This window comes from Cetorhinus maximus, chromosome 27, assembly GCF_964194155.1.
Source record: "Cetorhinus maximus chromosome 27, sCetMax3.hap1.1, whole genome shotgun sequence".
Lineage (NCBI taxonomy): Eukaryota > Metazoa > Chordata > Chondrichthyes > Lamniformes > Cetorhinidae > Cetorhinus > Cetorhinus maximus.
Window position 1 is genome coordinate 18,681,718 of NC_135905.1, and position 144,179 is coordinate 18,825,896.

Genomic DNA, 144,179 nt, shown 5'->3' on the forward strand with positions numbered 1-144,179 from the left:
ACACGACGCCGTTGCCTCCCCTAATTTTATTCAAATACTAATGTACCTCAGATCAGATCCCATTATTTAGTTCATCATTAGTATGGTTTTGAATTTTGGAATTCCAACAAAAAAACACTCCAGAACCTTCCCCATTAACACTCGTAGATTGTTAACAGCCATTGAAGATAATATTCACTTATTCAAACTCTCCTAATACATCATATTCTTTTTGACATTCACCACAAAATTGTTTGTTTCCCACCTGATACTGAAGGTATCCTCTTCCTCTCCAGGTTTCACACTTTGGTTAAAACATTTTCACTCATTTATATGCTGTCCCACTGCAGCTTTACACCTTCATGTTGTGTAAATGGATTTCCTTAAACTACTAGCCCACACCCAAGACACTGGACACTTACTATTAAGAACCTCTGGATACTCTTCAAAAATTCCATTGCCCCAACAACACCAGCACAGGCCATTGTGATGTAACTTCAGAACATTAAGCAAATACAAGTTAGCCCAGGACATGTACTGAAGTGGGCATTCCTTCAGGGGGGTGCAGGTACCAGGAGTAAAGGAAATGGGGCCACCTAACAACAAATGGACACCAAACCATCCCTTTTCAGGATTTCCCACTGCAGTTGGTGAGTACCCAGCCAGAAGCACTATTTTTCTTTGAGCTATCTACATACTGCACCTTCAGCTTTGTTGATTTATAATGCTATTCGATATTATTTATCTGTACCAGCTCCCCCATTCAGTTAAGATCAGTTTTGCAGCTGGATATTTGAATGCTTCATGTCTAATCTGTCTGCAAAAGGTTCAGGAGACAGGGAAATAGATTTATTTTCATAATTACAATAATCAAAACAAACAAAATTATAAGATTTACACCAAACCTTTGGACACGTTTCAGGTGGTAAAGACTGACAAATAAAAGCTGATAATTTTTGAGTCTCTGGATGCAAAGGTACAAAACTCTTTTGGAAAAACAATTGTATCTTTTAAGTTATCTTTCGCTTTTTAGATCAGCAAGGTGTGGGAGAAAGTGCTTTAAACCTTACACTTTTTTTTTACTTCAGATGGAAATATTTAATATTTTGTTCAGGCTAGAACGATTAGCATCTTGAAGCTTTGCCAATGTCTGAGACTGTATAAGGCCAGGAGGGGAGCAGGCGCCCAGCACCTTGGACTTTCTTAATTACTTTTTAGCCCTCCCACAAGTTGTAAGATTCTCCCCCCAGATTAATGGTCACAAAATCCTTACTATCAGGCTTATCATATATTTATAGAATGACATTGCACAGAAGGAGGCCATTTGGCCCATTGTTTTTGTGCTGCCTCTTAGGTAGAGCTAAATAATCAGTCCAACTTCCCTGCTCTTTTTCCAAATACCTGAACACTTTTTTCACTAAAGTGTTTATCTATTTCTCTTTTTAAAGTTACTGTTGAACCTGCTTCCACTGCTCTTTCAAACAGCGCTTTCCAGACCACAATAGCTCGCTGTGTAAATAAATGTTTCCTCATGTCGCCTCTGCTTCTTTTGCCAATCACCTGAAATCGTGTCCTCTGGTTACCAACTCTTCTGCCACTGAAAACACTATATACTCTTATCAAAGTCCTTTAAAATTGTACCATTTTGTTTATATTATACACAGTTGTAATCCCTCAACTGGAACTATTCTGCACCCTCTCCAAGGCCAAGTGTGGAACCCAGAATTGAACACAATGAGGCCTATGAGCGTTTTATGGAGGTTTCACATAACCTGCTTGCTTTTTTACTCAACCCTCTACTAATAAATTCAGGGATCCCTTCTGCTTTTTAACAGCCTTCCTAACTTGTCTTGCTATCTTCAAATATTTACGTACTTACACTCCCAGGTCTCTCAGTTCCTGAACCTCCCCCCCCTTTTAAAATTGTACCATTCACCTCTAATTGCCTCTTCACATTCTTGCTATCAATATATATCACTTCACACTTCTGGCATGTGTCTGCCCATTTCACCAGTTTGTCTATGTCCTCCTGAAGTCAGTACTATCCACCTCAATGTCTACTCCATTTCCAAGTTGAAGATACAGAGATAGACTATGAACCACTAGTTCCACCTCCCTGCTCCACCATGTTCCAGTGGAAGTCTTCTATTGGGATACCCTTAACTACAAGTAACAGATGTCACAGACAAACACATAGCAACCCCTACAGTAAAGGTGATTGTTGGATTTATAGATGAAGGAAGTTAGAATCATTGTGTGAGATGTTGGGTATAAAATGGCCCAATAAAGAGCAAACAAGCTATATTCAAAAACAGCAACAACTCACATTTATATAGTGCCTTTAACACAAGTAAAAATGTCCTAAGGTATTTCAAAGGAGTGCTCTCAAATGAAATTTAATGTCAAGCCACGTAAGGAGATATTACGAGATGACTAAAAGTTTGGTGACAGTTATAGGTTTTTATGGTGTCTTGAAAGACAGAGAGGGGTAGCGAGGCGGCGGTTTAGGGACTGAATTTCAGAGACTGAGGCAGCTGAAGGCACAGCAGCCAATGGTGGAACAATGAAAACTGTGGGTGCACAAGTGGCCAGAGTTGGATGTGCAGGGATCTCAGAGAGCCGTAGGGATAGAGAAGGTAGGAATAGGGTGAGGTGGTGAGAGATTTGGAAACAAGGGTGAGAATTTTAAAACCTTAAATAAGAAGCACAAACATTGTTGGGTTTTGATGGAGTCACAGATGCTTATTCAGAATAGACTTAAAAATCAAACTCTATCTTACCCAACAGTGAAGTGTTAAAATCCCTATGTAAAGATATTAGCTGTATGTAGTTCAGCCACTTCCACTTTCTTGTATGTTTCAAGTTTAGTGATCAGGATTGACATCATCACTCTCAACCATTCTGATTTGCTAAGTTGCTGTGCATCCATTGTTTATTTAAGTGTTGTTTAGCCTACCAGAGTGCTGGTTACATGCAGGTGGGAAAAATCTTAAAGCACTAATAACTGGGCAATGCAGAAGCACTAAAGAATGACGTAGTCCATTAAACATGAAATATGAGGTGGTCTAGAAGTTGGATAATGGATAATGGATCTCTGAATCTACAACAAAGAAAACTACAATAACCCCAATGGCTTTGGCTGGTGAATTGTGTTAATAGAACCAATGATTTGTGATTAATGTAGGATTCAAACTATGGAATTGTGTAGAGAACTGGAAAATGTCGATGAAAAGGAAAAGGAGCATCTTCATATATGTTTTGGTAACATTTTTTGAATACTGCTCTTGATACAGGTTTGTTTGTATATTTCACAAGATTAGAATGCAGATGGGGAAGTCGAGTTGGCCCATTTGCTTTCATCCAGCTAGTTCCCCCACTACAGCATCAAACTGTTTCTTAAAGGATTCTGGAGCTTTTGCCCCACAAGTCGAGCCTGGAAGTTGATCTCTTGTATTCTTCCTGATGTCATTCCTAAATTTGTCTTTGATGTCAGCCGTGGCTCAGTGGTACCTTTCTCTTTTCTAATTTAAGAAGATTGTGAGTTCAAGATCAATCCCAGGAATTTGAGTACATCATCTAGGCTGACATTTCAGTGTACCACTGAGGGAGTGCTGCCATGTAGAAGATGCCATCCTTTGGCTGTGACACCATTGCCCTCGCAAGCAGATGGACAAAATTCCATGGCACTTGCTAAAGAACAATGGAGTTCTCCCCAGTGATCTGGTTAACCATTATCCTCAACCAACAGCACTAGAACAGATTTTCAGGTAATTTATCTCATTGCTCTTTGTGGGAGCTTGCTGTACACAATTGGCTGCCACGTTTCCTCACACTACAACCGTGATTAAATTTCAAAAGTACCCCATTGGCTGTGAGGCACGTTGACATCCTGAGTTCACAAAAGGCGCTATATAAATGAAAATTCTTTTTTTCTTTCCTTTACTAGGTTGACCCTATGTCATGATTTAATTGGAAGCAGTGCTCCAGGTGTACATTTTCTATAACATTTACTCCCATGTGTGTGTTCAGCCCTCAATTACCTTCGTTTGAGCCCAAAAAGCCATGTTTTTTCTTATAACTCAATCCTTGAACGCTAAGGATCAATCTCATAGCTATTCTCACTATCTCCAGGTGTCTTGTCCCCTTGGACTACCAACTTCACTCCTATGAGACCCTTCCAGGGTCCCCTTCCACGCAATTACCCAAGTGTTGGCCGGCACCCATGGGCTGCTGGATTTTTCCAGAGGTCAGCACCATGTTGATGGTGACCTGTGGTTGAAATCACCTTGGCTTCCTGCTGTCGTTGGGCAGGCAAAAAACTAACCAACTTCCGCGATATCGGAAACCGGTGTGCGTTAAAATCAAGCCCCAAGTCTCTAAAATGGTGCTTGAACCCATAACCTTCTGTTTCTGAGGTGAGAAGCATTATCATTGAGCCAAGGCTGACAAGGAAGCAGGAGATTAGAAAAGTAACAGGAGAAATACAAGTGAAAGAAAGTCTCGCATTTATATGCGACCCTTCACAACCTCAGGAAATTCCAGAGAACTTTATCACCAATGAAATGCTTTGAAAAATGTAGTCACTGGTGGATTCAAATCAATTTACTTTTGGCTCAATGGTCTCCCTTGTTTTGGATGTAGTTTTCTATCTCTCTCTCTACCTACTCCATTACCCAGGTTGAGTTGGAAACAGGCCTCCACAGTGCCCAGGGCACACTATCTTGTATGGAATGTCCAGCAGATGACTACATGACTACGGTTAGAAGTGAAAAATCTGCACTTCTGGATGCTGCGCCTTGAGATATGAATTAACATAAGACATTGCACATTGGAGCAAGTCCAATGGGAATCACATAGAGATCTTTGGTAAGACACTCAGAATATTGTGAAATGGCATTATAAAATGATTTTAAAAAAAGGTTTTTGCATCAGTTGATAAAAATGCAACACATGAGGCTGGATTTTCACCCTCGAGGTGAATATTGGGAGTCAGGAAATTTCCCACTCAGCATGCCACCTCGGGAGAAAGTGCCTGTTAAGCAGGGTTTTAGTTCTGGGGGGGGGGTTAGTGATGGTGATAGCAGGAATCAGGTCCACCTCCCCTGGAACGAGTTCAGAAGCAACCACAGGGGCTGCTGAGAGCGGAGGTGGACTGTTTAAAAGGCCCGCCTCGGTGCTTTGGCACTTCATCCCAGTTATAAAAAAAATGGTAAGGCTCTCTAGCCCTCACCCCTCACACCCCTCAACCTCATGCCCCATCCATGCCACCTCATGCTCTCCACAAACCCCCATGGCCTCTCATACAATCCATGACAAGCTATGGCACTTACATTCCCGTTCACCCACTATACACTCTGTATAGAACCAATGAACCCTACAGTGACAGTGAGATATGGTAAAAAAAAGCTTTAAAAAAAGCAGTGATTCATTCATAAAAATTGCCTTCACTGCAGCCAAATAAAAGCGTCAATCATCCAGAATCCAGAATCCAGAAGTAGCAGCAACTGCAAGCGCTTGAAACCTCTTTATGGTGAGTAAATAAACATTGTGAAATTGACAGAAGAGATCAGAGAACCAGAGCTACCAATCAGGCAGTGTTTTCTCTGGGTCTCAGGTGTTTTAGCACTCCAATGGATATTGGCCTCTCAACCAAGCCTCATTATAGGAGGGGGGGGGGTGCAGGGGCTTAATTTGGCATGGAGGGTATGAGGCGCCGTGGGGGTGTGGGTGGAGGGGCATAGTTTGGCATGGAGGGTATGTGGGGCCATTGGGGATGGGTGGGTGGGGGGCATAGTTTGGCAAGGGTAAGACATTTTGAATTGACCTTTCAAAATGTTCCCTCATTCAGATTATGGTTCATGACACCTCTGAGGTGCCATGAACGACCACTCTTTGAAAAGCTGGCCCGGTTCCATGAAAATTGCAGAGTCTAGGACATGCCTATCCCTGCAATGGAGCTGGCCAGGCCGGGAGTACAGGGTGTGGGTTCGCAACCCAAACCAGCCCGCACCCTTAAACAGCCCTGCTGAAGGTCATAAACCCTGAGAGTGGGGTCAAGAATCTTGAATCTTTTTTGCCCCTCTACAGAGGCTTCCCTGACTCCATGAAAATCCAGCCCATGGTCCTCAACGTTAAGCTTCCCAACCCAATGACAAGGGGGAGAGGGTCTGGTCAAGTTGGGGGTTAAAATGAAAAGTTGAGGAATGTGACTCCAACCCGTCATATACGCCAGTGGCATGTCAGTGTCCCGTTGGGGAAAGGTGGGACACTTCATTAACATCTTTAAATCAAGAGTCAATGTGTAATTGGGACTTTGATTTAAATTTAACAGTTGCTGTGTGTGCTTCCAGGGCTTGGGAAACTCAGCAGTGAAAAGGAATTGGGAGCTGCCAGCTCCACTTCCATTTGCAATTTCACTTTCAATTTAGCTTCCAAATTGCCAAAGGAAACTTTCTACCTTCCCTCTGCTTCTGTCTCCCTCCTACTGCAATTACAGAACATCACCCCCCACAACCCCCTGGAATAATCTCCTGCCTCCCTCCTTCCCGGTTGCCTCTCTTACCCTTTTCCAGCCCTCCTTCCCTTTCAATTACCTCTTCATCTCCAAGCTTTGATCTCTGGCCTTCCGACCCCCCAGTTGCCTCCTTTGACAGAACCTTCCAAACCCGGGACCTCTACCACTTAGAAGGACAAGGGCAGCAGGCACATGGGAACTACCTGCAAGTTCCCCTCCAAACCATGCAACATCCTGACTTGGAACTATATCACCATTCCTTCAATGTCTCTGGGTCAAAATCCTGAGACTCCTTCCCTAACAGTACTGTGGGTGTACCTACAACATATGGACTGCAGCAGTTCAGAAAGGCGGCTCACCATTACCTTCTCTATGACAATTAGGGATGGGCAACAGAAGCTGGTCTTGCCAGCGACGCTCACATCCCATTAAAGAAGAAAAAAACTCTCCTCCTCTGGAAGTCTCGAACTTTGGCCATTCCCCCTTCCAATTGCCTCTGCCCTCTTCAAGATCCAATCTTCAGCCTTGCCCCCTCCTGAATGCTGCAGACTGTCCCCAAGGGCCACCATCTGTAGCCTCCTAGTCACACACTAGGCTGTAAGTCAGTCTGTCAATCTGGCCCACTGGCAGGCAGGAAACCAAAAAAAACACACTGGGCAGAATCTTCTGGCTGGCGTGCGGGTGGCACAGCCCACATGCCAGCGCTTAAAATGTCACACGCTAACGTCACGCGAGTGTCCCGACGTCAGCGCACGGCATCGCGATGTTTAGGTCGGCGGGCGCGCTATGCAGCGGGACGCGTGCCCGCCATTAATTAAAGGCCTTGTTAAGGCCATTAAGTCACCAATCGACCAGGATTTTGTGGGGCCCGTGCGAACTTCGGCTCGGCGCATGGGCCCAATGGGCAGGCGGGTAAGTGATTTTTTTACAAACCTCATCCATGAGGTTTGATATCAGAATGAAAAAAGTGTAATAAAGTTTTTGTGTATTTCATTAAACATGTCCCATCTCGTGTGACATTTTCACATGAGGGGGACATGTTAATGATTTTTTTTTTATTGTTCTATTTTTTATATTTGCCAGCCTTTCAGCGATCTCCCTGAGGCAGCACTTCGCCTCAGGGAGATGTGCGCTCTTTCGTGCGCATGCGCGACAGAGCGCACTCTCGCAGTTAGAGAATCCCCCCACCGCCCGCACAGGAAGCGCATAGCGCTCCCCATCGAGTGACATGCTGGCCGGGCCTTAATTGGCCCACCCACATAAAATGGCGGTGGGGCCCGTTTCGGCGGCGGCGATCGGCTGCCCGCCCACCGCCGAGTCGGTCAGGCCCGCCCGCCCATCAAGGCCAAAATTCGGCCCATTGAAGTTGTGCTGTTAAGATTGATAGGAAAATGCAAGAATGCAATCTGTTTGACTTTAAAAGTAATTTGTGTCTCTTGTGCAAGACATCACCATAATGAATGGATTTTCCAAATTTTCCTATCAAGAATAGTCACAAATCGCTTTTAAACTCATCTAACTTTCTCTTCAATAGAACACCTACCATCTGTTCCCATTAATAATAATTGCATGAGTCATTAGAACAACTGATTCCGATCCAATCTGGCTGGAGGTTTCCATAGAAACAGTAGCTATCGAGGGAAAATGGCTGCCCTCTGCAGTATTTCTCTTTGCGAAAGAAAAAAATGACATGTAAAATTGTTTGAGCTGTAATAATCAGCCAGCATTAAATTTCACCAAATGTTTTACACGGGATCATCGGTTCACTCAAGGCAACAATGAATTCAGTAATATTTTTGTAATAAATTCAGAGTGGTCCCATTGTACAAAAAAACCTGTATGAATTAGATGTCAATGATCAGCAATGGAAAATTAATTCCAATTTAAAAACAATGAAAACTCATGATTTAAATTGGGAGATGCCATTTTGCAAGTTGAACAGCTAATTTCAAAATCTAGCTCATTTGCATTTTTCCAAGCTTGATGTAAAGAACACAATTTTTTTTCCCCCAAATCCTCTCCATGGAAAAATGATCAAAGAATCTCAAAATCTGACTACCTATTTACGCCTGAGAACAGACACAAGAGTGTAGCAGCCATGTCTACGTTGTCGCCAGGTATTACAATATGCAGAGAACTGACACTGTAATAAGTAGCAATTTTTTAAAACTAAAATTGCGATCATGATTTCAATTGCAATTAAGATGAAAACAGTAATGTCATAAATTATGCAGAAAATCTTCGACCAATTTCACAATTGTTGTGGATAGGAGTTTGTTTTCTTTATTCTTTCATGGGATTGTGGGTATCACAGGCAACACCAGCATTTGTTGCCTATCCCTAATTGCCCTTGAACTGATTGGCTTCCTCGGCATTTCAGAGGACAGACAACCACAATTCTGTGGATCTGATGTCACTTGGGGGTCAGCCTGGTGGGCTGCACTTCGCTCAGGACTTTAAGGCTTGTTTGGCGACCTTGCTTCGGTCAGCACTCGCAGACATCAGCGCCAGGCTTCACAGACAGCACCACATCACTTTTAGGGGGGGCCTCACAGATAGGTGTCTACCTACCAGATCAGCTGCATGTGGGTGGCTTTTCAATGGCTGCAGGGCAAGGTCTTGCTTGGGGAAGGGGGAGAAGTGGCCCCATGCAAGGGAAGAGGCTGCAGGACAAGGGCTGTACTGGAGAAGGAGTGTATCCCAGGGTGTGTCAGGGGGTACATGCAAGTGGCCTCAAGATGGTGAGGGCTGAGGAAGCAGTCTCCAGAGGAGATGAGGCCAGATGGACATGTAAGTGTATGTGTGTGAGAATGGGTGGTGACATCCCTTGAGTTGGCAGTGAGTAAGATGCCAGTGAATGTGTGATGGGCTTGAGTGTGTGAGTTTAGAGTGATGAGGTGGTTGCCATACCCTGGCTGCACGGATTAGATCATTCATTCTGTATCTGCATTGGATGGCCAACCTCTTCCGTGCAGCATTGGCACTGAGCACTGCTGCCACCGCCTGCCATGCTGGATTGGTGATGCCGCTGTCCAACCTGCGGCCAGAGCGGGGTAGAGGACAACATGGCGTACCTCCACGGTGTCCAAGTGGCATTGTAGTGATGCATCATTAAACCTGGGGGCTGCAGTCTTTTTGCATCTCGTGGACATCTTCCCTGCAGTAGCCGTGGGCTGGAAGCACTGAGATGTATGCACACGGCTGGACTTTAAATTTGGTGCCTGGCATGATGAAGCGGCGAGGTGGTGGTGGGTGGGCGAATGAGAGCCCGCCCGCCATGGAAACGGCGTGTTTACCGGGAATGCATAAATAATGTGGCGAGTTTGGGACGATACGGTGTGAAATCGTGGCCGGCAGGTAAAACGTTGTTTGACCCACCTGCTACCTCACTTAGTGCAAATCTGGGACAATTCCACCCCAGGTCTTGAAATATCAGTAAGAAAGATCCTACTGCTGAGAATCACTTTAAAAAATAGATTAACAGGAACCAACCTTCCAAAATCATAAGTCTGCAAATCTCTTTGAAGTCATTATAAATAGTAATTGTGCTTCATACAGAGTTGGTCCATTTATTGCAAGAAGTCTTCTATAATGGTTTAAGTATTTCTATATGGAAATAAAGACACAACAGCTTGTAGGCCCTGATAATGCCCTGTAATTTTTACGTGGGCATTTAAACTTGTGATCAGTATTATTTTGCTAAGGTCTGAATCTAATTCCTTGTGACTATAAATTTAGAGTACAAAATAGCATATATTCAAGGCCAGAGATTTATAGTTTTTATGGGCGATTGGATGAAATTTTGGCACACTTGCACTTAATGAAGCCTCACAATTTCTGCTTCCATAACATTTATTATGACTGACCTGAGAACATTCGATGTAAATGCTAACTTAAAAATATAGGAGACAACTTTCGAATCCCCAGCAAGTTATGCCCTACATGCTACTTAATAGACAAACTTTAAATATATTAACTCACAAGTTGTGCAGTTTTCATTTAAATTATTAATTTATTTGCAAGCATTTTGATTTTAAAATTGTCAGCCTTGAACAACAAGGCTTTTAAGGTATTGGTGAGCAAGCGGAAACAAAAGGATGGTCCTGGATTTAACTGGTACACAGGTTAGGCTGATCTGTGCCATAGAAATAACTTAAAAAGCAAATGGTTTTAAACAAAAACTGCTACCTTATTGGCTGGTTTAAGCTCAACAACAAATTGTCTATCATTTTACATAGCCCGTCCAACCTTATGGTTGGCAGACGGGCAAATCGGCCAGGCGGCCTTTACATTTTTCATGAAACGTTCCTGGAGCTGCTGGGGTGGTCTGCAGCTAACTGCACACGTACTACCGGGCGGGGGGCTCTCCTTACCGGCCGGCTGCCCAGCATGCTAACTGGTTAACCATTTCCCCTTCTGTACTTAGTCCCTGGAGCTGCTGGGGTGGTCTGCAGCTAACTGCACACGTACTACCGGGTGGGGGGGCTCTCCTTACCTCACCCAAGGGCAGGATGAGGTTTTTGTTATTGAATAAAATAATAATAGAAACCTGTGGACGGCATTTTTATAATCTATGTGTTCAGGTGCCTGATTGTGATGTGTGGACACTTTTATCCTGATTTTAAAAACTTTATTTCCTGGGTTTCGGGTCGTCAGCTCCCCGAGGTGGCTCTCTGCCTGAAAGCGCTCGCCTGCGTCCCAATTTCACCTCATCGCCAATGTCCATCCAAAGGTGAACTGGATTAAGTTTCCGGACACAATCCAAATTTGTTACCAGGTTAATTAAACATTATTCAAATATACTGTTCTCATCAAGAGCCAGAACAAAAGTTTCAGTGGGGGCTGGAACCCTCTTACAGAGGCCCATTACTGATCCTGATATTGTCCCAGGAATCACTTACAAATTATCGCATTGTGCCAGGGAACCCTTCTCATTGCCCTGATACGCAGAATTTAATGCCCCCCTCAAGGGACGAGAAGTGGGCGGGGAGTTGCCATTTGATAGGGCAGAAGGGTGAGGGGTGGATATCCCACCACCTTCCTGACTCCACCTGATTAAATCTGGGGCAGGAAGGCTCATGGATGGCCTTTGCCCCGGACACTAATTAAGGCTCTCAAGTGTGCAATTAATACCCACTTAAGGCCTCATTTCCACCACCGCTAATATTCAGTCAGCAGCAGGAGAGGGACACGCCAAGTGGGGAGACCAACAAGCAAGCCCTTTTAGGTACCATAAACCCTACTGGGTTTGCTTGAGGATGTCCCTCATTTAAAAGCATTCAGTGCCCAATCAAGGGACCCGGCATCAGGAAGGGAGGGGGTCCTGCTAAGAGGTCACCCCGCCTGCCCCCCGCCCCGCCCGTTTCTTCCAAGCACCCTCTACCCCACCAGCCGGCAAACCCCTCCCAGCGACATCCATCCCTCATTCACCTGTGGCCCGGGTCCCTCGGCGATCTTAGGCCTCACCCTTGGTGCATTACCAGCAGCAGCCACTATTCCCAGAGGCGTTGCGGACAATGGAGAGCTGCTGGCCTCCGATTGGCTTGCAGCTCTTGAGTGGGCAGGATTTCTGCACCCTTTATGCTGAAACTTTACAGGGATAGCATAGCAAATTGGTATAATGTGGAATAAAAACGAGCATTGGCATATTTGATTTCTCTTTAGCGTGACACATCATATTATGCAAATGAATCATTTTAGAACTCAAAGCAAAAATAAAATCCCTTTAATTGTGATGGTTTTGCATGGTTAATTGATCATAACCCAATTTCAAGTCAAACTACTAGTGAGAGTGTTTCTGGTAATTTAAAATGAGACACATTGTACCATAATTAATTAAGAGTATTTTAAAGATTTTAGCTAGACTCTATGAGGTTATCTTGGAGGTTTTGAGTAACTGTCATAACCAATTGTTGCTGCTGCATTTGTCGCTATAGAAAGAACAATTTAAAATCAACAAAGGTTGGGTATAAATCAAAGTTTCCTTTATATTCAATCTGCAGGGCTGTTTACTGCAAGATCTGACTACTGTATTATTCACAATGATACCTAATGGTTTCTTCTTTCCTTACATCCTGCATCATTTACAGCCAGTAGGTCCATCACTGCCACATTGTGATGGTTTTCATTCTCAGGAGAAATTCAGTCATCTTGTTCCCTGACAGAAACATCCAGGTTTAGATTTAAAATGGCAATGCGGGTTTGAAAAGCCAAGTGAGACATCATTAGCTGAGTGTATTACACTGGAGAAGGTGAGGATGAGTGGGTTGGGTGTTGAGGGAAGGTGTTGATATATTCAGATGTGACATACTTAGACTTGATGCAGTTTAGTGAAAAATGCTGAGCAATTAATGTATGAAGTACATCCATTATTTCCAACTAGGTGTCAACGTGACATTTCCTGTCACACTTAACTTCTGTATGAGTTGCAAATGGTGGAATTCTGAGATCCCAACAATAACAACTTGCATTTATGTAGCACCAATAACATCCCAAGGTGCAATCTAAACATTGTTCTTGTTGTTCAACTGGTGCTGAGTGACTGAACAGGATCAATTGAGGGCAACACATGTTTCTAAAAAGGGTAAATATTGAAAGGTCTTTAGGTCTTCCTCAGGTTTTCCTTCTCAAGGGCAATTAGGAGTGGGCAATGAATGCTGGCCTAGCCAGCGAGGCCCACATCCCATGAATGAACAAAAAAAAGCACTTGGATTCCAGGAGCAAAATACTTACAAGCTGAAATGCTTCTACTTGACTAGTGCCTGTTTACATAGGCAACTGTTAACTTTCACTGGAAAATCAATGCCCTCCGCACCCCACTGACTGTAATCAAGTGACTTTTGCTTCAAGTGATTGATCACTTGTGGGTGTCAATGCTTCCTTGTGATCATACACCTCATCATCATGATTTGTTAATGAGTAATGGTGATTTGGGCAAAGTATTGAAGAATGGTTCTAGCCTTAGGAACTGTGCCCCAGCAAGGATTTAACATTTAGAACCATAGAAAAGTTACAGTGCAGAAAGAGGCCATTCTTTATGCGTCAGCCAAAAAGAGAAAAAAGAAACTAGCGGCTCATTTCAATCCCACTTTCCAGCACCATTGGTCTGTAGTCTTGCAGGTTACAGCACTTTAGATGCAGATCCATTGATCTTTTAAATGAGTTGAGCGTTTCAGCCTCAACCACCAACTTAAGCAGTGAATTATTTATTAAATTTATTAAATTTTTTAAAACCCTCATGAAACCTCATCCTGCCCGTGGATGAGATTTCATGCTTTTTCTGAAGCCTGCCAGGGCTCCTGGCCTGCCCGCCAACCTTAAGGTTGGACGGGCAAGTCCATTAATTATGTCAATTACTTATTAAATGGCCTCAATAGGCCGTTGACAGGTTGGCGGGTGCACAGCTGATTTGGCTGCGCCCCCACTGACCTGAAAATTGAAATGACGCGGGGTGATGTCGGGAGTTCCGCCCAACGTCATCCCGCGTCATTTTACGCGTTGGCGAGCGGGCCCTGCCCCCACTCGCCGACCTAAAGATCCTGGCCATTGAGAAGCTTCCCTACATCTTCAGCATCAATGCACAAGTTACCATGTACATCTCAATGATAGGAGGAAATTCATAAAGCGGAGGCGAAACTAAGATTGGAACTAATATGATAATTTCTTGTTTCTTTTCCTAGTTTGAAACATTGAAAACCAACGTGATTTTAGTTTATCCGGAGAGAAACTGTTTTGAGGATTGCTCCTGGGGATGCAAAACACTGTCCGACAAGATTGGCCAGGCCATTTGATTGTTCTAATCCTGCTGTAATTCTGATATAAATTATGGTTTCTCTTTTCGCTATTCAAATTTTTTTGTGTTATTGGGCTTATTGACTGCTGGGATTCTCAGTTCTTAATCGCCGGAATGTGAAAATAATTTTAGAATAGTCTCACACCGTTCAGAAAGTCCAATGGAAATAATTTATAAACTGGAAGAAATTGAGTGACACTCTATGGAGTGCAATGCAGTTTTCTAAAACAAAATCTTTGAGAGTATCACCATCAAGAAGTGAGAGCCTCATCACCTCGACCTCAACTAAATCTCAGTTGAATGTCTGATCCATCATACTGATGAAATGTTAAACTGAGTCCTTACTTGCTTGTTCCGGTGAGCATAAAAGTTTCCAATATTCAAAGAAGCATAGGGGAGTTTGCCTGATGTCCTGGTCAACATTTAACCCTCAGTTGAGCATCACTGCAACAGATTATCCAGCCATTTTCCTCACCTGCTGTTTCTGACACCTTGCTGTGCCCAGGTTGGCTGCCACATTTTGCCTGCAAAGCAACAGTGAGTATAGTTCAAAACAATTCTTTGGCTGTGAAGTACTTTTGGGACATCTTGAGAATCTGAAAGATGCTATATAAATGCAAATTCTTTGTTGTCATTGTACTAAAATATGGCAGATAGGTGGTCACCAACCCCCTATAAATTGCCAAGAAGTGTTCAGGCATTGTTTTAGGTACCAAAAATGGATCTAGTGAAAATCACTACCCGACCACAGATGCACCATTTTTACAAGAAAAGTTGTTCTGATTTGGAGATTAATTTTCAGACCATTAGATATTTGTGTTTTTGTGTTCAAATTTTCCACTTTGTTCCATGCACAGGTTTTGTGGAATTTTATTTTAGTCTTTGCTTTTTCAATGAAGATTGATGTATAGTCGATTTGAGATGTTAATTAGCTAAACGTGAGGAGGGTAGAAGGTAAAGTGTAAATTTGCATTTGTTGAATAAAGCATTCAAGAGTGGGAGTAAAGTCTTGCACCTAGCTAGAAGACACCAAACAATGTGTTTATTTTTTCAGCTTACTAATAAAATTGGTGGAATGAAAGGATATTATTGTTAGGAGATGTAACGTTAAAAGCCTGGTGATACAATGGAAAATTTACATTTAAAGGAAAGATAGGTATAAACAGAAAGGAGTTTGTGTGTGTAAGGCAGAGGCAGTTAAGACCTAACCAGTCTGTAAGCCTACAACTGTGTTTGCAAAGAAACCAACTTGCAAGGAACCGCATTTTGAATTCGTACGGTCAAATGTGCTTTGCCTGGTGTCTGTTTAAAGTCTATGGGTTACTGTTGCCTTGGTGGATGTTTACCTGGGAGCGGTTAATTTGGGGATTTATTTAAAAGTTATTATAGTAGTAATTTGTAGACATGTGCATGTGTTTAATTTGTTGTAAATTAATAAATGTTTAATTTAGTTTTATATATAAAAACCTCTTGAGGCTCGGTGGTCTTATTCCTGAGTTTAGAGCTGCATCTCAAACATACAAATTTAAAATATTTATGACAGTTGTTTCAAGTTTCCATCTGGGACTTAAACAACTCAGCCTTTACCAACTGCTGTGTCATAACAAGAAACCTAATCTTCACATAATAAGAAATGTTTCTGTTATTGCTCATTCCCATTAGTCATCATTTTGCATTGCTTGCTTTTAGGATGGATCATGAAAATCCAGCAATGTCCTGTAATCCTACCAAAATGGGTGAAGTTATTGTAGTGACCCCAAACATTTTGGGGGATTTATTTTGGAAAGGGCAAGGATTCCCAATCACATAAATGGCAGAATTAAATCTGTTGTCAGTTGCATGAAGGATTTATCTAAGAAAGCAGCTTCGAGTCTGCTCAGAGCAATGAGTCATGAGATTAAAATCTTAGCTACTGCTCCTTCTGTCCTGCGCCAGCTTTTGCCTGTGGGCTGTCAGAATGCTCCCTCTGGAATAACATCAATATTACTTTAAGAAAAATCAACTCTGTTGCTTTTCTATAATGAAGCATGTAGAGATTTGCTACCAATGCATTCTTCTCGCTGTGACATACATCTCTCTATGTAAGTACATCTTATCCATATATATAAAAAATGAAGACTGAATCAGAATGATCAAAGTTGCATAATCCCCTGTGATCCTCAGTGTAATTATCATTTACATCAGGGACTGCACCATGCAAATGTTCATTTCGAATAATAGTATCAATTTCTTTGACTTAATTATTTTGACATTTAACGCTGAATGTGGTTTAGCCTTTGGAAGCTTGTGGGTGACTTTTTAGTGGATACTTTGTGACCATATTTAATGTTGCCTGACCATTGGGCAAGTTTGCGACATCTCACCAATTTGTTTTGTTTCCTTACTATGTCTCCATTCAGCATTTCAGTCAGTAAATACTTGGCTATAAATTTCTAAGAACTTAGAAGAAAAATTATTTAAAATAACAAATTCGGCACAATTTATGAGTTTAATTGTGATTACACTGACTCCGTTAGCTACTGCTTCTATATATAGACATTTGCCGCCATATTGTCCTTGTGTTATGACTGGGATGGGAGGAGTGCACAAATTATCAAGTCCCACTACTCTGCAGGTCGTACCATTAATTTAAATGTTTAATTTTCTCACCAAAATGGCCAATTGTGTACCTATACCTCTAGAACCCAGAAGAAAAGAGACTCTGACCAGGCTTCTTTCAAAAACCCAGAATGATTAATTTATTTAAAAAAAAACTTCTTTTAACAAGTTGCAAGTACTGGTTAATATACAACTGTAATCAGGAAGTATAACTATCTATCTCTCCCTAAAGAATTCTCCCAGCACACACACATACACACACAAACACAGACAAACAAAGGACAAACAGATAGAGTCCCTCTGCAGAGATAGGTTTTGGAGGATGGGCATTATGAAATAAAGGACAAACTCCACAGGGTCTCGACGCTGTCGACCTGGATTTCTCTCATGTGAAGACAGGCCGCTGGTCCTGGTGGATGCCTGGATGTTTTCACCACTTGTCTCAGCTTTGCAGGTCCAAATGCAGACTGGTTACAATCAGATGAGGGTTCTCTGGCTACAGGTTGATAGCCACACACAATTTTAGGCAAGTTAGAGAGAAGGACCCTGTCAAGATAGCTTTCTTTCCTCAGCCTGCTCTCCAACAAGACGGCCTTCGAAACAAGCAGGGTCACAACTTAAGTTTTTTCCCTCTGCCATGTGATTGACTTTTTGTTTCCCAACTTTTCATTAATTAAAATGCTTTGCAGTTCAACACAAACAAACAACTCTTCTCAAGTACCATAAAGGTCAGGTCATTTCTTGGAAGAGGCCTACTTGTTTACAGTTCCAAGGTGAACTTTATGACCTTTTAAAACAAATTCCCAGTTAGCGTCCACATGTCCAGATCATGCCAAATCCTTCCATTTTGTAAAAATGTCAGTCTAGTGAGATGTGATTGCTTTTGTTGTTTGTTGGACTTGTTGCTTTTGAATGAAATCAGTAGCCTTTAGATTTTGATACAGTATTTATAAATAATTTAGAATAATCATTTTGAATGAGAAGATGGTGTTAAGTGGCCTCCAGAGTCCCTAACATCTGCATCTTGTTTGATGATTTAAAAGTCTTGTGCAAGCTAATGGTTAACATGGAATTGAATTTCCCCTCAGTTCAAGCAGACTACGCTCCTTACTTCTATGACAATGCGCCAGACAGCACCAATGGAAACATGGCTATGTTGAGCATTCCTGAGGACACGCCTATAGGTATGTGTTAGAATCACTTCTTTGAGACTCAAATGTAAATGTTGTAAAGCTGGTTCCCAGTACAGATCTTCATTGACAAGAGCATGACATGTAGAATTGCACACAGATGTGAACATTCCTGACCAACAACACTCCCAATTTTCTGGATATTATGATAGACCTTGGGAAATCAGGGGCAGAATTTTACGGCTCCGTTTTGGCGGGGACGGCGAGACATTCTAAACCCCATTGACTTCAGCGTAAACGTAAAATCCGGCTGTCGTAAAATTCTGCCCCAGGAGTGAGTGCACTGACCTCTGTGGCCAATTCTCTGATCCCTACAGCTGGCAACAAAGGTTCCACATTGGGAGTGTCATGCACATTTTCAACGGGCACTGCCAGAGTTGCACTCGGGTAGTAAGTGGCAGGATTATCAGCCCACACTCTCTCAGTTTGAAAGCTCCAGTGTGCTTAGAGCACAGAATTTATGTACGATCTCATGATGACCATGTTTACACTTTATTTTTCTTATAATTGACGGGCTTGCATGTTTTGGACACTGATTTGCAGCAGCCAGAAGGTTCCAAGGTCAGCAACCAATCCCAGTGCTGCAGGTCTCTCAGATCAGTTTGGGTTCCTGCTCCATTGCCCAGGCACAAGGTACTGTCAGTGGGTAAGCATCCATCTGGGATATGACCAGTCATGCAAACCTCAGCCCACCAAATTTGGGTGCTCTGAATCATGAACAAGTCCAGCCACACTTTTTCCTGCTCAATGGCAGCTAGGAGAATGGAGAGCTCTTGGTGCATTACAATGCCCAACTACACAGTAGATTTTTCTACCCTTCAAATGGAGTGCAGCTGACTAACTGAGTGAGACTTTGGAGTTTGGTGAGGAGGAGTTTTAAGTGTTAATTTTGCTCTTAAATTTTGCTCTTAAAATCTAATCTAGTCTGTAATTAGCAGTAACTGGAAAGTATTGTGTAAGTCGGCAAAGTTCTTTCTTTCTTGCAGTTTAGACAGGGTAAACTCACTCTGTAAGAGCTGAGTAGTTAATTAGCTAACTGGTTGAATCTGATTACTGTAGCCCCAGTTCAGTTTACTATAAATTCAAGGTTCTTTAGTGCAGCCTTGGCAAATGGAGTGTAGCTGACCAACTGAGTGAAGACTTAGAGTTTGGTGGGAGGGGAGTTTGGAGAAGGAATTGTTTGTTTCCTATTTCTATCTTTCTCACCCCATAGAAATTAGTTCTTGCTCTACTACAGGGAAAGGAGCTAGCTTCTGGTGAGAATCTGGTAATTAGATAAGGTCTATTCTGTCCCTAAGGTTTAAATAGTATACAATTTAGTGGTAAAGCTAATCAAATATATCAGAAAACAACATTAAATAAGTGATTAATATAATTAAGTAATTATTCAAAACAAATTAAGGATGGCAGGACAGGTGATGTGTCAAGGCTGCAGCATATGGGAGCTCTTGGATAACACTGATCCAGGGCAAACACATCCACAGTAAGTGTTTGTGGCTTGAGGAACTTCGGTTCAGCGTCATTGAGCTGGAGGCTGAGCTGCAGACACTGTGACACATCAGGGATGGAGAAAGTTGCCTGGATGCATTATACCAGGAGGCAGTCACACCACTTAGGATAGGGTCTTCTGGTTTGGTCAGTGGCCAGGGACAGGAGGGTGTGATTGTGAGTGAGGCAGGTAAGGGGACCAGGAGGGCAGGAATGCAGGAGTGAGAACCTCTGCAATTGTCCAACAGGTTTGAGGTTCTCTCAGCTTGTTTGAATGAGAGTGGGGGCTGCAAGGTGGATGAGCAAATTGACCATGGCACCGTGGTACAGGAAGCCGTCAAAATGGGGGAAGTAAAAAGGAATATAGTGGTTATAGGGGACAGTATATTAAAGGGTACTGACACTGTTCTCTGTAGCAAAGAGCGAGGCTTCTGATGGCTTTATTGCCTGCCTGATGCCAGGGTTCAGGGCATCTGCTCAAGGCTGGAAAGGAACTTGCAGTGGGAGTGGGAGGATCCAGTGGTTGTGATCCATGTAGTTACCAATGACATAGGCAGGATGAGGAAGGAGGCTCTGCATAGTCAATATGACAAGCTGGGACCAAATTAAGAAGCTGAACCTCAAAGGTAATAATTTCTGGATTATTATCTGAGCCACGTGCAAATTGGCACAGGACAAATAAGATTAGAGAAATGTATGTGTGGCTCAAAGACTGGTGTGGGAGAAGTGGGTTGCAATTTGTGGGGCACTTGCACCAGTATTGGGGAAAGCGGGATCTATACCGTTGGGATGGTCTACACCTGAAGCCTTCTGGGGCTAACGTCCTCGTCAGCCACCGAACTAGGGTTTAAAACTGAATAGTAGGGGCAAGGGATCAAATTTGGGAAGATATGGTAAACCAAAGATTAGAGACCAGGCAAGAGAGACGGGTATTAATATGGGAAATGATAAACAGTCTGTGACAGGGAGGGACAGAAAGTACAATTCTAAGAGTAAATCAGCAGTTAAGGCTAGATGCTACAAAAATAATAAAAGGCTCTGCATTTAAATGCACGTAGCATTCGAAACAAAACAGATGAACTGATAGCCCAAATAGAAATAAATAAATACAATTTGATAGCCATTACAGAAACATGGCTACAGGATGACATAGTTTGGGACCTGACTATTGAAGGGTACATGACATTTAGGGAGGACAGGAAGTTAGGTAAAGGTGGAGGGTGGCTCTGTTAATTAATGATGGTGTTAGCACATTGGAGAGGGATGGTCTAAGTTCAGGAAACCAGGGTGTAGAAGTAGTTTGGGTTGAGATGAGGAATGATAAAGACAAGAAGTCACTTGTGGGAGTGGTGCACAGGCCCACTAATTGTAACTGCACAGTGGGATAGAGTATAAAAAAGAGATAATGGGAGATTGCCAGAAAGGTACAGCAATAATCATGGGGTTTTAATCTGCATACAGACTTGAAAAATCAGATGGGCAAAGGTAGCGTAAATGAAGAGTTCATAGAATGTTTTGGGGATAGTTTCTTAGAACAGCACATTCTGGAGCCAACCAGAGAGCAGGTTATACTAGACCTGGGGGAGAATTTTCTCCCTGTCGGGGGGGGGGTTGTGCGGGGGTGGGCGCGGACGGGTGCACAGCCGATTGGTGCCCCAGATCGGCTGGGTGCCGCCATTTTACGTGGGCGGACCAATTAAGGGCCGTCCAGCGTGACGTGCACCCAGAAGTGGGGGGGGGGTTTGCCTGAGTTGGGGAGTGTGCTCTTTCGTGCATACACGCAAAAGAGAGCAGAAATCTCCCTGAGGCACAGAGCTGCCTCAGGGAGATTAGTTGAAGTCCTGAAAATTTTAGTAAAGAAGAAAAAAAAAATCAAGACCTGTTCCCTCACATGAAAGTGTCACATGAGCTGGGAAACGTCTATGAATGTTATTAAAAATTTTAATAAAACTTTAAATACCTTCATAAAACCTCATCCCGCCCGGGGATGAAGGTTCCATGATAAATGCCAAGGCCGCCTGGGCTTCGCCTGCTCCCCAACCTTAAGGTTGGACGGGCAGCTCCGTTAAGTGTTTTAATTGATGTTTATATGGCCGTAATAGGTCTTTGACAGTTCGGCTGGTGCGCAGTCGATTCGGGTGTGCACCCTCCGAACTGAAAATCTGAATGACGCGCGGTGATGTCAGGACGCACGCCCGATGTCACCGCGCGTCATTTTACGCATTGGCGAGTGGGCCCCACCCCCGCAAGCCAACCCGAAAATTCAGGCCCTGGTATTGAGCAACAGGATAGGGTTAACTGATAACCTCCTAGTGAAGGTACCCCTAGGTAGCAGCGATCATAATATGATTGAATTTTACATTCATTTTGAGGGAGAAACGAGTGTATCCAAGACTGGTATTTTAAACTTAAATAAGGGCAATTATGAGGGCATGAAAGCAGAGCTGGCTAAAGTGAAGTGGCAAATGAGGTTAAGGGATATGTCAATCGAAGTTCAGTGGCAGACATTTAAAAGGATATTTCAGAATACGTAGAATATATACATTCCAATGAGAAAGAAAAAATCTAAGGGGAGGGCCTGCCATCTGTGGTTGACTAAAAATGTTAAAGACAGTGTCAAACTTAAGGAAAGAGCATATAATTATGCAAAGACGGGTGGCAGGTCAGAAGATTGGAAAGAATATAAAGAACAGCAAAGAATGACAAAAAGATTAGTAAGGATGAAAAATTAGAGTATGAGACAGAGCTAGCTGGTATTATAAAGACGGATAGTAAGAGTTTCTATAGATGTTTAAATAAGAAAAGAGTTAACAGAGTGAGCATTGGTCCTATAGAGAGTGCCTCTGGGGAATTGAGAATGGAAAGTAAGGAGATGGCGGACGAATTAAGCAGATATTTTGCTTTGGGCTTCACTATAGAGGACACAAGTAACATCCCGGAAATAGTTATAAATCAGGAAGCAGGAGGGAGGAAGGAACTCGGGAGAATTACAATCACAGGGAAGTGGTATTGAGCAAATTGTTGGGGCTGCAGGCTGACAAATCCCCAGGTCCTGATGGACTTCACCCTAAGGTCTTGAAAGGAAGTGGCTAGTCGATGCACTGGTTTTAATTTTCCAAAATTCCCTAGATTCAGGGAATGTTCCATTAGACTGGAAAATAGCAAATATAACTCCTTCATTCAGAAAGGGATGGAGACAGAAAGCAGGAAACTATAGGCCAGTTAGCCTAACATCTGCCATAGGGAAAATATTAGAAGCTATTACTAAAGATGTTATAGCAGGGCACTTAGAAAAATTCAAGGCAATCTGGCAGAGTCAACATGGTTTTGTCAAAGGGGAATCATGTTTAACCAATTTATTGGAGTTCTTTGAAGGAGTCACATGTGCTCTGGATAAAGACTAACCTTTTGTGATTCATGCACTAGGATGCCAGGTCCCTCTGAATCTCAGAGTTCTGCAATCTCCGACCATTTAGATAATAAGCTTCCTTTTTATTCTTCCTGGTGGATGTACTGTACTTAGATTTCAAGAGGCATTTGATTAAAGTGCCACATCAAAGGTTATTGCAGGAAATAAAAGTTCATGGTGTAGGGGGTAACATATTGGCATGGATAGAAGATTGGTTCACTCACAGGAAGCAGAAAGATGGCATAAATGGGTCTTTTTCTGGTTGGCAGGATGTGATGTGTGCGACAGGGATCAGTGCTGGGGCCTCAACTTTTTACATTTTTATAAATGACTCAGATGAAGGGACTGAAGGAATGGTGGCTAAATTTTCTGATGGCGCAAAGATGGGTAGGAAAATAAATTGTGAAGGGGATGTAAGGAGGCTACAAAGTGACAGAGATAGATTAAGTGAGTGGGCAAAGACCTTGCAAATGCAGTATAATGTGGGCAAATGTGAAATTGTTCATTTTGGCAGGAAGAATAAAAAGGAAGCTTATTATCTAAATGGTCAGAGATTGCAGAGCTCTGAGGTTTAGAGGGATCTGGCATCCTAGTGTATGAATCACAAAAGGCTAGTATGCAGGTACAGCAGGTAATTAGGAAAGCTAATAGAATGTTATCATTATTGTGAGGGGAATTGATTACAAAAGTAGGGAGGTTTGCTTCAGTTGTACAGGGCATTGGTGAGACCACATCTGGAGTATTGCGTCCAGTACTGGTCTCCTTATTTAAAGATAGATGTAAATGCATTAGAAACAGTTCAGAGAAGGTTTACTAGACTAATACCAGGAATGGTTGGGTTGTCTTGTAAGGAAAGGCTGGGCAGGTTAGGCTTGCATCCAGTGGAATTTAGAAGAGCAAGAGGTGACTTAATTGAACCCTGAGGGGTCTAGACAGGGTGGATGTGGAGAGGATGTTTCCTCTTGTGGGAGAATCTAGAACTAGAGGTCACTGTTTAAAAATAAGTGGTCGCTCATTTAAGACAGAGGTGAGGAAAAATGTTTTCTCTCAGAGAGTTGAGTCTTTGGAACTCTCTGCCTCAAAAGCAGATTCTTTGAATATTTTTAAAGGCAGAGCTAGAGAGATTCTTGATTAACAAGTGGGTGGGAGGTTATTGGGGGTAGGCAGGAATGTGGGGTTGAGGTTACATTCAGATCAGCCATGATCTTATTGAATAGTGGAGCAGGCTCGATGGGCCGAGTGGTCCACCACTACCCCTAATTCCTAATTTTTGTATGGTCATTGAATCATTGAATGATAAGACACAGAAAGAGGCCGCTCAACCCCTTGTGCTGTGCTGGCTCTTTGAAAGAGCTATCCGATTAATCCCACTCTCCTGCCCTTTCCCATAGCTCTGCGAATATTTTCCATTCAAGTAATTATCCATTTCCTTTTTGGAAGTTATTGAAAAAGCTTCCACCACAGTTTTGGGCAGTGCATTCCAGATCACCATAACTCACTGCATAAAAATTTCTCCTCACCTCACCTCTGGTACTTTCCGCACAGACAGGTTGCCTCATGTTACGCAATGAGATGAATAATTTGTTCACCAGTTCATGTCCAGGACATGTCTTCCATTCCATTATTGGCCTCATAGAGTCAGAATTATGAAATAACTGAATGATGGACTTCAACAATTTCTCAACCATCATCTCCACTCTACCCCTATTGAATGTCAGCTACTCACATTATCTTCCTTCCTCAAATGAATTAAAACCCTCCAAAGGTCTGTGTCCTGTGTTACAGACAGGACTGAGAGAAACCTGAAACCCCTGTTCCCTTCCCTCGCTGTCCATAATCAGTGTGTTTTTTTGAAAAGGAAGCTGTGATTATTTCTTAACCCAAGTGTACGGTCAATTTCGATAATAAACAGCGTGGTTTTCAAGGGTTTAAATAAAGAGGATTATTTATTCATACATTCAATCCAAAAATTTAATGCTACATCACTCACTCATCATTCATGCATAAATACCCTTGAGGAGAAATACAGTTAAAGAGGATAGTGCACTTCAATAAATTACAAACATAATAGTTTGTAAGTCACGTGCTTGGCTCATCTCAGTGAAGGCCTGATGGAGAAAGAATTCTTTTCCATTCTTGAAGTATAGATAGGTGAATTTAATAATCAAAGTCAAACATAAAAGTCATGACTCCCTCAAATAGGTGAATTTACAGCTGGTCACAAAGATAGTTGCTTTTAATCTTATTACCAGGAAGTCAATTTTCTGTATTGATGGACTTAAAAAGGAATAGGCTTGGAGACCTTACGATGTTGCAGTGTCCAGTTTTAAGACATAGGTGTTGCTGCTTTTGTTGCTGCTGCTGTTTCTTGCTGTGTTGTTTGTAGACTGACTGGTTTCTCCCTGGTTTTGGGGTATTACGATTCGTTAACTGTAGCCAGTTTTGGTAATGTGACCACATGGTCTATTCTTCTATTGTGCACCTAGAATGATTTAAAGTTGAAAGCCATTGCTACACAGTGGGGAATGGATGGTGGCAATTCACTCCTACTTATGATGAACTGGTTTCTGCAGTTCTCTTTGTTAATTATTGACAGGGGGTTTGTGTCCAGGGATCTAATGCCCTTCACCCCTTTTCCCCCTTTACAAATCTCAGTTATGTGTTGTCCAGAGGGTTTGAATTTTCATTAACATCCGTTAATAGGGCTTTAGAATTTTAATACCAACAGACATGGGACTTTTGGTGAGCTTTGGGGTTAGTGGAAATTCAAGTTCAATCCTGGAGCCCTGGAAGGGATAAAATTTTACAGGCAGCCGAGGAGATGTCCCTTTTGTTCTAGGGCTTGGACAAGGCAAATTTCTCTGGCTGCATAGTTGTGTTGCCTGTAAATTCATGAACGCCATAACTGCCGTTTCCACAACCAATGAATTAGACAGTTCAGGCTCTGGCACATTAATAATCCTTATTTCTAGGGTGATAATGGGGGCTAAACTGTATGTAAGGCCCTTGAGGCATCTGGGTTCTCCTCCTGCACTTTGTCTTTACTCGATTCTGAAGCTGAATTGTTGGGTTTAATTAGCTTTCAATTTAGAACCTGACCAGTTTATTCCCCAGTTGGCAATTCCACACTGACTTCGCTTGTATCTCCCTTGTGGTTTTTACAAGTGCTGTTCATCTTAGGGTATATTAACTTCCCTTCTTCCTTTACCTCAGGATGAGTTCTCCCCCCCCTCCCCCCACCCCCCCACTGCCCTCCAGTCTGTCCCATGTCCTCCAGGACACTACTGTCTTCAGATGGCTGTCCAGCATCCACTGCACTCACTTAAGGCACTTTGACTAAGTGAGGTGTCCCCTTCATTCTCCGCTTGCCTATTTGGGAACTTTCCTTATCCCTATGTAAATCTTGGAAGAACGAGTCTGTTAATCATATCCCTGTTACATTCTCTTCAACTTCTGTGACTTTTATCCTAGCCCCTTTGCTTTCCTCTGGCCCTGTCCTGGCCACTTTAAACTCTACTGGTTTCATTTTGGTCTTTTTAGATTCTATTGGCTTTCCTTTAGCTTCTGTAATCTTTACTGACCCTACCGCCCCCTGTAGGATTTTAGGGATTTCCTCTGCCCTCTGCAGCTGAGCAGAATTTTGCAGGTTCCCCTCAGTTTCCCCAGTCTCTGTGGACTGCTCCGGGCCCTCTGAGCACAAGAGCTGACATCCAGCTAAATCATTGGCCAACAAAAGGTCAACCCCTGCTTTGCTAAACTTGGAATAACCCCGACCATCACTACACCAGTGACCAACTTACTTTGCAGGTAAATTTTAACTAAGGGAGCCTTCAAGCATTTGCCAGTAAGCCCTTTTGCTAATACTGTGATATTTGTTCTGATTTCGGGTGGCATCTCTGTCACTTTTGCTACTAGTAGTGTTTGGAGGCAACCAGTGACCATGAGGATGGTTATATGTTTTCCTGGTGCCTGAGGTACAAAAGGAGTCATTTTTCCCTCTGTATAAAAATTCTGGTAGATATCCTCATCCTCCCCTTCTACATTTGAGCATAGTTTTATTACCCTCATGGTTACAGACACTACCTTGTCTGCAGCACCTCCAGTTGGTCATTTGGGATGCCAACAATTCTCCCTTGTGTCCAGGCTTTCCACGCTGAAAGCACACTTGGGCGTGCCCCTGCTGGTTTACCATCCTGGATCCTTCTTTTAAATGTTGGGGACTGATGCTTTTTTCTTCCCTGATCTCCTTTCCTCTTGAGCCCATTCTTGCTCCATCTACATCCACCCTATCTCCTCCTAGCTTGAGAGTTACCAGATTCAAATTTATTTCGAGTTAAAGGTATATGGGTTAATTCGTTGAGGGCTGCTACGATGGCTACTTCTCTGGCTTTTGAAACACTTTGGTTTTCTATGTTCGTTTTAAGGCTGTATGGGAGGTAGTTTTTTGAACTCCCCTAACAGAATTACTTCTCTTAAACCTTCGTAAGTATGGTAAATTTTGAGTGCTTGCATCCATCTGTCAAATGGTTGTTTAATGCTTCCGAATTAGAGAAAAGTTTGAGTGGGCTTTCTGCAAGAGCTGATATTTCTTGCAGTATGCTTCCAGCACTAACTCATTAGCAGTCAGGATAGCATTTTTGATTTTCTTGTAGTTTGACAAGCTCCCTGTGGGCAACAGTGAATAAACCCTGTGGGCTTTACCTGTTAACTGGCCCTGCACAAGAGAGTCCAAATTTCTCCAGGCCACTTTAATCTATCTGCAAGCTTGTCAGAAGCTATGAAGAATGCTTCTGTGATATTTTCATCAAATTTTGGTACTAATTGAGAAATCAAAGCTTACCAGAGTCATTTGAATTGCCAACTGTTTCTCCACTACATGAAGACCATTTTCCCCTAGCCAATTCAATCTGTCTCATTTCAGTGTCCCTTTGTGCTTGCAATTCCTTCTCAAGCTTTTTCTGCTGGAATTTTGTCCTTCTCATTCTCTCTCTCTCTCTCTCTTTATCTCTTTCTCCCAGAATTCTCTCTCTTATTCCTCCTTTTTCCCTTCTCTCCTACCTTTCCCATTTCTCCTTTCTTGCCTGAAACTCTGGGGAGAATTTTCCCTATGGCGGGCAGGCTGGGCTAGGGCGGGCGCGGAGATGATCACTGCCCACAATCGGCTGTGCGTCGCCATTTTATGCGGGTGGGCCAATTAAGGCCTGCCTAGCATAACGCGTGGCCAGTAGCTACCTCTGCAGGTGGGGGAAGGAGGAGAGTCGGGGCCTGCGCTCTTTCGTGCATGTGCGCGAAAGAGCGCAGCAATCTCCCTGAGGCACGGATCTGCCTCAGGGAGATTGAATGGATTATAATACTTTTTAATAAATAAAGTAAAAATTTTTTTAAACATGTCCCCTCATGTGACAGTGTCACATGAACTGGGACATGTTTGTGAAGTTTAAAAAATGTATTTATTTAGTTTATAAAAGCTTCAGGAAACCTCATCCCGCCCGTGGATGAGATTTCCTGAAAAACACGAAGGCAGCTCGGGCTCTTCGCCTGCCCGACAACCTTAAGTTTGGACGGGCAGCGTTCTTTATAGGCTGTTGACATTTCCATGGGCGTGCAACTGCCTCTGGTGCGCGCCTGCCGAACAAAATATTGAGATGACGCACGATGATGTCGGGATGCACACCCGACGTCATCGCGCATCATTTTATGCGTCGGTGTGGCGGGTCCGCCCCCGCATGCCGAGGGCAAAATTCTGCCCTCTAAGCCGAGCCTCTTCTCTTCCAAACAAACGTTTGCTAAGGTAACCTGGTCTGTTTCAGGTTCTATATCTTCTGCCTGTTCCAGTCCTGGGGCGAAGGAGAAATGCTCAGCCAGCATTTTTAGCACCTCAGGCCTTCTTGCCCTTGTTCTCACACCAGGTTCCACCTGGTCAGCTGCTGCTGTTCAATTATTAAGGTTGCTCCTGTTCTATAAATGATTCCACATTAAATTCAGATATTCTATTTTCTAGTGTTAATACAGATGAAGCCTACTGCTGTAGTTCCCTTTTCTTAAATAAACAATTTCAGCAATTGGGCTCTTCCTTTTTGCTTCCAATTTACTCTCTGAATGTCAGCTTCAGCTTGTTTATTTCTGTTGGCTCAGATCCCGAATGCAGCTTCCAATTCTGTTCTGGACAGGGCTGAGAGAGAACTGAAACCCCTGTTCCTTTCCCTTACTGTGCATAATCCGTGTGTTTTTTTGGAAAGGAAGCTGTGTGTGTTTCTTAACCCTTGAGTGTACGGTCACTTTTGATAACCAGCAGCACACTTTTCAAGCATTTAAATAAAGAGGATTATTTATTCACACATTCACCCTGAACGTCTAATGCCAATCACCACTCAATCACCACTCTCACATACACACGCACTCGAGGAGAAATACAGTTAAAGAGGATAGTGCACTTCAACAAGTTATAACAAAGGAATAATTTGTAAGTCACGTGATTGGCTCATGTGGGTGCAGGCCTGGTGAAGAAGGAATTCTTTTCCAATCTTGAAGTGTGGCTAGGTGAATTTAATAACTAAAGTCATACATCAAAGTCATTGCAGGATTCCCCTGAATAGGTGGATTTACAGCAGGTCACAAAGTTGCTTTTAGTCTTATTACTAGGGGCAGTTTTCTGCATTGGCGGACTTGAAAAGGAACGGTCTTGGAGACCTTGCAGTGTCCAATCTTAAGGCATAGGTGTTGCTGCCTTTGTGGCTATTGCTTTTTCTTGTTGTGTTGTTTGCAGACTGACTGCTTTGTCCCTGTTCTTGGGCAATAAGGTTTGTTATCTGTAGTCAGTTTCAGTAATGTGACAACATGATCAATACTTTTACTGTGCACCTGGAATGATTTGAAGCTAGAAAGCATTGCTACACAATGGGGAATGGGAGGTGGCCATTCACACCGACTTATTATGAACTGATTTCTCCAGCTCACTTTGTAAGTATCAAGCTCAGAGACATTGGGTCTGGGAGTCCATTGATGTTGAGTTTTGGATAAGTCCACAACAATAGGATGTGTGGATTCATCTTGGTTTTCATCTTGGTATGTCCATCAAGGGATGTGCTCCACCCATGGTCATTCAATTAGGAACTTTCCAGAGGTTTCTTCTGAGTCTGTGCAGAAATTGCAAAAGTCATCTGATCCTCAGCAGCCACCTTACCAGCCTTTTAATGTCCATTTTTAAAAGAGGAGACAGTCCCAGAAAATTTTATACTGAATACAGTCCATGTTTAAAGCTCCGAATATGACATATGCCTTTACAGGGCATGACACCTAGCTGGTACCTGCTTCAGATAATGGAGGGTGCTGCATGCAAATTTGCATGCTGCTTAGCTGCATTGTTGCACAGTGCATTATTTTTAAGATAACATCATGGGACTCCATGGAAGCTTCCAAAATGGGAGTATGGGTTACAGTTATGAATGTAACACTACACGGTCAATTTTGCAACTCCCATTTGCCTCACCTTGCAATTATTTTACAAAGTGCCTTAAAGTCAACCACTTTGTTGTAGGTGTATTATTATTGGCTTCTCATTATCTATAACACACTGAACCCTATCAAGTGCACTGGCTAAACACATTTGTTCCTTCACACATGTTAAACAAAGGACTAAAACTTAACTCTGAATTAACACACCCCAATTGGAAATTGAGGTCCAAAATATTTTTCTGCTGGAATAAACTCTACCTTTTCCCTAGGATCACATCTGTACACTTTAAATGGCACAGACCCAGAGGGAAATGCAGTCACTTATGACATGACCTTTGAACCTGGAGCAAAACGCTATTTTGCAGTGGAACCACAAACAGGAAATGTCACTTTGGTGGAGGAGCTGGACAGAGAGGTGAGGCCTTTTGCTGTTTTGTTTTATGATCAAATGTTTCACTTTAATGCTGGTAGACACTGATTGTTATCATAGATTCAAGGATTCGTAGAAATTGCAACATAGAAGGAGACTATTCAGCCCATCGCATCTGTGCTGTTGCTAGCTTTTTGACAATGTTCTACTTGAATTCCGTTGGCCTGTCCTTTTTCCATACTCTCCAATGCTCTTTTTAATATACTTATCCAATTCCTTTTAAAATGATAATAATGGTAAATGTTGTGCTCCCAGGGCAGGGCCTCACTGGATGGGAGCCTGGGTCAGAGTATCAGTGTGTACAGCCCTCACCTCCAACTAACAAAAACACCACTTGCTGAAGGGGTTAAATTCAATAGCTCAGAAGATGGGCATGGGGATCAGGATATGAAATTACCCCCTGCCCATTGATTGCAATGCTGTAATGACGCCTACTCATTTCAATGATTTCAGTGTCCAGCCTGTGCCAGCTGTGCTGTTGTTGGGATGCATCAGCAGGAGGCAAATATCCTGAGTGGCTAGCACCTCTTAAAACTGGCTTGCACTTCTTAAAGCAGAGTTCATTGTGGCTAGTGTAAGTGCTGGCAATCATTCAAGTATTGACTCTGATCTGGTAAACATTGAAGAATGGTACAACATGGGAGACACCGACTTTTAAGGTTTCCAAATGCTGCACTAGAGGCCTTGGTGGAGGTGGAAAGGAGGAGAGAGGCAGCCCAGATATTCATCCAGACCAGTGCCAGGAGTCGAGCCCCAGGACCTGAATGAAGTACTTCAAGAAGTTTAATAAACTCACACCAGCAGGCAAGGTCAATGGATGCATCTGCAAATGCCATTTTTTTTTTACCAACTGCACTACTTGTCTCAATTAAACATTGCTCAAATCACCACATCCCCATCACTCAGCTACCAGAAAGCTCTATCAATCTGAAGTCATATGCTCCAATACATCCTCACACAATTAGCACTGCTACAAGCCTAAAACCCACATCTCTTAGCTGGCACACATAATGCCAGCTATTCAACTGTGATAGCAACAGACACTCACATCAAGACATCGATCAAAATCAACCCATCAAATCCTGCACTCCGGATTGGTATTATTGAACTGTTTTATCCCATCCTTAAAATCCATGTTTTGTGTGTCTTGTGTGTGTGTTCGTGCCTGTGTGTGTGTGTGGGTGTGTGCAGTGGGTGAAGCGTTTCAGGCCAGGCCTTCATCTGCTGCAGAGAGGTGTCAAAAAAGACTTCAACAGAAGTGACAGGCTGAAAGTGGTTCTCTCCCTCCCTGGTTGGGAAGCCAACTTTACTAGAAATCTACCAGCGAACCGAGGTCTCGTAATAATTGCAATACCTCTTACATCTGACCGCATCCATGATACCAGCTAATCCAAATCGGCCACACTGTTTAAAAACCTACACGTCACAGACATTTTTTTAACTGTTTTTATTGGACCCTAACTTCCATTTTTATTACTTTTTTCCCTCGGGTTTAGTGATGAATAAATTTGCTCTTTCTTTGACTCAAGAAAGCCTTGTTTGATTGGTTCCTTATTGCTCACAGCTTAAATAGTTAAATACATCTGGATTCGGAAAAGGCATATCCTCACAAAAAAAAAACTTAAAAGCTTTGGTGTGACCAACCAAGGAGGTTGAATAGAGGGGAGCCAGTTCACCCCTTCTCACCTGGTCATAACAGAATGCACAATCCCAAACAGAAACACCTGTTTCAAGATCACGGATACGGTCTTCATATCAAGGGGGTGATATCCCAAAAGTATGGTCCTGCTGGTTGAGGTTCCATCCTGAGAAGGTGCATTTGGAAGATCAACCATTATTTTTTATTCAATAATATGTAAATGTGTTTCTTTTACTTTGCAGGAAGAAGGTGAGGTTGAAGTACTAGTCAGTATTTCTGACAGTGTGAATAAAGTAAGACTTCTTTAGACATTACAAAGAATCTTGTACTTAAGCTTTGGTCCGAGACATTGTCCATACAGCGAGTAAAATAATTTTAAATGAGGATCCTAATAGCTGCAGATATGGCGTTTTTTCATTGAAACATTACCAAAAGCAATTGTCAGCAGGTAACCCTCAGCTGAATGAAGCTGTTGATGGCCAAATATTTATTTTAACAGATCCCAGTGCTTTTCATTTCCTCTTTTAATATTCAGCTCGTCTTAAATGTGATTGCTTCAGTCCCTGCATACACAACTCCATAGCCACCTGAAGTCCTATCTCCAACTCAATATCCGCATCCAACCCTAAAATAAATGCAAAATACTGCGGATGCTAGAAATCTGATATGAAAACAGAAAGTGCTGGAAAAGCTCAGCAGGTCTGGCAGCATCTGTGGAGGGTGAAACAGAGTTAACATTTTGAGTCCATATGACTCTTCAGGTCTGAAGAAGAGTCATACAGACTCGAAACATTAACTCTGTTTCACCCTCCACAGATGCTGCCAGACCTGCTGAGCTTTTCCAGCACTTTCTGTTCTTATCTACATCCAACCATCTGCTTCATATCAGGGCCTCTATCTTGGCAGTCGCTCTCTCATTGCCTTTCACCCATAGGAAAGCTACAGAATGCTAGGAAATGATTTCCATTTTCTGCCATATCTCTCTATTTTACTGTGAGAGTGAGGCCAAAAGAGAATGTTAAGTGCATGGGGAAGGGGATGTTGAAGTGGACATTGTGTAAGAGGAGGTACAGGTGCTCAGGAAGCAGCTGGAGTGGGGATGAGGCAAAACTATGTTTAACAGGTGTTTAAGCCAGAGAAACAGTTAACAATTTCTGTCACCCAATCACGTGGTTTGAAAAGGCAGCAGTCTGTATTAAATACAGGGTCTCAGTAATCTCATCAGAGGCTTTTCCACTGCTGGCTTTCTGGATTCTAATCTTCCTAGTTTGCACAGATGGATGGCACATACGTAAGCACTGGAAGAGGATAATACTCTTACAAGCAAACCAAAAACAAAATAGCAACCATTTTGAAACACGGAGTCTGCAATATCCTTTACCAAGCAAAAATAAAAGCATTTTAACAGCACAGTGGCTACATATTTCTTAATGATATGGCTTTGGGCAGGAGTCTCAATGATTTGTGACATTTAAAATTGGTTAGGAGCAATGTTGTGGTTTATTACAGCTTCTTTGAAAGACCATAGCTAGGAACTAGCCAGTACAGAAACTCGGGTTATCAAAATCATTCAAATACGTTCAGTTTATGAGCCGATTTGAGAAATCCTTCTGCAGTATAGTTCTATTTCATCTAGACGTACCTGCTTTGTACTGAGGATTCTTAGCTGAGAACAATGTAATATAGTGTTATTACACAGAACAAAACAATTCGGATACATTCAGGGTGGGCATTCTGTTTCAGTGTCATCACCAGAGGGCTTCCCGTCAAAATTATTCTCAAGGGAAAATATTTTCACCAATTATTGCTTTTAGCATCTGTGATGCAGAGAATTCATGTTATGATTTTCTTCTGTGATGCTTTCTAAATGGGATTTTGGGTAACATGTATACAGGTCTGCAAAATCTTTTCAGTGAAGAATTATAGTTAGTAAGCCTTTTGTGATTACAGGTTGTTGAAAAGGTTCGAATACTTGTAACAGATGCCAATGATGAGAGCCCGCAATTCATTAATACACCCTATGTCATTACTGTGCCTGAGGTAGGTTTTTTTTAAGCCCTGTAATTTCCCTAATTGATTAATTGCAAATTGAAAAATATTCAATGCAAAGCTTCTGTTGACTAATATTTTCTTTCTTGGACTGGGGTCTGCTAGAACACACCTTCAGGTACCAGCATATTCAAGGTGCATGCAGTAGACAAAGACAATGGATCTGGAGGCAGTGTCACCTACTTTCTACAGGTATTCTTTATCTGATGCACAATTTTTGACTTATTATGAAAACATCCTCACACTGCTCACAAAATAAATCAAAGAGTGAATGCAACCCTTTTACACATAAATACCATGATTTAGCAAAATAGAGCTAAAGAGATCACATTTATGTTTTTGTAGTTATGATATTGTGACTTGACATAGCAATCGATAGCTGTGGGAATTCAAAAGGGCACATTTAGGCTGTGGAAATATTCAGAGCTTCTTTAGGGAGAGCAACAGACATTCAGACAGGCTAATTGTGTAGTAAAGCAGTCAGATACTGAAATATGTACACATGGTAATGGCTCTAACAAAGTTGTCTTGAGCTACGTTATGTTTGTAACCCTGCATCATACCCATATTCTATGTAATAATTGGACAGCCTATTAATAATTCCTTCAGATTCTTCACAAACAAGCTTGGATAGTAGGTGTCTCTGATTCAAGAGGGGTTTGACCATGATAACTGAGTTCAACACTATCCCGAACCGTCAGTCGCATATAAAAAGAAACCCTGGCTGAATTTTTCCTATACCCCACTCAGAGATACTGAGGCCAGTTGGAGCACCCAGTCACTGCTCCAACTGAGATCAGCACTAAACAAAGATAGAAACTGAGACTTCCTAGTCAATATGACTCAGGACCACACCATTTGTCATGCTCAGTGAGTCATCCAAAGATTGTGCTCTTTTCGTTTTGGAATAATCTATAGATATAATTACCACTTATTATAGGGACAGCCTAATCCACCCTGGACATCTGAAGGGAAAGGATTAAGTCACCTAATTTGGCAGCAAATTAATCCAATTTAGTTGGAGTATGAGAAGATTTAAAGGAATGTAAGGACCCATCCACAGATGATCGTAAAGCAAGGGAAATTACTGAGTGGTTAAATCAGATTTTCCTCCCAGGCCATAAGGTTCAGGGTTATAAATGAAACACTTTCCATGTGCTGGTGACTAGAGAAGGCTGGGAGTTATTTTAATTTTTGCCGATAATGTAAATGTGGGATCTTCTGTTGACTACAGTGAAAAGTAAACTTAGAAGAGATGTGTAATAGGTGGCTAATCTTATACTACTGGCAAACATTAAAATTACTCTTCTGTTTACCCCAATCTTTTAAGAGTAATTATAGTTATCTATTTTTAAATTTTTAAGTAAGAACTTAGATTTTTCATTTAAAAAATCACTTTCTGCTTCATCACTGAGTAGACTTTTCCTGTTTAGATTTTGTTTGACATCTTAGAACGAGATTGTGGTAATGTTATTAGACTAGTAATTCAGAGGCCTAGGATATTGCTCTGGGTGCATGGGTTCAAATCCCAGCATAGCAACTATATTTAATTAATAAAATCAGGAATTATAATCAGTAATGGTGACCATGAAACTATCACTTTTTGTTGTGAAAACTCATCTGGTTCTCTAATGCCCTTTAGGGAAGGAAACCTGCCATCCTTACCTGGTCTGGCCTACATGTAACTCCAGACCCACAGTAATGTGGTTGACGCTTAACTACCCTCTGAGATGGCCCAGCTAGCTATTCAGTTCAAGGGCACTAGGAATAAGCAACAAATGCTGACCTTGTCAGAGATGCCCACACCCCATGAAAGAATATTGTTCATCCCTGATTTGATGCTCCTTCTGCTTCATCTCTTCCAGAATATGGGTAAAAGCAAATTTTCAATGGATCGATACAATGGGGACCTTCGAATAAAGCCAGGTGCAACTCTGGATTTTGAGAAGTCCAGGGCTCATTTTGTTACTGTTATAGCCAAGGTAAATTGACAGTTTTACAGCACATATTTTGGGAAGGGGAGGGGGAAACATGTTGATTGAGTCTGCTGTTTCTATAAGAAATGCTAAAATTTGGTTTTACGTTTATCTTAGGATGGAGGCGGGAAGCTGAGAGGAAAGTATCAAATTTGCTCTTCTACAACCACTGTTACGATCAATGTTATGGATATGCAGGACACCCCTCCCGTATTTTCTGGCACACCGTATTTTGGATATGTGTATGAAAACACAGAGCCCGTAAGTAGCGGATTGTGATCCATCGCATATTCATTATTGTAAGTGGATATCAATACATTTGACAGTCACATGGTCAGGTCTCCGTTGAGATGGCTGATTTACTTGTATAAAGAATGCAAAGCCTAGGTAAGACAAAGTTCAGCTTCAACTGAGGATCAAGTGACAGGAATTTACCAATCAATAATTACTTTCATGACTTGGGGGCAATTAGCGGTGGAAATATGAAACTCTCTTCTTGTGGTAATTTGAGGTGCAATGCACCTTTAAGAGAATGTGAGCAGATTGACCACGTGACTGTATTATCCAATTGTTATGTAGCGTGGGCTACAACGATAATCAGTAGTTTAGAATAGGGTCTGGTTGGAGAAGCACACATTGTGTTAGTGCTCTGTTACTTGTGTTAATAAACAGCATGTGCTTCATCTTAGATTGGTCTCTGCGTCTGCAGTATATTGTTTACCAACTCACTCACCAGTAGGTAGGCGTGCAACCGTGTTCGCTGAACAAAGCGACTCGACAAAAGGAACATAAAACTTCTCCAAAAAACTGATGAATCTAGGCCAATTCAAAACTTCAAAAATGGAGATTGATCGATTTTTGTTAGGCAAGGGTATTAAGGGTCATGAGACCAAATTGCTTAGATAAGAGATAAAATACAGATCTGCCATGACCTAATTGAATGGTGGAATAAATTTCAGGGGCTGATTGGCCTCCTCCTGTTCCTATGCAATCACCAAACCATGCACGTGCATCAGATAACAGCCATTTTCTGCATTCTCACAGGTTCATGAGAAACAGAGTGAATTGAAGTGAATAATTAAGAATACACAGTAATAAATAACTAGAGTTTATCCAAACACATGGGACAAAATCTTCTGGTTGGCGAGCGGGGGCGGGCCCCACATGCTGACATGTAAAATGACGCGCGGTGATGTTGGGCGTGCGTCCCGAAGTCACCGCGTGTCATTCCAATCTTTAGATCGGCGGGTGCGCACCGGAGTCGGCTGTGTGCTCGCCGAAATGTCAAAGGCCTGTTAAGGCCATTAGAAATCTAATTAACCAATTGAACAGGGCTGCCCATCTAACCTTAAGGTTGGGGGGCAGGCGAAGAGCCCAGGCGGCCTTCACATTTCTCATGAAACCTCATCCACGGGCGGGATGAGGTTTCATGAAGGTTTTAATAATTCAATAAAAATTTTCATGAACATTCATAAACATGCCCCAGCTCATGAGACACTGTCACATGAGGGGACATGTCTGAATAATTTTCTTTTTTCTTTTTTTCATTATGAAATTAATCTTCCTGAAACAGCTCTGTGCCTCAGGGAGATTTCTGCGCTCTTTCTCGCACATGCGCGAAAGATCGCAGACTCCGACTCTCCCTCCTCCCCCCGCCCACACAGGTAGCGCTCAGCACTTCCGGGTGTGCGCCACGCTGGGTGGGCCTTAATTGGCCTGCCCACATAAAATGGCAGCGTGCAACCGACCACGGGCGGTGATTGGCTCTGCGCCTGCCCACACCCGCTCCTGACCGGCCCACCCGATGGGGAGAAAATTCTCCCCCATGGAGTAACACATGTTTCAAGCTTTCTGTGACATCTGCCATAGCCATTTTTAAGTTTTTGCTTCAAACACTGTGGAACACAAGAATCCCTCAACATTACAGCAGTAATGCTGCTGAATAGTGGCTTTACTGCTGTAGCTGCATATGTGTCTCCCAGGAAAAGCTAGTCCCAGAATATTATTACTTCTGTCCCTTATTGCTCTTTCCTCTAATTTGTCTTTCAGATAGATGTAGCCCCTGCACCAGTGGGCAGGCTTTGGTTTAACATCTCATCTGAAAGTCAACACCCCCTAAGTACTATGTTGAGGCATCAGGATAGATTATACTTAAGCCCCTAAAGTCAGACCTGAACCCGCAACCTTCTGCTCCAGAGGTGACACTGCTATTGTTGAGCTGTGGCTAACATCTACATGGTTGTTTTGGTTAAGTGGCAGATCAAAAAGTGGCAAGTCAAATTTTCTGCTGTTTTATAAAGCTTAATTCAAAGAAGTGCAAACAATAGATAACCTAGCAACAACTCTGTAGAGGAATTTATTGGCTCTGCTTCATACAAAGTTTAAAGGGAAATAGTCATAGACTTGGAAAAGATCGATGCTTAGGATGGTGTGCTAGCTATGGCTTGTGGACAGAACTATGGCAGGAGGATATAAGTTTGTACCTGTGAGTGCCATTGTTAACAGGTGCCGAAAGGAGAGTAGCATTTCTAGACAATACTCCATGGGGAAGAATTTTCCCCCCGTTGAGGGGGAAGTGCAGGAGCGGGCGTGGGCAGGCATGCCTCTGATCGGCACCACCAATCGGGGGCGCGCCGCCATTTTAAGTGGGCGGGCCAATTAAGACCCACCCAGTGTGACGTCCGCCAGAAAGCGCTATGCACTCCCTGTGCAGGCGGGGGGGGGTGGTGGGGATTCCCTCAGCCGAAAGAGTGCACTGATCACCCTGAGGCTAAATGCTCAGGAAGATCGGCTCAGAATTAAAACTTTGAAGGTAAATGTTTAAAAAATTTCCCTGACATGTCCCCTCATGTGACACGGTCACTTGAGTTGGGACATGTCCGTCACTTTAACTCAAACCTTTATTAAATATTTTTAAAAAACCCATGAAACCTCATCTCGCCCGTGGATGAGGTTTCATGCTTTTTCTTAAGTCCGCCAGGGCTCCTGGCCTGCCCATCAACCCTGAGTATGATGGGTAGCCCTGTCAATGACCTAAATTGTTTTATTAGTGGCCTCAATAGGCCGTTGACAGGTCAGTGGGCACAAAGCTGACTCAGCTGAGCCCCTGCCGACCTGAGGATTGAAATGACGCAGGGCAACGTCGGGAGTTCCGCGTCACTTTACACGTCCTAAAGATCCTGCCCATGTGGCTGATATTTAGTGACATGGACAAGGTGGGCAGGAAATCCACAGAAATTAAATTGAATGAAATAATCAAAACTTACAGGATAAAGAAATAAGAAATTGAAGCTTCATACAAACTGCATTTTTACTTCCTTTTCAGGGTTCAGAAATATTTAGCGTGATGGCGTATGATGGAGATCTTGGGAATCCCAATCCAATCCATTACACGATTACACATGGTAAGTAAAATTACACAATGAAAGTGACCTGTTATGGACAGGGTGAGAGAGAACTACTGAATCCGTTTCCTTCCCTACTGTCCATAATCAGTAAGCTTTTGAAAGGAAGATGTGTGTGTTTCTCGACCCCGCAGTGTGTGGACAATTTGAACAACCAGCAGCAAGCTTTACATGAGTTTGAATAAAGAGGATCATTTATTCACGTGCTCACCCCAAAATCTAACACTACAGCACTCTCACAGTCACACACATAAACACACTCAAGGAAAATACAGTTGAATAGAATAGTACATGTTATAAACAAAAGGAATTGTTCATAATACACGTGATTGTCCAGGTTTATAAAAACATGCATTGCAGGCCTGATGGAAAAGATATCTTCATTCCTGAAGTGCAGTTTAGATAAGTTCGACAGCCAGAGTCATGTGCCAAAGTGGTTTTCGGGATTGTCCTGAAGAGATGGACTTTCTGCAGGTTACAAAGTTAGTTGCTCGCAGTCTCATACCAGGAGGTCAGTTTGCTGTGTTGGTAGGTCTGAAAAGGAACCGCTTCGGAGACCCTGTGATGTTACAGTCTCCAGTTCTTAAGGCATAGATTGTTGCTGCCCTTTCTGCTGCTGCTACTGTCTTTCTGCAGACAGCATTTAAAGATTAAAAGGGAGACCAATATGGCTCCTACCACGTGGCTTCTCACAGTTACCTTTTCTGAATTTGGTGTTGGTCTTAGGTTGATTAGCCACAACCTGGTTTATTACTTGAAGATATGCACCCTGAGGGGCCTTGAGACAATCACTGTCTTTGTTTCAGAAAGACCCATTCAATTCAGCAATTTTTTTTTGGATGATCTCAGGGTATGGGTGGTTGACACCTCTTGGTTTGGAATGTATCCATATGTCCTTGTAAGACAGGATGGCAGCTTTTAAATTCATAGATCAGGTCAGGTGACCTTAGGTGGCCATCTTTTGCAACACATATTGTCCATTTTAAAAGAAAAGTCAGTTCCAAAAATTCCACGCTGAGTAAACTTAATATTTTAAAAGTTAAGAATATGACAAATGTTCACTGGGCATATGAGAGATACTAATGCCTATTTAAGATATGTTTGAACTGCAGGCTATGTGGGCCCCAAGCCCTAGTAACCTGGCCATTCAAACCTAGACAGCTTAGTCTTATTGACGCTTATATTTTTTAATTACTGATTTATCCTGTTTGAACTTTGTGGGTTTGGGTGCTTGGGAAGTACTGTTGGTACTTTTGTCTTATTGATGCTTAAATCCTAAGCCTGAACACCAAACTCTGTGATAACAGCAAGCTGAGATATTTGAAACTTAAACAGAAACCTGAATCTAGGTATTAGGGGCTGATTTCAGTGAAGTAGGAGTTGAAGAATCATAATTATTGTGTTATCTCCCTATCTTGCTCTTGTGTTCCTACCTAGTGATGTTCACTCCAGAAATTTGGCTGTGCTGAATTTTCCCTTATAAATGGCCAGCCAACGCTCCATGATGCTCACCTGTGTGGCCCATGAAGACATAAATCTGGGGTGTCCCTGATCTATGTGATGGAATCTCAGCAATGAACTGTAGCAGTGGCCCACATTTTACTTGTCACAGTTGTGATATTCCTGGACGTGAAATCTGATCTCCACCCACCACCAGACCAGCAAAGTTCTGTTTGTTATTAAATCAGTAGCAGGTTAGACTGGAACTGCCTGTGAGCAGGTCTTGCGTTGGTGAATGGTGAAAACATTTTATGGAATTCAACCAATAGTTAAGTAAAGAGTGCAGCAGTGGGAGATCAGCGAGCATGTGGGCGTGTGTTTAATGAATGCATGGAGCTCTGATTTCATCAATAATACAACAGTATTAATGAGTAATAAATGCAACATTCATTAACATACTCCAGTGAAATTGGAGCAGGCATTCAAGCTCCAGTGTTGTGTGAAAGATTCTTGCTACTTCTTTCTATTTGTATTTCTCTTCTTTTCCCTTCCTTTTCTGATCTCTCCATCCCATTTTTTCTCTAATTTCTCCTTATATTTTAACATAATCCTTTTTTTAAAAAAAGAACATCAGCTGGTAGCACTTTGGTCTCTGAGTCACAAGGTGCTGGGTCACAGTTCCACTCCAGGGGCAGTATTTTCCCCCCATTGGGCGGGGGTTGTGCGGGAGCGGGCACGAGCGGGCGGGTCCCCGAATGGTGCCCCCAGTCGGGGGGGTGGGGGGGCGCCACTGTTTTACCAATTAAGGCCTGCCCAGCATGACGTCCACCCAGAAGCACTATGCGCTCCCTGTGCGGGTTTGTGGGCTGCGGGGGTGGGTACTCCCTGAGCCGGGAGTGCGCTCTTTCAAGCATGCTCGTGAGAGAGCGCACAGATCTCCCTGAGGCAAAGCGCTGCAAAGTGTTACTTTTAAAAACCTAATTAAAGACAGAAAAAAATTTAAGGACGTGTTCCCTCATGTGAAACTGTCACATGAGATGGGACATGTCCATCACTTTTATTAAAAAATTTTCGTGAAATTTAAAATCTTACATGAAACCTCATCCCGCCCGTGGATGAGGTTTCGTGCATTATCCGAAGGCCGCCTGGCCTCTTTGCCTGCCCGCCAACCTTTAGGTTGGATGGGCAGGCCTGTTAAGCCTGTGAAAGTGACTAAATAAATGGAGGGTAATAATTTGGAGGGTATGGAATTGCCCACTTGGTCTGAGCCATGATTCCTAGTCCTGGGTCCTCAAATGGTAAATGCATTGGTTAAACACTCAATCCCTGTGAACGTCCAAATCAGGGGCTTGCATTAGGTCCTCAGCTATTCAATCAACCTCACGGCTTGGCCGCAACTTCCCTTCTTACTCAGTCTCTTTTTTCACCCCTCATGGTTTAGCCAGAAAAAGAGAAATAAAAGCATTGAATTGTGGAATGAGTGACTCCCTGAACAGATTGTGTGCAGGTGGAACAAGCAGCTTTCTTGCTGCTGAAAGTGAAATGCCCTTGATTAAATGTCACACTCGAAGGCTCTGAGGGAGGCAATCAGATTAAATTTCAATTTATGTCATCAGCTAGGTAAAACAGGGCTTGCAAAATATAAGTATTATGTGAGTACTGTTCACATTTATCAATGCCTTGCAATTTATAAATAGGAAATGATGGATCTTTTGACATAAATAGCACAAGTGGAGCTATTACTCTTCTGCAAACTACAGAACTTCTCCAGAAGGATGTTTACAAACTTCTAATTCAGGTAGGTCATAAGGAGCCTGAAATTTTAACACTGGAGCTACATTATAAATACAGGTGTATGAATACTTAGTGTGCTTCGATGAAATGTTTTGTGTCACTATTTTAACAGAGATTATTGAGGCATTATTGAGCATGAGTAGGCTTTTCCAGTGCAGGATTTGCTGTCCATTTAAATGAACAAATGCAAGAATTCGAGAGTGTTGGGGCCCATGATTTTTTGCATGCTCTCCATACAGAGTGCGCCGCAACATGGAATGAACCCCTCATTTATGTGCCGAAATTTAACATTTCAGACAAATGTATTAAGTGTGCGTGTCTTAATGTTCAAACGAAGCTATTCGAAGTGAAATGAAACTTGAATTTATCTTAAAAATATATCAAGTGTTTAGACCTGACTCTCCCCCTTGGCCTGCGCACGCTATCGGCAGACCTGGAAGTGGATGTGAACTCCGTTCCCGCCCGAGACCGGCAGCCGGCAGCGATCATGCGATGGCTGGCCAATTGCCAGCATGAAACCCACCTTCTGAGAGAGCCAGCACTGCCGAGGCTGGGAAGTCGGGGAGTGGGGGGGGAAACAGGGCGGGTGCCTCAATTGAATCAGCTGCAGGCGGGGGGGTTTAAAAGTGCAAGAAAGAAGTGAAGTTAGCGCTGAGAAATTCTGGGAGAGAGTGCTGTGAACCTTGGAATTTAAATGTTTCCCTCCAGAATGAAAGACAAAGGAAAGTGGCCAAGGAATAGTGCAATGTCATCTAGAGATGTAAGCCATGGACGAAGGCTTGGAAATGCCCGCAGCCAAGCAGCCCCTTGCCTCTCTGACTGCCTGTAGGCACTCAGCCAGGCAGTGAGTGATTGCCAGGAGACACGGTGCCGTGTGACAGCAAGAGGAGGCCTCTACATCCCTTGTTGCCCTCTCCTCCTCACCTGAGGAAGTGCCTCCACCTGAAATGACAATGCCCATTTTTCACCTTCTGCTTTGCAGAGGTTCTACCTTTATGATGATGTGGCCAGTCTGAAAAAGCCTGTATAAGGATTTATACTTCCTAACTTATAGTCGTTTGGTAGTACAGCACTTGAGTATTACTGAAAAAAGGGACATCTAAGCTTTTTGTCTTGCACTCATCAGGACACTTGCAAAAATACCAATATAAGGAGAAAACAACAAATTTATACTGTATGTGAAGAGAGTGATGATTGGTTGGCAAGTGGCATTGCCATGGAGAATGCACTGCTGATGGTGACTGACAGTTAACTGCCAAGCATTATTTGAAATTTAAACCAGGCAGCTTGATCCTGATTGGTCAAGGCATTGCTCTGAGGAATGAGTTAGTGAATGGCTGTCACTTATTTTGTTTAGCTGAAACAGGTGCAATGAATGTACATGTTCTTTCTGTCTGCAAAGAACAGGGCCCTGTGTATTAATATATGTAGCTTCCAGTACACACAAATATGCCACATCGCAAACCTGACTGACAATCTTAAATTGATTGTCCTAACTTACATAAGAACTTGCTTATATACGAAATGAGCAGGATGGTTCACTGGATGAAACAGGACTGCCCAGATTTTCAAATAACATATGTACTCCTACCTCCTCACTCATCCATTTCTCCTGAGCCTTATATCCCAGCCTGGATGTAGAAAGTGTAAAATGTGCGATCCCTGCCTGCCCCTTTTACCCTTGAAATGTATGGGCCTCTCAAAACTGCAGGGCACTGGCCTTTTAATTGGCTCAGTTGGCTCTTTGACGTTGGGTGGGCTGCAGATATTCGGGCGCGTCTATCCAGTGTAATATCACGATGCGGATTGTTGATGTTGGGAACACCAGGTGCCTGGATGGGTGCCATAAAATTCAAGGTAATGATATTAATGAAGAAACCTTGCTAAGATGATTGTAGAATAATTAAAGAATCTGAGTTATGATAATTGCATAAAAATAAAACTAAAGTAACTCACCAATATTAGCGACTGAGTTCTTTGTAAAGAGAGAGGGAAGTCTGCTGATGGTTCAACACATTGGCCCGTAGAGCAGTAGAACAAGGTACCAGCCCTGTGATTCCCCAACACCTGAGGTTTCAAGCAGAGGAGACAGATTTTCCCAAGGGAGAGAAGCAGAGGAGTGAATGGATCATTATTGTACACCTTCTCCCCATCTCCCCACCCCCTGGATGGTATTGGCTGAAGATTGAAAAGGCCACTGCTGTCAGCTGGAAACCTGTGCAAAGATCAAGAGGTGTAGAAAGAAAGACTGGCCTCCATATAGCCTTTCACAACCTCAGTATGTCCCAAAGTGCTTTACAGCCAGTTAAGCACTTTTTGGAGTGTAGTCACTGTAGTAAGAAACACGGCAGAAATTCTGCACAGCAAACTGTGATAGTGACCAGATAATCTGTTTTAGTGATATTACTTGAGGAATAAATATTGGCCAGGACACCCCGGAGGACTCCTCTGTTCTTCTTTGAAATAGTGTCAGGGGATATTTTATCTCCACCATTAACAGGCTTTAACGTCCCATCCGAAAGATAATTGTTAAAGGGATGGAAATGAGTGTTGCAATATAGGCTTCAATCTTCTTAGAGTCACATTTTTTTTAGAGGGAAAAAAGATTAAATTCTTCCTGAAGTGTGTCTCCACACCTTACACTATAACTAACCAAGGGATACTTTGATGTTGCCTGTTACCTCAGAGTAATTTTTCTAATGGAGAAATGTCCTGACTTCACTTGGGGCTTCCACAGAAAAGCAGCTGAAGTGATGAACTCGATGAGTGATGGCCACACTATGGAGCCACATCAACCCATTCCACAGTGCAATGCACTGGTAGTCCTGAGCCATGTGCCTTCACACCATCACACCATTGCTACAAGAACAGGTCAGAGGCTAGGAATCCTGCGACGATTTACGCACCTCCTGACTCCCCAAAGCTTGTCCACCATCTACAAGGCACAAGTCAGGAATGTGTTGGAATACTACCCACTTCGCAGGATGAATGCAGCTCCAACAACACTCAAGAAGCTTGACACCATCCAGGACAAGCTTGATTGGCACCCCATCCACAAACATTCACTCCCTCCAGCACCGATGCACAGTAGCAGCAGTGTGTACCATCTGCAAAATGCACTGTAGGAATTCACCAAGGCTCCTTAGACAGCACCTCCCAAACCCATGACCACTACCATCTAGAAGGACAAGGGCAGCAGACACATGGGAACACCACCACCTAGGAGTTCTCCTCCGAGCCACTCAGGATCCTGACTTGTAACTGTTCCTTCACTGTCGCTGGGTCAAAATCCTGGAATTCCCTCCCTAACAGCACTGTGGGTGTACCAACACCTCATGGACTGCAGCGGTTCAAGGAGACATCTCACCACCACCTTCTCAAGGGCAATTAGGGATGGGCAAAAAATGCTGGCTCAGCCAGCGAAGTCCACATCCCGTGAATAAGTTTACACCATGTATTCCAAATGATGCAAAAAAGTGAAACGTGACAGTACAGACACAACTCACACAGACTTTGTGTTTTGTTTTGTCCAAGGCCTCAGAAATTAATCCGGATGTTGACATACTCGTGTTTATGACAGCTATGGTAACAATCCAAGTGGTGGATCTCAACAATCATCGTCCCACCTTTTATGGTGAAAATGGTCCACAGTCACAATTTGAGATCACAATGCAAGAACATCCCCCAGAAGGAGAGATCCTGCGTGGACTGAAAATAACAGTAAATGACTCTGATCAGGTTTGTCTACTTGTTTTATACTCCAAGTATACAGGATGTATCACAGATTAAATTAGAGAAGGCAACATTTTGGATGAGAGTTCTATTTTATAAATTCAGATGGAACTGTAAAGTAGTCTCTGTCAGCACCTCTTTGAAGTTATTTCATGAATGTATTGCCATCTACTGGTTTAAAACATTCTTTACAACTTCTGCCACTCAAAACATATCTGCAGTGGAGTTTTGATTTTTATTTATATCAGCCAGTTGATTACATGAATCATTGTGAATGTTTTGTACCCATTTCTTGCTCTTACCAGCGTATTCTCTGCTGATGTACTTGGATTACATGGGTTGCTGTTTGACAGACCTAAATTAAATTGGAAATTAGGAGCATCCAATATGTACTGGATCATTTCTCTGCAAATGTCCTAATTTTGGCAAAAATGTACCCTTTCAGTTTTGGGATGGTACTTCCCTTTAAAATATAGCAGGGTGCAAGTGCATTGGAGTAAAGTATCTTGCTGCACAAGTACTCCAGCTTTTTGCTATCAATTTCTCTGTTGTAATTAACAATGTGAAAATTTGCAATGGACATTTATGACTGTATGTTTTTAAGATTACATGAAAGCCAAACCAAACATACTTAGGAACATGGGAACAGGAGAAGGCCATTTAGCCCATTCGAGCCTGTTCAGCTATTCAGTGAGATCATGGCTGATCTGTGACCTAACCATATACCAGCCTTTGTCCCATATATCTTAACAGCTTTGGTTAACACAAATCTATCAATCTCCGATTTAAAATTAGCCATTGATCTAGCATTAATTGCCATTTGAGTTCCAAATTTCTACTATCCTTTCTGTGTACAAGTTTTGCTGAATTTCACTCTTGACAGGACTCACTCTAATTTTTAGTCAATGCCCCCTATTCCTCAACTCCCCAAGCAGCAGAATTGGTTTCTCAATCTCTCCTATCCCGATCCCCTTTAATATCTTGAAAACTTCAATTAAACTGCCTCTTAAACTTCGAAATACTGGGAAAGCACCCAATATTAAAGTATGACAAATTGGATCAGGTGGTGGGTGTACATTAATTTATGTTGAGGCCTGGTGGTTTCAGATTTAAAATGAACAATTCCATTAAAACTCAGCAACGTTAAACATATCTGCAGCGGAGTTTTTTTGGTTTTTATTTATATCAGCCAATTGATTACATGAATCATTGTGAATGTTTTGTACCTATTTCTTCCTCTTGCCAGGGTATTCTCTGCTGAGGCATGGTATTTCAGGTTTAAAAATAATAGTTGATCTAGCATCAATTGCCGTTTGTGGAAGAGAGTTTCGAACTTGTACAACTCTTGGCGTTTGGAAGGGTTTCCTAACCACTCCTGCAAGCCTGGTTCTATTGTTTAAGCTATGGCTCCCAGCCTTACACTACCCAGCCAGCATAAACAGTATTTACCCTATCAGCTCCTCTTAATATCTTGGAAACTTCAATCGAAACACCCCTCAACCTTTGAAATTCCAGGGAATACAACCAAGAAATGGATACAAAACATTCGCAATGATTAATATAATTGACTGATTACTGTAATATGGGGCTCTAAATTAATAATTTCCTAAATTTCATGGCAACCCTGGTTTGTGTAATCTCTCCTCATGATGTAACCTTTGGAGTCTAGGCATCATTCTGATAAATCTATGCTGTACTCCCTCCAAGGCATATATATCCTTCCTTCCAAAGGTGTGATGCCCAGAACTGAACACACTCTACTCCAGGTATGGTCTAACCAGGGCTGTAGCATAACCTACCTTCTTGTTTTCTCATCCTCTTTATATAAAAGCCAGCATTCAATTAGCCTTTTTGATTATTTCCCGTACTTGTCCATCATATTTTAATAATCCCATGTGTATGGACACCTAAGTCACTTTGGACTTCCACTGTTTCTAGTTTTTCACTATTCAGTAAGTATTGCTGAAAAAAGACATTTTGTTGAAGCTTTTTGTCTTGCACTCATCAGGACAATTGCAAAAACACCAATGTCAGAGGAAGCAACAATGTAAGAGAAAAGAGTGCTGATTGGTTGACAAGTGGACTCTGATTGGTAGAGGCATTGCCACGGAGATTGCACCAGTTAACAGTAACTGACAGTTAACTGCCAAGCATTGGTTGACATTGACATTCTTGCGATTGCCCTGATGAGTGCAAGACATAAAGCTTCAGCAAAATGTTTCTTTTCAGCAGTACTCAAGTTTTGTACTACCAAACAACTATTCAGAAAGTATTTATTTTTCTATCTTTTTTAGTTCCAAAATGGATAATCTGACATTTGTCCATATTAAAATCCATTTGCCACAGTCTGATCCATTCATTTAATCTATTAATATCTCTTTCTAATGGTATGCTTTTATCTATACATGCCTACAATGCTGCCTATCTTTGTGTCATCAGCAAATTTGAATGTGGTTTTCTATCTCATAAACCATGTTGTTAACAAATATAGTGAATTGTTGAGGGCCCACCACAGATCCCTGTGAGACACCACTTGTCACATCCTTCCAGTTAGAGTACCTGCCCATGATACCTACTCTCTGCCTTCTGCTACTCAGTTAATTTCATAACCAAGTGAATAACTTGCCTTCAATTCCACTTTAGCTCACAGTCCTTTTTTTAATGAGAGACTTTATTGAATGCTTTCCAGATAAATGACATTCACAGACATTCCCCCGTCCACTTCAAAGAAATTCAATTAGGTTTGTCAGGCATGACCTACTCTTTACAAATTAATGCTGGCTCTCTCTGGTCATCTGAAAGTTTTCAAGGTTTTCACTCATTCTATCTTTAATTATACACTTTAGTAAGTACAGACTATATTAAAACAAATATACCGTGGTCATCCATTGAAGGCAACTAATTTCAGAGGGTTTATGTATAACTGGTAACCCAATGGGTTTGGGAGTGAGTGTATAATCTTATGGTAGTAGAATGTGCAGTGCCTGCTCATTTGGTACCAAGGTGTCCAGGTGGCCTTGTGGTACTTATGTGTCCTAATTGACCTTGACATTCTGGTGGAAGACTGGGGCTGTCTGACAGCCATGTGGTGAGGATTTACCTCTCTGATTCATCAAACCAACTCAATAGATAATAGGTTTTTGGTTTGGATTCGCCACACTGAAGCTTGTTGACAGAGTTAAATTCAGATGATGAGTAAACCTGGTTTTATATATTTAAAGAAATGTCAGAGTACTCAATAAAAATCTTTGTGTCAAATACTAAAAGGGCAAGCTGTTCAAACAAAACAATTTCGTTAGATCATTTTCATTTGTCTACAACGGTGTGGACCATGTCAAAATGTACCATGGCACCACCACTCTACACTATTCTGAAAATTGTGCTGGGATCTTCAGGATTTCCTTCCATCCCAAATAACAGTGGAAGAAAAGATTCTCCAAACATGTTCCTGAGAACAGGAATCTCTTAACGTGCTGGCATTAATGAACGAATTCCTAACAAAGTTTCATTTTCGTTTCAGGGAACAAACGCACAATTTAATCTCAGGCTAGTGGGCCCTGAAGGTATATTCCGAGTTATTCCCCAAACTGTCCTCAATGAAGCACAAATCACGATAATAGTGGAGAACTCGGCTGCCATTGACTATGAAACGTTTCAAGTGTTTAATTTTAAGGTATGTAAGATTTGGGATCTGAGTAGATTTTGTCAAATTTGGTTTTTACGGAGATTTTGCAGCTTCAGTAAATGTACTATTACTTCCCTCTAGCTCCTTGCTATTGAATCGGACACTCCAGAGAAGTTTAGTTCCACAGCTGACATCATCATTCAACTAGTGGACGCCAATGACAATATTCCTAAATTCACTTCCAAATTCTACGTTGCACGGATTCCTGAAAATTCCCCCGGGGGCTCTCCTGTTATATGTGTTACCGTAAGTCGAGGATATTTATGTGCTGATCTTGTGAATGTTTCATTTGAGTAGCTCCCCTGGTGGCTGGGGTTGGTAAAGGCAAAGTGCGAATGGACCTTTTGGATCAGCCTGTCCCAGGTTTGACACCCAGGGTTGGATTTTCCGTTTGGAGCTGGGACTGCAATGTCAGGAACAAATGTGTGTCCTGAGACTGTGACGTGTTGGGAATAGTCACCCAACACTGACTTATGACAAGCTGGCCAATTAGTGGCCAGAGGGCGCACTCACCGTCCAATTAAGGATGGTGTGGGCGGGCTTCCAAGACTGGAGGGCCAATGGGAGAGGGGGGGGTGAGGGGAGGTGCCACCCCACTGTGCTGATGACGGAGAGAGCCTCACAATGGAGACACCCCCTGAAAACCAGGTAAATTAAATTTGATTTTAAAAAAGGCCACACCTACCAAGCCGTGAAGTTGCAAGGCAATCCTTCCACTGGGGTGGTCTGCACCTGTGGCCCAATGGTGATGGCGGGGAGGGTCTAGGGTTGCCAACTGTGATTAAATTTATTCCCGGAGGTTTCATCACATGACTTGTCTCCAAGCCCAGCCATTAGTTGGCCAGCGCATCCATCGTTGTGACAAATGGCCTTCCTACGCCAATTGCGAAACAGGCTCATTACCCAATTGTATGATACTTGACTGTCGGCCAAACAGCCCCTTTTCCACCCCCATTTTCAATATTTTTATACCTGGTAAACAGAAATGTTCAAAGTAAAATGACAAAAAAAACAATCTTTTTTAATGCCCCAATGACTTATCTCCAGGGCTGCACACAGCGGTGTCCTGGAGATTGATCTTCAATTCCTGGAGACTCCAGGCCAATCCTGAAGGGTTGGCAACCCTAGGAGGGGCCCAAGTGGGGTAAGCACTGCCCCACCCCCACCCACCCTCTCATCTCCCTCTTCGAAGTTGCCTCCTCTAATTCCCCGCCTGTCGGCTGCAGTATGGGGTTCACTTCCAGACTCACAAAATTCCGGTTGGTGTGGGAGAGGGGCCTACTTAGGCCCCCTTAACTACCTCAATTCTCGAAAATGGCTCAGGGGTGGGATGATGTCGGCAAACCAACATGTTGACCAGTGGCGCAAAACCCGCCCGTCTCTGGTCCTGCTTCATCAGCCTACGAAGCCAGTGTGCGGTGAGTTATCAGACCTCAGCCAGGACATGACTGTTTGCAAGGCTCAAAGGGAGGGTGAAGGAGGCCAGAGTTGCAACTCCCAACTCCTATCCAATAGCTGCTCTCCCAAAGTGGATGTCAGTTGAAGACAGGGTTGGGACTCCATTGTGTTGCCCTGAATACTTAAGTAGTCTAATGACACTCAGCAGCCTTCCATCAATTCCAATTGAAATTAAATTTGGTTTCCTTGTACATTTTCATAACTGCGTCTTCTCAAAATGGCTCCAGGAATGGTATTTGCCATCATGTCCTGGATTTTGTTTGGCTAACAGGGATCTCATCCAGCAGTCAGAGAACTGGAGGGAATTGCCTGTCAGTTCCCTGAGAGAGGCCCAGTGGAATCAAGTGCCCTTCAAGCACCTAAGTGGCCACCATCGGGCCTTCCAAGAGATTGAGGTCCCTGGTGGCTAAAGTCCACCCTGCTGAGAACTGCCAGCCAATGGGAGGTGGGAAGCTCCTCATCCCGCCACTGCCAGTGGGAGCTGAGGATGCTCGTGGCAATACATCCACCAGAGGTCCAGGAACACAGTGGGACCCAGACAAATGGTGGGATGATGGTCACAAGGTGGGGGGGTCACAAGGTGGGGGGTCATAGGAGAGGGAGGACAGGGTGGGGGGTGGTGGCGGTCAGAGGCAAGGACAGGGGGTTGGTTTTTAGTGGCCCCTACTTTTCTGATGCCAGGTCTCCCAGGTTGACTATACAGGACCCCTGGGAGGCCACTGGCAAACCTGACAGGATTTTCTGGACAGCCTTCCAAGGGCACAGGGAAACTCTTTCGAGTTATCAACAGTCACAGATTGCAACTCTTTCGAGTACAATCACAGTTCTTGGTTTTTCCAGGAGTGGGACATGAACCCACAACCCTCTGATTCAAAGGCGAGGGTGCTATGAACTGAGCCACAGCTGACACCTCAAGGGCACAGGGAAGTTGTGTGTTCCCAGTTTAATCACTGATTGTGTGGGCTCAAGGTTAATGGCCATCAATTGGATCATTAATGAGCCTAATTGGCATTCTGTAGCTGTAGCCGGGAATCCTGTCTCAGCCCCTCCTGCCCTCTGACTGAACTGGGGAGGTTTTGCCATCACTGGGAGACTGATGCAGGCATCTCCTGTGGTTAAATGGGCTCGGTTGACATGGTTTCCACTGCGACTGGCTGCATTAAATCCAGCCCCGTGTCTGTCTCAATGAAACGAATCCCAGCGAGTATCTAGCTTTCTGTCAGCTGCCTTCCCCCCTCTTGCCAATTCCCTGATGGCAATGACTTGGCTTGATTTTACAGTCGCTGACACCTTTCTATGGCTAAGCCACCAGGGAAACCATGGAGCACAATTTTTCACCCGGCGTGCGGGTGCGCGCCCGACATGCTTGGGGGTAAAATAGCGCGCGATGATGTCGGGTGAGCGTCCTGACGCCATCGCCCACTCGCATAATATCTCGCTCGGCGGGCGCAAGTGGGAGTTGGAGCTGCGCCTGCCATCAATTGTGAGGCCAGTTAAGGTCATTAAAAAGACAATTAAGCTGTATTTTATATTGCCCGTGCAATTTCGCGCTTGTTGCACGCTCAAAATGGGCAGACAGGCAGCCGATAATTTCAAAGACCTCAGCAGCATTGCCAGTGTGAGTAGGGATGAGTTTTGAAGATAGTTTGCTGCTGGTTGCTTATCGGTACTTGGCAGCTTCATCTCTGTTCAGAGCTTCATTCTTAGCATTTCCAGGCTTCGTTTCAGGACTTATTGGTATCTGCAAAGCCCCCGGAGCATTCAGACTGTTTGGACCCTTCCAGGTATCAGACAGCCTTCCGTTACCCTGGTAATGGGGATTGTGGTCTCCAACGGTGGCACCTCCTCTGAAGAGGAAGAGAGGGGCAGAAGGGAGAGGAGGCCACATGTCCCAATGCAGCCTCCAGGGGAGGGACCTGTGTGAGGAGAGACGCAGGCACAAAGGGCAAAGGGACACCAGGAAGTCCAAGCTGGAAGGGATTGCAGAAGACGCCACTATCCTGCTGCCAGGGTTTACAGGTGGTGATGCAGCTACCTCAATATGTCCAAGGTGCAATGTTGAAGGAGGCTCCACCTCTCAAGGGAGACAGTGACCTCCATCTGTCAGATGATTGGGCCTGAGATCAGCTCCGACTGTATGGGTGGACACCCCATGCCAGTGTCTCTGAAGGTCACAGTGGCCCTCAACTTCTCTGCCTCCGGCTGTTTTCAGGGGTCAGTGGGGGATCTGTGTGGAGTCTCCCAATCAGCTGTCCACAGTTGAATCAAGCTGGTGACAGAAGCTTTGCCCAGACAGGTACTGACCGTTATTCTTTACCGTATGGATGAGGCCAGCCAGGCTGAGCGAGCCAGAGGCTTTGCAGTGATTGCTGGGTTCTCCCACGTCCAGGGTGCCATCGACTGCACACATGTGGCCATCAAGGCGCCAGCGGGTCAGCCCAGTGCCTTCGCCAACAGGAAGGGATTCCACTCCATGAACGTGCAGATAGTGTGTGACCATAGGATGTAGATTCTGCAAGTCTGTGCAAGGTGCCCTGGCAGCTCCCATGACGCTTACATCCTGAGACACTCCCAGATGCCAAGGCTCTTCAGTGCTCCAGCCCGACTGGATGGGTGGCTGCTGGGTGACAAGGGCTACCCGTTGAAGAGGTGGCTCAGGATGGCTCTCCGCCACCCAAGAACAGAGGCAGAGCAGCAAAACAATATGAGTCAGGCCTCCATGAGGGCATTGGTAGAGAGGACCATAAGTCTTCTCAAGAAGCGCTTCCGATGCCTGGACTGTTCAGGGGGAGCACTGCAATACCCCCCAAAGTGGGTGTCACTGATAGTGGTTGCATGCTGCGCTCTCCACAATCTGGCACTGGCAAGGGGAGACCCACTGGAGGAAGGGGATCTTGACACAGCAGCACAGGCCACAGCTGATGAATCCAGTGGTGAGTTAGAAGAGGAGCACAGTGAGGAGAATGCTGAGGGTGTGGAAGCAGACCTTTCTAACCTCCAGGGAGGCAGGGACAACAGGGATGCCTTGATCCAACGCTCCTTCAGCTAGGCTACCAAAGATCTGCTTCCATCTCACCCCAGAGCTGCCGCCTTTATCCTGGGTGTCTGAAATGACCCTTTCATTTGCACCCAAAGTCCACTAAATGCCTGTGCAATAAAATATCAAGCCACTCACGTCCACCATTACATACTGGCGTATCCTGCATCAGAAAGTAAAAGGATGAAGCATACTCAGGCCATCAGAACCAAAGTAAATTTAATGTTATTCTCACATTGAAAGCACAATAACATTACCATTACTGGCATTGATGTCCACACCAGCAGACATATAAACCAAACATAAATGAACAGAAAATCACCTGTGAACTTGATGACCTTGGTGGTCATCCTCTGGCCAGTGGAGCCTGTGCTGGCCCCGCCTGGTAGGGAGCGGCCAGTGCCACGGCTGGCATCTCCCCAGTCATCGCAGCCTCATCAGATGCCACGGTCACTGGCAGAGGGGCGGAGGAGCTGCTGCCGTCATCCAGAGCTCCCTGAGAGGAGCCCGCAGAGATGGCAAGCAGCTCGTGCGCCAACGTGAGGTCGCTCTGGACCTCCCTGTTCACCATTGATGGATGGGCACCTAGCTGGGATACTGGGTGCCCCATCCATCTCCCACACTGGCACTGACCATCTGAGGTAATTGCCTATGTGAGGGCTTGCAGGTCCAAGCACAACCCCAGGAACCCCTCATCCTGCCCCTGGGGCTGCCTCTCCATGAGAGTCGCCACTCTGTCAATGGAGGGGGCAGGGCGCTTGGCCATGAGGGTTAACACAGTGTTCATGCCCCTCATGGACTCCTCCATAATGGGGACCATGGCACACAGACCTTCATGGATCTCTGCCAGATCCTCCCGCACATCCCGCTGGACATCCAGCACCTGCCGCCTAATGGACGACTCCAGAGGCTCATCATCTGCCTTTGACTGTGCCCCAGCCACTGATCTAATGCCCACCCAGGCGCTGCTATTTGCGCTGGTGCCTTGTTCAGAGAGCAGGTGTGATGCTTGTGCGAATGAAGTCCCGTGGTGCTCCGGTGTCAGGGATGGCCCTTCGGGGTCCAGAGAGCGAATGTGCTGGCGAATATAAAAGGGAGAACAAGGACATGCCATTAGTTAATGTCATCACACTGTCACTGTGCATGCCAGGTGCTCTGGTGAGACAATGGAGGTCTGCATCATGGTGCCATCGTCTTTCAGTGATCAATGGGGACTCCAGGTTCGAGGCTCCCATCAATGAAGAGACTACACTAGAATGGTTGCACAATGTGAAACTGTCACCTCAGCGCACTGCACTCTTAACTTCGTCTGGCACCCCTGCCTCTCCATGCCCTATTGCACAGACCCAGGTGCGGCCGGGAAACAGCCCACCCCCAGCGATCGGCCCCTGACCGCGATCGGCCCCTGACCGCGATCGGCCCCTGACCGCGATCGGCCCCTGACCGCGATTTCACGCTGGCGAGCCAGTTAAAGCCTGGCCAGTGTGAAACGCGGCTCCTCCTCCTGTCGGCCGCTGGGTCCAATGGCGACCCAGCAGCTGGTTTAAAAACAGCACAGGCAGCCCCTGGAAGGCTGCCACAGAAGAACGTCTCCTCTACGTCGTCAATATTCAAGTTATGGAGTCGAGTGAGGCTGGACATGGCAGGCGGGAGGGCAGGTTGGGTGGGCAATCGGCCCCTCACTTTTCAATGAGTGCCTCGCAGTCCTCCTGGAGGGGGTGGCTGCCAGGAGGGACACCCTTGTCCCCAGAGATGGGAGGAGGAGGCCACTGCATCTCACAAAGAGGGCATGGGAGGAGACTACAGTGCTGGTTAGCAGCCATGACGTGGTGTGGCAGCCGGCTCTCCAGCTCAAGGGCATCCAACTCGAACCTGGTGATCAACAGCAGATTGGGCCTCCTCCTGTCCGTGAGCTCTCCAATTGGTTATGGCTTGTCTTCTCCTGAAAGGACAGAGGAGCATTGATCAATCCACTCTCTACCTGCAGCACCATTGCAGCCTGGCCAACTCCAGCTGAGGAACACCTCACAGGGCACATCCGAGTCATGGCCCTCGAGCTGCAAGGAACTCAGCCCAAGCAGCCAGGGCTCACCCCCTTGGCCAGCCTCTTCCGGAACCTCTTCTGGCACTGCACCCATGTGCGCCACACCACGTCATGGCTGCTAACCAGCATTGCAGTCTCCTCCCATGCCCTCTTTGTGAGATGCAGTGGCCTCCTCCTCCCATCTCTGGGGACAAGGGTGTCCCTCCTGGCAGCCGCTCCCTCCTGGAGGACTGCGAGGCACTCATTGAAAAGTGAGGGGCCGAGTGCCCACCCAACTTGCCCTCCCGCCTGCCATGTCCAGCCTCACTCGACTCCATAACTTAAATATTGACGACGTAGAGGAGACCTTCTTCTGTGGCAGCCTTCCAGGGGCTGCCTGTGCTGTTTTTAAACCAGCTGCTGGGTCGCCATTGGACCCAGTGGACGATAGGCACCTGCCCTCCCCTTCCTGACCTGTGAGGAGCCGCGTTTCACACTGGCCAGGCTTTAACTGGCCCGCCAGCATGAAGTCGCGGTCAGGAACTGATCGCGGTCAGGGGCCGATCGCTGGGGGCGGGCTGTTTCCCGGCCGCTCCTGGGTCTGTCGACCTAGCCCGCCCACCGACCTCAAAATCCTGGCCATGAAGCTCTTCATTTCAGAACACTCCTAGCACTGTATTGCCAGTGGAAAGACAGCAGTTCCATTCTTCAGCAACATTATTTCTACGTTTATCCTTAAGACTTGGGTGTCACCTGATACAGCAGTATATAATTGCCCATCCCTAGTTACCCAGAGGGCGTTATGGGCCAATATATAGTGTAACTGGATCCATATGTAGGCTAGACCAGGTAGAGATGGCAGGGATGTTAGTGAACCAATTCAGATTATACAACAATGCTGCCGCTGCTTTAAGCTACCCCTACCAGGAGATCTGCTGCCATGGTTTGTCATGCTCATCTATCTTTCTCCATCCTCACACATCCACTGTAGCTTGTCTGCAACTGCTCTGTGACATCCATCATCCAACTACGCCCAGGTTGACCCCTCTTTCTGCTGCCCTCCACTTTGCCCTCGAGAAGATCTCTGTAGCTTTTCAGTTCCGATCAAATGGCTGAAATACTGACCTTTCCCTTTCTGGATGTGACTTTTTCGAGTTCTTTTTGTTCTTGCGATTTCAAGCACCTCTTCACTTGTCTTATGGCCTGTGTATGGAATTTTTAGCATACATCTTAGCATCCACATTTCAAAGGTCTGCATTTTCTTCCAGAGATCTTTAATTATTGTTCAGGTATAATTGTCATCCTCCGGTGCTTGGCTACAAATATTTCTGGTGGAATTTGAACACATGACCCATGGGGTTGTTAGACTATTGGGGTTAGACCATTGGGGTTAGACTAGTGGGGTAACAACTAGTTACAAGTTCTTGAAGTGGTCCCACTTTAGTACAAATCCCCTCTCTCACTCACTAAATCATGTTCCTTTATATGTTGGTAGATATATTCTCAAAGTAAGCCCAATGCACACAAGTGCTCTTATTTACTGTTCTGAATGTTACAAACCAAACCAATGGAATGTGGAGGGGAGAAATAGCTGGTAAAGCCACAGCACCAAATGATGTATGGCATCAAGTGACTGCCAGTTGCATATTTCTTCATTATTTTGCAGCAGGCTAGTCAATAATTATCAAATAGATTATAATACAAATAACTCCTGCCTTGCCATAATTCTAGACTTTGATTATCTTCATAGGCAAATGATGCTGACTCAGGAATGTGGGGAGAAGTCAAGTATTCGATATATGGAACAGGGGCTGATCTGTAAGTAATATTATTGATTTTCTTTTCATTCCAAGGGGTAGATGGAGGTTTGAGTAGTGCGATCATTGCAATGATAAACAAGCGGCGGGACAGGAAATTCTGGCCCAAAGCCAACGGAGTTTTGGCTGCTCTCCAAATTTTACGGTCCCGCCCGTAACGATTCCTGCCACGGCCAAAAAAATCCCGGCCAAAATCTAGTTAAACAAAGGTCAAATGGCATGAATTTTGGTTGGGTTTAAGTAGCTGCGCTGGCTTCCTGCATAAGGGTCTGTTTTCTCTCATTTATTTCCAAGACTGAGATAAGTTATATCAAAACGCATCACTTTTTTATGCAACACAATAAATGCTCCACTTCCCCCTTTCCCACCAATAAGGGAAGCTTTACTGAATCTTATCAGATGGGGCCCAAAATTACTGCAGTGGGACTGGGTATGATTGGGGTGGGTCATTTACCAGAGAAAAAATTTGTTGAGGGGTTGGGGGGGGATCTAAAATCCAGTGTGTTTCCACCCCATTGACGTCCTGTTCCAGATTTTGATCAGAGGGATCATGCGAGTATTCCATCCACTCTCCCTACATCTGGAACTAGGGGCAGGATTCGCGCTGACAGCTTCTTGAAGGCAGGGAGCTGCCTCAGGGAGCTGAAGAATATTAAAATCAAAAATAAAGATTCTGAAAATGTGAAAACATGTCCCCATCACAGGAAGATTTAGCAGAATAAAAATTATGTCGCAACATTTTAATAAATTTTTAATCTAATTGTGGAAACCTCATCCCGCCCGTGGATGAGGTTTCCTAAGAGATCCAAAGGCCACCTGGCCAATTCGCCTGCCCGCCAACCATAATGTTGGCCGGGCAGCAGAAAATAACTTTTCATTAATTGGTTAAGGGACCTAATAGGCCCCTTAACTGTCGGGGGCGGGGGGGGGGGGGGGGATCACGCTGCCAACTCCTGTGCACCCCTGCCGACCAAAATATCGCGCAAGCGTGCAATGATGTCGGGACGCTCGCCTGACGTCATCAGGCGCTATTTTACGCCCGATCGGGTCAGGCGCTCGCCCGCCCGCGAGATGTAAAATCTTGCCCTAGGTTTGGGAAGTGGCGCGGGGGAACGACCAGGGATATTCCTCGCAACCCTCACAGGGAAACTTGGGCCAGCAAGCCCACCTTAAGCCCTGCAAAGCCACACCTTACAGGCAGCTGGCATGGGTTCAGTGTTGGTCCCAAATATCTTCAGCAGATTTAGGAAGGGAACAAGATCCTGAGCAGCTAACTGTCTCAGCTAAAGGTCTCGCTCTGTCAGGGGTGGGGCAGGGATCCAGAAATTTTAAGGCCATTCTTTTTAAATGTGTTTACGATTTAATTATACATAATGCACAGATGAATTGTTCCTCCTTCCTCAACTGTAGTTATGAACCCCAAAATATTTAAATTATTTTCCATTTAATGGGCGGGATTTTCCGGCCTCGCCAGATGCCGGGATCGCCCGGTCCCGCCGAAAGTCAATGGGCTTTTGCCTGGGCTGCCGAACCTCCTGTGACGGGTCCCACCACAATGGGGCTGGAAAATCCTGGGCGATGTAGTGCTCAACCAGCAAGGCTTTTGGACAATTTATTGGTACAGGTGAGCATAAGCTTGCCATCTCGGTTTGAGAGTTTTCCTGGAGATTTTACCATGGGACCTCATGACTCTGACCACCCTGCCCGCACGTTTCCTAAAATGGCCATCCATGCAGTTTACCACCTTCCCTCACCAATTGGAACACAGGTAATTCATTAACCAACTGGATGATTTTTGACTGTCAAGCAGCCTATTTTCCAATTTCAACTATTTTTCTAACTAATAAATTAAAGCGTTCAAAGAAATTTAAAAAAAAACACTTTTTTCCTTTCTTCTGAGTCGCTCACAGCCATCTCCTGGTGATTAATCTTTAATTTTTGGACATCCCCGGACAGTCCTGGAGCGTTGGCAACTCTAAGTACACAGGACATCCCACTGTACCTTCTCCTGTATCATAGTCATCAAGTGACCAACACAATAAGACTGGAGATAAGTGCTATAGTGTGTTCAAAATAATGAATTATTTTTATGGTGCACTCCACAATAGCAAGTCCACCTTCAAAATTCACTTATATGTTACAGTTGTAGCTGCTGGTGTGAATGTAGGTTGGAACACGATCTCAAAATTACAATAACTATATTCATTATGATGTCTCCAAAAGCATTTTTATTGACACTGCAATCAAGCTGGGGAGTTCTTAGACTGCATTTATCCGAAAGTCCTCTCTCGCCTACTTTGTGAACTCAATTGTCTTAAGCAGTTTGCCAGCTCCATTAAAATAGCGACAAGAGGAATTTCAATCAAACATCTTAAATATTTGTACTCAATCATCCAACACTATCATTTCAGGGAGCTATGGTTTAGTGCCTCTTCCCCAGTTGTGCCCTGTACTTGATGTAAGGCAAGCTTCTCAAGAATGTATGGTTAGTATAATGTTTTACAAAGTGAACAAGGAATTGTGTGTTTCATTATCCCAGTGGTTAAGTGTTTGCTTGTTAATTATCACAGTAAATTGCTTCGTAAACCTTTTAATTGGCTCAGGATGGATATTCGTGTCAGCTGGTAGGGTTTGGATAAATAAACATGTCAAATAGGTCATTACTTGCTGAAACACATGGTTGAAGGCTTTGCAAAGGAATGTCTAAATGAAATACTTCATTTTGTTTATTCTTTCCTGGGATGTGGGCATCGCTGGCAAGGTCAGCATTTGTTGCCCATCCCTAAATGCCTTTGAACTGAGTAGCTTGTTAGGCCATTTCAGAGGGCAGTTAAGAGTCAACCACATTACTGTGGGTCTGGAGTCACATGTAGGCCAAACCAGATAAGGATGGCAGATTTCCTTCCTTAAAGGGCATTAGTGAATCAGATAGATATTTGCAACAATCAATGATTGTTTCGTGGTCACTATTATTGAGACTCGCTTTCAATTGCAGATTTTATTAATTGAATTCAGATTCCACCGATAGCTGTGGTTTTGGGAATTGAACCCATGTCTCCAGAGCATTAGCCTGGGTCTCTGGATTACTAGTCTAATGACATTGCTGCTACGCCACTGCCTCCCCAGAATCATATAACTCTTTTCCTTATAAATTACAAACTGAGTATACAAAATTTTTCCAAATAACATCTTAGCAGATACCAAGGCCATTAAGTAATACTCTAAACTTGAATAGGGCTAGGGGAAATGGGGAGTGGGACTAGGGAAGTTGCTCTTGCAGAGAGCTGGCATAGATAGGAAGGGCCAAATGGCTTCCTTCTGAGCTGTAATCATTCTATGATTCTATGATGTACACATTTAGTTTGGTCCTTATTTCCTTTCTTAACTGTCTCTACAATCAGGGTAAAGTCTCTGTGGGTTCTTCCACTCACTTACTGTTTTGTTGCAGGTTTCAGCTGTTTTCTGTCAGAGTTATGGGGGGGTTGGGGGAGCTGAAAAGGAAGGATCCCTTTGAATTTCAACATCTTCTGTCTCTAAGCCATTGAGAGATCAATAAATTCCCAAATTCAGTCTGAGTTGAAATCGGCTCTCTCACCTTTGGGTTTGGGGGCGGGATTAATTTAGCTTCCTGCTTCTGAGTGCTATACAGCATTTATATTGGAAGAACGAAAAGTTGAGTTCAAGACTCACATTGGAATAACATGCTACATGATTCAGACTCAGAGTGGATAGTGAACACTGGGATTGGACACTGGAGTTTAACAGCTACCTCTGGGACTATACTAGTGGGTAATGTCATAAGGAGGGGAGAGGAGGATGTGCTTGAACCAAAGTTCATTGTAATGGATGTAAACTTAAAAACTGTGGCATGTCAACAAGCTAAACAATCAGAGGACACAACTCAGAGGGGAAGTGAGAACTAAAGGGCCACCCAGGAATTGGCTGATACTGCAATGGAAATGGTTCCAAAATGAGTGTTTTTCCCTATCCTCTTCTCCTGTTTTTCTGAAGTCACTGACTCTCTGGTGGGGGAATGGTTACACCATCAGTAACTGCACACTAGAGCTTTGCTCAAGCAGCCATTGTTCATGTGTGAGCCTGGACATTGAAGGTTGGCAGGTGTAACATTATGCTCACCCCTAATTTGAAACTCTAAAGGAGTCCTGTTATCCCAGATGCTATCACCCAAGATTGAGAACTCAGCATAGAGTAGAAATTAAATTTGGAAAGAAATTAAAAAGATAGATTGATTTCAAGCTCTGCAGGAGTGACTCTCAAAGGGTCATGGAAATCTATAACTCTCTTCCCCCTAAAAGGCCACAGATGCTGTGTGAATTGAAGTCTGTTAAGTAAGGATATCAAGGGATATGTATCGAAGGTGGGTGAATAGAGTTGAGTTACAGATCAGCCATGAGCTGATTGAATGGCCTGTGGGGCAGAATGGCTTGGAGGGCTGAAATGCCTAACTCTGCACCTATGTTCCAAGTTGATCAACTTCACTTGATAAAGGCCTAATGAAAACTTTCCTTTCAAATACAATGCATCCACTTTTCACTTCCAGTACATTTTGTTTGGTTTGGTTTTGAATTCCCAGCATTCGGTTTTCTTTGCCTTTTTCAAAAATTTACCTGACTTTTCAACGGATACAATAAAAAATAGTTATTCTTTAATCCACTGAATGACAAGGCTACGGGCGGAATTTTACGGCCTCGTTGCGGTGGGGGGGCAGGGCCGGAAAATGCGGTGAGCTGTTCAGAAGGCCATTGTCTTCGGCGGGACCGGAAAATCCCGCCGGCTGGGAGGCCCATAAAATTCCTTTTTACAGTTTCATTAGTCAGATGACATATTCTCGGGTAACTGTCCTTTTCCTATCTCTAGTCACCAAGTCCATTTGAATGTCAAAACTGTGGTTCCAGTCATTTGAAAAAATAAGACCCTTTTATATAAAGAACATTATCTAGCTTCAAGCAGCTCCAGGTTTAGATACTCTCTGTGAGGGTTGAGGTGCTTTGACATGGATTGACTGCACCGATGAATATACCAGAAAGATAACTTCTCAATAAAAATGCTTAAGTTAAATTAACAGGGCAATAATGTCATTCTTTACAAACAATCTATTTTGCTGCTGAGACAAAGATGTTGATATCTTTAGGAGACGTTTTTAATCCATTTTTACGGGATATGGGCTTCACTGGCTCAGCTAGTATTTGTTGCCCATCCCTAATTGCCCATGGGAAGGTTGTGGTGAGCTGCTTTCTTGAACCGCTGCAGTTTGCCATCCAAATGTGTTACCTGAAAAAAAAAGTGATGCTTTTAAAACATCTATAAATATTTATTTCAAAATCAGGTTAATTTTAAACTGGAATAAAAGCAAAATACTGCGGATGCTGGAGATCTGAAATAAAAACAGAAAATGCTGGTAAAACAGAGTTAGCGTTTCGAGTCAACTATGGCTTTTCTTCGGCAGAAGAGTCATATTGGACTTGAAGAAGAGTCATACAGACTCGAAACGTTAACTCTGTTCCTCTCCCCATGGATGCTGTCAGACCTGCTGAGTTTTTCTAGCATTTTATGTTTTTACTATTAAACCTAGCCACATAAGAAGTTATTATGTCAGACGACCAAAAGCTTGGTCGAAGGAGATAGGAGTGTCTTTTGAGGAAAGTGAGTTAGGTGGAGAGGTTTAGGGAGGATGATCCAGAGCGTGGTACCTAGGCAACTGAAGGCACTGACACCAATGGTGGAACAATTAAAATTGGGAATGACAAGAGGCCAGGATTAGAGGAGCAGGTTATCTAGGATGGTTGTGCGACAGGAGGAGGTTACAGAGATAGGGAGGAGTGAGGCTTTGGCAGGCTTCGAAAATAACGATGAGAAATTTAAAATCAAGGTGTTGCTTGATCGGGGGCCAATGTAGGTCAACATGCCTGAGGTGATAGGGAACAGGACTTCTGTGAATTAAGATAACAGGCAGCATAGTTTTGAATGATCTCCAGTTTACTGAAGGTGTAGAATGTGGGACATCAGCCAGAAGTCCATCGGAATAGATAAGCCCAGAGGTAGTGAAGGCTTGAATGGGATGAGCTGAGATGGGCGAAGTCAGACAATGTTACAGAGGTGGAAATAGGCAGTCTTAGTGATGGCATGAATATGAGGCCAGAAGCTTATCCTGGAATCAAATGTGACACCAAGTTTGCAAACAGACTGGCTTAATCTCAAACTCTTGCCAGGAAGGATAGACCTGGTATAATAGCAATGGCTTCAGTCTTCCCAATATTTAATTAAAGGAAATTTCTGCTCACCCAGTCCAAGTTAGCACCAGTGGAGGAGTTGAGAGAGGTGGTGGCAAGGTAGAGCTGGGTGTTGTCAGCATAAATATGAAAATTAATGCTGTGTCTTGGCTGATGTCACCAAGGGGCAACATGTAGATGAGAAATAGCTAACACCAGAGTAATGGTGTGTTAACTGCAATAAACTTGTGGTTTTATCAAAACATGACAAGGTGGATATGTAGTACATTTTATTGTCAGTGTGTACTTATAGACTGGCCTCTTATTTTATTGAATTCTTATTTTTCAGATTTCTGATTCACCCCACTACCGGGATTATATATACTCAGCCCTGGGCAGTGCTGGATGCTGAAGTACAGTCTAACTACAACTTTTACATCAAAGCTGATGATGGGGATGGGAAGCACAGCTTGGCTGAAGTCTTTGTAACAGTTTTAGATATAAACGACCACTACCCAGAATTTATTGAGAACATTTTGGAGAAGGTTATGATCATTGGATCACCTGTAAGAATTGAGGTAAGATACAGGATCTAAAGAATGTAATATATTATTGCCTCCTAATGTACAGATATGTGAGTAGATGAATAAGATCAAAGTTTGCAGAGATTACGTTTTCTCAACTAAAATTTCAGCTTAAAAAGATTTGCCTGGCACCAAAATACAATATTACAGAATGATGGGCTCAGGGCTTGCAGCCATACTAGTGTGTTTATAACCTCAGCCAGAATATTGGAAAATTTAAAGGGAGATTCCCCACATACTTCTGTCTCCCACCTCCTTTGGCCAGTACAGAGGCACATAGTGTGAGGAACCTGGGGTCAAATCACACACCTGCCTTGATTGCACATCCACAATGCGGTGTATCAGTACACTATACAATCATTTCTAAAAGTAGGACATTTATTGTTAAAAATGGCATCTGTGAATAATTTCTAAAATGTAGTCTGCCAGACCAGGAGCTCAACATCATTAGTGTTGGCAAGACAATGATGTTGCACATTGAGATTTCAACATGCGTTTCAGAAGATTAGATTGCACCAATCAGGAGGTGAGGGAGAACGTTCAGAGTACCGAGAGAGAGATTTTACTGAGGGAGAAAGAGAAAGAGGGTTTACTGAGAGAGAGAGAGAGGTTTTACTGAGAAAGAGGTTTTACTGTGAGAGAGAGAGAGAGGTTTCACTGCGAGAGAGAGAGAGGTTTTACTGCGCGAGAGAGAGGTTTTACTGCAAGAGAGAGAGAGGTTTTACTGTGGGAGAGAGAGAGGTTTTACTGCAAGAGAGAGAGGTTTTACTGTGGGAGAGAGAGAGGTTTTACTGTGAGACAGAGAGAGGTTTTACTGTGGGAGAGAGGGAGGTTTTACTGTGGGAGAGAGAGAGGTTTTAATGCAAGAGAGAGAGGTTTTACTGTGGGAGAGAGAGAGGTTTTACTGCAAGAGAGAGAGAGGTTTTACTGTGGGAGAGAGAGAGGTTTTACTGCAAGAGAGAGAGAGGTTTTACTGTGGGAGAGAGAGAGGTTTTACTGCAAGAGAGAGAGAGGTTTTACTGTGGGAGAGAGAGAGGTTTTACTGCAAGAGAGAGAGAGGTTTTACTGTGGGAGAGAGAGAGGTTTTACTGCAAGAGAGAGAGGTTTTACTGTGGGAGAGAGAGAGGTTTTACTGCGCGAGAGAGAGGTCTTACTGCAAGAGAGAGAGAGGTTTTACTGTGGGAGAGAGAGAGGTTTTACTGCGAGAGAGAGGTTTTACTGTGGGAGAGAGAGAGGTTTTACTGCGCGAGAGAGAGGTTTTACTGCGAGAGAGAGGTTTTACTGCGCGAGAGAGAGGTTTTACTGCGCGAGAGAGGAGTTTTTACTGTGAGACAGAGAGAGGTTTTACTGTGAGACAGAGAGAGGTTTTACTGCGAGACAGAGAGAGGTTTTACTGCGCGAGAGAGGAGTTTTTGCTGTGAGACAGAGAGAGGTTTTACTGTGAGACAGAGAGAGGTTTTACTGCGCGAGAGAGAGGTTTTACTGCGAGAGAGAGAGAGGTTTTACTGTGAGACAGAGAGAGGTTTTACTGTGAGACAGAGAGAGGTTTTACTGTGAGACAGAGAGGTTTTACTGAGAGAGAGAGAGGTTTTACTGTGAGACAGAGAGAGGTTTTACTGTGAGACAGAGAGGTTTTACTGTGAGACAGAGAGAGGTTTTACTGTGAGACAGAGAGAGGTTTTACTGTGAGACAGAGAGAGGTTTTACTGTGAGACAGAGAGAGGTTTTACTGTGAGACAGAGAGGTTTTACTGTGAGACAGAGAGAGGTTTTACTGTGAGACAGAGAGGTTTTACTGTGAGACAGAGAGAGGTTTTACTGAGAGAGAGAGAGAGGTTTCACTGCGAGACAGAGAGAGGTTTTACTGCGAGAGAGAGAGAGGTTTTACTGAGAGAGAGAGAGGTTTCACTGCGAGACAGAGAGAGGTTTTACTGCGAGAGAGAGAGAGGTTTTATGCGAGAGAGAGAGAGGTTTTACTGAGAGAGAGAGAGAGGTTTTACTGCGAGAGAGAGAGAGGTTTTACTGCGAGAGAGAGAGAGGTTTTACTGTGAGAGAGAGAGAGGTTTTACTGCGAAAGAGAGAGAGGTTTTACTGCGAGAGAGAGAGAGGTTTTACTGCGAGAGAGAGAGAGGTTTTACTGCGAGAGAGAGAGAGGTTTTACTACGAGAGAGAGAGAGGTTTTACTGCGAGAGAGAGAGGTTTTACTGCGGGAGAGAGAGAGGTTTTACTGCGAGAGAGAGAGAGGTTTTACTGCGAGAGAGAGAGAGGTTTTACTGCGAGAGAGAGAGAGGTTTTACTGCGAGAGAGAGAGAGGTTTTACTGCGAGAGAGAGAGAGGTTTTACTGCGGGAGAGAGAGAGGTTTTACTGTGGGAGAGAGAGAGGTTTTACTGCGAGAGAGAGAGGTTTTACTGAGAGAGAGAGGAGTTTTACTGTGAGACAGAGAGAGGTTTTACTGTGAGAGGTTTTACTGCGGGAGAGAGAGAGGTTTTACTGCGAGAGAGAGAGGTTTTACTGAGAGAGAGAGGAGTTTTACTGTGAGACAGAGAGAGGTTTTACTGTGAGAGGTTTTACTGCGGGAGAGAGAGAGGTTTTACTGTGGGAGAGAGAGAGGTTTTACTGCGAGAAAGAGAGAGGTTTTACTGCGAGAGAGAGAGGTTTTACTGCGGGAGAGAGAGAGGTTTTACTGTGGGAGAGAGAGAGGTTTTACTGAGAGGGAGAGAGGTTTTACTGAGAGAGAGAGGAGTTTTACTGTGAGACAGAGAGAGGTTTTACTGTGAGAGAGAGGAGTTTTACTGTGGGAGAGAGAGAGGAGTTTTCCTGTGGGACAGAGAGAGGTTTTCCTGTGGGACAGAGAGAGGTTTTCCTGTGGGACAGAGAGAGGTTTTCCTGTGAGAGAGAGAGAGGTTTTACTGTGAGAGAGAGAGAGGTTTTACTGCGCGAGAGAGAGGTTTTACTGCAAGAGAGAGAGAGGTTTTACTGCACGAGAGAGGTTTTACTGTGAGACAGAGAGAGGTTTTACTGTGAGACAGAGAGAGGTTTTACTGTGAGACAGAGAGAGGTTTTACTGTGAGACAGAGAGAGGTTTTACTGTGAGACAGAGAGAGGTTTTACTGAGAGAGAGAGAGAGGTTTCACTGGGCGAGAGAGGTTTCACTGCGAGAGAGGTTTTACTGTGAGAAGTTTTACTGCGTGAGAGAGAGAGGTTTTACTGTGGGAGAGAGAGAGGTTTTACTGTGGGAGAGAGAGAGGTTTTACTGCGAGAGAGAGAGGTTTTACTGCGAGAGAGAGAGAGGTTTTACTGCGGGAGAAAGAGAGGTTTTACTGCGGGAGAGAGAGAGGTTTTACTGTGGGAGAGAGAGGTTTTACTGCGAGAGAGAGAGAGGTTTTACTGTGGGAGAGAGGTTTTACTGTGGGAGAGAGAGAGGTTTTACTGCGAGAGAGAGGTTTTACTGTGGGAGAGAGAGAGGTTTTACTGCGAGAGAGAGAGGTTTTACTGAGAGAGAGAGGTTTTACTGTGGGAGAGAGAGAGGTTTTACTGAGAGAGAGAGGTTTTACTGTGGGAGAGAGAGAGGTTTTACTGTGGGAGAGAGAGAGGTTTTACTGAGAGGGAGAGAGGTTTTACTGAGAGAGAGAGGAGTTTTACTGTGGGAGAGAGAGACGAGTTTTCCTGTGGGAGAGAGAGCGGAGTTTGCCTGTGGGAGAGAGAGAGGTTTTCCTGTGGGAGAGAGAGAGGTTTTCCTGTGGGAGAGAGAGGTTATACTGCGCGAGAGAGAGAGGTTTTACTGCGCGAGAGAGAGGTTATACTGCGCGAGAGAGAGAGGTTTTACTGCGAGAGAGAGGTTTTACTGCAAGAGAGAGGTTTCACTGCGAGAGAGAGAGGTTTTACTGCGAGAGAGAGAGGTTTTACTGCGCGAGAGAGAGGTTTTACTGCGCGAGAGAGAGGTTTTACTGCGAGAGAGAGAGGTTTTACTGCGCGAGAGAGAGGTTTTACTGCGGGAGAGAGAGGTTTTACTGTGGGAGAGAGAGAGGTTTTACTGCGAGAGAGAGGTTTTACTGTGGGAGAGAGAGAGGTTTTACTGCGAGAGAGAGAGGTTTTACTGAGAGAGAGAGGTTTTACTGTGGGAGAGAGAGAGGTTTTACTGAGAGAGAGAGGTTTTACTGTGGGAGAGAGAGAGGTTTTACTGTGGGAGAGAGAGAGGTTTTACTGAGAGGGATAGAGGTTTTACTGAGAGAGAGAGGAGTTTTACTGTGGGAGAGAGAGACGAGTTTTCCTGTGGGAGAGAGAGCGGAGTTTGCCTGTGGGAGAGAGAGAGGTTTTCCTGTGGGAGAGAGAGAGGTTTTCCTGTGGGAGAGAGAGGTTATACTGCGCGAGAGAGAGAGGTTTTACTGAGAGGGAGAGAGGTTTTACTGAGAGAGAGAGGAGTTTTACTGTGGGAGAGAGAGACGAGTTTTCCTGTGGGAGAGAGAGCGGAGTTTGCCTGTGGGAGAGAGAGAGGTTTTCCTGTGGGAGAGAGAGAGGTTTTCCTGTGGGAGAGAGAGGTTATACTGCGCGAGAGAGAGAGGTTTTACTGCACGAGAGAGAGGTTATACTGCGCGAGAGAGAGGTTTTACTGCGAGAGAGAGGTTTTACTGCAAGAGAGAGGTTTCACTGCGAGAGAGAGAGGTTTTACTGCGAGAGAGAGAGGTTTTACTGCGCGAGAGAGAGGTTTTACTGCGCGAGAGAGAGGTTTTACTGCGCGAGAGAGAGAGGTTTTACTGTGAGACAGAGAGAGGTTTTACTGTGAGACAGAGAGAGGTTTTACTGTGAGACAGAGAGAGGTTTTACTGTGAGACAGAGAGAGGTTTTACTGTGAGACAGAGAGAGGTTTTACTGTGAGACAGAGAGAGGTTTTACTGTGAGACAGAGAGAGGTTTTACTGTGAGACAGAGAGAGGTTTTACTGTGAGACAGAAGAGGTTTTACTGTGAGACAGAGAGAGGTTTTACTGCGAGAGAGAGAGGTTTTACTGCGCGAGAGAGAGATTTTACTGCGAGAGAGAGAGGTTTTACTACAAGAGAGAGAGAGGTTTCACTGCGAGAGAGAGAGGTTTTACTGCGAGAGAGAGAGGTTTTACTGCGAGAGAGAGAGGTTTTACTGCGAGAGAGAGAGGTTTTACTGCGCGAGAGAGAGGTTTTACTGCGAGAGAGAGGTTTTACTGCGAGAGAGAGAGGTTTTACTGCGCGAGAGAGAGAGGTTTTACTGCGCGAGAGAGAGGTTATACTGCGCGAGAGAGAGAGGTTTTACTGCGAGAGAGAGAGGTTTTACTGCAAGAGAGAGAGAGGTTTCACTGCGAGAGAGAGGTTTTACTGCGAGAGAGAGAGGTTTTACTGCGAGAGAGAGAGGTTTTACTACAAGAGAGAGAGAGGTTTCACTGCGAGAGAGGTTTTACTGCGAGAGAGAGAGGTTTTACTGCGCGAGAGAGAGGTTTTACTGCGAGAGAGAGAGGTTTTACTGCGCGAGAGAGAGAGGTTTTACTGCGCGAGAGAGAGAGGTTTTACTGCGCGAGAGAGAGGTTATACTGCGCGAGAGAGAGAGGTTTTACTGCGCGAGAGAGAGGTTATACTGCGCGAGAGAGAGAGGTTTTACTGCGAGAGAGAGAGGTTTTACTGCAAGAGAGAGAGAGGTTTTACTGCGAGAGAGAGAGGTTTTACTGCGCGAGAGAGAGGTTTTACTGCACGAGAGAGAGGTTTTACTGCGAGAGAGAGAGGTTTTACTGTGAGACAGAGAGAGGTTTTACTGTGAGACAGAGAGAGGTTTTACTGTGAGACAGAGAGAGGTTTTACTGTGAGACAGAGAGAGGTTTTACTGTGAGAGAGAGAGAGGTTTTACTGTGAGACAGAAGAGGTTTTACTGTCAGACAGAGAGAGGTTTTACTGCGAGAGAGAGAGGTTTTACTGCGAGAGAGAGAGGTTTTACTGCGCGAGAGAGAGGTTTTACTGCGAGAGAGAGAGGTTTTACTACACGAGAGAGAGAGGTTTTACTGCGCGAGAGAGAGAGGTTTTACTGCGAGAGAGAGAGAGGTTTCACTGCGAGAGAGAGAGGTTTTACTGCGCGAGAGAGAGAGGTTTTACTGCGCGAGAGAGAGGTTATACTGCGCGAGAGAGAGAGGTTTTACTGCGAGAGAGAGAGGTTTCACTGCGAGAGAGAGAGGTTTCACTGCGAGAGAGAGAGGTTTTACTGCGAGAGAGAGAGCTTTTACTGCGAGAGAGAGAGAGGTTTCACTGCGAGAGAGACAGGTTATACTGCGAGAGAGTTTTACTGCGAGAGAGAGGTTTTACTGCGCGAGAGAGAGGTTATACTGCGAGAGAGAGGTTTTACTGCGAGAGAGAGAGAGGTTTTACTGCGCGAGAGAGAGGTTTTACTGCGAGAGAGAGGTTTTACTGCGAGAGAGAGGTTTTACTGCGCGAGAGAGAGGTTATACTGCGCGAGAGAGAGAGGTTTTACTGCGAGAGAGAGAGGTTTTACTGCAAGAGAGAGGTTTCACTGCGAGAGAGAGGTTTTACTGCGCGAGAGAGAGGTTTTACTGCGAGAGAGAGGTTTTACTGTGAGACAGAGAGAGGTTTTACTGCGAGAGAGAGAGGTTTTACTGTGAGACAGAGAGAGGTTTTACTGTGAGACAGAAGAGGTTTTACTGTGAGACAGAGAGAGGTTTTACTGCGAGAGAGAGAGGTTTTACTGCGCGAGAGAGAGAGGTTTTACTGCAAGAGAGAGAGAGGTTTTACTGCGAGACAGAGAGAGGTTTTACTGCGAGACAGAGAGAGGTTTTACTGCGAGACAGAGAGAGGTTTCACCATAAGAGAAAGACTTTACTGTGAGAGAGGTTTTATTGAATGAAAGGGAGAGAGGTTTTACAGTGAGAGAGAGATTTTACTGAGAGTGAGAGAGAGGTTTTAAAGCAGATTTGAGAGCAGAAAGAAATTAGAAGATGAAGAAGCATAGAAAGAGGGTTGGGTTGTGCAAGGGCATTATAGCTGGAAGTTCCGGCACAAAGATTAGAAAGGGGACACATATTGTAGAGCATAGTTGGAGGTGCAGATCCATGACATTGGATTTGGAGTGAGTCCATAAAGTGATTTGAAAACAAGAGGAAGGGTTTAAAATGTTACGTGCTGGTGGATGTACAACCAGTGGAATTCAGTCATGACAGGAGCAATAGTGTTTGGAGTTTAGATTGGAGAATATGGTGGCTGTGTTCTTAATGATTTATGTATAGTCCGCGAGACCACCAAGGACCATGCTCGAGAAATCAAACCTCTAGGTTGTGAAAGTGTGGATGAGGGTTTCAAGGACAGGATGCTATTCCTGAGCAAAAAAAACCACAGAATTGCAAAACTGAGAACAGCCATGGTGAAGAAGAAGTATTTGATTTAAATATGTTCTGGTCCTACTTCCATAAAACAAAGATCCCCTTAGCACATCTGTGCTTTCAAGCTGCACAGATTGAACAAAAACAATAGCACGAGAAGATGGTGCCTTCCAGTAGGCCCCATGGTGAATTGTCCCATTGCTGGTTGGCAGATACAGGAGCTGAGATAGCTGCTGCCTTATTTGAATCTTATTAAAATTGCCAAGTAGCAAAAGAGAGGGGAATTGTTTTGCTGAACTGCACAGATGAAAAAGATTTGCAGTTCAGTTGTGTAACAAGTCGTGCCGACATCATGCACTTCATCTGAGTTTTTGGAGTGATCTGATGAATTGCATCACATGTACCAAACTTTTAATGCAGGCCAAAGATGAAGATGCAGAAGAGCCGAACAATGTTGTCGATTACTCGATAATGCAAGCAGATCCTGCAAACGTTTTTGACATTGATCAAGCCACAGGGGAGATTGTGCTGAAGTCCTACATCAAATCTCTGGAGGTCATTCACAACATCACCAGAAGCAAACAATGTCAGTGGTCACTGGTGGTGCAAGCTAAAGACAGAGGCTCTCCTTCGTTCAGCACGACAGCTGTTGTGAGGATCGATATTACAGAGGAGGTAAGTAACTGTCCCCTGAAGGTGTCCATGTAAACTATGCAAGAATGCAAAAGTTAAAATGCTATTCAATAATTCAGGATAACAGAACATCTACATCAAATTTTGTAGATATGACATGGTGTGACTCAATATTATGGTATCTCATGAGCTCCCTTTGCAGTGACAATGCTGATTTAAGGGTGTCTTCTTCTGCAATGTGTGCTCATTCTGGGTTTCAACATGGTAAAATTAGGTGGAAAGAGCAAGGAAGTTTTATTTCCTGCTCTCATGCCAGGGAAAGGTTGAGTTTAGACTGAGACTATTCAGGCTACCTGTGACTCAAAGATGAATCCACCATTTTCTCCTCCAAGTGCAAACCAAAACAGTTCTGCAGGAAGGCCTCAGTGCTAAGTTTGCCTCCAAATTCACATGAGAAGACACGTGTGAAATACTTACAGTTATTGGTCAGGCAAAAAAACATATTACTATAAAGTATGTCATTCCATCATGGAGATATATGATTCCCATCATTTATTAATTTCCTGCATTACAACAGTGACTTCAAAAGTACTTCATTGGCTATGAAGTATTTTCTTCATGATAGGCGCTATATAAGTGCAAGTCTTTCTTTTTAATTAACTATTCATAAAAAGCAGTCATGGTTTGCATTTAATTCCATAATATACAGCAAATTAAAATAAATAAAAATAGTCGGTATAGAATTAAAGAAATGTTCATCGAATTGGGTGAAATTTATACCTTTATAGATGAAATCTTAAGCACTTTGAAGGCAGTTTTGTAAACTGAACTGTTTAGAGTGTTTGTAAGTAGCTGGAAGTTCTCCTTACAGGCCATATTTTTCCTCTTCTGCACTTGCCAGTGAATGGGAGGCAAGTCTGGGCGAGCGAGCACACAAGCAGAAACCCCTGATCTCAGACTCATTGGGGTAAATATTAAAACCAGACAATAACCTTTTAAACCAACTTTTAACCTTGGGTTCTTAATCTAAACTTTAAGCTAATGACGTTAAGCTAGAAACCAAAGAGAAACCTTTTATCTGGTACTTTGCTGGTTTTATTCTACGGCTGTAAGGTTAACCAGATTGCATTAAAACGTAAGCATCAGGATGGCTTAACAGCTGACTGTCACACAGTTGTACAAATTGATCTCGGTACGCCAGTTTGACCAAACACTTGGATCTTTGTCACTGAAATCCAATGTTTTAACACTTCCAGATTAAATCAAGGCTAAACTCTTATATTTTGGGCCTAAGGAACCAGCCATGGCGAATATTTAGGATTTGTGTGAGCACGGTCACCTTCATCGTTTCCTTAACAGTAATTATATCTGGTCTGATGTTCTGGAAAGCTGTGAAAAGATCCAGAATACATCCACGCAGCAAGCTCCGAAAGATTGTCAAGAGAACCGCACAAAGAAAAGTGGCTGATTAGTGCCCTTTCTTTGATGGTGCAGGACTGTACTTCCATATATCCTCAATATGTCAGAGGAGACACAAAAAAATACTTTTATTTCCTCTACCCCTACTCATACTGTGCAGGTCTGTAAAAGAGTACAGAAGTAATAAATGGAAATGTGATGGACTTTGGCTTTCCATGCAGTGGAATCACTCAGAGTAATGATCTTTTGCAAGAGTACAAAAGCCAATGGAAAGCATTGACGTTTGATGGGTGGAATTCTAGGACTTTGCATTGTGATGATTACTGCCCATGTATCCTGCACCGGGTGTATACCAGGTGGCATGGCAGAAAGCAGCATTGATTCTCCAAATGCTATGTGGCAATCTTCTCAATTTGCACCATGGTTTCCTCATATGGAAAGCTTTAATCCTGCTCATCATCCGATTTGAGACAGGTGTCTCCTCACACCATGAGTCATCCTGGATGGCTTACCCATGTCTCTAACGACTGACTTAAAGTTGGCTTTGGTAAGAGGCCAAGGTTGTTTCTCTGACACTGCAGGCGTTCAAGAAGGCAGCTTAACACCATCTTCTCGAGGGCAACTATGGATGGGCAATAAATGCTGACCTAGCCAGCAACGCCCACATCCCATGAATGAATAAAAACAAAACTCAGCTGGATAATCTAAATGGATTTAAAAATAAGAAGGAAAAAATACTTTTAAAATGCACAAGAGAAACAATAAGTGAATTAATCTACACACTATCTGAAAATCTTGTGGACTGGAGGCTGTTTTAGTTGAGAACTGGAGATAAACTTAATTCCTAGACTATTGAATTTGGCACCAGACCATAGACTGATTAAAAACACATTGGTTGAGTATGATTCATGCTGCTCTAGGGAAGAAAGAACAAGTGTGGCTTTTGTACACTTGAGAAAATTATATCCAAAACAGAATATCTAATGAATGGTACATATGTGTTGTACAAATGAAGAACCTAGTCCCATGGGCTAAATCAATTGTTTTCTTTGTACTCTTTTACAGACCTCAGGCAAAGGGCATATGGCAGACTTTTTGTTGCAATCTAAAGATAATCCCATGAAAGCCCTAGGTGTAGTAGCAGGGATAGTTTGTTTTTTCGTGATTCTTACAATCTTAATTTCGACAATCATGTTTTGGCGGAACAAAAAGTCCAATAGAGTTGGCCCAGCGAGGCGTATCATAAAGAAAAGGCCACGCCATAAATCGAAGATTCGCAAATCTGGATGGTTCCAAAGTAAGAAATCTGCCAAAAAAACAACTGGTTTCATGGTTTCTGAAGCCAACCACCATTTTCAAAACGTGAGCACTAAAAATTATCAGCCACCACTTCCACTGGCATTGCCACGTGCACCTTTGCCTCCCCCTCAAATACCTATGCTCCCGGTCAGTCTCAACAAGCCAGATTGGAGTCTGCCTACAGTGTCAGGATCGCTCAGTCCCAAGAATCATATCCCTCAACAGTCAAAAAGCAAGACGTCGAATATCAACAGTGCCCTGGTATCAGAGCTGAAACAACGCCTGGAAAAGAAAATGAATGAAGATGCTTCTAAATTATACGTATGAAAAATTATTTGCTACTAAAAAATAAAGTGCACAATGTGATTGCAATATTAGATGGGTGGTTTCTAATCATGTCAGAAACATTGTGCAAAGTTCAAAGGTTCCACAGGTTATAAAGGCACAACATCTTGATATTACCATATGAGTATAAGCACACCTAACTATCAGATGACATCCTCTACTATCCATCTAAAAATGATGCACATACTGAAACATTGGTTACTGCAGCTTCCCACAGAAAAGGAAATTCAAATTTTAAAATACGCTAACTATTTTACATGCTGCCACAACTAATGCAAAGTTAGTGAGTGGGAGATTGGGAGCCTGAGAGAAGAGAATGGCTAAGGGAGAGGGAAGGGAAAACTGGCAAGTCCAGATTAGTCAGTAAAGTGAAGTTGAGTCAGTAGTGAGTGAGTGTACTTCCCAGCTGCATTACCACCGCAGTGACTTACACACCAGACAATCCCTTACTTTCAACCCCAAATATTGACCTTTATTTCCAGTAATTTTCAAAGATCAATTCAATATCACGATTAAAAGCAGACAGCAACATTTGAAGTAACATCGCAGTAACCTACGTTTTGATGAAAAGCAATCTATTCTGTTAAAGCTACTAAAAGCAAATGAATCCCCCTGCTGGAGAATGCGCAAGGAAAATATTCCAGTTCATTCTTAATGAAAAAGGATTAAAATGCTTTTGGGCTGAAAAAGATATGCAATATCAAACTGTGTTTCAATTACTGAGACCTACCTCAAATTGGTAATATTAATATAATGTCTGATGGTGCAATGTAGTTTTGTATAGGTACATTTTGCAAAAACATACTTTACCATATTCTATGTTACTGACCACACAACATGAAGAAAATGAAATATTGATATCGCGTGATGTATTAAGGGTCATGGGATATAGGTGAGTATATGGAGTTAGGTTGCAGATGAGCCATGATCTCATTGAATGGTGGGGCAGGTACTTAATGAGGCTAAGTATTCCTATGTTTCTCTTGTTTGTCAGAATAAAATTTCCACGATAGATTAGTTCAAAGCAAACACCTTAGTTTTATAAAAGCAAAATACTGCAGATGCTGAAAATCTGAAATAAATACAGAAAATGCTGGAAATACTCAGCAGGTCTGGCAGCATCTGTGGAGAGAGAAACAGAGTTAATGTTTCCAGTCCAGTATGACTCTTCTTCATACAGAGTCATACTGGACTCTAAATGTAAACTCTGTTTCTCTCTCCACAGATGCTGCCAGACCTGCTGAGTATTTCCAGCATTTTCTGTTTTTATTTAATTTAGTTTTATGCTGCGAGATACTGATATACAAATGCTTTATGTGCTCATATGAAATCCCTTCTATTTTAATGGAAGCATAGTAAAAGTTTAATGTGTTCATTAAAAAGAAGGAAAAGTTTATCACTAACATGCCAGACACTCCATTTTCATCTATGGAGTAATTTCATGGCCAAGTTGATTATGTAACTAAAATGGAGCATACTTTCCACCCCAAATTGTCACTTAAATCTGTCTGCTATAGATTAGATAGATTTTGTGGTTTATGCCCATGTAGTTAAGTGTAGCACCATCTGAAAAATGTTGGTGCGAGGATGGGGGAAATTATTTTTAATCCTTTATCCAGTAGCCAGTATGGGTAGAATGAAAGGGCAAAGGAGGAGGAATTAATATTTAAAGAGATTGTTACTTTCTGGCTTGTCCGCAATCAGTGTCGGGGGAGATGGTAAAGGACTAGATTTTTAGACTCAACCAGTGGCCAACAGAAGGATTAATGTTTTTGTCTCTTCTAGAAATTGGAATGATGATGGACATGTATAACCAGTTCACCTCAAACATGCTTCAGTGGCAGATATATAGATCTCAGTCGAACTCCCTCCCTCTCTAGCTAGTTGAAGCCATTACCAAAAGTCATGGGCAACGAAACTGAGAAGTTGAGAGAATAGCAGTGGGATGTACAATTGAGTTTAGTACAGTTCTTGTGATCACATAACTTATATTGTTCCCAATGTTAAACATGCTGATTTGTATTTCACATTGTTTTGATAAATAAAGTTTGCATATTTGTGAATTCTGATGTGGCAATGACTATGTTTTTTTTATTATTTCATGGGATGTGGGCATTGCTGGCTAGGCCAGCATTTATTGCCAATCCCTAATTGCTCCTGAGAAGGTGGTAGAGATCGACCTTCTTGAAATGCTGCAGTCCATGTGGTAATGCACATATATGTGTTTGTTTCAGCTGAATGTTAGTTGCGGTTTTACTTTAGAACCTTCATATTCCAATTGGCTGGCTGCAGAATGTAGAACCATGTGATAAACTCAACTTACTTGAAAGAAATTTTGGGATGTATTTTGCAGGTGTCGAGATGAAGGTTGTTAGTGCTGAAAATGAAACACAGCTCCACTCCCTGCACCCAATATCTCATTCAGCCAGGCATAACACAAATCATGGGAGCAATGGGTGCTGAATTCCTGCTAGCCAATGGTCAAGGTCCCTCTGGTGAGATTACATGTTGCCATACCACCTGACTGTACACATTACACTGGGACACTCTAACTCTACAAGGCAGCTTCAGTCCTATCATACTGTCATGACTTTACTGGTGAATTCCCAAACTTTATGATGTTTATGACTGATTTTAGTGGCAGCAAGGGGTAGTGGGGTTGCAGGAGATAGGGTAAAGAAAATATGGAATTTCCTTAAGATATTTATTTTCAGTCAGAATGGTTAAACACTAGATTGTATTTTGACGCTACCCATTTTTAAGGCTTAACCTATGTACCAACAGATATATATGGTGTTAGTCCCTCTGATTGAGCATAGTGAAAATATAGATGAGACACATTCAAAATTTAATTTCCCTCTAGGTATTTGGCCTTTGGAAGTCTAACCAATGCATTAAACTCATTAGAAATATGTAAGTAATAATATTAAATAAAAATGGAAAATTCTGGCAATACTCAGCTGGTCAAGCAGCATCTGGAGAGAGATAAACAGAGTTAATATTTCAGATTGACAACCTTTCATCAGAACATCAGGTCATCAGCCTGAAATGTTAACTCTGTTTCTCTCTTCACAGATGCTGCCAGACCTGCCCAGTATTTCCAGCATTTTGTATTTTCATTTCAGCTTTACAGCATTGTAACATTCTGCTTTTACATAATACTAGATATTTGGATATTTGCAGCTCTCTATGCAGAATAAATTTACCTTGAATTTGGGCTCTTTGTCCCTGACTTTTAGGACCTGTGTCTCTGATCTTAAGTTTGTAGGTTCACAAGATAATTATAGATGAGGGAGGCCATTTGATCCATTTTAATTCAATCACCCAAAAGCATTCTACAGAATCGCCTATTACTTGACAGGCATAATTGCAACACACCAGTTACCTTTGCTGTCACGTTATTTATACCATGTTACTCGCAGCTTTACCCCATTGCCTCATATTAATAAGAAAAGTTGAGACTCCATAATCATTCCCTTTCAGACATTTACAGGCAGCAGGAAGGAAGGCTTTCATTCCACTAATCTCTACCTATTCCAGCAGACTGACAGGAGCAGATTAATTTCTATTTAACATCCTGAAGATTAACTCCGTTCACTTTAGCAGAAGGCGGACCCATATTCCAAATCTATTTATTATCACCTTTTATACACATATGCACGTTGTGGTTAATGTGACAGGGTTTGCCTCATAATTGCAAAAAAGAAGGAATTGGGAAAACAGCACTGCAATCTCATCAAGACCCTGATTGATTTCATCGCAAAGGTGTTTTTTTTCTCCATATTGCTATTTGTCTTCTAAATCTCTCCATGTCCTTTCCAACCTTATCACCATAACCTCTTCCAACCCTACAATCCCACCTCTCCCCACTCCCATATGCTCCCTACATCTGTCTCCAGCCTCTGATACATCCCCTCTTCCCTTTGTCCCATCTAACCGTCTAGCTCCTACTTTTTGGAATCATCTCTGCCACACTGCATCTCCTCATTTGCGGATCTCCATAAAATATATCTGTTTGTTTAAGTTCTTGGTCACCCCTCATGGCCCCTCCTTCTTTGGCTTATCCTGGAGCCTTTGCAAAGTATCTACGTTTTCTGCATGTAATGGCCTTAAGTTTTGGAATTCCCTCCTTCAACCTCTCTGGTTCCACCTCTCTCTTCTTCTGTAAGATGCCTCTTAAGGCCTAGCTCATTGACCCAGCTTATGGTTATCTGCCCTAATTTCTTCTATGTGGCTTGGTATCAAATTTTGTTCAATTATCTTCCTGTGAAGTACTTTGGAATGTTTTACTACATTAAAGGCACTATGTAAGTGCAAGTTCCCATTGTCGTTGCATAAATGCAGGTGCTTGTCATTTCTGCGTCATTGTGTAATAGTGTTAAATCCTCTGAATACCACATGAAGAACTGGCTTGAAAATCTACCATGAGGTGTAAGTAAAGCAGCCAAAGTTTGGTATTTACACCAGGCTTCACCAGGCTTCACAGACACTTTTAGGGGGCCTCACGACAGGTGTCTACCTACCAGATCAGCCGTATGTGGGTGGCTTTTCAATGGTTGCAGGGCTGGGGCTTCCTTGGCGAAGGGGGAGAAAGAGCCTCAGGCAAGGGAAGAGGCTGCAGAATGAGGGCTGTCTAGGGAAGGAGGGTAACCCAGGGTGTGTGTGGGGGCACGTGTTGATCTGTGTAAGTGGGCTCAAGATGGTGAGGACTGAGGAGGCAGTCTCCAGAGGAGATGAGGCCAGAGGGACATGTGAGGGTATGTGAACGAGAATGGGCAGTGATGTTTCTTGAGCTGGCAGTGAGTGAGATGCCAGTGAATGTGTGATGTGCTTGAGTGTGTGAGTTTAGAGTGATGAAATGGTCGCCATTACCCGGCTGCACAGGTGAGATCATTCATCCTCTATCTGCATTGGATGGCCAACCTCTTCTGTGCAGCATTGGCACTGATCACCAGTGCCATCGCTTACCAAGCCGTAGTGGTAATGTTGCTGCCCTTCCTGTGGCCAGCGTGGGGCTAGAGGACATCACAGTGGGTCTTCACGGCATCCAAAGGGCGCTCAAGGGTTGCAGTCTTCTTGCCTTTTGGGCCCATGTCTTCTTTGCTGCAGTTCTGGCCAGGAAGCACTGAACAGGGCTGTACATCAAATGTGATGCCTGGCGTGATGAAGCAGCGAGGTGACGGCGTGACAAGTGAATTGGAGCCCGCCCGCCATGGAAATGGCATGTTTCCCGGGAATGCATAAATAATGTGGCGGGTTTAGGACGATATAGTGTGAAAACCCACCATTGCGGCTGACAGGTAAGACATCATTTTACCTGCCTGCTACCGCACTCAGTGCAAATCTGGGATGATTCCGCCCTCTATTTCTGTTTGTGAATCTGCTATAACATAATCACAAGATCTTATACAAAACAATCAGCAGGTATTCTTCATTTGTTTTAAAGTATGTGCATCTTTTAATCTGCAATGTATCAGACCTAGTGCAGTCTATACAGTTTACACGAGATATAACAATTTACGTATAAGCTTATTAGAAACCTACAATCAGTCTGAGGGCTGGCAGTGTGTTGAGCAAACTTTACCTTCAAATAAATATTATAATTCATAACAGGATACTTGTTAACTGACTCATGCTATATTAAAATGCTTCAGTCACTGCATCCTTAGGACACAAACCTGGAACAAATGGCAGAGGCGCACTATGGAGAACCTTAATCCGGATGTAACCTATATTTCATTTGATGTTGGATCAGTGAGATGAGGCTGTGTAAGCTGCTTCTATGTCCTTTTATTTCAATACGGTCTTATATAAAGCCATCATCTTCCCTTTGATGGATATTGATTTTAGTCAGACTGCATTCATACTATCTACAGAATTTTATAAAAATCTAAATTTCATGACAAAACTGTTGATATTTTAAACATCAATTTTGTGTCAAATTTCTCCGAAGGAAAGCATTCTCATTTGCCCAGAGAAAATTACATCCCTTTAAATACAACAAGGTTTTGGCAGCACAGTGATTTTAAAATTATTTTTATTTGTGTTTTATTCTCAGTTTAATATTCTAGGGTTCTATTAGTATTTAAATTTGTTTTATTCACACTTTGACTTCTTTCTCTTCCTCACTTATGAAGTATTACTTGTGTATTTGTGTATGAATTTATGTTTTTTGCATGTCAATTATTCCCCTCTAATCTCCTGAAGGAGTTGATTTGTCACAGGTGCATGGTTCCACAGACTATCTAATCTTGCCTGTAAAGCTGTCATGAAGAGGACTGCTCAGCTATTCCACAGCTGCAGGCATCACAACCAAGTCCGACCCTGAACTTAGATCAGAAATTTGTGTATTGTGATCAGGTGGAGGAACTATAGCCAATTCTACCCCATCACAAAATTGCTGGTAGAAGTTGTAATGGGATCAGCTATTTCAGAACAAAATTCAGTGTAAGACCTTTCTGCTGTATTTGGCTAAATACTTGATAAACTCACTCAACCATTAGGAGAGCTTCCATTTTTAGATATGCAATTCATTTCATTTTATTAATTCAAATGATTATATGTTTACATTATATTCTTTTATATGAGTGTTCAGTGTAATTTTAGAATGACCAACAAAATGACTGCAATTTTGGAAACTAAGAAAATCTGAATGGCTGCAGATTGTTGCTGTTGGGAGTAAAATTATTGTCCAGCCACTGACAGGGTAACACTGGGCTAATGGTCTTCTCCCCAGGAGCTACTGTCAAATGGGCAATTCGATATTCAAACCTTCTGGGATGAATGTGGCTATTTTTAATGGATATTCCTTAATGTGTTTCAGCACTTACTATCCTTCCTTTACAAGTTCTCTCTCTCCCTCTCTATCCCCTTAATTGGACACAAAAGTCAGCAAAACTTGGCCAAAAACAATTTTAATTTGCCACACAAGTGAGTTCAATGATTCTATAATATGTTGATAGGGTTAGATAGAATAAATTTGGAGGAGTTGCATGTGGAGCATAAACAGCAGGACAAACCAGTTGGGCTGAATGGCCTGTTTCTATGCTGTAAAATTCTATGTAATTTCATTGAGTTGATTGCACTACAAAAATTGAACAAACTCAAATAGCCAATTCCTCAGCAAAAGAAAAGCCAGATATTAATGATCTGCTTTAAAATTATTTCCACATTTCCTAAATATTTAAAGATACAAAACATAAGGGTGGCTTTTAATTTTGGATGGACAATAGGTTGGCATCTGAGTTACTGAGTCGGGGTATTTCTTAGAGGCTTTTTTACATTTGAGAGTATTTAGGGCTGTAGAAGTAGATTGGGTATAATTGATACATGTATGGGGTCCATTTCAAGCTCCATACATGTTACTTTTTTAAATGGTCAGAGAAAATGATTAAATATATTCATTCTTTACATCATCTTTTTATGCTTTTTCACATTACTGACATTGTGTTCTTAATTTATATTGTGCACTAAGCTATTAATAGAGTGATATATGCAATAACAATCTCTTGCACTGTTGTAATCAGACACTCCCGTGCTTCCTATCTTGTCAAATAACCAGATAGCTAATGTAACAGTTTGTAGTCCTTATTTTCCTCTTATTATTTTTAACCAATTAAATAAGACTCCATTCATAACCCATTCATATTTGCATAAAATGTTGGCTTCCACCTACTTTATATATATCTGTCTTCACATTTTTTCCAACTTGTCCTAAAGTGAACAATGTTATTCCATCACAGTCACATCCTTATAACTCCACCTTAACACAAATTAGTACGTCATACTTGTTGAATTATTGTAAAACACAAATTCATGCATCTTGATTACCTCAATGCTGATAAGCCAAACAGACTGAGCCTTCACCCATCTTTATCAGCTTCCTGAAAGAGCAACGTGTTCACTTGTCTTGCTTTTTTGGCTTAAGATTCATTTATCTTGACTGCTTTCTCGTTTTGATCCCAGAAGAACATAGGTTCACCAATCCCATCATCTTTACTTTCTTAACAAAACAAACAGTGATTTCACCATCTTGACTGTTTTCTATTTTTGATATTTGGGTGACCAGTGATTCATATCGATCCCTTTGCTGTCCTTTGCTGTGCTGTACTTACATGCTCCATCTCCGACTCTTCATAGTTTGTTTCTCAGCTGTATTGTACCTTTGCTAGCTGGAACATTTCTTCCTTTGATGGGATTCATGTCAGTGGCTGATTTAATTCTTAGGATTAGTTTAACCTAATCAAAAATTGGGTTGATGAAAATAATTCCATTCAGGATGTAATGAGTAACTTTAAAAATGTTTTTTCAAGTCCTGGTTGTCTTTAATAATAATTATGAAAATTTGCAACCTATGCCATTGTCAACTTCTTTTTGCTAGTTATTTTACAGGACACCCCTCAACAACCATACAATATTCAGCACAGTCTCATCTTCCTGAATGTTTTACATTGAGTAGGAAAAATAAGAGATTAAAGTTTTGAATTAAAATTTATTTTAGCCACATTTGTCCTTTGTAGCAAAAAGCAAAATAGAGCTAAGAGAATCTAATGACAGTAAGAAAGTAAATTCCTTGATAAGAAATAAGTAATGTATAATGAATATATCTAGAAATATTGTTAAAAAAAAAGCATACATCTGCATTCATTCCATTATGAATTTCTATGCCCATGCTTATAATTGAAATTGTCTATATAAATGTATTACATTATAACTACATTCTCCTTCCAGTCATGGCCCATTAGCTCTATGTCTCCCCACTTCTCAGCCCATATTGCAGAAAACTCAGCCCTCAACTAAATCTACTTCTCTGCTTTCCAACTTGTTGTGATTGTCACTATTTATAAATAATATTAAATCTAAACTTTAAAGTGAGACTAAATTATGTCCACGTGCCCTGGTCAAATTGTATCCCACCCTCTAGCCCCAGATCACCAGAAGACAATACTTGCTTGTAATTCCTCGTGTACAGTGTTACAGGAAATCAGCTTGCATGTACAAGGTTTTTGCTCTGCTTGTTAATGGCTATTAATCTGAATGTCAAGAGTGTATCTATAAATAGCAGTAACAGATGGGTGAGCTTTAACACAGACCACAATTACTGTGCCATATTGTCAACAGATGTGCAATATAGTCAGGGCATTCAGGCCTAATTATAAAATACTCACTGGCGGATAAATAAGTTTTAACTAAAACAAGCTAATATTGGCTTTTGCCTAATACAACTCATCACTATTCTTGTGCTCTGTTTTGACCTTGTGAGCTTTGTCATCTGATTTTTTACGTCTTCTCCTGTCTTCCTTGGAGTCTCTGTTACAAAGTTCAGCATCGCTGCCTGTCTGCAGGCTGTCAAATGTGACATCCCGTGTTCCTGTTTTCTGTGCTTTCTCTCCCCGCCTTTGTTTTCGACAGAACTTGCCGCATTTGTCAAAGCAGCTGAAACGGGTCTCTGTCGTACAAGCGTACATCCCAGCCGGGACTGCCAAAACCATGGCGCACACAATGACTATAATGTGAATGAGCTTCTCCCTTTGCTCCATTTCACTGATATCACTACCTGTAACAAATGTAACGCATTGACCTCTTTTCGGAAGCTGGTTCCTCAGTGTCACACACACCTGGTACTTTGTTGCCGGAAACAGATCGTTAACTGAGTAAGTATTTACTCCTGGTCCAATGTAAATAATTTCCTTTTTAGCATCTTCAAATTTCCCAAAGTGCAAGGTGTACCAGGTCTCAGCAGGATTCTGAGTTGCTGCATACCACTCCAGGGTTATGCCGTATACCGTCTGCTTCGCAATCTTAACATCTATATAAACATTCTCCTCTTCAAAGGCTGAATGGGACAAGGACGATACAGTAGGTAGAGATTTCGAAGTTAAAACTTTCACCAGGATCCGCACAGATGAGTTTCCAAGGTAGTTAGTAGTAATACACATGTAACTCCCTTCATCTGTACTGTGGATTGAAGGAATCACCAGTTCCGACTTTACCGTTTCTTCATCAATATTTGTAAAAGACACTGTAATTAATGTAAAGATTTGTTTTACTTGTTTAATTTCCATAATTAATAATGCAAAATACACACTTTATTTTTGTATACTATTGCCAAGACTCAAACCATAAGCACAAAGGACAATAATAAAGGTCGCAGCTGAAGCTGCTTTAAGTTTATCCATATGACCAGTCTTTTCCCCTCCCAAAAGCTTCAGCTAAACCAGAATAAGATTGCTTCCTTAAGGAGAACCAGCTTTTTATTTATTTCCCAATCAGGATGTCCAATTTGCTCAGGGTAACTAAAACGGGTCTTTTAATAAATAGCTCAGAATAAAACATTACATGACACCAATGCATTTTCCCATTTTATCAATTTTAGACATTTTGTTCTATGCATGAGTGTACTGTTGAAGGCATGGATGACAGTTCTACAAAAGTGAACATCTTATCTGTTTTGCATCCATTCCATGACTCAATCATTTCAAGCTCATGGCTGGCCTGGACCAGAAACAATGGTGCTTCAGTACAGTGAGTGATAGCTTAGTCTTAGAAAATTGTTACTGCTGTACTATTGTAACATTCCTATTCCATACTTCCGATGTCATCTGCTCAAAATCTCTGGGACAGATGAGAAAATGGTGCCAATTAGATATATAAAATTGCGCTGAGACTCAAAATGCACTTCAGTTGGGCCATTTACAACATACATTTCTTTTCCTTCTTTCCTCCCGGAAGTAGGAGCAATTCTGCTGCATCAAGAAGGACCACCAATGTTTAAGGGCAATAGCAGATGGACAATAAATATGGCCTTTCCAGTGTCATGCAAATTCCCCAAACAAATATAAAAGAAACACAGGGCTTCTACCAATACTGCTCTTGTCTATGCATGTGATCATTCCTCCGATTCTCCCTGCCTTCTTTTGTACTGACATTTATCTGGGTATGGTTAATTGCTCAGATTAAGTAAATAAAATACATTTTGTTTAATGATTCAGCAATAAGTAGAGGAAGGAGATGAATTATAGTCAATTCAGGTACAGAAATTTAACAGAGTGAGATGGGTGAAATTAATTGTCTTTTTCTGCCTTGCATTCTTTTTAAAATAAGTTTTATTCGACTCATTACTTAGTTAATTAGGACAACAATTGAAGCGTATCTACTATGGCTTAGTTGGTAGCATTCTTGCCTCGAAGTCAGGTTCACTTCAGAGACTTGAGCACAAAAATTTAGACTGGAATTCCAATACAGTGCTGCACTGAGGGAATGTTGCACTGTCAGATAAAATATTAAACCGTGATCCTGTTTGCCCCCTCATATAAAAGTTCCATTGGTACTATGTTGACAAAGAGCAGGGGAGTTATCCCTCATGGTCCTGGTCAGTGTCAACATGACTGAAACAGATTATCAGTCATTTTCAGATTGCCGTTTGTGGGAGCTTGCTTTGTGTAGATTGGGCACAACATTTTCTACATTTCAACGATGACTACACTTCAAAAGTAGTTAATTGGCTGTAAAGTGCTTTGGGGTGGTCTGTGATAGTGAAAACCTTCACTGCTTTGTATTTGTTACAATATTTGTTACAAATGCCCTGAGTTGGAATGAAACTACATCAGGTTAAAAGCCCATATGGGACATCACTAAATACTAAAGCTGATCTCACAACTCTCATTTTAACTGTGCTCAGAAATTCGAAGGAATTCTGAATCCCAAGTGAAATGGTGAAATTGCTGTTTTTTGTGCATTTGAGATCACTTTGCAGTGACACAAAAGTGATGGTACAAAGTCTCACCCGATTTTTCCGAGAGGAAAGGAATAAGGCTCACTGGCATGATGGGAAATTGATTCCAAAGAAGTTAAAGAACAGTAGAATTTACAATCCATCCCTTCTAGCAAGTTATACTTTTTTCAGTTTCCTTCACGAAGTATTACATTGCTGCGGGCAACTGGACCAGTTAGAACATTACGATTTGTGATATCATTGGTGCAACAATACAGTGGAGTCTGAGATCAGAGCAGCAAAATTACTGAATAGTGAACTGCACGTTCTGACAAATCAAGTTATGGTTTAGGGACAGAGGAATTGCTGGATGAACTAAGTCTAAAGCCTATTCAGTTCACCTTCTACCATCCTGGGTAGTCACGTGATACACTGCTAATAAAGTTGTTGACTAATCAGTCTCTATAAATTTCTATCAAGTAGCCTACTGCTGACTCAGTCAATGATGCCTTTTTTGCAATGATGTCCTTTATGAAATGTGCATTCATACATATGCAGATCTCAGAGCTTTCCTCGTGCTGAGTTGTAGGTCTACTGTTTTACAATGATATGGTTATCATCAACAACATGGGACAGGGAAAGTGTAACAGGAAGTAAACATGACATTTGCAGGAAGTGAAACTATACGCAAAATCTTGTAATATTATGTATGTAAATAACCATCATGTAATTCCTGTATGTATCACGTGATCTTTTGCTTTGTGAATTAAACTCCTGTTAGACTCAAATCCATCCCATAATAAGTTTGTAATTGTGTTAGACTCAAATCCATCTCATAATAAGTTTGTAAACTGTCATTTTCCAGAATACATATTTAATTGCTTTAAAAAATGGCTAACTTTCAGATAGTAACAATAGCTTATTGGCCATACCATTAAATTTCCGAATGATCTTCACACCATTTGTCCACCATACTTTAGGGGTAGGACTCCCTTTAGCCTCACAGGACAAATGGACCTTCTGTCCAAACGGAACACTAATGTTCGTGTTCTCAGCCGTTGCTGTCGGTTTAAAACAACTCGTTAGTTCCACTTCGTAGAAAAATTTCCCCGCCCTGGAATCGGGGCCTGAACAGGATAAGTAAGAATTCATCAGAATAACAGGGGGGCTGATGGTTTTGACGAAGTGTGCAAAGCCTTTAAGGCGGCAGTCACAGAGCCATGGGTTATCATGGAGGGCCAGCACAGCGTTGGGGATACTTTGCTCCTGTCCCCCATGCTGCTGTGTTCTCTGATAGACCGGCCAATTTAAGAACACATCTGAAGAAATCACTGTAAGCTGGTTGAAGGATATGTCCAAGTAGGTCAAGTTGGTGAGATACCTCAGGGAATGCTCGGGAAGAACATCCAGCCTATTGTGCTTCAGATCCAAAATTTTCAAAGCCGGGCAATCCTGGAAAGCCGTCCACGGTACTGAACGCAGTTTGTTCCCTTGCAGTCGCAACTCGGCTAGACTATGCAAATGTTGCAGACTCTTCGCATGCATGAGCGTGATTGAATTAAAATTCAGCCACAGGTATTCCAAGGCACGGGCTATGGGGAACGCACCGCGAGGTAATTCTGCCAGGTGGGAATTTTCTATTCGGATCTTTTTGACATCGAGTGGGATATTCTCTGGTATTCTTCGCAAAGAGGAAGACATGCAAATCAAACTTCTGTAAAACAAAACCATCCTTCCTTTAAAATATCTAGCCACAAATTTCACGTAATAGTGTTGAAATAACAATGGAAACCTGACCCTTACCTTCCAAAGCTCTCATTCCTGCAAGAACATTCTGGCACACAGGATGCAACTGTTCGTTTAACACCACAGACGAGAAGAAGGCAGAAAATATTCCAAATTATGTCCATGTTTCCTTAAATGTAGGCAAGGCGCTTGTCTTCGCACTAGACGAGTCCACAATTGAGATTATATCGAATCTCATTAACAGTAATCTTATTTGACGTAACCTTGGACTCGGCCGGAGGCAAGATGTGTCGGAGAAGATACTGTAAGATCCGACTCATTCGACAGAGAAAACACTGCACCCGAATTCGATTCGAATCGATTCGATTCAATATGTAAAAGTATTACATATTTGCGTGAAACATATTAATATGTATTTAAATCGAACAGGGAATCTCTATTAAAAGGAGCAATTTATAAACGAAATTAATTCCAACATGTAAGTTTTAAACTAAAGTAGATATGATAAATACATGCTGTTTAAATTCAACTTTAAAGCCGCATCTATTTGCTTCTCTCAGTTTTTTTAAATACACTTTATAGACAACCCTCTTCCAGATAAATGCCCCTAATTTCCTCCTCTCTGTGGACAGGTGATGATTTCTACATCTGATCTTATCTTACCTGTTCTTACAGGGTTTGAACGAGAGGCAAACTACAAGTCCCTTTGGCTAACTGTTGATTTCAAAATATTGATTTCAGTTTAAAATCTGCAAGATCAGCTCTTTTTGAAAAATATTTAGAAATTCGTGCCGAACGGTAACAAAAGGAAAGATTCGCAATTGTATGGCGCCTTTCACAGCTTCAGGAGATCTCAAAGCGCTTTACAGCCAAAATGAAGTACCCCTGGGGTGCACTATTGTAATGTCCACATTAACCAGTGATTTTTAAAGATTTTAGTGCCTTGAGTCCATACATGTCTGGACTTCATGCCCCTACATTCCCCCGCAGTTCATTGCGCATAGGCATTTAAGTGCCAATAAAAAAAACTAGGAAGCTGGCTCCCAATCTGACTTCCACACGCATTAAGGGCAGTGTCAGGCTTCTCCAGAAGTTGTCTCACGCTTTTACCTCCACCTGTATTCCCATTGTGAGACATAGGGTGGAACAACACGAGGAAATGGAAGGAGCCTTGCGCCACTTCAGGGTGTGTTTACACTGCAGACAAGTCTGAGATCAGCAGCAGCTGCTCCAGATTCCAGATTCCAGTTCGGCAGGGCCCACTTTGCTGGAATTCTGCATTGTCCTCTTTAGGAAAGCAGTGCACACGCCCAGATACTGATTAGACAGCAAGGAGGAGAAAGTGCCAGCTCTTTATCATTTACAGGTGAGATAGCTCCCTCCAGTGAAAACTCCTCTGGAGAACTTGGCACATTGACTATGAAGCCACACTGAATTCATAACTTCAGGGGATGTCAAACCAAAACCACATTTCTACTTCTCTTTAGCTCTGAAGAAGGGTCATACGGACTCGAAACACTAACTCTGTTTCTCCCTCCACAGGTGCAGCAGATGCTGCCAGACCTGCTGAGTTTTTCCAGCATTTTCTGTTGTTGTTTCAAAGATTACTGACAGCTGGCAGTCTTACGCCATTAATTCATCATTATTATGGCTCATAATATTCCCCAAACTCAGAAGCGAGTTGATTAATAAAAAAAATCAATGGGAACCAACGGTCATGAAATGTGATTAAAAGCAGCAACCAGTGGACTTCTGCTACTGTATCACTTTTATGAAGGTTTTGAGGCAGCATCGATAGATGAAACTCTGAAACTCAACGTCCTCCGGTCAAAAATGTATGAAACCCACAGTGATAGACACCCAACAGATTGCTGAACCTTTCCTCAAACCATCTCAAAAAAGGGGACATAGTTACAGAATAAGGGGACACTCATTTAAAACTGAGATGCGAAGGAATTTCTTCTCTCAGAGGGTAGTGAATTCCTGGAATTCTCTACCCCAGAAAGTTGTGGAGGCTAGATCACTGAAAGTATTTAAAGGAGGTGGATAGATTTTTGAAGTATCGGGGAGTTGAGGGTTATGAGGAGCTGGCACAGGGGAGGAGTTGAAACCTGGGGCAGATCAGCCATGATCTTATTGAATGGCGGGGCAGGCTTGAGAGGTTGAATGGCCTACTCCTGCTCCTATTTCTTCTGTTCTTATGTTCTTTCCAATAAAGGTTAATCCACCTTACCTTGTGGGTGAGAGGGGTATTGATAAGGGAGACAATCTCTTCGTCACCACCTCACATATTCAGACAAAATTGTGCTTGGCAAGTGCATAATCAACATTGTTTTATGGAAAAAACATGTCTATATAATTGATCTGGGAAACGTTTTTGTAATATCCTCTGTTGCTTCACAATTTTAGGTGATGCACTGGTCTAAAATCTCTGTCTATTTAGGCTCCTTGTTCAGCACTCCTTGCTAAACAGGCTGGATGGATGGACCAGAGGATCTTTACCTATCTGTCATTGTAACTCCTTAGAAATGGTGTACGTACTCCTAACAAAATTACAATAGGACATATTAAGCTTACCTTGGAAGTCAGATCATAAAAGGAAACCTCTGACTATAGTGTCAGACAGAGATTGCTTCATAGAATTTAGGAGAGTTAGAGGGTGGTTAAAACGAATAACAATACTTTAATATTGGAGATCAGTGTTTCAAATCCAGATTGATGCACTTTTCCTTGTTGTGTTTTCAATAAAGTCCTGGGTGAAGTTAGTTGAGCAGTCAAATCCACGCCCTGGGGCATTAATCCAGAACTCAAAAGTTTAATTTTACATTAAAGTGGCAATTTCAAAGAAGTGAGGGGACTGGTGTGAGAAATAGAAATCTCAAACTGGTGCACTTTCAATTGTTTTTCTCTGATACAGTGTGGGGCAGAGAGAGATACGAATGATCATTCTGCATCTGACCCAATCTAGAGATGAACTTGAAATGTTTGTCTAGGTGTGAAAATTACAAAATTGTATCAGTCTCCAGAGCTAATATGTCTCATTTTGACGGGGACCCAAACTCACAGGCCAATATGAATTCTGAATCTTTAATATAAAGAAAGATTTGCCTAGTACCTTATCATGTCTCTTAAAAATGTCTCAAAACACTTAACGCATATTGAATTGCTTTGAAATGTTCAGCACTGCAGAATATCCCACTAACAGCATGGTATAATTGGGCAGTTAATCAGTTTTTGATGATGTTGCATCACAAGAATGAAGGCAGTCATTTGGCTCTTCTGGCTCATCCTTCTTTAGAAAACTAAAATCTTCCTCCCACCCCTCCTCCCACCAATTCCCCCACCCCCTGCACCACCATCATTAAACATCTAAATGCCTTTTGAATACTCTAGAAGTTTTGGCTCTACTACAATTCCAGGTATTGATCACTCCTTATGTGAAGAAGTGCTTCTTGGAATTGTTCTGAGGTTGAGTTTCATGTACCAGATTGTACCTATGTCTGTTTGTCCTACATTCTTGATTCAATTTGTAATATTACTTAGAATTAATTGTATATTCCATTCCATACAATTTATATACGTCTATTAGGTCTCCTCTTATTCATTTCTTTTTTAGGCTGAAGGGATCAAACTCTATAATCTCTCTTTGGCTCAGTCATCTGGCACTTGGGATCAGCCACATTGCTCCTCTCTGCACCACTTGACTTTGCCCCCTTGTTTTATCCAAGTGAAGTATTCAATGTGTGACCTTACAAAAGCACTAGAAAGTTCAGCATGATAGCCTCAGATTTATACTCCACTGACTTGGCAATAAAAGGTAGCCTGCAGAAAAGCCTTGGAAAAGTCCCACATGAAAGACTGCTACACAACCTCAAGGTTGCAGGTAACTTAGAAAGAGTACTCATGAGGGGAATGATGGGGAAATGCATTGAGCAGAGTGCAGGCATGATTTCACAATATGTTCAGTCAGCATTCCTAAAATTGATTTGCTGCTTTCAGAATTCTGGATCTAGCACTGCTGAATATTTTGCAATACAAAGGTATATCTATCATTGTTCATAATAGCTCCTTTCATAAAATAAAATATTACCGTAAATTCAACTTCTTTGAAAATAATCTCCCTAGCTTGTATGAATTTGAAAATATAACTACTCATTGGGAAGGTTGTAGAAATAGAACCAAGGAACAAATTTAAATCCTGATTATCTTGAGTTCCATGCATACACAAAAGCTAGGGAAGCTTACAGATAGCTAGTGGAATTTGGTATAATCTTTTATAAGCTTTACTTACAGTGCAGCTTCTATAGGTAACAATATGTCTCCTTCTTCAATTGGGAGTGCCTGCAGTGATAGTCCATGTTTGTCAGTGAGAACTATCAATTCTGTTTCATGATCCACAGAAAGGGGTAAAAGCCCAGTGTGATGTGTTAGTATAATTTTTTGTTTAATTATATTTGACTATCACCCAGCGCACCATGTAGTTTGCTGGGTAGGATCCGGTGAAAGCCATTCTGTCTCTCCCTCTGATCTTCTGGAAATGACTACTACAGTTACTGGTTGTGTTCTTTCCTTTTGGTCATGTAGAAGGCTTGACTTGGTCCAGTTTCACCATGCCTCAACATACATTAATGCACACACACCACCTGATACAATTTGTCATACATTATTATTGGGTTGCATTTCCTGGTATTTCAAAGGTTAAGGGGCAGTTTAATTGAATTTTTCAAGACATTAAACTCTTTCGAGTTATCAACAGTCACAGATTGCAACTCTTTTTCTGAGTACAATCACAGTTCTTGGTTTCCGGGAGTGGGACATGAACCCACAACCCTCTGATTCAATGTCGAGGGTGCTATGAACTGAGCCACAGCTGACACCTCTTTTCAAGACATTAACTTCTTTCGAGTATAATCATAGTTCTTGGTTTTCCGGGAGTGGGACATGAACCCACAACCCTCTGATTCAAAGGCGAGGGTGCTATGAACTGAGCCACAGCTGACACCTCTTTTCAAGACATTAAAAAATTCTTTTGAGTTATCAACAGTCACAGATTGCAACTCTTTCGAGTACAATCACAGTTCTTGGTTTCCGGGAGTGGGACATGAACCCACAACCCTCTGATTCAAAGGCGAGGGTGCTGTGAACTGAGCCACAGCTGACACCTCTTTTCAAGACATTAAGGGGAACAGGATAGAAGAGATTGAGGAACTATTTCAGCTGGTTGGGGAGTTGAGGAATAGGGGGCATTGTCTAAAAATCAGAGCAAATCCTGACAAGGGTGAAATTCAGGAAAACTTCTACACAGAAAGGGTCTGTTTTACTCTGTTTCCCAAATGGCAACCAATGCTAGATCAATGGCTAATTTTATATCTGAGATTGATAGATTTATATTAACCAAAGGTATTAAGGGATGTAGGTGGGTATATAGAGTTAGGTCATAGATCAGCCATGATCTCACTGAATGACAGAACAGGCTCAAGGGGCTAAATGGCTCCCTCCTATTCCTATGTTCATCTGTTTCTAAGTACATAAAAAAAAATGCTTCAATTATGCCGACTTTATTCTGCTCTCAAAGTGTAAAATCCTGTTTGAGTCTGACTTCAGGATACAGAATTCCTTGTACCATGATGCAGCATGTAGCATGGTTTAAATTAGCTGGATCTGCAGAGGATAAATAGCTCAATTAATGCTTTAGCCAAACGGGCAATAGTTCTGCACAAAGTTGCCTGAAGACCATCATCACCATTTTTCGTAAGGTAATAAACGAGCATAAAATTTCAGTCACGAGGAACACTGCATTCAGATACTGCTGGTATTCGAACATTTATTGAACAGATGATATGTGTGTGTTGGCTCAGTGACAAATGTTCAAAAGTCCTGAGCCAATTGCAAAATGCATCATCAAAATGCTTCTTTTCATCGGGACAACACTAAACTCTAGGTGACAGCACAAAAGAGAAACAATAAGTGCTGGTAGAAAAACACCCACAGACCTAATTGTTGTATTCTCAGAGATTCATAACATAAGTAAAATACACAAGTGCTATCCAACAAAAGTGCAAATAACATTAAAACTGATGCTGACCATGTTGTTACATAAAGCGTTTGTCACTCTTCGGGAGCAAGACATGGGGGATTGACAGAGAAACATCATCATAGCACGATACAAAAAATGATGAAGAAAAGATGAGATCTATTTTTTGAAAGATGTGGAAGGAACTTATTTCCCACTGAATATAAAAAGACATCCAAATGCACTGAGCAATTAATAAAAGTAGAGATTAACAGAGAAGCAACAGATTAGAGATTGGCCTTTCACCACTGAGTTCAAATCCAACCTTGATGATGGGTTGATAGTGCACCCTTTGTCTGTTGAGTGTAAAGGTCATAATGTGATTTGGCTCAATCCAGCCTATGATTGGTCAGAAATATTATTCAGGCGGGTCCAAGGATAGTTGGTGTGGAAAATGGAAAAAAAAACACATGGTTCAGGTAGGGTTGAGGCACAGTGTTGGAGAAGATTGGAAGGAGCTCTGCTCTGCTTCTGGCTGTGCTGTATATGACTGGAAATGCGTGATATTGACATTAGGAACCTGAAATGAAAAGTGTTTCATTTCCTTTTTTGTATCCATTCATGGGATGTGGGCTTTGCTGGCTGGGTCAGCATTTATTGCCCATCCCTAATTGCCCTTGAGAAGGTGGTGCTGAGCTGCCTTCTTGAACCGCTGCAGTCCATGTAGCATAGGTACACGCACAGTTCTGTTAGGAAGGGAGTTCCAGGATTTTGACCCAGTGACAGCGAAGGAACAGCGACATATTTCCAAGTCAGGATGGTGAGTGACTTGGAGGGGAACTTCCAGGGGTGGTGTTCCCAGCTATCTGCTGCCCTTGTCCTTCTAGATGGTAGTGGCCGTGGGTTTGGAAGGTGCTGTCTAAGGAGCCTTGGTGAATTCCTGCGGTGCATTTTGTAGATGGTACCCACTGCTGCTACTGTGCATCGGTGGTGGAGGGAGTGAATGTTTGTGGATGTGGTGCCAATCAAGCAGGCTGCTTTGTCCTGGATGATGTCAAGCTTCCTGAGTGTCGTGGGAGCTGCACTCATCCAGACAAGTGGGGAGTATTCCATCACACTCCTGCCTTGTGCCTTGTAGATGGTGGGCAGGCTTTGGGGAGTCAGGAAAAGAGTTACTCACCACAGGATTCTGAGCCTATGGCCTGTTCTTGTAGTCACAGTATTTATATGGCTAGTCCAGTTCAGTTTCAGGTCAATGGTAACCCCCAGGATGTTGATAGTGGGGGATTCAGTGATGGTAATGCCATTGAACATCAAGGGGCAATGGTTAGATTCTCTCTTGTTGGAGATGATCATTGCCTGGCACTTGTGAGGTGCAAATGTTACTTTCCGCTTGTCAGCCCAAGCCTGGATATTGTCCAGGTTGTGGACCACTTCAGTATCTGGGGAGTCACGAATGGTGCTGAACATTGTGCAATCATCAGCGAACATCCCCACTTTGGACCTAATGATGGAAGAAGGTCATTAATGAAGCATCTGAAGATGGTTGGGCCTAGGACACTATCCTGGGGAACTCCTGCAGTGATGTCCTGGAGATTACATCCTTGTTGATCTTAAAATAATAACTCAAAATACAGACTGTGTTGTGATATGAGATTTATAGTTGTACATTTCCACAGCCCATGGTGAAAGAGGTCATAATACTAACTGATACACGATTCTGAAAATTTCTTTGAAAATATATTGCCTCCATGAATAGTGTTGCCAACCTTCCAGGATTGGCCTGGAGTCTCCAGGAATTGAAGATCAATCTCCTGAACACTGCTGTGTGTGACCCTGGAGAAAAATCCATTGGGACATTAAAAGAGATTGTTTTACTTTGTCATTTTCTTTGAACATTTCTCTTTACCAGATACAGAAATATTAAAAATTGGGAAAAGAAAAGGCTGTTTGGCTGACAGTCAAGCATCGTCCAATTGGGTAATGAGTCTTTTTGCTTTCTAATTGCATAGGGTGGCAGTACGTCACAAGGATGGATGTGTTGGCCAAATAATGGCTGAATCATAGGGAAAATCATGTGAAAAACCTCTAGGAATACAATTAACAATTCACAGTTGGCAACCCTATTCACGAAGAGTCCAAGGAACACGGTTTGTTGCCTTAAACATTCTCCAAACATATCGGTTGTACTGAGGTGCTAGAGTATGGTGGTCAGATTAGTCTGGCCTATATGTTAGATTTTCAGGAGAAATGCTGGGGACCTTACTTTTTTTTCTAAATATATTACCAGTTTGATGAACAGGTTTGATTGATCCAAATTGATGTGGGTCAATCAGCAGAAATATTCATTCTGTTGAGTTTCATTATTTGTTGCTTCTTCAGAATCTAAACTGGACCTTGGTGACAGAAGTCTATTGGACTCATCTTTGTTGTGGCAGGTCAGGTACTCCCCTTCAGTGCCACTGGGCTTGGGCCCTGTTGACAGGCTTTCAAATGTAACATATGAGTCATTTTGGAAGCCCTCTTCTGGGGGCTTGATCAGGAACTTTCTGCAGCGCCTCTTCAAGGCCCCACAGCAGACAATGAGGGTGAGAGGGACCACAATCACACAGGCCACAGTGATCACCACCACGTTAATTAGTTTTTGTGTCCCACTCGCATGAGCCACCTCATCTGTGGAGAAAATCACACACTGCTCTTTCCTGGGCACGAGTCCTTTCGCACAAATGCAAACTATATATTTGGTCTGTGGCATTAATCCATCAATGGTGATTTTGGTCTTTCCAGGACCCACATTGATTCTACGCATGTCCCTTTCGCCAAAAATAGTATATAGAATACTAAAAATGGTGATATTTGTAGCCTTTGGGGATCTCCAAGCCAGAGAAACACTATGATAGGTACCCCCTATAACTCTTACACTTCTGACCAGGCAGTCTGGTTCCGGCTGTATTGAAGGACTAAATGTAATATTATTGGGATCGTTGGCGCTTCGCTTTTCCAATAAGCCACTAACTTCAGAAGGATTCATAGTCTGCGAAACGATCTCTGCTGCATCTTCATTTGGCTTAATCTGATGATTATGCACGAAAGAGTAATCTGTCCTACCTACAGCATAGGATCTCCTTGGTGACTTCTTTGGTGATATTGTGGTGGTAAGGGTACTTGCATACCTGGCCATCAGCTTCTGATTGTATGCTGCAGTATTTTGATTCCTCATTTTTCTGATGCACATTCTTTTGAATGTGCTTTTGATTGGTACCAAAGCAATGGCAGAGTTCACCACAAGAAGGGATATTGAAGCATCTATTGTACCCACCAAATTATTGGCTCTGCACAAATATTTACCAGAATCCTGACAGGATGCAGCTGATAGACTGAATGTAGACCACTTCAATCTCTCGTCAGTATTGTCCAGTATCACTGTAAAACACAATGAATGCAACATACCAGGTAATATTTGAGATAGGACAAAGCAGACGGCTTGATTAGCACCCCTATCCACCACCTGAAACATTCACTCCCCTCCACCATTGACACACAGTGCCAGCAGTGTGTACCGACTACAAGATGCACTACAGCGACTCACCAAGGCTCCTTTGACTGCACATTCCAAACCCGCAACCTCCACCACCTAGAAGGACAAGGGCAGCAGATGCAGGGGAGCATCGCCACCCGCAAGTTCCCCTCCAAGCCACACACCACCCTGGCTTGGAAATATAACACCGTTCCTTCACTGTCAAGGGTCTAACAGCACCGTGTGTACCTTCACCACATGGTCTAAAGCAGTTCAAGAAGGCAGAACACCTACACCTTCTCAAGGGCAATTAGGGATGGGCAATAAATGTTGGCCTAGCCAACAAAGCCCACATCTGATGAACAAATAAATAAAAATATAGGAGTTACTAGAACAGTGAGGTTTTTTTTTTAGTTAAAGTTAAAGCCATTCAAATGTGCCTATTGTTCTTCCTCATCTATCAGTTTTATATGTCGAAACCATTGACAAACCTTGTGACTCTCCCTTACAGATGCAAAACAATCTTAAAGAAAGAGAGAAAAAGACACACATTTCAAGACAGTTCTTCCGATTTGATGCCTAAAAATACAAGGTACAATGGTTCTTTAATTGACCTCGGAAATTTTCAAGAAGGTACAATTACTTAGATTTACCTCCTAAGACCACCTTCCGATAAGGAATTCTCGAACAGTGGTCTTAAAAAGGCAGGTCAAGCAGGCAGCTAAAAATAACAGACAGATGTATTTCACTTCACTGTACGTTGTATTGCACAACAGGATTGCACAACAAGGCCTTGATCTTTTGTCACAGCTTGCGGGTAAAATTTTTAGCTCAGTGGGCGGGCGGGCAGGCGCCTGACCCGACCGAATGAAAACTGACGCGCGATGACGTCGAGCTTGTGTCTCAATGCCATCGTTCACTTGCCTATTAAGGCCATTAAAGAGTTAATTAAAATAAATTTTTCGCTGCCCATCCAACCTTACGGTTGGCAGGCAGACGAAAAGGCCAAGCGGCCTTTGCACTTTTTTGGAAACCTCATCCGCGGGCGGGATGATGTTTCCAAAAGCAAATAAAAATCAAATAAAAACTTTATTTTTTCATTAATAACATGACCCTGCTCCCGTGACAGAGTCGCATGAGGGAACATGTTTCATAACATTTATAAAATCTTTAATTTAAAAAAAAATCAGTTCATCTCCCTGAGACAGTTCTCTGCCTCAGGGAGATTATGTAATGCACACTTGTGCACATGCGCGAAGTTTGCATTCGCCCTGCTCGCACTCCCGCTCACGTTTCACACTGAGTGGGCCTTAATTGGCCCGCCAGCGTAAAATTGCCTTCCTCGGTTGGCTTTCCGACTGGCACCCGCCCAATCCCGCACGCTAAGGGCAAAATTCTGCGTGTGTGTTTCATAAACTGTTGTGGGTAAATTATAGTGGGCAGTCTATTGATAATATTTTTAGGCAAGGAAAATAAGAGTTACTGAACCAAGCGGGTAATGGATTTGAGCTGCAATTCAGTCATGACCTAATTGAATGGCAGAACATGCTCGAGGGGTTGAATGCCTTACTCCTCTTCCTATGCTAAATTACAAGCCTTAATCCTGTTTAATTGGGTTAATCCAAGAAATATCAAAGTTTTATGGAAAGGAAAAGCCTATTAGGAATGCTAGAAGTAAACGTATGTGTCTCAGCAGTACTTTGACATAAACTTTTGAAGTAAAGCAATATTTACGGACATGTAAAACACATGGATTATGCAACACTTGATGGATGACTGGGTGTGGTTTTAAGACAGTATTTTATTGAGGTGATCATAAATTGTTGAACTACATGAGCAAACTTGAATGTTTTAAATCACAACCTACAATTAGATTATTCTCTTGTAGTCACAGTCACATTGCCCATATAGTTCACAAGATCTGTTCTTGATCTGTATTTACTCAGTAGGTGTGTTGACCTCCTCAGTGCATGTAAATAACAACTACTGCATATTGAAGCCTAATGTTTCTTAAGTATGCTGTAACCAGTTGGAAAATGACTTAATTTGTCTTCAGTGCCCAGACACCTACCTGTTCCATTCAGCAGGATATTATCCAGTCTACTCCAGCTGATGTCAGGGATGGGAACCCCTGTAGCCACACAATGCAGTGAGACAGAGCTCCCCGTGACTCTGGTCACTTTAGCTTCCGCAGCAAGAATAGTTGGACTCTGGCACTTTTTTAGCTCTATGCTGCTGAATAGAGATCCCGAGAGGTTTTCTGGCCCAGAGCACATTAATCCAGGGTCCATCAATGTTGTAGTTGGATTGTGCATCTTAACAAAATGAACTAGTTCTGACAATCTGCAGTCGCATTTCCAAGGATTGTTGTGTAGTCCTGTTGAAGGGAACATGTTTGCATATTTTGTTGAGATGAAAGGATTACAAAAATGTCATAGATCTGAACAGTTGGATATAATTTCTTCCATTTTAGAACATATGTATTTAAAATATACTCCATACACACTCTTTAATTCTGGATTCAGCCCCCAGACCACAGTTTCCAGGTCTTTTCTGAAGTGTTGATGTGAGCTATTAGCTTAGGGTATGGTTCCATAGATCTTGGTAGCCCAAGAAACCAACCAGTCATCAGGCAGTGAGCCATACTCTGGAGCGCATCACAGCCAACCACCATCATATCCTCATCTGACATGCAGATGTGTATTTTCCAGCACTGGAAAGTGATTAGGAGCAGGGACAAGTCTTAAACAGTAACCCTGCCTGATATTTGCCACACCAGGAATGGCAAACCCAGTTGTAGTGTCCCCATTGCCACACCACCTGAAAATGGCTAAATGAGCACATGTAATATATTAAACATATGGCTTTTCTGGTCTGTTGGATAAAATATTCTACACCCTATATAACACAATAGAAGGGTATTTCTGAGAAGGAAGTTGCACAACCCTGAATTCTAAGATGATTAAGAAAAAAGTAAAAATGACCTCTATATGCATTTAGCAACATCTATTCTTAAATACAGCAGAATTAATAAGTGATGCAACCAAAATGCTGCACGAAGATACAACCCGATGTTTGAAAACACATTGGGCAGAATTTTGTGCCTGCCGGGCGGGCGGGCGTGACCCAATCTCCGGCGGGCGGGCAGCCGATCCCCGCTGGAGAAGCGGCCCCGCCACCATTTTACGTGGGCGGGCCAATTAAAGGCCCACCCAGCGTGACGCCCAGCGGGAAGCGCTATGCGCTCCCTGTGCAGGCAGGGGGGTGGGGGGTGGGGATTCCCCAAACGCGGGAGTGCGCTCTTTCTCGCATGCGCACGAAAGAGTGCACATCTTCCTAAGGCTAAGTGCAGCCTCAGGGAGATCGCTTCCACTTTGAAAAAGATTAAAAATAGAAAAAAAAAAATTCCCTAACATGTCCCCCTCATGTGACATGAGTTGGGACATGTTCATAATTTACGCTATAACTTTATTAAACTTTTTAAAACCCTGCATGAAACCTCATCCCGCTGGTGGGTGAGGTTTCATGTTTCTTCTATTGCCCGCCGGGGCTCCTGGCCTGCCCGCCAACCTTAAGGTTGGACGGGCAGGCCCTTTAATTATTTTAATGATCCTGTCAATGGCCTCAATTGGCCATTGACAGGTTGGCGGGCGCGCAACTGATTTTGCTGCGCCCCTGCCTTCCTGAAAATTTAAATGGGGCGGGAAGACATCGGGGGTTCCGCCCAACGTCATCCCGCATCATTTTACGTGTCGGCAAGCGGGCCCCGCCCCCTGCTCACCGACGGCAAAATTCTGCCCATTGTGTTTAGTTGTTGACATTACAATATGACTTGATAAGGAGAAGGTATTGGACAGGCTGCCTATACTTAAAGAGGACAAGGCACCAGGATCAGATGAAATGCATCCAAGGATACTGACGGAGATGAGAGTGGAAATTGTGGAGGCATTGGCCATAATTTTTCAGTCTTCCTTAAATGCAGGGGTGGTTCCAGAGGACAGTAGAATTGCAAATGTTACACCCTTATTCAAAAAAAGGGTGTAAAGATAAGCCCAGCAACTACAGGCCAGTCAGTAGTGGGGAAATAATAATTCAGGACAAAATGAATAGTCACATGGACAAATTTGGGTTAATTAGAAAAACCAGCATGGATTTATTAAGGGAAAATGGTGTTTAATCAAATTGAAGTTTTTGAAGAGATAACAGAGACATATCATGAGGGCAATGCAGCTGATGTGGTGTACATGGACTTACAAAAGGCTTTTGAGACAGTGCCACACAACAGACTTGTGAGCAAAGTCATAACTCATGGAATAAAAGGGACAGTAGCAAAATGGAAATGAAGTTGGCTGAGTGACAGGAAACAGAGAGTAATGGGTAATGGGTGATTTTTGAGCTTGAGGAGGGTTTACAGTGGAGTTCCCAAGGGGTCAGTGTTGGGACCTTTGCTTTTTCTGATATATATTAATGAACTGGACCTTGATGTACAGGCCACAATTTCAAGGCTTGTGGATGATATAAAACTCGGTAGCATTGTGAACTGTGAGGAGGATAATGTAGAACTTCACAAGGACAAGAACTAGTTGGTGGAATGGGAAGACAGGTGGCAGATGAAGTTCAATGCAGAGGAATGTGAAGAGATTCATTTTGGTAGGAAGAACATGGAGAGACAATATACAATAAAAGACACAAGGGTGGTGGTGGGCGGGGGAGATGGGGGTTGCAGGAGCAGAGGGACCTGGTTGTATATGTGCATAAGTCATTGAAGGTGGCAGGACATGTTGAGAGATGGGCTAATAAAGCATACCATAGCCTAGGCTTTATTAATAGGGGCATGGAACAAGAGGCTATGTTGAATTTGTGTAGGACACTAGTTTGGCCTCAGCTGGAATATTGTGTCCAGTTCTGGATGCCGCACATTATGAAGGATGCGAAGGCATTGGAGAGAGTGCAGAAAAGATTCACAAGAATGGCTCCAAGGGTGAGGAGCTTCTGTTATGAAGATAGATTCGAGAAGTTAGGACTGTTTTCTTTGGAGAAAAGAAAGCTGAGAGGAGATTTGATAGAAGTTTACAAAATCATGAGGAGTCTGGACATAATAGATAGGGCACAGATTTAAAATAATTGGTAAAAGAAGCAAAAGCAACATGAGGAAAAACTTCATCAGGCAGTGAGTGATTAGGGTCTTGAATGCACTGCCTAAGAGTGTGGTGGAGAATGTTCTATTGAAGCATTCAAAAGGGAATTAGACTGTTATCTAAAATGGAAGAATGTGTAGGGTTATGGGCAGAGGGCAGGAGAATGACGCTAAGTGAATCATTTGGAGAGCTGGTGCAGAAACAATGGGCTGAATGGCCTCCTTCTGCACTGTAACATTTTTGAGTTTCTGTGATTTTAACCATGGCAGGCTAAGGTCAAGTGATTCAAAGTAACTAAGTTGAGGTGGCCATATGTCAGACAGACACTTGCTATGCTGAAAAGTGTGAACAAAGTGTGTAGCAGGAGAATAGCAAATTTCTGTTATATATGACACTTTCTCCAAAATTGTTAACTTAACAAGAAACTAATCACCAATCATTCAGCTAAAGATCTACATCTCATTAGAATAGAAAGACATTGATGGGTTTGTGTACAAATTATTCTACCAAACAATAGAAATGAGCTTTCTTTATGCCTACCTATGATTCGTTTTGGATTGTAGGTTGATGAAGTTGTATTGGCTGCCTTTGGAACAGTCAGCCATGTTGAGATCACTTTGGATGACAGCGTAGTCAGCCTGTTATCTGATAAATCCAGGTAGGTGATGTTCCTGAAATAAGTGGCTGCTTGGTTGGGGAATGATCGAAGGATGTTACCGTGTAAATCCAGGAGCCAGAGTTGTGGCAAATAGGAAAGGGCTTCCCATGGAAAAGTTGAAAGAGCATTGCCATCCAATCGAAGTTCCCTCAGTGCAATTAGGCCTTGCAAACTCTCCCCGTTGAAGCTGCTGATGGAGTTACAGGACAGCCAAAGGCATTCCAGACTAGAGACAGAAGAAAAGGCTCGCATGGAAACTTGTCTGATTAATGTTTTCTCAATCACCAGCTTTAAAGTTTCAGCTGGAATGTTGCTTGGAATCAGGGTCATTTCTGGGTTATTACAAAGCACAGTCCTGAAAGTGAAGAACATATTTGTTGGTTTAATTATTCTCTACAGGCTGCAAAATAATATAACATGCTGTTAAGATAAGAGAAGGCAACATGGCCACTTGTCTACTTGTTTGTTGCTCGAGTTTTCTCCCCTCATCTCTTGAAAACAGGGTCTGTAAATGCTACCAATTCTTCTGTATTATGTCCTTATAGTTATCCTCAAATTTTGACCTAGGCAGTGCTTGGCAGCAAGTTATGCTACTCTGAAGGGCAGGGATCATGAGAGCAAAGTCAGATCCAAGCTTCATCTGATCACCATATCAATACTTTTCCATTGCTGAAGTGGAAGGAGAAGGCCCCTGGCTGATTTAACCCTCCCTAACCCAGGATGCCAATTGTAATGCCCTGACTCCTGCCTTAGCTGAAATCTGGCCTTTGTCTTGCTTGGCCTCCGGCTTCACTACCAACTGAAGAACATTTGGCCCAAAAAGCCTCATTGTCTTTCAGGTGGCTCCTGTACTGCTCAAAGCAACACATGATACCAGGGGTAGAGAGGCGTCCCTTACACCGAGCATTACTGAGGCACAAATGAAAGGAAACATAAAGGTAGAATCATTTATTTCCATCATTTAGGAGTAATTATAGTAAACCTGATGTCACTTCAGGTGGAAAATGCCAGAAGCAGCAGAGACAAATGGGGAGCCAGTGGAGCGACTCCCAAAGAAGTTTTCACCACATTCCATTGGAGTTACTGCATCTTTGCACCCGAGTGAAAAATATAGCTTAATTTTATTTATTTTCTCTTTGATTTTCTCATTTACCATCAAGCATACTCCTGCATTTGTCAGTAACATGCACCATGGCCATGCAATCTAAATCCAAGTGCCTCAATGAAGGGATAAGGAGCCTTACTTTTAATCAGATAAGATGGAAAAGTCTCAACTAATCATTACGAGCTAACAGATGAGGCCAACAGCTGGGGATGAGTGGCTTCTGAACTTCCATCATGACAGAAGCACTGCATAATAATTTCCTGAATTGAATGTTATTTCAATATTTATCATGTTGTTTTATTTTACTAAAAGCTGTATAGATGAGGTGCAAAGAAAATTGTATTGAAAAAGCAAAATGCAATGGTAAATATTAAATATTCTGCATTGGATTTAGGAAACTGAAACACAGCAAAGTTGTCTTCAATGCTTTTTCAGCACTGTAAAATATTTACAAAAATACGCAATGATATTCTACAATTTACAACGGTACAAAATGCATATACATTGATATTACCCCAGATACCAAATCATCAAATATAGTCACTTAAAACTGATTAAAAGAACACAACCAAAATGAATCACTGCAAGTAAATAAGTTGAACATTGGAGATGATAAATGGATGCGTGGAACTTCAGAAAAGAGAACTTCCACTGTATAAATATCCAGTCTGAGTTTTCAAAGGATGATATGTTCCTCCTAAACTAAGACCAAACTTGAAATGCTGAGATACCTTGCCTTGAGTTCATCACTGTGACTCTGGAAGGTGCAGGTGCATTGGAAAGGACACAAGCAGAATGTTAGAGCCAGACATCCAAAACACATAAAGCAAAGCAACCAGGTGTTGGGTGACATTTTCTCTGCTCCTCACAGTACTCGAGATCGGAAGGTCTGTTCTGCTTAACTCGACTTCAGCAGCATCTCTCGTCTTTGTGGCTCACAATCCCAAAGTCCTCAGCTGCTACAGTGAATCCAGAGATAAAAAGGATAGAAAAGGATTAAGGAGGGCTTTTTAGTTATTTTCACTTAGGTGCTTATTGCATTCTGCAATCGTGAGAATGACATGTAGTCTGGGCACAATAGGGAAATATACTGAGAGAACTAACATGCAAGGGTGTAAATTGTCCCAGCTTCTCTTCAAATGCATAAATATTTATATGTGTAGATGAGATTAAATGCAGGGTAACATTTTATGGTGCTTATGTAGGAGAGTGGGATTAGGTGGTCCAGTTGGAACAGAACGCTAACGTAGAGTTGATGAGCCAATGGTCTGTTTCTGTGTTATACCATTTTATGACTCTGAAACAAAAGCAATACATTAAATAGTTAAATGTCAAATATTTAATTTTGAGCACTGCTCATTACCTGTTAAAAGGCAAAGGCAGTTAAACTTCCATGAAACCAAAGGTAAATGCTGTGTGCAGTATGGTTTACATTTAGTCATATTCAAGTCTGTTATTACCCTTCACTACAGCAACATACAAGTCCAATCCAACAGTGACACAATGCTCAAGCTGTGCTTGAGTAATATACTTGAGGTGAAACCTAATGGAGGAAAAGACCTCTGGGGGTACGTGTAAATGGGGGACCATTTAAAAGGCAAATTCACCTCAAAGTAAGTGCATTTTAAAAGGCCTTTTAAAAGTCCTTCTTGCAGTGCCATTTTGTTCCTATCTGGCAATTAGGCTTTCATGAGCCTTAGTTTAGTCCTTTATTTTGCCACAGGCCTCAAAGGCAACAAGGGCTGGGCAATATATGCTGGCCAGAGACAACATCATCCTAAAAATGAATAAGAGAGATAAAAATGCCCTTAACTGGCAAGAATGTTTTCCACCAGGAAGCCTTCAAGGTGACTTGTTCGAAGGAAAAATGGGCAAGTAGCAAGAGGCCAAGAAGGTCAGTCTTTCTGATGGGTGCTCTGTGCTCTCCTGTCCCCACCTACACCTCAACAATTGCAAAGAAGTAGAAAACCTCACCAGGCAGACATTTGTAAGAGGTTCCTCTTTCCAGTGATGTCTGCACCAGCGGAAATCACAGTGGCAGCACAATGAGGTGCTAGAAGGTTCTTCAGCAGCCCTCCACAGCATAGTATTGCATGAAAGAAGGCATGCCACATGATTAGGAACCAGTGTTGCATATTTTCCCACACCTATCAAAGTGCTACAAAGCATCTCTGTGGGCCCTGCCAAACTCTAACTATGGTAACCTGCTGTCTCAGCATCTATTTGTTTACATCCCTAGATCTTTCTAATCCTTCACATATGGTAGCATCTTCCCAATGAGTGTATACTTTATTTCCTTAGTCTTCCTTCAGTGATATGCATCACTTCTTTACATTAAGTTTTACCTTCCACATCAGGTCATTCTACAAACCTACGCTTGTCCTCTTGAAATCCTTTACTGAGCTCATCGCTTTTTAACAAACTGTAGACTTTTGTGTCAAGCAACAAATGTTAATAGCGTGTTCCTAATGCCCAAGTACAAATCACTATCTGTTTTAAACAGCTTAGTTTTGTCTCCTATGAACCACATTTTACTTTTTGCTTTGGTTAACTTCCAAAGTAACTACTTTCACCAGCTTACCACATCTACTAAATACAGTAAAACTCCATATTGTTCACTAAAATTTCTTTGCTCCTTCAATTAGCTCCAAAACAAGTCTTGTTCCAATCTAGTTTGTCCTCTCTGACTTTATGTCATGTGCCTATTGATTTTACTCTGGATCTCATCCTTTGCAGAATGATTAGTGAATTTTTTTGTTCAGCAACAGCCTGCAGTTTCCATTACTTAATTGTGAGTGTACCTGGTATAAAGTGTGTTAAAGGAATGCATCAGTTTTATAAGTATGGCACAGACTCTAGTCACAAATGACATCTCAAGTTATGATTTCCTTAATCTAACACATTGCGTAGCCATATCTGAAAATCCAAACCAAATGATGAGTTCACATCCTTCACCATCTGCTATTTTGCAATTTATAGAAAGCATACTTATTTTAATAAAATCTGACCTCACTGAGATATAGTGTAGATGGATTATCTCATTCACATGCTACGAATATATGAATATTCCCAGAATGATCATTCTGATTATTTGTTTAATGCAAATAATTTTTATGTGAGCTCACAGCATTGACACTTTAATAATCAAACCATTGTTTGGGCTGATGGTAGCTTAGTTAAGCTTTCAAAATTAAGTTAGCTGTCAATTTTTTTCTAGCATTTTTTTCATCATTCACCATTTCTCTTGAAGCCACTGACTCCTCCTGGCTGGTTGCCCTCCAAAGATAACTGGATAAATGGCTATTCTTCATATATGAGTCCAGACAGTAAATATTGACAATGGGGAGTATCTCAACACAGACTGATCCAGTCCTCACATGAAGTCCGCACACCCATTGTTGCAGAAGGGGTAAAAGCATTAACTCTGGCTATTTATCCATATTCTAAACCAAGGGTGTTGCAGCCAGTTCTAGTGCCATTACTGCAACCCCAACTGAGAACAATTAATTCATCACAAACCATACACAGGAAACTCCCAATAACATTGGATAAGTCACAAACATTAGGTCAGATTATTTAAATGTATAAATGCATATCCTTTCTTACCTAAACACACTAATAAGGAAATTCTAACTTGAAATGAAATTTGTGACTGGAGTCTGTACTATATTTCCTTCATTATCCAATTTCTTCATCCTCTTTTGTCAAAAGTGCCTGGATTGCTCTACATTTCCTCTGATAATAGAGTTAAGTGTGATTGCATAGTGAGTTGTAATGTCCTATTACACATGGAAGAATAGATTGGCAAACTGTGTTGTATGTATTTAACAGTATCACCTCAAGGAACCAACACTTCCAATGGTGATGTGAAACTTTCAAATCATGCCCCTTAAATTGTAGCACCTGTAATTTTAGCTCTGACCTTTTCTTGCTTTACATTTATTTTTGATGGAGGTATCCTCCTGAGGCTGAGGTGTGAGCCCTGGCTCTGTGGCTGCTTCTAAGGCAGAAGGATGTGGTTTCAAGTCCTACTCCAGAGACTTGAACACTTAATCTGGCACTTCCTGACAGTATGGAGGGAATATTGCATTGTGCCTGAGTGGGACTTCATCTGACAACCTTCTGGCTCAGTGGCAGCAGTGTTAGCAACTGAGTCACGGCTGACATTCCAGAAGAAGTTGGGTGAAGGTCTCTTCCTCACTGCAGTCGCTCAAGGGCAGTGTGCAATGGTACTGAAACTTTATCCACAAACATAACAGTGTGGCCTTAGCTTCGAGCAATACTACAATTAGCATGGCCTTGGCTCTGAGTTATATTACAATTAGCATGGCCTTGGCTCTGAGTTATACTACAATTAATGTGTAGCAGTGATAATCTGGGGCCTCCTCATCCATGGGGTGTCACACCTCCAACAAAATGCTAAATTAGTGCAAAACCTGACAGAGGGGTCATACAGTAAAACAGTAGCATTATTGAAGGTGTTGTGTGACCTTACATTTTGGGAAAATCATTCAGTAAGTGGAAGCAGGAAGCCCAATCAACTTCTTCAGAACTGTCAACATTGATAATATAACAGGAGCGAAACCAATTGTATCTAACAGAATATCTTAATCAAGTGAAGCAATATTAATCATTTAAGCGTATCCTTTAGATAGACTTGCTTATAGATATTTGTCATTATGGGGCAAGACTATTTGCAAATTTGAGTTGTTACCAAAGAACGCCAGTGTATAAAAGCAATACTGTGTCTGAATGGGAATATAGGCAGCTAACTGCAAACCTCACCAAAACAACTTTAATTTATGCTTCTTCACAAAGAGCTTGTTGTACTTTAATGAATGTGTTTAAAATTATGCAGATACGACTTAGTGGGCTTGTATACTCTGCAGTCATGGGACACTCTTCAAGACTGCTAACCCTCCCCTCTCTCCCAGAGTTACATAAACAACTGGCACCCATCCGTGCTTGAATAATCCTTTAAGAAGCGACTGTATTCTTGGTAAGCAGTGTTAAAGAGAACAATCAGCCTCTTGCCGCAGCAGAGTGTAAAGATGACAACTACCAAACCATTAATTGAGGGATTCAGTGACCTGGAAATGTTTGCATTGGGGTCCGTTCTATTACTGGAAGGTAAGTTGTGTAGGTTCATTTCTGATTGTTTAGTTTCACAGAAGCCAGTATAAGTGATGTACGCTCGATCGATTGCTTTTGCTTTCGGTTCCCGCTATTATATATGAATATTCCATTCAGTCACAATGACAGTGCAAGGCGCCAGAGCATTAATGTCTGTAAGCATATTTATATGCATGTGAGCGTATAAACAAGTGGGAATACTTTAGGGTTATATAATCAATGTAATGTGTGTGTGATTGTGTGTTTAGCGAGAGAAAGGGTGTTTATCTTCCACAACTTTTGTATCAGCACGAAGTTAAGTGCGGCCAAGACAATCTCAAGTCTCCAATGGGATTTTCGAAAGTGTATGTTTGGGTCTACTTCACGCGTATATTTTAGCTGCAAACAACCTGCATTTGCTGAATGATATAAGGTTTGGATCAGTTCTTCAGATTTCAGTTAGGTTTAAACTCTTTCGAGTTATCAACAGTCACAGATTGCAACTCTCTCGAGTACAATCACAGTTCTTGGTTTCCGGGAGTGGGACATGAACCCACAACCCTCTGATTCAAAGGCGAGGGTGCTATGAACTGAGCCACAGCTGACACCTCCCACAGTTAGGTTTAAAGATGCACATGTCCTGTAGTAGTCTGAATTAGATCCTGCTTCGCAAGAAAAAAAGTGACTATATCTGTGTGATCCAGTCTGAATGAATAACAGGATCTTGTGTTTTGCTATTTGAATCCATTCTCAGATTTCTCTGATCTGCTCCACAGCTCTCCTTGGACTACTCCTGAATGCGATAACAATTTTGTCCTTTTACAAGATAAAAGAACTCCGGAATCCAAGTAATCTTCTAATAGCCAGCTTGGCTGTATCCGACTCTGGCATTTCATTGAATGCATTTGTAGCTGCTTTCTCAACCTTTCTAAGGTAGATGTGGTAATCAATCTTTCAATTTGGTTTCAAGAATTACATAGAGTGTATAGCACAGAAAAAGGCCATTGGGCTCAACTGGTCTATACCAGTGTTATTCCACACTGGCCTCTTCCCACCCTACTTCATCTCAACCAATCCACATAACTTTCTATTCCTTTCTTCGCCTCGTGTTTATCTAACTTTCCCTTAAATACATCCACATTACTGGCTACTGGTAGCAAGTTCCACATTCTAACCACTTCCCGGACAAGTACATTTCTTCTGAATTTGCAATGGGATTTATTAGTGACTATCATATATTTAGGGTATCTAATTTTGATCTTCTCTAGACATTCATACTTATCTTGCCCTGCTTCCCTCATAGACACTGGCCTTATGGATCTGAAGGTTGCCAGACTCATGGTTTCCATGGATTTCTAGTATCCCTGGCCAGCATTAATGCATGTGCAGCCATTGCCTGGGACAGATACCACCTAAGCTGCAGCAGTAAGTAACTTCAAGCTAATTATTCAACACAATTGGCACAGATTAAATTGCCGACAGACAAAAGCATGGGGGTATGTTTGATTTTAAATTATTTTCAGTTTGCATTTTCCCAAATAAATTTGTGGGGGGAAAGCTCTGGAAATTTTGAAACTTAAAAAAAAATAGGCATTACATTTGACTAAAAAATTTAGATTAAGGAAAGCAAGGGAAACCTCAAACTGTAAAGAAAACATTTGCAGGTGACGACTTGCCTAACCATCTCACGTGAAATCTCAGGAAAACAAGCAAGTTAATTTATCTGAATGTCAGGAAAATGTGAACAAGCTGGAAAATGTGAAGCAGAACCAAGAATGCCTAATCCACTTGAAGCCTGTTGATGTTGTGGCCAGCTTCCCTTTAAAGCAGCCGTCACCGAGAGCCTCATTAGAATTCAGTCTTTGTGAGCGAATTAAGGAGTAGAGGAAGACTGTCAATAGTACATTATGAAGCTGATCTTTGTTTGAATAATCTGTTTATTTTAGCCAAGAAGATATAAGTTCCACTTATTTCAGTTTCTCCCTTAGCAAAACATTACAAGCAATGAGATTTCTAACAGTCTGAATGCTGTTCAATTATGTAAGGAGCTGCAGAAAATAATCCCCTTCTTGAACTCCGCTGAGCACTAAAGCTGATTTCATTTTTACATTGCTACTATTCTCCTCCTTTAACCCGAGGGTGATGATTCATCGCTGGGCTCTTAACTCCACAGCTACCAATGTTCACATTCCCCAGTGAACCGTGGTGGTAAAGCCATTGCAAGCTGCTTAATTACAGGGAAGGCATCATGGTCAACCCTGAAACTGTCCACTTATGGACTTATGCTAGAAAAAGAAGAATCCTAGCTAACCTCCCTGTACCTAACCCATCAGGGGTCAAACCTGGGGCCATTTTGGTGTGTTACTCAGGGTGATTAAAGTCACTGAGCCATTGGGCTCTGATATTTTATCTTGATGTATCTGAATTATGACAATAGTTGGCCTGTGGCTTGAAAATTGAGCAAACTATGATATTAAAGTTTACATGCTTTTGTAAATTAACTACAAAAATTCTAATTGATAATCTCAATGGTGTGAGTTGGTTTAATTTAAATGTTCACACATTGGAGACAAAGAACCATTGATCTATGAATTGATGTCCATGTGTTAAACCTATATTGTAGGATCAAGACTACAATGGAGGAGTACAATAACTGTTCTATCAATTGTCTGGGGATTTGCTGGATTCTGGGCTGCTATGCCATTGTTGGGATGGGGTGAATATAACTACGAACCATTGAGAACTTGCTGCACTTTGGACTACTCTAAAGGTGACAGGTGTGTATATGATTTTAAAAAATATGTAATTCATCCTCAGGATCTGGGTCTCGCTGGCAAGGCCAGCGTTTATTGGCAATCCCTAACTGCCCTGAGAAAGTTGTGGTGGGCTGCCTTCTTTGTAATGATTTGCTAGAACTGAGTGGTTTGCTAGGCCACTTCAGAGAGCAGGTAAGAGTCAGCCATATGGCATTTAGGCCACATTTAGGCCAGATCAGGTAAGGAGACCAGGGGCTTAGATTTTTAGGCCCTGATGTGGGGGGAAGCATGGAAATGGGAAGGTACAGATTTTCATGCTGCCGGCCGGCACCAATCCTGCCCAAGGGCCATTTTTCTAGATACAGAATGAGGAGTGGCAGGGCTATCCACCCATAAGACAATTACGGCTATTTAAAGCAGGAGTGTAGCGCCAAATTTTGAGGTGCAGAAGCTCTAAGAAAATGTGTTGGCCATATCATTTCTAAATCTACTATTACACTGTTTTCTTATATATTAATCATTTGAGTCCCCAAACATAAGAAAACCTATGCTTTTAAGTGAAAAATATGAGTGCCGATAGGCATTTTATTTCAGACCATGTGGTATTTTGAATCATTAGTCTTTAGCATACTAGAATTTCATTATGAAACAATTTAATTATTTAAGTCAAGCCTATTAAAAACATGAATTACAGAAAACTTTACTTACTTCTGACTGGGGGATAGTATACAGAGGGGCCACTGCTTTTCTTGATTTACATTAATAACCTAGACCTGGGTCTACAGGCCACAATTTCAAAATTTGAAGATGATGCAAGATTTAGAAATATTGTGAACTGTGAGGAGAATAGTGATAAACTGCAAGAGGATATAGACAGGCTGGTGGAATGGCAACACATGGCAGATGAAAATTAATGTGGGGGTATGAGGGAGGGAATAGGGGAGGGGAGAGAAGGTGGAGAATGGGGCATGGAAGGGGGAAAATAAAGAATGCAGGGCAGGAGAGAAATGAGGCAGGGGGAGGAATAGGGTAGGGGAAGGATTTGGAGGGAGGTGAAGAAGTTGGGGGGAGGAGAGTGGAGGAAGGGTGGGAGTGGAGGGGGGCATAAATAGTCTGGGGTGAGGGAGGAAGGGGGTAGATTTTGACCAGTTTCCCCAGGTTACTGGTCTGGAGCTGTGGAGCAGCCTCTGGGAGGGTGCATTTAAAAATAGGGCGTGAATCTTGCAGTCAGGAGCTAGGGCTGAGAAACTGTCACTAAGCAAGAGCCCCATGGTGAATCCTCAGATAATAGGATTCATCATTCGCTGAATGAACAAAGTACAAGAAGATCAGTGCAAAGTGTTGTTCCCCTTTGAGCTAACTTTCACCCTTAATAACACCAGAGCCAACAACAAACAAAAACACAAGTGCAAAGTAGATGCCGCAATTCTGAATGTCGTTAGAAAACAGAAAATGCTGCAAATCCTCAGCAGGTTTGGAAGCATCTGTGCAGGGAGAAACAGAATGGCTTCAGGTCCATGATCTTCCTAAGTACAGTACTGGAAAATGTTTGAGAGATGCAACAGTTAACAGTAAACCAGTGCCAGGCTAAGCTAAGCTTTTAATAACATGCTTAAAGGAAACATCTCAGTATCAAACTGACCAAAACAAGTTCCAGGAAAGGACTTAAGTGCCTGAACAGATCTCCAGAACTGCCTAATTTTTGGCCAATTATCTTAAATAGCAGCCAGTACACAATAAAAGTCACTTCATAGAGTGCCGGAATGTAGATGTAAATGTGACATTAGAAATTAATTTGCCTAATAGTCAGTCACGTAACACTCACTCAGTGATCAGCCAAATGCAGTATATGGCACTCAAAGATTACTTTCAATGCAAACAGAGCCATAGTAATGAAAGATGATGACCAGTCCACCCTACACAGTGAGTCCAGTTTCCCCGCCTTGATACAGGACTCAGAACCCATGAAACACAAGTGGTAAATCCTTATTCTTGTTACAAGGCCTTACCTGAACAAGCTTTTCATGTTAATCACTCATTGCTTTGATGGTGGTGTTAGGAGGGAAAGTAAAACAATACCATTGAACTGTTATCATTCTTTCTGTCATTAAATACTCAGTCCAGTAAATTAATTTTTTAAATAAAAAAACAAAATGCATCCGATTAAAGTTGCCCGGAAAATTCTAGAATTTGGAATACTGAAAAGTAGGGAGCGAGGTTCATTTTCTTTGCCCTGCTCAACCGCCCCCACCCCTGTGAAACTTCTTCACCAATTAGGACGCTCGCAAAAACTTTTTCTGGTCAACCCCAGAGCGCATGTAACTTTTGGACCAGAGTGTAAAATTGCCTGGGAAAAGTGCGCGCAAGAAGTATAAGGACACTGGTTTAAACATGAGGTTAAGTAGCTGCATCTTCCTCCCACCACCTTCAGGACACATACAAGTTGTTTGCTACTTGGCACCGTAGTCTATATATTTTTGGTAATTAATATTCCCTAATTGCTTGAAAAACGAAAATTGCATTCAGGTCCCCGGTTGCTGACACTTGTACTCTTGATGCTTATTTTGGACAATTATACATTCTAATTGTTGTAGCTCTCCCCCCATTTGGATATTGCTCAATTAACACATTACTGCTGCACAACAAAATGCCAAGACATCAGAACAAGTGCAAAAGGAATTTCCTCAAAGCATGTCACAGCATGAGATAAGACCTGGCAGTGGGTGCAGGAATTGTTTTCAGTGTTGATATAATGTTTGATTTATATTGATAAACTTTGTATTAATAATGACAGTGACTTCAGAACTACGATTTTTTGTGTCCTTCGTTATGACTTTTGTTCATATGGTTTATCCGGTTTGGGGCCCTTTGTAACTGTTCTTTTCTAGTGCCACCCAATTGCAAATCGAAATTGTGAAAAGAGGACAGTGCTGGCAATGTTTGCAGATTCCTACTCCTTGGTTTAATAGTCTGAGCAAATTCAAAAGAATGACTCAGTAAATAAATGGCCCAGTAGTCTCAAAAATAGTTAACTACCGGGGATAGCTCATCTGTAGTTTAAAATGTGTTTAAAAGGACAAACTGATTCTAAAAGTCTTCTACTTCAAGTCTTTACCGTGCACTTTTCCAGAACAAAAGAAAGTTTTAAAAATAAATTCTGTCAATACTTTAGAGATAATTATAGAACACATTTAATTCATCTGTGAATTTAGTTCATTGTAGAGTTGACATTTATGGAATCAAATAATGATTCCTACTTCCCCTCCACCCCAACTTCCTCCAACTTCCCACCGCCCCCCCAACCCCCTCCTTCCGCACTCACCAACCACCCCCCCCCCCCACCACTGACACCCCCCACCTCCCCAGCAACAAGTGAAATTGACCTGAAAGACCAGCTTCAAAAAATTGGAACTGTATGTTCCGGTTTCTTTTTCAGCCGGTTTGTCAGGCTCTAAGCTCTGGCTGTCCAGCGTGGATGAAGAAAACTCAGTTTAAAACACTGAGCCCAGGTTCCCCTAGCCCCCAGGCTCCAGTGTTTGGAACCTTTTGCAACAGTTGCATCGGAGCAGCACTCCAGCAGCACCATACCCTGCTTTACAGGCCCATTGTCATAGGCAGACTGGGATTTTCCAGTCAGCCTCCAGGTCCAACTGAGGTGTCGGGGAATGGGCCAGCTGCCTAGAGGCATCCTCCCAGCGGCAGCCCAAGGGCCAGCGCTTCCTACAGATTTGAGGCCCTCCCTGCCTGCCTGACTTCAGCTACAGCTGCTGACTGACATGTCAAAGGGCTTCCGCAACACAACGGTGGCCTGGCTGCTAAAGGGATTTTTCATTTTAAAGTTAAAAAAAGTTGGAGAGAGGGCACCTCCATCTTGAGGCACCCTCCCTCTTCCTTACCTGAAAAGGAAGCCTATTGCTTATTCAGTGCTGGAGAGCCTCCTATTGGCCCTCCGTCTTCAAGAGCCCACCCCCTGGTAATTAATTGGCCAACTGGGTAAAAATCACAGATGAGTGACTGTTCCCCCAACACTGCAGACTTCTGACCCCCATTTGACCCATTCGGGCTCTCAAAACCAGAGGGGTAAATCTTCTCCTGAGTTTTCATCCTTAAAGGACATTAAAAAAAAAACTAGTTTGATAATGACAATCTTAACAGTTTCAAAGTCATTATTGCTAGCATCATCTTTTTATCTTTAGATTTTTTTGAACTGAAATCAAAGCCTCAGGTGACCATGGTGAAATTTAACTCATTTTCTTGGGGTGATTATCCTGGCCTCTGGGTTTTACTAGAATGAAAACGGAAAAACTGGAGATGGCGTTTTAGGTCATTTTCTGTTTTGTTTTCAGATTTCGGGCATCTACACACAATATTTTGCCCTGGGTTACTAGTATCACAATGTAACAACTGCGTAATGTACCCTTGAAGTGTGGTACCCTGAAACTGAAACCATTAATACCACTATAGTCCCCCGCCCATTGTACTAGGTAATTATTGTCAAAGAGAAGCAGTTTTAGCTTCTCATGAGCACAACCTATTGGACCATTAATGCAACTAATGCCTGAAGTACCATAGCACTTCAAACACCAGGTGTTACTGGCTGAGGCTTACACTTTGCAATTACTTAGCAATACTAGTCAGGAAGTACAAGGTTTCAAATTTCAGGAAAATCCCATAGGCTTCCAGATGCTCTGAAATTTGAAATGCTCCTTAAAGGGAGACGAGGTTTAACACGTTTGGTTTGTAGGTGGCCTTTTTCTTAAAACAGTCAGTATTCCCCACTTATCATTGTGGGTCATCCTGCACCATGGTCTCTAATGCCTGCACTAAATTAAGCTTTCTTTTTCACAAAAGCCATTGAGAAAAATAAAAGGAGGTATGGCGTAAGACTCAGCCAATGGCTGCTGGTGCATGCTAACCTGCTTCCATAACCTCAATATGTCACATGCTTTAGCCTGAGAGCACTGTCTAAATATATAAATGAGATGCCCTCATTGCTGTACTTTACTTTTCTGCTCTTCAGTGCAGTAACTTTTTACTATAATGTTGAGTCATTGTGACGTGTAGTTCAGTGAAGTTTATCCGAATGCAGGCTCTGTTAATCCATGGGTGCGTTTGGATATTATGAGTGTTTAGAGTTTCTCAGTGTCTGATCATCCCGCTGTCACTAGAACATAAAAACCAATAGTGAATCAAGGTAATTCAGCCCATCAAAGCTTATTTGTTCAGTACACTAATTCTCCCATCCTGGCATCCAATTGTTCTTTGACTAAAGTAGGTCAGAGGCTGGGAATTCTGCGGTGAGTAACTCACCTCCTGAATCCCCAAAGCCTGTCCACCACCTCCAAGGTACAAGTCAGGAGTGCGATGGAATACTCTCCACTTGCCTGGATGAGTGCAACTCCAACAGCAATCGAGAAGCTCAACACTATCCAGGAGGAAGTAGCCTGCTTGATTGGCACCCCATCCACCACCTTAAATGTCCACTCCCTCCATCACCATAGCACAGTGGCAGCTGTGTGTACCATCTACAAGGTACACTGCAGCAACTCACCAAGGCTCCTTCAACAGCACCTTCCAAACCCACGACCCCTACCATCTAGAAGGACAAGGGCAGCAGATACATGGGAACACCACTACCTGGAAGTTCCCCTCCAAGCTGCACACCATCCCAACTTGGAAATATATCGCCGTTCCTTCACTGTCACTGGTCAAAATCCTGGAACTCCCTTCCTAACAGTACTGTGGGTGTACCTATACCACATGGACTGCAGTGGTTCAAGAAGACAGCTCACCACTACCTTCTCAAGGGCAATTATGGATGGGCAATAAATACTGGCCTAGCCAGCGACACCCACATCCCATGAAAGAATAAAGAAATATATTTTTCACTCATTTCTCTTCATGTGCCTTCATCATAGTTTCTTGGTGCCATTTGAAGTAATAATCTGCAGTTACCTTGTCTATTCCATTTAAAACTGTGATGCAGGTATCATGTCCCAGACTAAGACCCATCAAGCCTGTCTCACTCATCTACATTGTCTCCCAATATCTTAAATCTAAAATCCTTGACTTCATCTTTAAATCCCTCCATGGCCTCACCTCATCCTGTTACTGCAGCCTCCTCTAGCTCTACCACTCCCCATACTCTCCATCTCTCTGACACTGGCCTCTTGTGTGTTACTCTCTCCTTGCTTTGCCGCATAATTGGCAGCTGTGCCTTCAGAAACTCAAGCTTACAATGTCGATATCTCTCTCTGTTTCTCAATCTCCCCTTCCTCCTATAAGATCCTCCATACAAACCATCTATTCAACCAAGCTTTTGCCCACCTCACCTAATCTTTCCTTCTCTGGCTCAACTTCCATTTTCCACTCCTTAAAATCTCTTTCTACATTAGAGGCACTTTATAAAGGTAAGTTGTAGTAAAGTTCTCTTGGAACAGGTGCAAATTTAAATCCTTAGAACAGCAAGGGGAAAATCACTGCTCTCAAAGGGCAGGTAGGTTGACAAAGTGTCATGGTGGGGGTTCCAACAGTCTCCAGGACAACCTTACAAACCGGGTTTGACACCGTGATGGATTTAGAGTCCATGAACCACTGTGAAATGACCACTCCAGGTCAGGCTTGATTCCAGATTTGCATTATCAGTTTAGTAGTGCCATGTGAAGTAGAAACTGCTTCACACTAATGCTAAACTAACAGTATAAGGCACACTTAGTTTAAATGAGGAGAGAGTCTCCTGTTCTTTTGGAGCACTAACTCCTGAGCAGATGTCTTCAATGTGGTCTTGAGAACAGTTCTTGAAGTCACATTGCCCTCAGCAGGTGTTCACAAACAAGAAAACTGACCAAATAATATAATCTGCAGGTGCTGCAAAACTGTCCATTCTACTATATGAAGCATGAATCAGAGTCTAACATATAATATTGTCTGTACCTTGATTTTTTTTGTTCCAGAAATTTTGTCTCATTCTCCATTCCAATGGCATTATTCGAATTTGCCCTCCCACTTCTCATCTTGGTAACTTCTTACCAATCGTGTGCAAATAAATTCAAGAAAACTGGACAAGTCAAGGTAAATAATCTTATTAAGAGCGCAACAGAAAATCCTTTGATCTTTTCATTGTCCTAACAATGCGCTTCCAGATCAATAGTGATTTTCTTGTCTGCTCCATGATTTTACTGTACCATACTTTTGTTCTAAAACCCACTGCACAAAACTGCCTCTAATTAATTAATTGGGATGGTAATACAGGTGAGCCTCACTCAGAGAGGCAACAGGAATGTATTGAATTTGAATAGCCAGTTATTAATGGAGAGAGTTACTTAGCAAAATGAGTTGTAAAAGTACTTCAGTATCATTGTAAATTAGCATTAGTAGATGCTGAGTATTAATTACTGCACTGATCAAGTCTGACATTGTTACAATTGATGAAGTTGTTTTGGGGTTAAATCCCTTGATGGCTGACAGTCTGACAGCGTTAAATAATCACTCTGTTGAACAGTTTGGGATCTGTCAGGTTGACTTAAATGGAAAAGGAAATTGGGCACAAGACTGTTCATTTGCTTTTGTCCATTTTGCACAACTGCAAGTCAAAATTCACTCTCCTTGACTGTGAATGGGAATGTCCCAGAACATACATGACCATCTCTTCAGGAGCAGTGTGACTGAGTCAATCTCCTTTCTTCTCTGGAACACATATGTTAGTTTCATGAGCCTCATGTTGATGAGCCCCTTCTCAGGAGGGTTATCTTTCATCCGGCTGAACCACCTTCCATTCGAGCTCTATCTGAGCAAGCCAGCTCGCCTCTCACCTTTCCTAGTCTCAGATAATTGTACAGTTAAACAACTGTAATTTCTGCCTTTGGTACGCTAATACAATCTTACTCTCTGTCTCGATAGGCCTTTGCCTTGAGTGTCTGTCTTGAAAGAGACTGGAGAAAACAAAAAGAGTATCCTTCAAACAAAGAGAAGATAAGAGAATTAAGAAAGACAAAAATAAAGACTGCTTCTGTTGCTATATTTACAATGGCAAAGCGAGACTGATTAGAATAGATGCCAGTCTAACAATGTCTAATACTATTTCCATGAGAGATGCCATGTTTTATTTTTATACGTTAGTTTCAAAAAGAAGCTCCTACGTCTCATTAAGCAGTCTGAGTGACACATTTGGTAAAAATGGAGGGTTCTAATAGATGTCAGAACACTCCAGAACCCTAGGGCTGTCTTTAAATTGATGGCACGTGGATTCTTGAGGATTTTGAAACTTAGTGTATTGTTTTTGCTCCCAGCATATCCACATGATTTTGACAATTCAATGTCTTCCTAAGTACTTCCCTTGGGTCTGATTTTTGAAGTGGCTAATGATGCCAGTGGTCTGGCAGTGTGCTCCAGATCACTCAGGGGATCCGAGTTGCTGTGGCAACAAGTACTTTTACATGCATGTTGTAGTCTGGATCTATGGATAATGATGGTCAAGCTCCAATGTTCTTCCCATCACATGGCTGACCAGGAATCTCTACTGCTCATACCACCTGCCATTGGCGTGTGTTGGAAGGATTTACAAGTTGATATTCAACCTCGTTGGTCGCATTATGAACACATCTTCCTTGCCACCAAGTCCTGGGGTGGAACTCAAACCCTGGGCTCAGAGGCAGGGACGTTACCCATTGCACCACATGATGTTCACAATGATGCCAGTAAGGAATGGCTATTTGCATACACAGTATTCATGTTGCAATTAATTTAGAATATTTATGGCTTAATTAGCTAAGAGACTCATATTGGCTAAAAACATTATGGCTTGATGGTTTCTGCTTGCTATCCACTTCCCAGCATTCAATTCAACTGCTGAATCCATCTTGACTGAGCAGCTTTCAATTTGAAATTCTATTTTGTGCACGTCTCAAGCCATTGTCATTATTTTCCTTAGAAATGGGTATAGTGGATCTTCAATAGAATGATAGCACGAAATGAGAAAATAGTTATGAAGAAAAGCTTAAAATTAGGGCATTTTTTACTGGAACAGAGGTAGAGATCCAATAGAGGTATTCAAAAAGTGCTAACTAGTGAAAATTGGCTTCAACTTGTTAGAGAATAGGTAACAAGAGGGCAAAACTCATTAAGAAGGAAGAAATAATTTAGAAGAAATTTGTTTCATGATGTGTTACTATAACAAAAAATGCCTTATTTCAAGAGCCTCGATAGGCAATGTGGAACATTGTCAAAGCCAGTTGGACTAATATTTGCAAAGGAAGAATTAAAAGGAACAAGGAAAGAAGAAGGAATAGCTACCACGTGTTTTGTAATTTCTATTATTTTATGAAAAATTTTCTTTCACTGATCCTGAGAATGCTGGAATAACTCTTCCTTCATCACTCCAAAAGCAAGATGGAAGCTGCCTAGTATCATAGAATCAAAAAAAAAAGTACAGCACATAAAAAGGCCCATTGAGTCTGCATTAGCTTAATCCAAGAGCAACCCGGATAGCCCACTCCCCACATCCATGCAATTTTTCTCTTTCAAATACTTGTCCAATTCTCTTTTGAGAACTACTATTGAATTTGTTTCCAACACCCTATCAGGCAGTGCATTCCGAATCCTAACCATTCGTCCTGTAAAACAGTTTTTCCTCATGTTGTCTATGGTTCTTTTGCCAATCACCTTAAATCTGTGCCTTCTTGTTAGTGACCCTTCAGCCATTGGAAACAGTTTCTCTCTATTTGCTCATTTAAACTCATTGTGATTTTAAACAACATCAAGGGTGTGATAGATCTCATGGCTGAATAGGTAAATCTATGAACCAGAAGTTAAGTAAACTATACAGACCGGGAAAACCTGTAATTTGATACCTGGTTTAGTTACCCGATAGGGTAGGAACACTACAATTCACTTCTTTGGCCTCAAGCTAAAGAAGGAAACAATAAATCAGCCAAATCATCCCGCTTCTGATTACTTTTTAATAGCCCAGTTTTGGCAGGTGATCTCAGACGTGTCCAGTCATCATCTTGTCATCACTCAATATGCATGAATGGTCAGTTCCACCAGGGCCCATTGGATAATGATCAGAAGTGGGGAGCTGGCCAACTTTGCCCTACACAGCCCAGCGCGACCAACTGTTAGATCTCTGGTGATACCTGTTCTGAGATCAACCATCTGAATGCAGATCTGACCTGGGAGCTGCTTGTCTGCAGAGCTTAGCTGCTCACAAGGTAGATGAGCTGAACCATTAGGGGAACCCAAAGACGGGTGTTAGGAAGCTCAGTAAGTTGATCTAGAGAGGAACTAACACTCATGGAACCATAGTCCAGCAAGGAATCAATACTATTAAAGGGTAGGTAAAGGATAAAATGCCAGCAAACTAAAGCAGTGAAAAGTGCTGTAGGGCCAGCCAAGCATAATGGGTTAGGGGGGGGGATTTTGCAAGGTTGGATTGGCATATCTCTGATGAATAAAGAGGCAGAAGGTATCAGAAGGTTGGAGAATATCATAGACACAGAATAGACAAAAAATCCAGTGGGACCTGGTGGTTTAGCATAGTGGTGATATAATTATTGCATGACTTGAATCATTCTAACTCCATTTGTTTTGTTTCCACTCAGTTTAATACTGGATTGCCTTGTAAAACCCTCCTATTTTGCTGGGGACCTTATAGCCTGTTGTGCCTGTATGCTATTGTTCAAAATGCTACTGCCTTATCTCCACAACTGAGAATGGTAAGTGACAGTAGCTGGTGTTATATTGAGAAGGGCGCATGTACAAGGTGGGGGTGGGCTAACATTACGCAAATGGTACTAACTTACTTCAGAATAAACCAGGGCAATTTCTTTGATTTTCCGTTTATTTCTCAATTATGCTGATTACAGACAGACAGACAGACAGACAGACAGAAAGAATTATATGTTGGCCATTTGTTTAGAGATGCAGTAAAATTGACAAGAAATCTGGAAAATACATTAGTTTTGTGTTTGGAGGAGGTGTGGATACGCGATTATTGATTCACGTGGGGGTCACTAGATATTTGCTGTTTCTATTACTCAGTTTAATGAACTTATAAAACTAACGTCACTATAATACACTTTCCATTTACCCTTGTTTCGGCAGCTTCCTGCAATCCTTGCAAAGACATCCCCTGTAGCCAATGCCTTTGTCTATGCTCTAGGGAACCCAAACTACAGAGGAGGGATCTGGTCCTTCCTGACAGGACAGAAAATGGAACCCACTGAAATGGATGGAAAAGTTAAATAAATAAAATACAACTGTTTATAGAACAATTGTTGGAACATGAACTGATGGCAAAGAGAAGCTGTCGATCCAATCTGTATATCAAGTTATTTCCACCCTAGAAACATATTGTGCCATGTACAAACAAGAGGTTAGAATGAATGTATTGGTAGTTTATAATAACACTTGAATATGCACGTACTGCTTTTGACTCCCAGCCTTAAGTTACCAAAACATTTACAATGACTGTTCGGTATGTTGCAAATAAATGATGATGATCTATGTTCTATTTTCTGTTTCAGTCCCTTTGATGTATTGCATTTCACCTGTTTTATAAAAGATTGTGGAACTTTTGTTGTTTGTTTAAGAGGAGCAATGTATAATTAGCAATGCACAACTTAGTTTATAAAGAAGGTAAAGCTTGCAACATGTGTAGATTCGATCTTTCATCTAAGGAAGTGTGTTTATGTGGAACATGACTACTATATCAGCACCATTTTCAAAAACTCAAGCTCAGGAATAAAATGGAGCCTGCTGACTTGTGCAAATTAGAAAAGGATTGTAAATCAGTCTGAAGATGGAGCTGTTGTTGGAGAAATTGTTAAAAATAAAATTTAACATCATAGATATATGAGGATGATGCATTGCACCAAAGTAAACATTATTTTGGAATGCTCTTAGTTCCTTTTCAATTAAATTGGTATATTTTTCTGACAAGCTGTGGAATGCACAATGTTAATTAACCTTTGTGGCATAGCATTAACTGAATGCCATGTGTTTTGGCAGAGTGTTTATCTTTTCCATTTTAAACACTTCAACTCAAGAGAGTTTAATATTAGATTTGATTTCAGACATTTATAAGCTCACAGAAATCCCATTCCTAAGTGGTCAGATATTTTGGTGGAATTTAGAAAAGATTATTCAAACACTTATATAAACCTCCGAGCAATTAGAAGTTTAACTATAAATTATTAATGCCCGACTCTTTTTAAGATGACATACTTGCACATACTGACCCTCCAGTCTATGTCTACCTCTGAGCTCAATATTTAACAATGCACATAATTTATACATTGTTATAGAGAATGACAAAGGCATTCTGTTTCCATATTCTAGGATTAATGTCAATATATTCTGATTGCTGAGATTGAAAAATGGATATTTGATGACCCCACTGTAGTGGTAAGCCATTGTAATTCTTTATCCTTGGCACAATGTCAGCCCTAAGTTAGTCAGTGCAAGGGAGTAGGGCAAAGCATAGGGATTTATTTCTCAAAAACAGATTTTTTGGCACAATTTCATTAGCCCACCTTGGTTGAAAAATTATGCTATTAATGTCTTATTATACTATTAATGTCAGGGATAAGGAGGATTGCATTTTTATCAGAAAACTCAAGACATGCATGACACTAATAACAACAAAATATTAATTCATAACAGCATTAAAATTCGACAGTGCAATTTGTGGAAATTACAACTGTGGAAATAATGGGCACTGCAGAATACTTTAGCACTTCCATCACTACATTTAATAAGAACTATTCGTCAGGTGAAAGGGGCTTTGAGATATTTCATAAGAAAATATGAATTGGGGCTCAGAATTATGTTGTTACTGTTCCTGATCATAATGGGTGGGACCACTGGTTCTATACTTCTTGGCCTGAGTTTCATGCTTGACCTGCCAAGTTGGCTGGAGCGGAAGGGGATGTGGAATCCACTCCTGGCCACAATGCGATTTCACACTGGGTGGTCAATTAAGGTCCGTCCAGCATGAAACATGTCTTCTGAATAGTCGGGAAGGACCGGGCGGGGGCAGGAGCCTGTCAGGCAATCCAGCGGGAGCTTTAAAACCGGCCAAGGCAGCTTCCCGAAGGCTGCCAGGGGAGAATCTCTGGAGTCTGTCCAGGAGACTGGAACAATGGCCTGACCAGTGGCTGGAAACGTTAGGTGGGAGGGCAAGTTAGGTGGGCACTTGGCTGCCCCCCCTCCCCACTGTTTCTCAGACGAGTGCTTTGCGGTCCTCGTGGAGGACGTCAGTGTCGAGCGGGACACTCTCATACCCAGGGATGGCAGGAGGAGGCCACCGCACCTGCCCAAAAAAGCCTGGGAGGAGGTGGCAGCCAAGGTCAGCGGCAACGATGTTGTGCAGCGCACATGGGTCGAGTGCTGCAAAAGGTTCAATGACCTGCTGCACTTGGCAAGGGTGAGCACCGAGTTGGCATGGATCAGTGTGGAGAAGTGCTAAGGTCTGGTCGTTCCCCCAGTGGAGCTCAGAGGTGTTAGAGTCTGAGTGCCAACTGTCACTGACACCAGAGCTGGCCAAGGGGGTGAGCCCTGGCTGCTTGGGCTGAGTGCCTTGTGGGTCAAAGGCCACGACTCGGATGTGCCCTGCAAGGTGTTCCTCAGGTGGGTTTGGCCAGGCTGCAATGGCGCTGCAGGTAGAGAGTGAACCAATCAATGCTCCACTGTTCTTTCAGGAGAAGAGAAACCATAACAACATCAAGAGGTCATGGACCCACCAAACCTGTTAATTTGCATGAGGTACGAAATGGACACCTTGGAGCTGGAGTGCCGCCACCCACCTGGGTCAGCCGGTCGTGGAGAGGCAGGAGTCTCTGACGAAGTGAAGAGTGCAGTGCACAGAGGTGAGAGTGTCGGATTGTACAAACACTCATCATTGATGGGAGCCTCAAACCTGGAGTCTGCATTGATCATTGAAGGATGATGGCACCATGATGCAGATCTCAATTGTTTCACCAGGGTGCCTGGCATGCACAATGACAGTGTGATGACTTAAACTAATGACATGTCCTTCTTCTCCATAAGATTCTCCAGCTCAGATTCAAACGCAGGACCCCGAAGATCCACCCTGGATGCCAGAGGACCACAGAGCTTTAAATGCACCTGCGTCACACCCACCCTCTGAACCAGGCACCAACGCAGATACCAGCACCTTGGTGGGCGTTAGATCGTCAGCAAGAATATCAGTGCACATTGGTGAGGGCACTTCACACTCGCTTGAGGAGCAGGGGGAGGCAGAGAGTGCCCAGGGCGCCAGCAGTCAGAGGTCTGTTGGAGACCAGGACGAAGCTGAGTCACAGGCAGATGATGAGCTTCTGGAGTCATCCATTAGGCAGCAGATGCTGGATGTCCAGCAAGGTGCAAGGGAGGACCTGGCACAGATCCATGAGTGTATGCGTGCCATGGTCTCCATTGTGGAGGAGTCCATGCAGAGCATGAGCTCAGCGTTGACCCTCATGACCGAGTGCACTGCCTCTGCCATGGAGAGAGTGACAACTCTCATGGAGAGGAAACTCCAGGGACAGAAACAGAGCTTCCTGGGGTGGCGCTCGGACTTGCAAGCCCTCACACAGGCAATGACCTCAGGTGGTCAGTGCCGGTGTGAGAGATAGTGAGGCACCCAGTATCCCAGCTAGCTGCCCATCCTTCAATGGTGAACAGGAGGTCCAAAGCGACCTCACGTTGGTGCACGGCTTGCTTTTTGTCTCTGCGGGCTCCTCTCAGGGTGCTCTGGATGACGGCAGCAGCTCCTCCGCCCCTCTGCCAGTGACCATGGTGTCCGATGAGGTTACGGTGACTGGGGAGATGCCAGCGGTGGAACTGGCCACTCCCTCCCAGGCAACGCCAGCACAGGCTCCACTGGCCAGAGGATGACCGCTAAGGTCATCAAGGCCAACAGGACAGCAGAGTCAGCAGCTGTCTCCAATGCCCTTGCCAGCGAGAGAGGGGGCGGGGGGGGCAACAAGCATAGCGCTCGCAAATGTAAGTTTAAGGCACCATGAGCACAAGAGGGACTGTTCACGGGTGATCTTCCGTTCGGCCATGTTTTGTTACTATGGTGTGCCCATTAACAATGATATATAGTTATGTTCATTTGATGAGTGTGTCAACATGATATAAATTTTGCTTTTGTCTTAATGGCCTGAGTATGCTTCACTTGTTTTGTTGCTACAGGGTACACCAGTATCACATGCTGGATGTGAGAGGCTCTAAATTTTATTGCATAGGCACTGAGTGTTCTTTGGGTTCAAATGAAAGGGTCATTTCAGGCATCCGGGATGGAGGTGGCAGCCCTGGTGTGCGGTTGAAGCTGATCTTCGGCAGCCTAGCTGAAGGAGCGTTGGATCAAGGTGTCCCTGGTGTCCCTGCCTCCCTGAAGATTCCAGAGGCCTGCCTCTACACCCTCAGCATTCTCCTCACCACTGGATTCATCCTCTGTGGCCTGTGGAGCTGCCTCAAGCGTACCCTGCAGCTACAAAACAAGTGAAGCATACTCAGGCCGCTAAGACAAAAGCAAAATTTATATCTTCGTCCAGTGGGTCCCCCTTTGCTAGAGCCAGTTTGTGGAGAGTGCAGCATATGACCACTATCAGTGACACCCATTCTGGGGGGGTATTGCAGTGCTCCCCCTGAACGGTCCAGGCATCGGAAGCACATCTTGAGAAGACCTATGGTCATCTCGACCACCGCCCTTGTGGAGGCGTGACTCATATCGTAACGCTGCTCTGCCTCTGTTCTCGGGCGACGGGGAATCATCATAAGCCACCTTTTTAACGGACGCTCAGCAGCCATCCATCCAGTCGAGCTGGAGCAGTGAAGAGCCCCGGCACCTGGGAGTGTCTGAGGATGTAAGTGTCGTGGGAGCTGCCTGGGCACCTTGCACAGACTTGTAGAATCTGTGTCTTGTGATCACACACTATCTGCACGTTCATGGAGTGGAAGCCCTTCCTGTTGACAAAGGCACCGGACTGACCCGCTGGCGCCTCGATGGCCACATGTGTGCAGTCGATTGACCCTGGATGCGGGGGAACCCAGTAATTGCTGCAAAGCCTCTGGCTCGCTCAGCCTGACTGGCCTCATCCATCCAGAAATGAATAAATGTCAGTACCCACCTGAACAGAGCATCAGTCACCAGCTTGATGCATCTGTGGACAGCTGATTGGGAGACTTCACACAGATCCCCCACTGAGCCCTGGAAAGAGCCGGGGGCATAGAAGTTGAGGGTCACTGTGACCTTCAGAGACACTGGCATGGGGTGTCCACCCACACAGTCGGAGCTGATCTCAGGCCCAATCATCTGACAGATGGAGGTCACTGTCTCCCTGGAGAGGCGGAGCCTCCTTCGGCATTGCACATATTGAGGTAGCTGCATCGCTGCCTGTAAACCCTGGCAGCAGAATAGTGGCATCTTCTGCGGCCCCATCTGCCTTGGCCTTCCTGGTGGTCCTGCGCCCCTTCTGCCTGCACCTCTCCTCCCACAGGTCCCTTCCCTGGAAGCTGCATCAGGACACATGGCCTCCTCTCCTTCTGCCTCCCTCTTTCTCCTCAGAAGAGGTGCCACCAGCGGAGACCACAATCCTCATTACCAGGGTAATGGAAGGCTGCCTGATACCTGGAAAGGTCCACACAGTCAAAATCCTCCGGGTGCCTTGGAGACTCCAATGAGTCCTGAAATGAAGCCGGGAAATGCTAAGAATGAAGCTCAGAACAGAGATGAAGCTGCCAAGTTCAAATAAGCAACCAGCAGCAAACTATCTCCTAAACTCCTCACTAGTCACACTGGCAACGCTGCTGACCCTTTTTATCCTGCTCTTGGGTGAGGTTTTGTTAAAAGTGGGCTGCCCATTTTGCCCGTGCAGCAAGTGTGAAATTGTGAACAATTGCCTTTTTAATGGTCTTTTAATTGTTGGTGGGCATGGCTCCGAAACCCGCGTTCGACTGCCGACCTGAAGATTGCTCGCGTGCGAGATAACGTTGGGACACTCGCCCGAAGTCATCTCACGCTATTCCACATTCGTTTGGGTCAGGTGCATATACACCCACGAGGCGTAAAATTCTGTCCTATGAGTTACGGTAGATTTGGCACAACTGCCTTGCCATTCCTTCAGGGACTTGTCAATCCCCAAAAATAATTCCGTCTTCTTTTTAAAAGAATTCTTACTTTCCTTTTCTGTCTTGCTTTTCTCTGTTAATCCACCCACAGCCTTATTTCTTTTTCTGTCTCTAATTTGACTCTAATTCCTTCTGATTTCCTTTCCTGCTACTTTCTCTATCCTCTTCTTTCATAGGTTAAGGAGATGGGTCATTGGGTACGGCATTCATGAGACCCTAGTTGGCACATTGACATTGCTGCGCTGTTATTAGACCAATGTTGCAGCAATTAGAGGCACCAATATAGTGAGAGGTCAGTAGTGAGCTAAAAAGCCCTATCAACATCATTCACCATTAATCCACCATTCAGCTCAATATCACCATTATAGGAACACCAACAAGAAGAGATCGGCTTTTGGAGGTGTCGGGGTGAACGTGGCCATCAAATCTTGGGATCTGTTCCGAAATTCCATCGGTGGTGTATGCATGCGCTCCGAGGCAGTGTCCACTAACATTACTGGTGAGCTTTGTGAGTTGAATGTGTTTGAGGGAGCCTTGAGTGGTTCTCTGCCAAGTTGCAAAGATTAGCACCATTTCAATCCTTCAAGATTACTTTTGCATGTGAATTATCAAAACTGCATACCTCAATGTTAACCTAAAACATGAAAACGGGCCTGTGAAGCTACGAACTGACTGGCTTAGAAAACCTAATCAAAAACACTTTGATGTAGGTTTGACTCAGTTCTGGTACCGAGCCCTCCTGAGCAGAGGGAAGAATTCAGTTACTACTTTGCAGTCTCATTGCATAAGCTCAGTTAATGCCAGCTAGAGAGATATTAGACATCTATGAAGTACCCTCAGGTTAGATCGATGGGACAGATTGGTTGCAGAATAAAATTCCTTCTGTCTTCAGTCCCGACCTCAGAACCCTTGCTGCACAGAATGAATTTCCATTTCCCTCTCCACCACTTTTGAGTCTTTCTAAGATTGTTATTTGTAATGTTAATTATTGTCAAATTAACAATGATATGTGCAGTGGAAACATGTCAACTAGGAGCTGGATGGAGACTGTCCTAAAATCATTTCATTTTATGGCCCCAACAGCTATCAGTATAAAGGCACCTATATTCCATCTAGATGAGCTGAATTCAACTTAAAGCAACAGACTGGAAAGAATAGTGTGTGATAGTGATAATTGATCCACACAACCCTAAAGACCCTGAGCAACTAGGAACTTTTAAAACCAAAACTATATATTGAGAAAATAAAATCAATAAGTCAACACTAAAGCCTAGAAAGTGGATTGAATGGCGACTGTTTTCTGAATGAAAGCTAGATGTTGAAGGCTCTGTACCAGCAGAGCTGCCAAATTGGTTAGGTAATTCAGGTAGCCTGCCTGAAAATGGCTTTAGCCCCATTCCCTGTGCAAACGAAAGACCAAACAACCACTTCAGGCCCCTTTGGGAAATTGGATTACATGTGCAATGCATAATGTGTGTTAACTATTTATCAATTGTGTTTAATGATATTAAATTAATTTAATCATTTAATTCACTGCCTAAATCGGTGGTTAAGGCTGAAACACTCAACTCATTTAAAAGGTACCTGGATCTGCTTCTGAAGCTCTGTAACCTGCAAGGCTATGGACCAGATGCTGGAAAGTGGGATGAAAATGAGCGGCGAGTTTCTTTTTCATCTTTTTCTGGCTGACATCGACATGATGGGCTGAATGGCCTCTTTCTGCGCCGTAACTTTTCTATGGTTTTATATGCAGGTGAAGGGCATTAATTCGGGTTTCACTTGAGCACCTATATAGAGACACTGAGGGGTTGTCCTCTTCATTAATTTATTTGACCTTTTGTTAAATTTGTCCCCTTTTTTGGTTAGGTGGTATATTAAAAAGAATATAAAGAGACACTGAATCTGTGGGTGTTGAGTTCGGAGGCATATGCTTGTAATGTTTCTTTCTGTAAGTAAATCTAAGACTGAGTAAAGATTGGCTCCAGTTTCATCCTTCACCAACTAGCTTTCTCGGATACAACACTGTGGTTAATTTCTTCAGGCCTAAAGTGGCTAAATCACTGGTCCTTGAGGGATCGTTGGAGACTGTCACCAAGGAGTTAAGTAAGTGAATGTTGTTGAGCTAAATATGGGACCACAAGGAGCAGCGGTGTTTCTTTTGACACCTCCTTGAAACTGGCACCTAGAGCAAGCTTCCCCCCCCCGATCTCCTCTCTCCCTAACATGCTGTCAGCCCTAAGCCAGCATCTGTGCTGCGCTCCCTTTCTCCTTTTCACGGCCACTTGGGACGCAACTAGAGCCTCCAGCACCACCCATCGCGTCCTGATGGTGTGAGTATTAATCTCGCATGGTCCCTCTCGCAGTCATTCCTGCAGCTGGGCTGGTGCCTGTATTTCTAGGTTAAATTGCCCTTTTCAGATTGTTGAGTTTTTTTTTTAAATGCTGTGTTCACACCTTTTTAACCAAAAATGAACAAACTACCTTAGAGGAAGCAAGCTATTAAATAATGTAACATATAAATAATTTATTGCACACTTATTTATTTCATTTTGTGTAGCCATGACCCACGATTCCCAAAGGACAGCAATTAATTACACAGAATCTACAGCACAGAAACAGGACTTTCTGCCCAACTGGTCTAAAGCAGCTTTTATGCCACACACAAGCCTCATCGTATCCATCTTCTTCTCACCCATCAATATATCCACCTATTCCTTTCTCCCTCAAGGGCAGAATTTTTACCCTTGGCGGGCGGGGGCAGTCAGGAAGCCCACGATCGGCACCGTACCGCGATTCCACGCTGGCCAGCCAATGGAGGCTGAGCGCTGCCCGTGCGGGAGGGGGGGGCGGAGTGTGAGCCGGCCGAGTGCGAATTTCACGCACGCACGCGAAAGAGCGCTTCACGATCTCCTTGAGGCAGCTCCGTGCCTCAGGGAGATGACGATGTAATAAAAAAAGAATTTTAAAAATGTAACAGAACATCCCCTCATGCGACTCTGTCACATGAGCAGGGACGTGTTATTAATGAAAAATTAAAAGTTTTCATTTTATTTTTCTTTGCTTTTGGAAACCTCATCCCGTCTGGCGCACGCCTGCAGACCAAACTGTCACGTGAGTGCACGTTGACATCAGCACGCTTGGCTGATATCAACGCACATCCTATCACGCTCGAGAGGGTTGGGCGTGCGCCCGCCCGCCAAGCGAAAGTTTTTGCCCCATGTCTTTATCTGGCTTCTTCTTAAATCCATCTATGCTATTTGCCTCAGCCACACTCTGTTGGGAAAAAAAACGATTGAAAACAATCAGTTTTCAGTGAAGGGTAGAAAATGAGCATTAGGAATAATGGAACACATTGTGCAAAGAAATTACTCCATCCTGGAAACAGGATGGTTTGTAACAGAATCACATAAACAATAAAATTATCAACCCCGCCCTCTACTGTGTGAAAGGCATAAATGCCTTTGTTAGTTCATACCGCAGTTTCATGAATTACTTTTAGTGCTCACAAGTCTTTAATAGCAAGGTTTAATTATACTTACAAATCTCCCCTTTTTAACTTTAGTTTGTAATGTTTCATACAGACTAGTGGGTCACCTGTGGCATTACTCACAGATATACCAAATTGTGACATTTGAAGTGTGACAGGGTGTATGTATAATGCTTTAAGAAAGTAGCCACTATATGCAAGACTTATTGCCAGATTTGTTACGTCATCACTGACAGCACATTGGAAATATGAAGCTTTGCAACAAACAATTTAGTAGATCACTGATTAGTCATAACCAGGTGTGTGGAAATCTATTTTCCTTTTTTTTTGGGAATCACAGCAGTATTTTCAAAATCAAATTAAGACAACTTGGAATACTTTTCCACAATAACCATCAATTATTTTGTCTTTAGTTTGTGTATTCAATGTTTATCTCTTACCATCCTACCATGTGGGGGTTATATAATCCCTCAATGCTTTTTCAGTTCTACCAAACCCAACACCACGCACCTCTAGAATACTTAAATCTGACTTTCCCATCACTGCCAAATTCTATAAACTGCATTGTACTTCCAGCCTCCTCTGCTACTATGAAATTTCCTGCCTAGAACTGTGAATCAAAGAATGACACACACAATCAGCCCATCATACTCGTGCTGGCTCTTTGATAGAACTATTCAATGAACCCCACTCCCCTCCTCTTGCTGCAATGCCCTGTATGTGTATTTCCTTCAAGGTTTTATCCAATTCCCTATTGAATCTGTTTCCAGACAGTGCATTCCAAACCACAACAAGCCACAGTGTTTAAAAAAAAGTTTCCTCAAATCACCTTTGTGCCAAGGAAAAATATAAGTCATGCTTCCAACAAATTTGTTATTTATTGCAATGAATTATTGACTTTTCTTCTATTACTGTGTATTTTAACACAGAAGATTGTGTTTCATAATAAATTATATATAAAAATAGAAACTTGCTACCACAGGGAGCAGTTGAAGTGAATAGTATAGACATATTTGAGGAGAAGCTAGATAAGGACATGAGACTGAAAAGAATAGAAGAGGCTGCTGATAGAGTTAGATAAGGAACAATGGGAAGAAGCTCAAGTGGAGTATAAATATCATCATGGACTGGTTGGCCTGAATGGCCTGTTTCTGCACTATATGTACCATGTAAGTCAGTTACAAACTATAAATTAAACAATGAATTTAGGATCTATCATAAGTGACTTTACAGGTTAGACTTGGCTATTAGCTTACTCAATAAGGCAACAATCTCAGATTAGCTCTCTGGATATTATTTTATATAAAGTATGCGGTCATAATTTTTAAAGGTTAGAAAGTGCAGAGGATTTTTGCTATTAAAAGAGTTCCAACATCTAACCGTCATTAGTGATGACACTCATAAGACTATTCATCTCCATGATGCCATCATTATAGCTGTATTTCTAGGGAAGTATTCACAATGTATCACAGAAAAGTTATATTCATAGCATACACAATATTGTTCCTCAGGATAGTGTCCTAGGTCCAACCATCTTCAGCTGTTTCACCAATGACCTTCCACCATCGTAAGGTCAGAAGTGGGGATGTTCGCTGATGACTGCACAATGTTCAGCACCATTCGCAACACCTCAGATATTGAAGCAGTCCATCTCCATATGCAGCAAGACCTGGACAACATTCAAGTTTGGGCTGATAAGTTGCAAGTAACATTCATGCCACATAAGTGCCAGGCAATGACCATCTCCAAGAGATGATTTAACTATCTCCCCTTGACGTTCAATGGCATTGCCATCACTAAATCCCCCACTTTCAACATCTTGGGGGATACTATAAACCAGAAACTGAACTGGACCAGCCCACATAAATACAGTAGCCATAAGAGCAGGTTAGAGGTTGGATATTCTGAGGTTAGTAACTAACCTTCTGACTCCCCAAAGCCTGCCCACATTCTACAAGCACAAGTCTGGAGTGTGATGGAATACGCTCCACTTGCCTGGATGAGTGCAGCTCTAACAACACTCAAGAAGCTTGACACCACCCAGGACAAAGCAGCCCGCTTGATTGGCACCCCATCCGCCAACTTCAACATCCATTCCCTCGACCACTGACACACAGTGGCAGCAGGGTACACCATCTACAAGATTCACTGCAGCAACTCACCAAGGCTCCTTTAATAGTGCCATCTAAACCTGTGACCTCTACCACCCAGAAGGACAAGGGCAGCAGATGAATGGGAACAGCACCAGCTGCAAGTGCCCCTCCAAGCCACTCATCATCCTGACTTGGAAGAATAATTGCCATTCCTTCACTGTCATTGGGTCAAAATCCTGGAACTCCCTCCCTAACAGCACTATGGGTGTACCTACAACACATGGACTGCAGTGGTTCAAGAAGGCAGCTAACCACCACCTTCTCAAGGGCAATTAGGAATGGGCAACAGATGTTGGCCGTACCAGTGAAGCCCATATCCCATGAGAGAACGAAGAAAAATAAGGTTTTGTGATTTTGAAAGTTAAAAATTGACATCTTACTGTGTCCACATTTTAAAAATTCATTCACGGGATGTGGGCTTTGCTGGCTGGGCCAGCACTTATTGCTCATCCCTAGTTGCCCTTGAGAAGGTGGTGGTGAGCTGCCTTCTTGAGCCGCTGCAGTCTATGTGGTGTATGTACACCCACTGTGCTGTTAGGAAGAGAGTTCCAGGATTTTGACCCAGGGACAGTGAAGGAGCGGTGATATATTTCCAAGTTAGGATCGTGAGTGACTTGGAGGGGAACTTCCAGGTGGTGGTGTTCCCATCTATCTGCTGTCCTTGTCCTCCTAGATGATAGTAGTCATGGGTTTGGAAGGTGCTGTTGAAGGGGCTTTGGTGAATTTCTGCAGTGTATCTTGTAAATGGTGCACACGTAAATCCACTCTTGGTAACCTCTTAAATCTGCCTAATCCAGACTCAGTAGTATTTTTGCTTATTTTACAGATTCGAATTAATCTGAGAAAAATCCGAATCTATTCAAAATTTGGGACACTTGGAAAAATATTAAATTTAAACAAAGTGCTGGAAAAATTCAGTATGACCATACAGACTCCAAATGTTAACTGTTTCTCTCTCCACAAATGCTGTCAGACCTGCTGAATTTTTCCAGCATTTTCCATTTTTTATTTCAGATTTCCAGCATCTGCAGTATTTTGTTTTTACTTTTGTTCAAGTTTGTTATTGTCCGAAATTGAAATAATAGGTCTGAAAAAACAAAATAATTCTTCCCATTTAAATTACCAACCACTATTTCAAAGAATAACAAACTGAAATGGAAATATATTTTCTTGGTGTGTTGCGGTCACTAAATAAGATTTCAGTTCTCCCTATTCACCACCTGGTGGAGCTCAAACCTCATGGAGCTGTCCAGCGGCTGGCGCTCTCCGTGGTCCTGAACCCGCCAGGTACCAAATTTATCTGCAATGTTGTCTATGCAGCTACAACCCTATCTTTCCATAATTCACCAAAGGGTAATCTGTATCGGAAGCTAATAACGCAGTTTAATGCCCATGAATATATTGTTATTTAAAATAACTTTTGTAAAGAAATAATTTATTTTACTCAGTCAATCGAATGTCAAACACATTGTACAGTTCATTATTTTTTAAGTTGAAACCTATTTGCCTACATAGTATTTCACCAATAGGATTCACTTAAACCCTCAATATCTTGGCAAATTGTTTACGCTATTAAAACATTGTAGCGGCATGTCTCACAGCAAAATTGGTTACCACAGGGGCAGCATCTAATATTGTATACCCAATATTTAATTTTATTCAATACATTTCATACATTGAGGGAAATCGAGACAAGCACATGAGGGAGAAAGGAATAGATGGCTATGCTGACAGGTTGCGGTGAAGTAGCGGGAAGAGGTTCGTATGGAAAATGAACACCAGTATCAACCAGTTGGATCGAATGGCCTGTTTCTGTGCTGTAAATTCTATGTGATTTATGTAATCTGAAAATACAAAAAATTAAACTTACTTTCTAACAATCTAATGACTAAACGAACCTAACAAGTGGCAATCTTGAAATATTCCTAAGTGTGTTGCAGATTTTAATTCAAATCGACTTTTTTTTCCACAAAAGATAGGACTCGCTCTTTGCATTGCCTCTTGTTTCAGGTGAAACCGGTGGAGTTAACAAAACCTAAATCTCTAATCTCAACACGTGGGAAATGTGTCTGGCTGGAATCTTTATTTCACTGAAATGTGTTTATAATTGGGACGGATTTTCCATGCTGTGAACAAAGCTAAAGACAAACAGAAATCTCTGGGCCGAGTGCGTTGTTTAATTATTATGAACCGAGGGGTTTTAATTGGATCTACCCAAGACTCTGTGTTGCTTTGTTTCAAGATCTCGTTAATTTTTGTTGATGCAACATAAGGTCACGACTCATCGCGTCTCGCTGGAGTCTGTACCGCAAACAAAATTAAGGGAAATGTTTTATCTGAAAGAATTCAGGGGGGTTGGGTGGATGAGTGAGGTCGTAACATTGAAATGAGTAAATTAGGCTCCTGTACAGACTAATTCTGTTTTCCAGAAATCTCCACTAATAAGATTGATCGTGTAATATAATAAACCATCGGCTAAATAACATTGCATCATTCTGATCGACCAGGGTTAATTCTTTTAATTGTGCTTCCTTATTTCCATTCGGCTGAGGCAGCTTTTTGTTTAAGTGGACACCAATTGATTTATGACATTCACCAGCCTGCTGCTATCCAATTAATGAACTCTGTATGAGATGTATTTATGTTCATGCGGGGAAAACGCGTTGACTTTTTAAACCCGTGCTAAATCCGGAGAGGAAAAAAAAATGTTAATTTTGTGCTTTGAGCATTTGCACTTCGAGCTGCCCTGGACAGTGGGGCAGACAGTGAGGTCACAACTAAACTACGGCAGTGACCACCATCAGCAGCCAGTTAGGATTGAACTGCATTATTACTTGTGACATGTATTTCAGAGCAAATGGTAATGTGCTGTGATCCTCAATGTCTGTGTAGTAACAGTTTTAGACGAGATTTTGTCATTGCAAGATATGGCCTACACACCTGATGGTAAACACAGTTAGTCCAGAGTCTTAATAGCCCTGAATGCTACTTCCTGAGAGGAATATGTCCAATGTCTTTAAAATCTCCCATAGGGCGGAATCTAATCCAGGGTTCACCAGTGCCACCTCCACTTTCGTGTCAGGCTGTGGTGTCCATGTGCTTCATATAAAAAATGAAAGAGCCAGCGGTGGGCACATGAGACACGTGCTATGATGTGGTGGGGGTGGGTTTCCATTGGAGACTCCCCCCATCAGGTGACAGTCCAGAAATTCTGGGCAGGTTCTCAATGGACCACCTGGGCAAGCGGGAAGCTCTGCATCAAGGCTCCAACTTTCTTATCCACCCCTTTTCTGTCAGAAGCCTGAGCCATTTGTTCTGTGCACCCCCTCAGTGCCCCCAAATTTGTCTCCCCATCACTCCCCCTCCCCCCCCCCACCCCCATTAACTTTTGCTATCTTGGGACAGCCCTACCACCCTCCCCCCTGCCCCCCGCGCCCCCCTCCCCTCAAACACGTTCAAACTCCTTCCACGTCACTTTGGAGAAGTCAGAGCTAAGGCAGGGACTGGCCCTAGGGATCAGTGATGCCTCCCTGCAGATTCTCCTCCAGGCTGTCAGAGAATGGCAGGAGCTGCTCTTCCTGAGTGATTGCAGCCTGGCCAAGGTGGCCTGGACAGAGATTGTAGAGGAGGTTAACACAGGGCCCATGGAACAAGGCAGTCACCTAGGGCAGCAAGAGTTGGGGTCTGCAGCCAAGGCATGTCCACTGGCACTGCAGCAAAAAATGGAAATCTGATATGACTTTATAATGAGCGTGAGCAACTTAACTGTGCCCTGGGGTGGATCACTGTGTAATTCCACTTCAGTCCCTCCTCCCTCCCTCCCTATCCCTCTGGAATTTTCCAGTAGGCAACAACATCAAACCGCTCTTTCCCCGCAAGCACAATCTCACGGCCTCCCGACCATTTCCCTCTGTGTGTAATGTGCTTGCTGACCAACCAATCGATTTCCCTTCCCTGCCCCCCTCCGGGTGATGATCTCATGATGTGGGCTGAGGTGTTGTGAGAGAGGTGTGGCAGTGAATCTAAGTGGCACTGAGGGAATAAGGTGCTGCAGAAGCAGAGGCCGTAGGATGGGACTCGGGGTAACTGAGACCACTGGAGCGAGAACTGAGGGTAGATGGTGGATAACTCAATTACCCATAATGTACAATTTACAATTACCCATAAAGTGGAATTTTACGCTGGTGGGATTTTCCACTCCCGCCAAAGTCAATGGACTTTTGAACAGCTCGTCACATTTTACGGCTCCACACCCATTGCAACAGGGCTGTAAAATTCTGCCCCATGAGTTTGATCACTTTTAGCGGACAGTTCTGTAAGAGTGAGACTGAAGGATATCCAGAACATTGAAAACAAATATTAGTTTATGGTTCATTGCTGGTGTGAGAGAGACTAGTTGGGTGTTTTGAAGACAATGTATGATTCACTAACTGCAATTACACATCTCAAGTCTGTGAAGCACAGATAAAAGATCTTTACAATCACTTAGTGAGCCCTGTTTCCGATGGCAATTGAATTTTATGACCAATTGACTTTACATTGAATCCTGACCAACCATAAGGAAGCTTTTCATTATTCGTTGCCTCAGTAATATTTTAAGAAATCTTACATTGCAAAACCCTAAATAACTACAAGCTCTATCAGATTGTGTTAAATCATTCCATTTCTCCTGACAGTATCTCTGTGCTCCATGGTGCTATTAGCACTCAAGAGTGTGTACCACCTCTTTCCAGACCACCATGTTAATGTTAACCAACCTTTCCTGGTACCCTTTACTTCTCACTCCTGAAAAGCCTCGATGCCTCACCCCCATCTCATTGAGCAGTGCCTTAGGCCTCCCATTGTGACACCTCTTCTCATCTTTCTTTTGTGTTGACACCTTTTGTTTCAGTAAGTGCTCAGCTTTTTAGAAACTATTCATTTTACTGCGTTTGCGTTGGGGGTGGTATTTTATGGAAGCTATAAAGGTGGGAGAGTGGCATGTCGGGTGACTTAATTAGGCAGGAAGGGCAGTTTCCATTTCCTGATGGCAGATTGAGATGCTGAGATAAATTTGATGGTGTGTTTGCGGCTTCTCAAGAACTACCTCGGCCTGTGACAGGTTCCTACTTGCAATGCATTTGCATGACATGAATACTCATTAGCGTAAAACTTTTTTCAATTACATCCTTCCTTCAAGGTAAAGTCAGCAGTGCGTGAGAATCTCGTGACACCCGGTTCATGATCAGTTAAAGGTGGCGCGTGTCTGTCGGCTTTGTGTGGAAGGTCAGTAGCTGTTCAACTCCCCGTCACAAGAGAGTGGGGGGGGTTAGGAGAATGGACTCCTGCACAGAGGCTCAGGACTGGCAAGGGTGAGTCAGTGGTGAGGGGGTTTATGGAGTGGGGTAAGGGGCCTGGAGCAGGGAAGTGGGATCGGCCTCGAGGGGAGGGGACAGTCAGTCAACTAAGAAAATGAGGGGCCTGAAGGGCAGTGTTAGTGCTGCCCAAATGTGTTTCCATCTCAGGGCATTGGCTGAGTGCAGGGCACTCCAGGACACAAGGCTTCATGTCCACCTACAATAGTTCAATGACTCTCACTGAGAGTGATCTCGGGCAATGTCCTTTACACTGTGTTTGAAGGGAGGGCCAGCTGAGCCAGCAAGTTCCACCATGACACACAGAGGGGTGAGTCCAATACTGGACACTGACATAGGGCTGGATTGCTCGGAGCGGGGGCAGGGTGGGTGGGAGGTGGGAGTTAGGTGCCCCTTCCCCTCCTAGGAGGAAAGTCGGTCCTGAACAGGCTGACTTTTAAAAAGCCTGCCCTGCGGCAACAACACACTGCAGGGGTGGGGGGGTGGTGGGAGGGGGTGCTAAACAGGCTGAGGGTTGAACTTCTGCCTCTCAGTGGACCGAGGAGGTCCCAACCTCGAGAGCCGGCCACTCTCACCGTCCCAGCAGCGCCGGAACTCAATAGTGGGCACTGCTGGCACTGAAATTGGGCCCAGGAAGAAGATCATAGCAACTGGAGACAGGTAAGCTCTGGGCTCATAGAGCAGGAAGGGATTGGAGAGCCTAGGAGCAGGGAGAGTGGTGGAGGGCCGGGTTTGGAGGGCAGGTGGGGAGAAACAAAGGGAGGGGGGTGTGGTATCTTGGCCCCCCGATGAGCACAAGGCATCCCCGATTGATGGCTTCTCCTTCCTTCTGGCCTTTTCAAAGCCCTTTCAAAAACAGCCTTTGCACTTTGGCCTGCCTGCCTCAGCCCAGCAGTTTATGGCTCTGGAGGCAGATTGAGGCACTCAATTGCCACTTAATTGGGCAGTTAAGGGCTTCAATAGTCCTAAGGGTGGGAGGCCTATCGGGGCACATTACCCACCCCCATATTATGGGGGACAGGTCAGGGATGAGCAGGAAGGTGAGCTGGGCAGGCGACATATTGCGCCTCCACCACCCTGCTTAAATCACAGCTGGGGAATTCCGTCAAATCCAGTTCATGAACATTCAATAAGGAGTGAATGCAAAAACACAACATTAATTGTTTCTTCCACAATAAAAGAAATGTCCCTAACTGCCCTATAACCATCAATGCATGCCAACCATGAGGCATGCCAGTACATTTAGCTCTTTGACTAAGCTAGTCTCAACAAGGGTGCAAGGGATAGGCCAGAAACATATAGACCGGTCAGTCTGACTTCAGTGGTGACCAACTTATTGGAATCAATTCTAAGAGACAGGATAAACTGTCACTTAGAAAGGCACATGGGTTGATCAGGGATAGTCTGCACGGTTTTGTTAGGGGAAGATCAAGTCTTACTAACTTAATAGAAATTTTTGAGGAAGTAACAAGGAGGATTGATGAGGGTAGCACAGTGGATGTTGTCTACATGGATTTCAGTAAGGCATTTG

At 42.9% G+C, this 144,179-nt stretch overlaps 4 protein-coding genes across 5 annotated transcripts; 2 read left to right on the forward strand and 2 right to left on the reverse strand.

Moving 5' to 3' along the window:
* Nucleotides 1–16,226: 16,226 nt before the first annotated feature.
* Nucleotides 16,227–78,820, forward strand: cdhr1a (cadherin-related family member 1a). 2 transcript variants are annotated; one of them, XM_078530836.1, is made up of 17 exons: nt 16,227–16,366; nt 17,972–18,067; nt 30,695–30,840; nt 32,737–32,787; nt 34,445–34,534; nt 34,649–34,735; nt 36,409–36,525; nt 36,637–36,780; nt 39,845–39,923; nt 43,061–43,161; nt 46,692–46,895; nt 50,410–50,562; nt 50,656–50,820; nt 58,843–58,910; nt 65,489–65,717; nt 73,488–73,742; nt 76,185–78,820. In XM_078530836.1, the coding sequence occupies exons 1-17, from the start codon at nt 16,306–16,308 to the stop codon at nt 76,743–76,745; spliced, it is 2,607 nt and encodes an 868-aa protein (XP_078386962.1). In that variant the 5' UTR covers nt 16,227–16,305; the 3' UTR covers nt 76,746–78,820. The 2 variants fall into 2 exon arrangements, with proteins under 2 accessions (XP_078386962.1, XP_078386963.1); XM_078530837.1 differs by lacking the exon at nt 76,185–78,820 and adding an exon at nt 74,957–76,176.
* A 6,051-nt stretch (nt 78,821–84,871) lies between these two features.
* On the reverse strand, nt 84,872–90,414 carry lrit2 (leucine-rich repeat, immunoglobulin-like and transmembrane domains 2). Its single transcript, XM_078530838.1, has 3 exons — nt 90,280–90,414; nt 89,409–90,190; nt 84,872–86,784 (listed from the first exon to the last, which is right to left on the reverse strand). Exons 1-3 carry the CDS (start codon nt 90,384–90,386, stop codon nt 85,979–85,981), a joined length of 1,695 nt encoding a protein of 564 aa, XP_078386964.1. The 5' UTR covers nt 90,387–90,414; the 3' UTR covers nt 84,872–85,978.
* A 7,579-nt stretch (nt 90,415–97,993) lies between these two features.
* Nucleotides 97,994–107,516, reverse strand: lrit1a (leucine-rich repeat, immunoglobulin-like and transmembrane domains 1a). Its single transcript, XM_078531045.1, has 4 exons — nt 107,385–107,516; nt 105,431–105,903; nt 101,824–102,129; nt 97,994–99,658 (listed from the first exon to the last, which is right to left on the reverse strand). The coding sequence occupies exons 1-4, from the start codon at nt 107,504–107,506 to the stop codon at nt 98,568–98,570; spliced, it is 1,992 nt and encodes a 663-aa protein (XP_078387171.1). The 5' UTR covers nt 107,507–107,516; the 3' UTR covers nt 97,994–98,567.
* Nucleotides 107,517–111,619: 4,103 nt separating this feature from the next.
* Nucleotides 111,620–126,030, forward strand: rgra (retinal G protein coupled receptor a). Its single transcript, XM_078530839.1, has 7 exons — nt 111,620–111,783; nt 112,542–112,698; nt 113,069–113,190; nt 114,389–114,542; nt 121,475–121,592; nt 125,120–125,233; nt 125,622–126,030. The coding sequence occupies exons 1-7, from the start codon at nt 111,705–111,707 to the stop codon at nt 125,763–125,765; spliced, it is 888 nt and encodes a 295-aa protein (XP_078386965.1). The 5' UTR covers nt 111,620–111,704; the 3' UTR covers nt 125,766–126,030.
* The last annotated feature ends 18,149 nt before the right edge of the window (nt 126,031–144,179 follow it).

Coding starts and splice junctions, on each gene's coding strand:
- cdhr1a (XM_078530836.1), top strand. CDS start 16,306: ATGAAGCATGTAGAGATTTGCTACCAATGCATTCTTCTCGCTGTGACA. Junction 34,535..34,648: donor ATGTCATTACTGTGCCTGAG/GTAGGTTTTTTT, acceptor GGGGTCTGCTAG/AACACACCTTCAGGTACCAG. Junction 39,924..43,060: donor CCATTACACGATTACACATG/GTAAGTAAAATT, acceptor ATTTATAAATAG/GAAATGATGGATCTTTTGAC.
- lrit2 (XM_078530838.1), bottom strand. CDS start 90,386: ATGGACATAATTTGGAATATTTTCTGCCTTCTTCTCGTCTGTGGTGTT. Junction 90,191..90,279: donor AGGAATGAGAGCTTTGGAAG/GTAAGGGTCAGG, acceptor TTTGTTTTACAG/AAGTTTGATTTGCATGTCTT. Junction 86,785..89,408: donor GATCATTCGGAAATTTAATG/GTATGGCCAATA, acceptor CATTAATTACAG/TGTCTTTTACAAATATTGAT.
- lrit1a (XM_078531045.1), bottom strand. CDS start 107,506: ATGTCACCCAACACCTGGTTGCTTTGCTTTATGTGTTTTGGATGTCTG. Junction 102,130..105,430: donor CAATCCAAAACGAATCATAG/GTAGGCATAAAG, acceptor TCCCTTCAACAG/GACTACACAACAATCCTTGG. Junction 99,659..101,823: donor TATCCTGCTGAATGGAACAG/GTAGGTGTCTGG, acceptor TGTGTTTTACAG/TGATACTGGACAATACTGAC.
- rgra (XM_078530839.1), top strand. CDS start 111,705: ATGACAACTACCAAACCATTAATTGAGGGATTCAGTGACCTGGAAATG. Junction 113,191..114,388: donor ATACCACCTAAGCTGCAGCA/GTAAGTAACTTC, acceptor CCTATATTGTAG/GATCAAGACTACAATGGAGG. Junction 121,593..125,119: donor AGAAAACTGGACAAGTCAAG/GTAAATAATCTT, acceptor GTTTCCACTCAG/TTTAATACTGGATTGCCTTG.